This window comes from Oncorhynchus kisutch, linkage group LG14 (assembly GCF_002021735.2).
Source record: "Oncorhynchus kisutch isolate 150728-3 linkage group LG14, Okis_V2, whole genome shotgun sequence".
Lineage (NCBI taxonomy): Eukaryota > Metazoa > Chordata > Actinopteri > Salmoniformes > Salmonidae > Oncorhynchus > Oncorhynchus kisutch.
This window is the reverse complement of record NC_034187.2, coordinates 60,097,854-60,237,341: the sequence shown is the minus strand read 5'-3', so window position 1 is coordinate 60,237,341 and position 139,488 is coordinate 60,097,854. Positions and strand designations below refer to the sequence as shown.

Here is a 139,488-nt window from a genome sequence, read left to right as displayed (position 1 = left end):
CTCTCATCAACGTGCTGTTTTCCGCCCACAGGACTGCCACGAACTGGATGATTTTTGTTTGTTGCAACATTCTCGTTAAACCCTAGACACTGTTGTGTGTGAAAAGCCCAGGAGGCCAGCCGTTTCCAAGATACTGGAACCGACGATCATACCAATCTGAAAGTCGCTTAGGTCACCTGTTTTCCCCATTCTAACGTTCAATTGTACAGTAACTGAATGCCTCGATGTCTGTCCGCCTGCTTTATATAGCAAGCCACGGCCACGTGATTCACTGTCTGTAGGAATGAACCACTTTCTTGAACGGTGTGGTGTACCATATAAACTGCCCACTAAGTGTATAAATACAGTGTGTATATATATATATATATATATATATATATATATATACACAGTTTACACTGAGTGTACAAAACATTATGGACACCTGTTCTTTCCATGACATAGACTGACCATGGGAATCCAAGTAAAAGCTATGATCCCTTATTGATGTCACTTGTTAAATCCACTTCAATCAGTGTAGATGAAGGGGAGGAGACACATTAAAGAAGGATTTTTAAGCCTTGAGACAATTGAGACATGGATTGTGTATTGTTCATCCATTCAGAGGGTGAATGGGCAAGACAAAACATTTAAGTGCCTTTGAATGGGGTATGGTAGTAGATGTCAGGTGCAACTGTTTGCAACGCTGCTTATTTTTTCAAGCTCATCAGTTTCCCATGTGCATCAAAAATGAACAGGACATCCAGCCAACTTGACGCAACTGTGGGAAGCATTGGAGTCAACATGGGCCAGCATCCCTGTGGAACGCTTCCGACACCTTGTAGAGTCCGTGCCCTGACGAATTGAGGCTGTTCTGAGGGTAAAAGGGGATGGTGACACAATATTACGAAGGTGTACTTAATGCTTTGTACACTTAACCCCATAATGACTAAGCAAAAACAGATTATTAGAATTTTGGGGCATTTACAGTATTCAGACCCTTTACCTAGTACTTTCTTTTCTGAAGCACCTTTGGCAGTGATTACAGTCTCAAGTCTTCTTGGGTATGACGCTACAAGCTTGGCACACCTTTTTTGGGGGAGTTTCTCCAATTCTTCTCTGCAGATCCTCTCAAGCTCTGTCAGGTTGGATGTGGAGCCTCGCTGCAGAGCTATTTTGAGGTCTCTCCAGAGATGTTCAAGTCCGGGCTCTGGCTTGTCCTGAAGCCATTCCTGCGTTGTATTGGCTGTGTGCTTAGAATCATCGTCCTGTTGGAGAAAGGTGACCCTCCACCCCAGTCTGAGGTCCTGAGCGCTATGGAGCAGGTTTTAATCAAAGATTTCTCTGTACACTGCTCCGTTCATCTTTCCCTCAATCCTGACTAGTCTCCCAGTCCCTGCCGTTGAAAAACATCCCCACAGCATGATGCAGCCACCATCATGCTTCACTGTAAGTATGGTGCCAGGTTTCCTCCAGACATGACATTTGGCATTCAGGCCAAAAAGTTTAAACTTGGTTTCGTCAGACCAGAGAATCTTGTTTCTCATGGTCTGAGAGTCCTTTGGCTTCCGTCTGGCCACTATAAAGGCCTGATTGGTGGAGTGCTGCAGAGATGTTTGTCCTTCTGAAAGATTCTCCCATCTCCACAGAGGAACTCTGGAGCTCTGTCAGAGTGACCATAAGGTTCTTGGTCACCTCACGGATCAAGGCCCTTCTCAGGGGGATTGCTCAGTTTGGATGGGCGGCCAGCTCTAGGAAGAGTCTTGGTGGTTGCAAACTTCCTCCATTTAAGAATAATGTAGGGGGACCTTCAATGCTACATAAATGTTTTGGTACCCTTCCCCAAATCGGTGCCTCAACACAATCCTGTTTCTGAGCTATATGGATAATTCCTTCGAACACATGGCTTGGTTTTTTCTGTGGGACCTTATATAGACAGGTGTGTGCCTTTCCAAATCATGTCTAATCAATTGCCTTTACCACAGGTGGACTCCAATCAAGTTGTCGAAACAAGGATGATCAATGGAAACAGGATGCACCTGAGTGTCGTAACAAAGGGACTGAATATTTATGTAAATAAGGTATCTGTTTTTTATTTTCAATACATTTTCAAAAGTTCTAAAAAACTGTTTTCGCTTTGATATTTTGGGGCACTGTGGGCCTGTGGAACACTAAAATATATATGTCCTTTAAATAGCTACAGCAATATTCTGGTACTAGTTGATGGGACACTGACTAACATTACTGGACTAAAAGTGACATAACTTTGAAGAAGACCTGAATCAGCGGCAGATCTTCCACCAAAAAAGTACCCATTCCAAAATCATAATCACCACTTAGCCCAACTCTCTTTATCTGTCTGGATCTCTCTGTTCTCTTTCTCTCTCTGTCTCTCTGGCCAATGCAAACTTTTGGGGATTTACAGTTCCTCCAGGCCAAATCCCATCTAACCTTCAGCTGGTGCTGTTGTTCGTGTCTGGTATTCACAAAAGAAGACAAAGACCTTGGTTGTGGTGAGCAGTGGTCTGATACACAGCTATCCTTGGGGCTTGTACAGTGCCTTGTTTGTGCCCAGACCCAAGAGATTCCATTGAAATGAGATTGAGAAATATATGATGGAAATATATATTTTTTACTCTCTTCCTCCTCCTTCTATGCCCCTCCCTCCCTCCCTCCCTCCCTCCCTCCCTCCCTCCCTCCCTCCCTCCCTCCCTCCCTCCCTCCCTCCCTCCCTCCCTCCCTCCCTCCGTCTCTCTTCCTCTCCCCCCCTCACTCCTTCCCTCTCTCTCTCTCTCTCTGTCTATTCCTCCCTCTGCATCTTCCTCCCTCTCTCCCTTCCTCTCCCCCTCGCGTGCTCATTCACTCCATCCCTCCTCCTCGCTTTCTCTGCCCTCCTCTCTCCCTCCTGCATCTTCTTCCCTCTCTCTTCCCTCGCTTGCTCGTTCGCTTCTTCCCTCTGCCTCACTTTCTCTCTCACTCCCCCTCTCTGCTTCTTCCCCCTCTCTCCCTCCCCCTTAACTCCCTCTGTCTCTTTCTGCCTCTTTCTCCTCTCTCCCTCACTGCCTCCCTCAATCTCTCCACCCCCCCCCACTCTCTCTCTCTTCCTCTCCCCACTCACTCCCTCGCTCCCTCCCCCTCACACTCTCTCTTATAGGGTGGATAATTGAAATTTATGGGTGGACAGACTAGAGGGGTTGAGGTGGTGTGAAGCTAGCCTTGGGATTTGTTATATTCTTCTAATGAGTTTTCGGTTATATGATTCAGTAAGCCGTTCAACCTGATAACGTAATGGAATTCTCCACACCCTTGGCTTGCAATGGGTCTCCATGAAAACATTGTTGTAAAAAAATGGAGGGAATTGATTTCATCTGAATTGAATTGTGGATAACTTATGTTAGCAATAAAGCATCGGCCACAGAAATTGTTGGGGTAGCTGCACCCATGGCCAGGTACAAGGTTAGAGTATAGCATAAAATATGATAACACAAAGCATCCATGTTGAAAGCTGATACATTGTCTGTTATTTCCTCTCTCCATCAACAGTCCGTGATCTTTCTATACGGGTATGTCTTGCTACAAGCTACAGTAGCTATAAACTTGATATGTATTTATCATGTAAAGCATATGGAAGCATATGGCAACTGCCCGTGTGGCAGGCTCTACGCCGGTGAGTATGACGTGGCCTCTGTAGCCTGGCGTGGGTGGACAGTCCGTGCACTGTAAGGTAAATAGAGCCATAGTGTCTATGAAGACACTGAAAATACCTGAGGGAGCTACAAGATACCTGAGGGAGCTACAAGATACAGCACAAACACAATCGGTAGGTTGTCAAAGGGTAAGAGACAGCTGCGTCATAGGGTGAACATAGAATGAACTACATGTATATCGAATTTCACCTTATACTCTCCTGATTCTCCTGATATATAATGCAGAATGGATGCGGAAGCAACTTTTCCCTGACTTTTTTTTCATCAGACTAAAGATCCGGAAGCTTCTGCGCATGTGTGGATCACGTTCTGCACATGTGTTTATTCTCTAATTTATGCAGTCTCTGCTCTACTTGTGGAGAACAGACTACTCTAGCTAATGGGGCTTGTTTAAAAGTTAGATCAAAGCTGAATCAATGTCTGCAAGATCACATAATGATCGTATTCTACATAACAGAACCGAATATAATAGCATGTATAGCGTTACTGTAAGACAGAAACGACACTGCATTTTTATCTCATGTGGACAAAACTCAACAGCCACCACTAGGCAAAATATGTAGGTAGGCTAGACCACAGTTTGTTAACACCATTGGCTCTAAAATTAGCTCTCGATACCTCAATCAGAACAACACTGTAGGCTACTTCGAAACAACACTGTATAACTCAAGAAGCTCTAAATTAATGTCCCCATGAAACTGAACGGGATCAAATGGTTGGTTTCACCAGTAAAACTTGAAAAATGAATTCACGATTATCAGTGGGAAATGTGAAGGGAAGGAGACCACAAAAAGGTTTGTGTAAAGTAGAGGTAAAGAAACACACGCGCAGAAGCTTTTGGACCTTTAGTCAGGGAAAAGAATGTCTGAGAAAAGTTGGATCTGCAGCCACCGCCATATATAATGGGCTCCTGAGTGGCGCAGCGGTCTAAGGCACTGCATCTCAGTGTGAGAGGTGTCACTACAGTCCCTGGTTCAAATCCAGAATCAAAAGTAAGATGGTGCCAATAGAGATGGCAGCTTAGCATCTAGTCCTTAGGAACCGTACAGTGTTTTGTTTTTTATTTATTATTTCTTACATTGTTAGCCCAGAAATCCTGAAGTGATATTACATACAGCCAGGAAGAACTATTGGATATCAGAGAGATGTCAATTTACCAGCACAATCAGCAGTACGGCCAGGATTCCGACTTTCCCAAAGGGGATCCTTTGTCTGCACCTCCCAGGGAATTTAAACTGATTCCAGAGGCCGACCCAAAACAACGCCACCGCAGTAGAGGGTGCCGGAGCGATCTTCTAGTGAGGCTTCGGGTGTGCGCACACCACCCACCGCTTCCGAGTATATTACTTGCTAACGTCCAGTCCCTAGTTAACAAAATCTACAAAATCAGGGTAAGAGTTGCTTTCCAAAGAGATATCCGGAAACAAGGCTAGCTGGGGACATGCTGTCAGGGGCCGCACAGCCAACGGGATTTTCAGTGCATCGCGCCGACAGGAATAAACATCTCTCCGGTAAGAAGAAGGGCAGGGATGTATGTTCCATGACATACTACCACATTTAATCATGGCAAGGCGACTGGAAACATGGCCAAATACAAACAGTGTAGTTATTCCGTCCAATATGCAATCAAACAGGCAAAGTGTCAGTATAGAGACAAAGTGGTTTACAAAGTGGTTTACAAAATCACGGTTTACAAAAAGAAACCAGCCCTGTCATGGACATTGACGTCTTGCTTCCAAACAAATTAAACAACTTATTTTTGTATTTGGCAATGTTTCCAGTCACCATGCCATGAATAAATGCGGTGTTATGTGCTTTCAGTTTTGTGCGAATGCTGCCATCAATCCACAGTTTCTGGTTAGGGAAGGTTTTAATAGTCACAGGTGGTATAGCACCCGTGATATGCAACCTTTCAGGGATGTTAGGAACAAATATACACAGGCAGTTAGGAAAGCTAAGGCTAGCTTTTTCAAACAGAAATGTGCATCCTGTAGCACAAACTCAAAGTTCTGGGACACTGTAAAGTCCATGGAGAATAAGAGCACCTCCTCCCAGCTGCCCACTGCACTGAGGCTAGGAAACACTGTCACCACTGACAAATCCACTATAATTGAGAATTTCAATAAGCATTTTTCTACGGCTGGCCATGCTTTCCACCTGGCATACCTACCCCGGTCAACAGCCCTCCACCCCCACAGCAGCTCACCCAAGCCTCCCTCATTTCTCCTTCACCCAAATCCAGATAGCTGATGTTCTGAAAGGGCTGCAAAATCTGGACCCCTACAAATCAGCCGGGCTAGACAATCTGGATCCTCTCTTTCCGCGGTCATCCGCCTCTTCAAAGGGGGAGACACTCTAGACCCAAACTGCTAAAGACCTATATCTATCCTACCATGCCTTTCTAAGGTCTTCGAAAGCCAAGTTAACAAACAGAATACTGACCATTTTGAATCCCACCATACCTTCTCCGCTATGCAATCTGGTTTCAGAGCTGGTCATGGGTGCACCTCAGCCACGCTCAAGGTCCAAAACGATATCATAACCGCCATCGATAAGAGACATTACTGTGCAGCCGTGTTCATAGACCTGGCCATGGCTTTCGACTCTGTCAATCACCACATTCTTATCGACAGACTCAACAGCCTTGGTTTCTCAAATGATTGCCTCTCCTGGTTCACCAACAACTTCTCTGATAGAGTTCAGTGTGTCAAATCGGAGGGCCTGTTGTCCAGACATCTGGCAGTCGCTATGGGGGTGCCACAGGGTTCAATTCTCAGGCCAACTATTTTCTCTGTGTACATCAATGATGTCGCTCTTGCTTCTGGTGATTCTCTGATCCACCTCTACGCAGACAACGCCATTCTGTATACTTCTGGCCCTTCTTTGGACACTGTGTTAACTAACCTCCAGACGAGCTTCAATGCCATACAACTCTCCTTCCGTGGCCTCCAACTGCTCTTAAATGCAAGTAAAACTAAATGCATGCTCTTCAACCGATCGCTGCCCGCACCTGCCCACCCGTCCAGCATCACTACTCTGGACGGTTCTGACTTAGAATATGTGGACAACTACAAATACCTAGGTGTCGGGTTAGACTAAACTCTCCTTAAAGACTCACATTAAGCATCTCCAATCCAAAATTAAATCTAGAATCAGCTTTCTATTTCGCAACCAAGCATCCTTCACTCATGCTGCCAAACATACCCTCATAAAACTGACCATCCTACCAACCCTCGACTTATGTCATTTACAAAATAGCCTCCAACACTCTACTCAACAAATTGGATGCAGTCTATCACAGTGCCATCCGTTTTGTCACCAAAGCCCCATATACTACCCTCCATTGTAACCTGTACGCTCTCGTTGGCTGGCCCTCGCTTAACACTTGTCGCCAAACCCTCTGGCTCCAGGTCATCTACAAGTCTCTGCTAGGTAAAGCCCCGCCTTATGTCAGCTCACTGGTCATCATAGCAGCACCCACCCGTAGCACGCGCTCCAGCAGGTATATTTCACTGGTCACCCCCAAAGCCAATTCTTCATGTGGCCACCTTTCTTTCCAGTTCTCTGCTGCCAATGACTGGAACGAACTGCAAAAATCACTGAAGCTGGAGACTCATATCTCCCTCACTAGCTTTAAGCCCCAGCTGTCAGAGCAGCTCACATTTCACTGCACCTGTACATAGTCCATCTGTACTTAGCCCATCCAACTACCTCATCCCCATACTATATTTATTTATTTATTTATCTTGCTCCTTTGCACCCCAGTATCCCTACTGGCACATTCATTTTCTGCACATCTACCATTCCAGTGTTTAATTGCTATATTGTAATTACTTCGCCACCATGGCCTATTTATTGCCTTACCTCCCTTATCCTACCTCATTTGCACATGCTGTATATAAACTTTTTCTATTGTATTATTGACTGTATGTTTGTTTATTCCATGTGTAATTCTGTGTTGAACTGCTTTGATTTGTCTTGACCAGGTCGCAGTCGCAAATGAGAACTTGTTCTCAACAAGCCTACCTGGTTAAATAAAGGTTCAATAAAAAATAATAAAGCTGAAGGCACTTACATTATGGATGTGACCGACTGGTTTTCCTGCATGTTATAAGACTGTTAGCTTGCTCAAGAACCTAACGCAAGGTCTCAGTCGAGGCTAGATAAGCTACACCCAGAAGACGATTTCACTGTCAAAATCCCTTGTAGAAATTAGAATCCCCACCAGTGATATAATTAAGTTGCTGCCACAGACTGGCTTGCTTTATCACATCTAAGAGACAATCTCTGTATTTTAATTAAAACTGGATCCTGTGGGTTTGCGGAATCAAAAGAGGAAAAACAAAACGTCCAGACTAACCTCGGCCAATTTAACCTTTGATCTTGGGGGACTTGCAGCCTCTATGGCCAACAATAGAGTGAACGTTTTACGTTCATTGGCAGTCCAAATACAATTGCATTTTAGGGAGGCTGTGGCCTTGCGCGGTCTTGGAACCTTGCACAAATCCTCTAGGTAATTGTTATTGTCCCAGAGCTTCTAAAGGCACAAACAGGAATATCTCCTTCTGTTCAATGATAATGTTATTTATAACCATTGATTCTTGAAGAGGTTACATTATAAAAAATAAAAGTCGGTCATCCTCTAGGTGACTTTAAAAGCTTTTTCTTACTCTCAAATTAAATTGGCTCAGCCTCTCATGCCCAAATATGCAATTGTTTCAGGGAGAGTATCAGTGTGCTCTAATGTGATTAGCGACAAAGCATAACTGCATTAGCTCCCTCAACATATCTGCACTGTGTGTCAGTGACTATTTTAAGAACATAACAGGTGTGGAGGGAGAGTGGAATTGTTAACACTGACCCAGCCATGCTCTGAGCTTTTCAACCACTTCAGCGGACAAATGTTGACATGGGATGACACAATTTTATGGTTGTGAACTATTTTTCTGATTGTAGAGATGTCAGGTAAATGTGGATTATTTTCCTGACTTCATCAAGACATCAGGGAAATGTGTAATGTTTTGGTTGTTATCTGCATGGTGAGGTTACATACACTACATTCACAGTGAGGACTGAATGTGTCAAACTCCTGCCTCTATCTGTAAGACTATGTGTTAGCAAGACAACCCTCAATCTATCAAATCAAAACAAATGTCATTAATCACATGCTTGGTAAACAACAGGTTTGGACTAACAGTGAAATGCTTACTTATGGGCCCTTCCCAACAATGCAGTGAGAAAGAAAATAGAGAACTAATAGAAAAGTAAAACACGTAATATGGTAAAACGCCCAAGCCCAACCCGACTACGCTGTTCTGCCACCTCTGGTCTTTTGGCCATCCCAACCCTACGGGAGGGTAGCTCCCGCTCAGCCCCGTCCAAGCTCTTCTTTGTCCTGGCACCCCAATGGTGGAACCAGCTTCCCCCTGAAGCTAGGACAGCAGTCACTGCAGATCTTCCCGAAAGCACCTGAAACCCTACCTCTTCAAAGAATATCTAAATGAATCCCCCTCCTCCCCTCGACCACCCCACATGAATTTTTTTTTAAACTTTCCTGAACCAGCACTTGACTCTCCCTGTCCCCTTTTTAGCTCTTACTTTGCTGATAACTACTTTATTGGGGAAAAGTGTACTTACCATGCCTGTGATATGTGGTTGTCCCACCTAGCTATTAAGATGAATGCACTAACTGTAAGTCACTCTGGAAAAGAGCCTCTGCTAAATTACTAAAATGTAAATGTACATTTTTTATAATAAAAGTAATAATAAATACACAATGAGTAACTTGGCAATATTGTATACATGGGGAACCAGTATCAAGGTCATTGCAAGGCACCCTATCTACCTAAAGGTATTCATCCCCCTTTGCGTATTTCCTATTTTGTTGCATTACAACTGGTAATTTAAGTGGATTTTTATTGGGATTTCATGTAATGAACATACACAAAATAGTCCAAATTGGTGAGGGGAAAAAACAGAAAAGTGGTCTGTGCATATGTATTCACCCCCTTTACTATGAAGCCCCTAAATAAGATCTATTATTAACCAATTACCTTCAGAAGTCACATGATTAGATAAATAAAGTCCACCTGTGTGCAATCTAAGTGTCACATGATTTCAGTATATATACACCTGTTCTGAAAGGCCCCAGAGTCTGCAACACCACTAAGCAAGTGGCACTACCAAGCAAGTGGCACCATGAAGACCAATGAGCTCTCCAAACCGGTCAGAGACAAAGTTGTGGAGAAGTACAGATCAGGGTAGGGTTATAGAAAATATCAGAAAAATTCTACATCCCACGGAGCACCATTAAATCCATTATTAAAAAATGGAAAGAATATGGCACCACAACAAACCTGCAAAGAGAGGGCCGCCCACCAAAACTCACGGACCAGGCAAGGAGGGCATTAATCAGAGAGGCAACAAAGAGACCAAAGATAACCATGAAGGAGCTGCAAAGCTCCACAGCGGAGATTGGAGTATCTGTCCATATGACCACTTTAAGCCGTACACTCCACAGAGCTGGGCTTTATGGATGAGTGGACAGAAAAAAAACCATAGCTTATTAAAAAAAAGAAGCAAACACATTTGGTGTTCGCCAAAAAGCATGTGGGAGACTCCCCAAACATATGGAAGAAGGTACTCTGGTCAGATGAGAAAACGCTATGCCTGGCGCAAACCCAACACCTCTCATCACTGCGAGATCACCATCCCCACAGTGAAGCATGGTGGTGGCAGTTTTTCATAGGCAGGGACTGGAAAACTGGTCAGAATTGAAGGAATGATGGATGGCGCTAAATACAGGGAAATTCTGTTTCAGTCTTCCAGAGATTTGAGACTGGGATGGAGGTTCACCTTCCAGCAGGACAATGACCCTAAGCATACTGCTAAAGCAACACTCGAGTGGTTTAAGGGGAAACATTTAAATGTTTTAGAATGGCCTAGTCAAAGCTCAGACCTCAATCCAATTGAGAATATGTGGTATGACTTAAAGAGCTGGAGCAGTTTTGCCTTGAAGAATGGGAAAAAAATCCCAGTGGCTAGATGTGCCAAGTTTATAAAGACATACCCCAAGAGACTTGCAGCTGTAATTGCTGCAAAAGATGGCTTTACAAAATATTGACTTTGGGGGGGTGAATTGTTATGCATGTTTTCTGTTTTTTGTCTTATTTCTTGTTTGTTTCACAATAAAAACATGTTGCATATTCAAAGTGGTAGGCATGTTGTGTAAATCAAATGATACAAACCCCCCAAAAATACATTTTTATTCCAGGTTATAAGGCAAAAAAAATAGGAAAAATGCCAAGGATGTTGTATACTTTCGCAAGCCACTGTATGTACATATAACTGGAATAAAGTGACAGATAATTAACAGTAGCAGCAGCGTATGTGATGAGTCAGAATCTATCTACAGATTCTGAGAATTGCTATAAAGCATAAAGATTTACTGTATAAATATAGTTCTACCCCAGGTTGTATTCTTTACCCTTCAGCTCAGCTGCCTGTGGTATGGATATGAATTCCATTCCAAGAATGATTGGCTACCTGCGTTACTTTATTCTTTGACAGACAGTCACTGCACTGCAGTGATCAAACTTTCTGAAATAGACGGGTTAGCTGACAACATCACAAAAAACGATGCGCAGGCTTCAATGGGGCAGAAGGCCATGTGTTGTTGTGGTTCTGGATGGCCAGATAGCTAGCAACAATGACAAGAAGCTGCCATGTGGGGAATCCTAGGTGGCTCGTTTCAGATAGTTTTATCTTGTCCTTGTTACCATGTCTTGTTTTGAGGTGTTTTGCCTTATGTCACATCCATGCTAATATGTCTTAAATTCAATAGCTACAGGAGCTAACCAACAAATGTAACAATGTATTTGAGAGAAAACAAGTGTTCATTGTACAAATGTATTTCTGTTTTCAATAAACATTGGAGATTAAATACAGTTTACATGTTGCCTGTTTTGCCCCATAGTTGAGCACGAGTCGGTTTGTCGCCTGACATCTACTACCATACCCCACTCAAAGGCACTTAAATATTTTGTCGTGCCCATTTGCCCTCTGAAATGGCACACATACACAATCCATGTCTCAATTGTCTCAAGGGCTAGAAATCCTTCTTTAACCTGCCTCCTCCACTGCATCGACACTGATTGAAGTGAATTTAACAAGTGACATCAATAAGGGATCATAGCTTTCACATACATTTACCTGGTCAGTCTATGTCATGGAAAGAACACTCAGTGTATTTGTACACTCAGTGTATTTACATAATTGTGTCACCCATTAATATTCCAACCCTATCAATATCCTGTTATTTGCCATAGATTTGAATAAGGCCATCATGATTGTTGTCATTTCTCTTTTCCACGCTGTTTCCCAACACCATAAATCTCTACAGAGAAGAAGATGGAACTACACAGTATAAGGGTATCTGTGGAAGAGGGTGAGATAGTTAGGTTTAGGCTTATATAGTAGGCTGCTGTATATCCGGTGTCTTCCATTCACTCACTCATGGTGCACCATTCAATTTCAGACCACCACAGATAGATTGCTATTGACTTTAAAGAAAGATTCACCCATTTTAAACGTTATGTCGTATTTGTTAATCTCGGAGCAATGTTCTATTGATTCCCGGGGTCCTTTAATATTTGAATGTATATCTGAGCTATTCGCCGTTCAAGCAGGCAGAAATATAGCCGTATGACACGTTTTGTGTCATATCAGAGATGCACCAATACGATACAAAATTCGAAATGGGTGAATATTTCCTTTAAAGTCCTCATCAGTCTTACTTTCTCATGGAAGATGCATGTGGATTTATGCAGCTTTAAGATGCATGTAGGCTGCAGCTTTCATAAAAATGGGGCTCAATACCTGGTTTTGCTTTATAATTCAAATAACCTAAAAATATTGATTATATTTAGATTACAGTATAGGAACCCTTTCAGCAGGCAGCACACTTAAAGCTTTTGGTTGTTTGTTCTATATTTGTTAAAATAATGTAGGTGTACGTTCCCTGATAGAACCTGTATGTAACTTATTATTTCTTAGAATAGGTAGAATGTATCCTTCCAATCCATGTACTGTAATTCTAATGAATGACTTCAATTGCAAGTGATGAACTAATTGGGGTTTAAAGACAGCCCTCTATCTCCCATGGCTATTGAATACTTGGACTCCTGAGTGGTGCAGCGGTCTAAGGCACTGCAGCTCAGTGCAAGAGGCATCACTACAGCCCCTGGTTCAAATCCAGGCTGTATCACATCTGGCCATGATTGGGAGTCCCATAGGACAGTGCACAATTGGCCCAGTGTTGTCCAGGGTAAGCCGTCATTGTAAATAAGAATTTGTTCTTAACTGACTTGCCTGGTTAAATAAAACAATACTAGCAAGACAATCAATGTATGAATACAATGCTTTAAAAGGCATGAAACATTGGGTCTTATAAGGAAATATCCAACCAACAACTTTGAAAGTGTCCACCTGTACTAGTATCATCTATTAAAGGTATGATATGAAATAATTGAATCATACTTTCAATTAATTATATGGGTGCCTGTAAAGGAGAGTGGGGTGAGTTGAGTCACCCTTGTTTCTAGGAGACTGTACACAAAATGTATAAATTGTTCAAATATTTCGGAAGAGGTCATCTTTTCATGGAGTTTGTGAAGGAATAAACCACATGGAAAAAGTGGAAAGCACGTTAGATACAAAAAACAAATGTATGTGCTAGAGGTTTGCTTGTGTCTAAACCAAAGTAAATATTTTTTAAATGGTTCTATACTGTAAATCAGTTGGGATCTCTATTAATTTCAATATGAGCTCCTAAACCTAGCATGAAAGTGCATCCTTGCAACTGTGTGGGCTAAAATTGTCAAAATGTTTCACTTCGGGTTAGTTGAGCCAATGACAAGTTGAGCAAAGTGAAGTGTTTTCTTCCCAGGCATATTGCAAGGCATTATCGATAGAATATGAGGTAACAACAAGACCTGGCCTATCTTTAAAGTGTTTTTTAAAAAGTACAAAGATTGTGAGGTATTAAGCCTGTGTTAAGATTTACCTTAAAATTATCAAAAGACAACAAAAAAACGATTGTGATTGGATTGAATTTGAGAAATAAAGATGTAAAAATAAATAAAGAGAGTGGCACACTATACTGTATATATAAACATTATCCATGTCTTAAATGCATCACTGTGCCTTCATGCTTTTTATTAGGGAAATAAAGATATTATTGGTTTTAAAAAGGTAGTGGTAATATTTAATTTAGTACAGGTGGCTGAACTTACCCTGTCCAGCGGCTCAATTTACCCCTTTCCTGGGCAAGTTGTGCCAAGAAACCACTTTTTGGGGGGGACAATGTGTGTTTTCAAAACTGCAATGTTTACATGAATTCTGATTATTTCCAACAATACACAACATCCTGGAATATATGTAGATATCTTTGTTAGAAAGAATACTATATTTCCCTTTGCAGCGTTGCCAGCGTACATTATCTTTTATTATTGTAAATGTCACCAACAAAACAACCAACGAAAAACAACCGTGAAGCTTACAGGGCAATAGTGCCACTAACAAAGATAACTACCACGAAAGGAGATGAAAAAGGGCTACCTAAGTATGGTTCCCAGTCTGAGACAAAGATAGACAGCTGTCACTGATTGAGAACCATACCCTGCCAAATCATAGAAACACAAAATCATAGAAAACAAAACATAGAATGCCCACCCCAAATCACAACCTGACCAAACCAAATAGAGACATAAAAAGGCTCTCTAAGGTCAGGGCGTGACAGCTGAACGTAAAAAATGACTCAATTTACCCGACTCTCCCCTACTTCCCAAATACGGACATTGTGCCCCTGGCTATTCTGTATTCTGCCCCACTATCAATTCACTGAAACCAGCAGGGGTAGGTTATCATCACTATGGGAACAATGCAGCAAAGCATCCACAGCCATCAGTACCTGCCATCAGAAGACTCACCTGGTGCTGAGCTTGCAGATTTACAATTAAACGTGAATACCATTCAAAAAAGGCATGAGCGCAAAAGGCCCCTCTGCGTGACTGCTACAAGTTGTTCTGTTACTAAACGGAGTATTTCAACTAGTTTAGACACGAGACCGTCAATAAAGACGAATTATTTAATATGGGAGATATCACTATATGGGGATTCAGTTTTTCGATCTTTTCTACATGCAGCCTGCCGCTGTCCATGGAACTTAAGACATGGATAATGTTCCTAAGGTTTTGACAGGCTGGCAATTATATAGCAGACAAAAACATACGTAGGCTATGTGAGAGATAAATTATTGTTAGTGTCCAATCCTTACGGGTTCCTATTCAATGTTTCAAACTCCCCCCAAAATATTTAGATGTTAGGAAAATGCAACCCAAGAGACAAATGACTGAAGGATTTTATGATTATCAAGAAGCATGCTTACCCGATTAGTTTGGCATGACACAGTTGAAAAATGAAATAATTCCCAAAATCCAATGCTCTGCCTCAAGCCCCATCAATTCACTCCTCTTCCAAATACTGTCATTCAAAAGCCGTGAGAATGCCTGTTTTTCAGAACTGTTTGGCTAGTCCTTATGTTTCCATCCTCCAAAAATATGAAAAAAGCTCTCACTCTCAAGTGGTCGTGGTCAAATCCTAGTCCTGACAATTCCTAGTCCTGACAAGTGTCACGGTATTCCACAGCCGGCCCATCTGACGGGAGTCAAAATATTGAGTTCATGCATGTACAATATAGCGCACACTGTAGGGTAGGCTACTAATAACACCGAAAGAGCGTGCGCGTTGCACTGCGACAAAGACCAACCTGCCAGCATAGAGAGGAGCTGTCCGGGCACCAAGTGCTGAAGCGAAACTTTTTAACCATCTCGCGCAAACATGATAAAGCACCTCCAAATGTTAATCCATATACATCGAAATTAGCTATCAAAAAAATATAAAAAAACATTCAATTAAGCTCTCAATTCATATGCTATTAATATGGGATTAATATGCACATAGCACCACAGTTCAATGTTCTTATCAGGAGCAGAGAAAAACGAAAGAAGTCATGCATCCTGACGGTTCATTCATTCTGTAAGAAATTGGCAAATCTATTGGCAAAGACGTATAAACTCCAGTACAGTCCGCTATTCGAGTCTTATCTCACCAACACATGCCGCCTCCCCCTCCCCATCACACCGGCATCGTCACGCACCAATGGCATCCCTTCAATTCTGAGGCGACAATTCCCACCTGACCTCTCAATATTTCACTGCATTAGAGACAACAGGACCGCCTGCAGAAGCCAAATCACCCTGAAAATCCACAATTTCATGTCTCTCAGAGGCAATTATTCTATTTTAGGAACTTTTTTATCACCCTTTTGGTGACAGGAAATATTAAGAACTATTTAAATCTAGAAAAAGGTGTGAATAAAGCACCTAGTAGACATTGCCGTTTGACAAGATCTAAGACCTGTTTACCCTTCCCAAATTCCAACCACTGCCATTAGTGTTTCAAATTTTTTCTTCATTTTTAAGAAATGTTAGATTTTATTTGTTGACATTTTGACAGTATAGAGTATTAGATCGTTGACCCCAAAAATTATACAATAATAAAATGTGAAGAAATCCAAGGGTGTGAATACTTATGATACCCACTGTATGGGCCTATATATGATTGTCCAATTGCTGTTGTCCACTTATGTTATTGTGTGTGTGTGCATTCATACATGTGAGCCTGCACAACTTCACAGTATGTCAGAGAGTTTGATGCTACTTGCCACACCCATGAGCTAACTAGAAACAGAAAGGAAATACATTAATGGTATAATCATTGAGAAGTTATTTAAATAGATGGGGAAATATTCGATGCAACAACCCCACACCAGGCACACTGGCAACGTGTGGCACAGATGTCACTGTCCTGATTTAAAAGTGATTTCCATAAAGAGCAGTCTTTCATTTTCCATTTGCCCTGTAGGTCAAAGGAGTTCTACTGCTGTGAGTTGGACAAGACAGCCTGATTAGTAATAATTGCTGTCATCTAAGTTCAATGGTTGATGATTAATAAAGGCATTTTATGTAATGTCCAGGGCTCCAAGTTCCCCACAGAAAAAAAACATCCACAGTTAGACATTTTGTTCAAAATGTTTTATTTTACCAGGCAAGTCAGTTAAGAGCAAATTCTTATTTTCAATGATGGTCTAGGAACAGTGGGTTAACTGCCTTGTTCAGGGGCAGAATGACAGATTTGTACCTTGTCAGCTCAGGGATTTGATCTTGCGACCTTCTAGTTACTAATCCAATGCTCTAACCACTAGGCTACACTGCCGCCCCAGAATGGTGTAGATGTCAACTATAAAGATGATTTGTCATGACAACCAGCAGTGTAAAGTACTTAAGTAAAAATACTTTGAAGTACTACATAAGTAGTTTTTGGGGTATCTGTACTTTACTTTTTTTTATTTATACAGTATTTTTGACTACTTTTACTTTTACTTCACAACATTCCTAAAGAAATAATGTACTTTCTACTCCATACATTTTCCCTGACACCCAAAAGTAATCATTACATGATAAATGCTTAGCAAGACAGGAAAATGGTCCAAATCACGCACTTCTCAAGAGAACAAGTGGCCATCCATACTGCTTCTGATCTGGCAGACTCACTAAATACAAATGCATAGTTTGTAAATTATGTCTGAGTGATGGAGTGTACCCCTGGCTATCCATTTTAGAAACAAGAAATGCTGCCACCTGCTTTGCTTAATATAAGGAACTTGAAATGATTCATACTTTTACTTTTGATACTAAAGTATATTTCAGCAATTACAATTACTTTTTATTTTATTTTAATTTATTTTTTTAGAACCAACCACTTTTTGACTTTTACTCAAGTAGTATTTTACTGGGTGACTTTCACTTTTACTTGAGTAACTTTCTATTAAGGCATCTTTACTTTTACTCAAGTATGACAATTAGGTACTTTTTCAATCACTGATGCCAACAACTTTCATCTTGAGAGTAGAGAAGAGTAGGGTCCACTGCACACTCAATTAAAATGCTTCTTTAGCTTTTCATTACTGAGGTATCAATTAAAACAGTCGATGTGACTATCGGCTGGGCCTTTCTCAAGGGAAGCTTTGGATGTGCACCATAGACGCGGGAATTAGGGGTGCTGAGGGTGATGCTGCACCCCCAGATAAATCAGAATACAAAATAAATAAATAAAACATTTAGAGAATTTAGTTTTTCTTCACAAAATGTGTGCACTTACCTCCCCCACCCCTAAACATCTTCCTGTTGCCATGATGTGCACCTTACTCTCCTCTATGGGCTATTCTCAGCGTTTATCAGACTTGACTCTGCTTTTGAAAAATACAGTCAAAATTCTTTTATAACCCTACAGAGGCCTAGTGAATGATTTTGGAAGTTGGGAAAATGTATCCCCCTTTTTTTTCTACCATCTGATAGATGGGTATAAGTCATATTTCATGAGTGCAATAGTTGTTTAATTAATAGTTGTTTAATTAATAGTTGTTTAATTAATAGTTTATGAATTAAATGTTTATTCACTTAACTCTTTGTCCATTGCGAAATAGACATTTGTATATATTTATGCTGTATATATTGATGCTGTTTTATGCTTTTTTTCAACCCACATGACACTACATATAACCTACACTGAAACAAGAGGCTGGAAGGAGCCACAGCTGTAAATCTAAATGTAATGCAGGCCTAATGTCTCTGCTCTCTCATCTGAAAAGACAGGACAAGTGAGGCAGTATGGGGCAAGCCTACAGAGACTGCTTTACTGTGACTAGAGTAAGAGACTATTGAGATTCACCCCATAGGGTTGACTAGGGAATGAAGAAAGCCAAAGGACAGTACTGACCTCTGCTGTTCAGATGTATAAGGTGCAGCTGGGTGAATGCTCTTTAAAAAAAACTGTCACATCGTGGCACCAGGGCCCTGTTCAAATACCTTTTTCTTTTTTTAAGGGGCAAGTCCAATTCCTCACACATTTCTTTGTTTACTGGATAAGACAAAAGTAGAGAGGAAAGAGGAGATTGTGCTGAAATAGCAGTGGACCTGATGACTAAAATGTAAATTAATTCAAACCCATGATGCAGCAGTACACAAATTCCTTAAAAGTGTATCCTTCACTGGTCTGTAAGTGGATAGGTAAACAATTATTTTAATATGTCAGATTAGCGATTACATAGAGGAAAAAAGGGTGCATTATTACATTATCAATCAAACAGAGCCCAGCTATAGTTAAAGGTAGGCACCAAGTTCAAATGTTTAATTTATCTTTCATTTCGTATTCATACCAGGCCTCCGATATGTTTTGACAATTTTCATACACACAGTGCCTTGTGACAGTGCTCACTCCCTTGCACAGTTTCCCCATTTAGTTGCCCTAAATTTGTAAATTCATGACATTTGTATTTCTTTACAGCATTCTCTTTCTCCACACTCGCAGATTCTCTTCATGTAAGTTATTTTTTATTCACAGTGGTATTTAAAAAATAAATATATTATAAATATATAAAGCAGTGTAGCACAAACAGCAACACAGAGTTACACGTGGAATAAATAAACATACAGTCAAAAAAACAATAGAAAAGTCTATATACAGTGTGTGGAAATGAGGTAGGATAACGGAGGTATGGCAATAAATAGGCCATAGTGGCGAAATAATTACAATAGAGAAATTAAACACTGGAGTGATAGATGTGCAGAAGATGAGTGTACAAGAACAGATACTGGGGTGCAAAGGAGCAAAATAAATCAAATAGATAATAGTATGGGGATGAGGTAGTTGGATGGGCTAATTACAGATTGGCTATGTACAGGTGCAGTGAACTATGAGCTGCTCTGACAGCTGGTGCTTAAAGCTAGTGCGGGAGATATGAGTCTCCAGCTTCAGTGATTTTTGCAGTTCGTTCCAGTCATTGGCAGCAGAGAACTGGAAGGAAAGGCGGCCAAATTAGGAATTGGCTTTGGGGTTGCATAGTGAAATATACCTGCTGGAGCTCGTGCTACGAGTGGGTGCTGCTATGGTGACCAGTGAGCTGACATAAGGCGGGGCTTTACCTAGCAAAGACTTTAAGATTACCTTGTGCCAGTGGGTTTGGCGATGAATATGAAGCGAGGGCCAGCCAACGAGAGCATACAGGTTGCAATGGTGGGTAGTATATGGGGCTTTGGTGACCAAACGGATGGCACTGTGATAGACTGCATCCAATTCGTTATGTAGAGTGTTGGAGGCTATTTTGTAAATTACATTGCCGAACTCAAGGATCTGTAGGATGGTCAGTTTTACGAGGGTATGTTTGGCAGCATGAGTGAAGGATGCTTTGTTGTGAAATAGGAAGCTGATTCTAGATTTAATTTTGGATTGGAGATGCTTAATGTGAGTCTGGAAGGAGAGTTTACAGTCTAACCAGACACCTAGGTATTTGTAGTTATCCACATATTCTAAGTCAGAACCGTCCAGAGTAGTGATGCTGGGCGGGTGGGCAGGTGTGGGCAGCGATCGGTTGAAGAGCATGCATTTAGTTTTACTTGCATTTAAGAGCAGTTGGAGGCCACGGAAGGAGAGTTGTAAAGGTTTTAAAGCTTGTCAGAAGGTTAATTAACACAGTGTCCAAAGAAGGACCAGAAGTCTACAGAATGGTGTTGTCTGCGTAGAGGTGGATCAGAGTCACCAGCAGCAAGAGCGACATCATTGATGTATACAGAGAAAAGAGTCGGCACGAGGATTGAACCTTGTGGCACCCCCATAAAGACTGCCAGAGGTCCGGACACAGGCCCTCCGATTTGACACACTGAACTCTGCCTGAGAAGTAGTTGGTGAACCAGGCAAGGCAGTCATTTGAGAAACCAAGGCTGTTGAGTCTGCCAATAAGAATGTTGTGATTGACAGAGTCGAAAGCCTTGGCCAGGTCTATGAATACGGCTGCACAGTAATGTCTCTTATCGATGGCGGTTATGATATCATTTAGGACCTTGAGCGTGGCTAAGGTGCACCCATGAACAGCTCTGAAACCAGATTGCATAGCGGAGAAGGTACGGTGGGATTCAAAATGGTCGGTAATCTGTTTGTTAACTTGGCTTTCAAAGGCCTTAGAAAGGCAGGGTAGGATAGATATAGGTCTGTAGCAGTTTGGGTCTAGAGTGTCTCCCCCTTTGAAGAGGCGGATGACCGCGACAGCTTTCCAATCTTTGGGGATCTCAGACGATACGAAAGAGAGGTTGAACAGGCTAGTAATAGGGGTTGCAACAATTTCGGCAGATAATTTTAGAAAGAGAGGATCCAGATTATCTAGCTCGGTTGATTTGTAGGGGTTCAGATGTTGCAGCTTTTTCAGAACATCAGCTATCTGAATTTGGGTGAAGGAGAAATGGGGGAGGGTTGGGCAAGTTGCTGTGGGGGGTGCAGGGCTGTTGACTGTGGTTGGGGTAGCCAGGTGGAAAGCATGGCCAGCCATAGAAAAATGCTTATTAAAATTCTCAGTTTCATCAGTGGTGACAGTGTTTCCTAGCCTCAGTGCAGTGGGCAGCTGGGAGGAGGTGCTCTTATTCTCCATGGACTTTACAGTGTCCCAGAACTTTAGGGTCGCAAGCAACTCCTTTAGTTTGTGTTGCGGTTCATCCCTGCAGACAGAGTTATGTAACCCTCACAAGCTCATAATGTATGCACACTGTTTGTTTACATAACTTCAGCCTTGTGTGTACAAGTAGATCCTTGGTCACATGCCCTGTGCTATTGATAGTGTGTAATCCTCTGTTTCGCACTGAAAGATTATTTCATATTTCAAACATTCTTTGTGTTATAGAAAAGAGTAGTAGAAATATGTTTCCCAAACCACATCATCCTCCAGGATATTACAGCAGTTAGAGTATGCAATTATTTTGGAGTACATCGTTAGATGCCACTCATATTTAAGGTGATAAAGAGGGTGCAATAATCCCCAGTGTTTCTTTAGGGGTTAGTTGTAATGGACCTCTGAATACAATTAAAGGGACAGTAGCTCCGGCTCAATTTAACCACTGGTTTGGTGTGAGTGAAGGAATGAATGAATGAAACCACTCGTGCATGCATACACAGAGCAATGGGTGCAAGAACTGAGAGTCCATGAGAGCTGTGATAGGGTAAGGCAGTTGTACTAAGCTCACAAAGCATTTTAATTCTTCTTATTACATTCTTCAAAAATCAATGGTCATATCATTCATTTAAATAAGCATTGCACAGCAGGAAATATCCCAGAGTGTCCCCTTTAATCATGTAAAACTGAATATATAGTATATCAAATTCTAAAAGCAAGTGGCCTTATTGGATAAGTATGTGTTTATATGTAGGTACGTATGTATGTACTATTTATAAGTAATGCTTTATTTTACAGCCCAGCTTTTACTAGGTAGTTACTTAGAAAGCATCTGTAATAATAGTAATAACATAATAATGACATAGCCTGAGTAGGCTACACTTCTGTTTCTTTGAGATGCAATGACACAATACAGGGTCGCTTGCTTGATATGTGGAATAAAGTGTGTATCATTGTTTACTCTTGATATTAATGTGTGTTGTATAAGAGTCTGAGGACATCCATATTCGTGTCCAAACGTTATACAGTAGACCTTTAATTAGTGGATCACATTGGTAAGGAGGAGAAGGCTGGAACAGTAGTGGATACAGCTTCAACCAACAATGGTGTTCTGGAAGCGGACATCTTGTGAAAATCTCCCTGTGACGCATTTGAACAAACACACCTACAATATGGAGGACAGGACCATCCACACCCACCCCTACTGAATACAGGTTGAGTAGCCCAAACTCACTATTGATTAACCCTTGTCAAAAATGACCCGCCACTATGTTTAACAGCAGAGAAAAAACCCTAAACGATATGATTTTTTCAACTTGAAATTTGATGACTTTTCCTTGAGTGACCCATTTCCATGAAAGCTATACACCACCAGGGTACAAAGATTGTCTTAGGGTAATTTTTGACCCGGCAGTTATAAAATAATTTACACACCACAAAAACCACAAAGACACACACAATGAGAAATTGAGATTATGTGTGCTACTGATTGAACTCAGCCAGCAGCTCCTGAAGAGGAAGATCACCATGGTTGGCACAGTTAGAAAGAACAAGCCTGAGCTCCCCCCTGCACTCCTCGCAACAAGGGGGAGAGAGGCCTTCTCATCAAAGTTTGCCTTCACCCCCACCACCACTCTAGTTTCTTACCTCCCAAAGAGGAACAAGAATGTTGTTCTCCTGAGCACACTGCACAAAACGGCTGAGATCAGTGATTGTGAGGACAGGAAGCCAGCCATCATCCTGGACTACAACCACAACAAAGAGGCATGGACAACCTGGAAGAGGTGATTGGAATTTACAGTTGCAGGATGATGACTGCCCGCTGGCCCATCTTCCATAACATCATTGATGTGTCCTCATACAATGCCTTCATGATATGGAACAAGATCAAGACTACCTGGATGCCTGATGAGCAGAACAAGAGGAGGGTGTTCCTGGAGCAGCTGGGAAAGGCACTTGTAACCCCACACATTCAAAGAAGGGAGCGCCTCCCCCGCACAGCAGCCTCTGCAGCGCTTGGAAAAACTGTTCAGGGGACTGAATCTTGTCCTGATCCACCTGAGGCTGCAGCGGTGGCAGGCAAGAGGAGGAGATGCCAATTCTGCCCCCCAAAGAAGGACTGTAAAACAAATACTATGTGCTGCACATGTGATAAATAAATATGCAAAGTCCATGCACACACACTTGCATACTGTCATACATGTGCTAATTAGAGTTGATTGATTTATGTTCTTCACATTTTTGTTTTGTAGCTATTATCGTATTTTATTCTTATTTATTGTTGTAGTTTATACACCTTGTGGGTGGGGGCAATGGTTCAAAAAATGGGAGAAGACTAGTATGTTGTAGTTCCTCATACAATTCCTCATTGTACAGTATATAAGAATATACACTGCTCACAAAAATAAAGGGAACACTTAAACAACACAATGTAACTCCAAGTCAAACACACTTCTGTGAAATCAAACTGCCCACTCAGGAAGCAACACTGATTGACAATAAATTTCACATGCTGTTGTGCAAATGGAATAGACAACAGGTGGAAATTATAGGCAATTAGCAAGACACCCCCAATAATGGAGTGGTTCTGCAGGTGGTGACCACAGACCACTTCTCAGTTTCTATGCTTCCTGGCTGATGTTTTGGTCACTTTTGAATGCTGGCGTTGCTTTCACTCTAGTGGTAGCATGAGACGGAGTCCACAACCCACACAAGTGGCTCGGGTAGTGCAGCTCATCCAGGATGACACATCAATGTGAGCTGTGGCAAGAAGGTTTGCTGTGTCTGTCAGCGTAGTGTCCAGAGCATGGAGGCGCTACCAGGAGACAGGCCAGTACATCAGGAGATTTGGAGGAGGCCGTAGGAGGGCAACAACCCAGCAGCAGGACCGCTACCTCCGCCTTTGTGCAAGGAGGAGCAGGAGGAGCACTGCCAGAGCCCTGCAAAATGACCTCCAGCAGGCCACAAATGTGCATGTGTCTGCTCAAACGGTCAGAAACAGACTCCATGAGGGTGGTATGAGGGCCCGACGTCCACAGGTGGGGGTTGTGCTTACAGCCCAACACCGTGCAGGACGTTTGGCATTTGCCAGAGAACACCAAGATTGGCAAATTCGCCACTGGCGCCCTGTGCTCTTCACAGATGAAAGCAGGTTCACACTGAGCACATGTGACAGACGTGACAGAGTCTGGAGACGCCATGGAGAACGTTCTGCTGCCTGCAACATCCTCTAGCATGACCGGTTTGGCGGTGGGTCAGTCATGGTGTGGGGTGGGGTGGCATTTCTTTGAGCGGCCGCACAGCCCTCCTTGTGCCCGCCAGAGGTAGCCTGACTGCCATTAGGTACCGAGATGAGATCCTCAGACCCCTTGTGAGACCATATGCTGGTGCGGTTGGCCCTGGGTTCCTCCTAATGCAAGACAATGCTAGACCTCATGTGGCTGGAGTGTGTCAGCAGTTCCTGCAAGAGGAAGGTATTGATGCTATGGACTGGCCCGCCCGTTCCCCAGACCTGAATCCAATTGAGCACATCTGGGACATCATGTCTCGCTCCATCCACCAACGCCACGTTGCACCACAGACTGTCCAGGAGCATGCCCAGGCATTGTAGGGAGGTCATACAGGCACGTGGAGGCCACACACACTACTGAGCCTCATTTTGACTTGTTTTAAGGACATTACATCAAAGTTGGATCAGCCTGTAGTGTGTTTTTCCACTTTAATTTTGAGTGTGACTCCAAATCCAGACCTCCATGGGTTGATAAATTTGATTTCCATGGATCATTTTTGTGTGATTTTGTTGTCAGCACATTCAACTATGTAAAGAAAAAAGTATTTAATAAGAATATTTCATTCATTCAGATCTAGGATGTGTTATTTTAGTGTTCCCTTTATTTTTTTGGAGCAGTGTATCACTATGTTGCCAAAAATGTTCATGACTGTTATTGTTTCCAATAAATAAAATGCATTCAAAACTACTTTCTGCACATTTCTGCTACTTTCTTCGGCTATACAAATGCTATCTCTTGCAAAAAATGTATGTTTACACCTATGCAGTACCTTTAGCAATAATAATAATAACAATAATAATAATAATAATAAACCTCTACTTTAATAAAGAAAACAATTATGACAGGTGTATTGTAATAAGAAACGAGTGGTGTCCACTGATTAAATGCAGTCTTTCTGCATTGTGAAGAGGGAAAACCCACATATTCACAAAGTTTGTTTCTTCATGCAAAATAGATTTGGGGTTTAAAATTCAACTAAGCTGCTTTATTTTAGGGGTTTAGTGAAGGCGGGTCATTTTTGACCATTAGGACAAGGGGAGTATAGAGAATGTTAAGACTACACAAGGGTTAAATGAATTTATGTAAAGGAATGCAATGCCAGAATATGGCTACTAAATGGAGAACTCACTTGGAATCTTCTCATATGAGTTCATGTATTTGAATCCCCAAATCGACCACCTAGTCCCTAGCAATGGGTTGATACATATCATTGGTCCCTAGCCACTCCTGTAAATCTGAAAGGATCAAATGGGTTTGAGATAATATGATAATTGCATCACCTTATCAGCACAGTGCATACAGTACATTTATTCAATGATTTTAGGTCTACAAGAGTGCCTAGGGGTAAGGAGATAAGAGTTTATTTGGAAGCCAGCAATCCAGAGGTCAACAGTCTTTGTTGCCAGACCTACAGTATGAGGAGAATGCTTTCAAGTGTCAATCAGCAAGACAATTGGACTATTGTGTCAATGTTATACTATCTTCTCTTCAGGTATGAAGTTTATGTACTATTTTATATTTCCTATGTGTGCATGTGTGTGTGTGTGTGTCTATGCATCTGTGTCCGTCTGTTTGTCTACTGTATCTACTGTCTGGAACACCACTTGTTCCTCTCTCTAACGTCTGACAGTCTCACCAAAGTGTTTGCTACCGTATCTGTATTTTGTAGTATGGGTTTTAAATCAGGAGTTAAACCTCGTAATCTACTTAGAGTCAGTATTTAATGTGGGCTCCATGTTGACACACCCAACTTAGAGGGGGCAGGATTATAGATTGAATTTGGGCAACCATAATGAAGTGTTTTTTGGGGGGCAAAGACTGGACCGAGACCAGTTGAAACCTACATCCGCCCTCAGATCTCCCTCAGTGTGAGTTTTTTTCCCTTTCTACCCTACTGTAGGTCGAAGAGAGGTTAATGTCGGATTAGGCCAAACATCACATCTAATTGTGGTGTAAAAACATATCTCCGTGTCAGCTGGAGTGATGCAAGGGTTGAAAGCCGTTCGAAACATTTCGTCAAACGGGTGTTAAAGAGCGATGACAAAACTCAACTTGGATCTACAGAGGGCCTTGCTAAAACAGTCACTGCAGCCTCTGCCAAGAAAATCTGTCAGTCAATTAGATGTGAAACATACCTATGAAGGGATGAGAAAGCAGATATGTTTAACCACATTCTTTTAGACTCCCTCTAATATTCAGCAGGAACAACGACCTGATGTTATTGGTGGCCCAGTGTAACTGTATTGGTGGCCCAGTGTAACTGTATTGGTGGCCCAGTGTAACTGTATTGGTGGCCCAGTGTAACTGTATTGGTGGCCCAGTGTAACTGTATTGGTGGCCCAGTGTAACTGTATTGGTCACCCAGTGTAACTGTATTGGTGGCCCAGTGTAACTGTATTGGTGGCCCAGTGTAACTGTATTGGTGGCCCAGTGTAACTGTATTGGTGGCCCAGTGTAACTGTATTGTTGACCCAGTGTAACTGTATTGGTGGCCCAGTGTAACTGTATTGTTGACCCAGTGTAACTGTATTGGTGGCCCAGTGTAACTGTATTGGTCACCCAGTGTAACTGTATTGTTGACCCAGTGTAACTGTATTGGTGGCCCAGTGTAACTGTATTGGTGGCCCAGTGTAACTGTATTGGTGGCCCAGTGTAACTGTATTGGTGGCCCAGTGTAACGGTATTGGTGACCCAGTGTAACTGTATTGGTGGCCCAGTGTAACTGTATTGGTGACCCAGAGTAAGCATGATTTGTACCTGCATGGTAAAGCAACTGCCAGACAACCATGTGAGTGGCAGAATGTACCTGTACTGACTGCAATTCCCATCAGCAATCAATCAAGGTTGGAGATCACACAGTTGTTCTTTTCCATGCATGCTAATCGCCAATTAGCCAATGACCCAAACTATTTTATTGGAATGTAAGGGGAATCTCCAGTGGTGTAAACAATGAATGTGGCTGGGATTCAATGCAAGGCGCTGCACTATAACTGACGTTAAAAGGTCATTTTGAAGGTGATTGTTGGCTGTATAGTTCCCTTAGATTGAATCACGGCCTACGTCTTCCGAATTGTTGGGAAGGGCAAGGGTTGTGTTCATTAGACACCGAACTGACCAATGAAGAAGAAAACTGACTAAAATAGGGAGGGACTTCCTGTACTTGTCCAATAACAATCGCTTATAAAATGTTCCCCAACTGAACATGACCTAGGTTACACTACTGTGTATCTCCCTCCGTATCTGCAGTGTTTTGAGCGGTCCCTCGCCCATTTAACTGTAATTTCCTGTCATGTACTCAAGAACCCCCATTTCATAACCCGTAATCCCAACATCATGTGATGGAGAGCTTTGGCGTCAATGGTCATGTGTCCTTTCATATGGGATCAGGAAGTCACTCAGTGTCTCTGATGAAAATACTTTGAATATGCGTTTTTCCTCCCTTCATTTGAGGAGTCACTGATCTGACATGACTGTGAAGGTGTAAGTTCTGTGCAGCCATGTAAAATAAGACTTCCCCTCTCTTCCTTGTCACACCAAAATAGCCAACCATTAGAGAACATGTTGTTGAATCACAGTGGACATGTGTGAAATTGATCTCTAATCTATTTAATACCTAAATCCAGTGAATGATCCGCATTGTAGGAAATCACCACTGAATTATCTGGCCAGCTTCACAGAGGAAGTAAAGTGTTGGTGTTTTTAAAGAAGGATTTGCAGGGAAATGTGGAGCTTTACAAACAGCATTTGTTGGGCCAATAGTTGACAAATGCAATATTCAAAAGGAAGGGGTTATGAGATTCGTATCTAAATGACACTGTTGGCTTAAGCAATGTGCATTAAGGCACTGAGATTAAATAATGCATGATATAAGTCAGACAGCATCCTCTCTCAGAGCAAAGGTACATTGAATCATAGGATATGCAGTATAATGCGGTTGGTGGACTACTGCAGTGTTGCAACCCTCCAGATAACTTATCTGTTTCTGTTGATCTCTTGTCCAGTTGCAGTGCCCAAATTCACATGAATGATTGAGAGCAGGCCCCGGAGAAGAACACTCTGACTCTCACGCTTGGTGCCCTGCATGGTCCTCTGACAGTACAGCGGTTGCATGGATGTTAATGGAGACATTCGGCGAAGGGGAATATGTCGCATTCCGTTCCTACTGGTATGTTGTACATACAGTTGAAGTCGGAAGTTTACACATACTTAGGTTGGAGTCATTAAAACTTGTTTTTCAAACACTCCACAAATTTCTTGTTAACAAACTGTAGTTTTTTAGCAAGTCGGTTAGGACATCTACTTTGAGCATGAGACAAGTAATTTTTCCAACAATTGTTTACAGATTATTTCTCTTAATCACAATTCCAGTGGGTCAGAAGTGTACATACACTAAATTGACTGTGCCTTTAAACAGCTTGGAAAATTCCAGAAAATAATGTCATGGCTTTAGAAGTTTCTGATAGACTAATTGACATAATTTGAGTCAATTGGAGGTGTACCTGTGGATGTATTTCAAGGCCTACCTTCAAACTCAGTGCCGCTTCGCTTGACATCATGGGAAAATCAAAAGAAATCAGCCAAGACCTCAGAAACAAAATTCTGGTTTATCCTTGGGAGCAATTTCCAAACGCCTGAAGGTCCCACGTTCATCTGTACAAACAATAGTATGCAAGTATAAACACCATGGGACCACGCAGCCGCCATACCGCTCAGGAAGGAGACGCGTTCTGTCTCCTAGAGATAAACGTACTTTGGTGCGAAAAGTGCAAATCAATCCTAGAACAACAGCAAAGGACCTTGTGAAGATGTTGGAGGAAACAGGTACAAAAGTATCTATAGCCACAGTAAAACAAGTCCTTAATCGACAAAACCTGAAAGGCCACTCAGCAAGGAAGAAGAATCCACTGTTCCAAAACCGCCATAAAATAGCCAGACTACGGTTTGCAACTGCACATGGGGACAAAAAAACTCCAGACTACGGTTTGCAACTGCACATGGGGACAAAGATTGTACTTTTTGGATAAACTTTCTGTTAGATCTGTTTGGCCATAATGATCATTGTTATGTTTGGAGGAAAAATGGGGAGGCTTGCAAGCCGAAGAACACCATACCAACCATTAAGCATGGGGGTGGCAGCATCATGTTGTGGGGTTGCTTTGCTGCAGGAGGGACTGGTGCACTTCACAAAATATATGGTATCTTGAGGCAGGAAAATTATGTGGATATATTGAAGCAACATCTCAAGACATCAGTCAGGAAGTTAAAGCTTGGTCACAAATGTGTCTTCCATATGGACATTGACACCAAGCATACTTCCAAAGTTGTGGCAAAATGGCTTAAGTACAACAAAGTCAAGGTATTGGAGTGGCCATCACAAAGCCCTGACCTCAATCCTATAGAAAATGTGTAGGCAGAACGGAAAAAGCGCGTGCAGGCAAGGAGGCATACAAACCTGACTCAGTTACACCAACTCTGTCAGGAGGAATGGGCCAAAATTCACCCAACTTATTGTGGGAAGCTTGTGGAAGGATACCCGTAACGTTTGACCCAAGTTAAATGATTTAAAGACAATGCTACCAAATACAAATTGAGTGTATGTAAACGTCTGACGCGCTGGGAATGTGATGAAAGAAATAAAACCTGAAAGAAATGATTTGTCTCTACTATTTTTCTGACATTTCACATTCTTCAAATAAAGTGAGGATCCTAACTGACCAAAGACAGGGAATTTTTACTAGGATTAAATCAGCAGGTGTATATAAACTTCTGACTTCAACTGTACATACCATTGCACAACCCATTGCCTCGTGTATAATACAAAATGTAATTAAGTAGTCGTGGAGGGAAATTACCACTCTAGAACACAAAGCAGGCTCACAAAAATGGCTTGACTTCCTGTCTTTGTGGGGTATTTTTGGGCAGCAGTGATAGGTCACTTCTGGGAAAGGCTCTGAATGTGTTTCAAAAATACAATACAGTACAGCAGTTAGAGAGATGACCGGGTGGCTATGGACTAACCTGTACCCCTGCACATTGACTCGGTACCGGTACCCCTTGTTATTGTTGTTTTATTGTGTTACTATTTTCCCTTTAGTTTATTTAGTACATTTTCTTACTTAGTGTTTAAAAACTCAGTATTGTTCATGAAGGGCTCATAGTAAAAACTCCCTATAAAGGCAGGAACATATGAAAAAACCTGGAGAGGAACCAGGCTCTGAGGGGTGAACAGTCCTCTTCTGGCTGTGCCGGGTGGAGATTATAATAGTACATGGCCAAGAATACAACAGCTGCTGTATTCGGAACATGTGACAAATATATTTTTATTTGACTTGATATGATTTGGATCATAAAAATAAGGAAAGCTTAGTGTCTTTATTTAGAGTAGGGGACATAACCAGAAACGGACCACTATTAAGGTTCACTTGACCCTTTCAAACTGCAGATAGAGGATGTGTTTATATTCTGTGAAGATTTTCCCTGTAATCTTAATTTTATGTTTCATAATTCTTTGGTGTCGGGCAGCAGGTAGCCTAGTGGTTAGAGCGTTGGGGCAGTAACCGAAAGGTTGGTGGATTGAATCCCCGAGCTGACAAGGTAAAAAATCTGTCATTCTGCCCCTGAACAAGGCAGTTAACCCACTGACTGTTCCTAGGCCGTCATTGTGAATAAGAATTTGTTCTTAACTGACTTACCTGGTTAAATAATATTTTTTTAATGTTTAAATGATGAGAGAGTCCAAAAAGAGAGAAGTAATCGGCAACAGATACAGCAAGAAAAAACTCTCAGATGTTTGGCAGATGTATTTCTTATATTTAGCCGGGGTACCCTGAACACGCACACAGACACACACACACCCTGAACACGCACACAGACACACACACACCCTGAACACGCACACAGACACAGACACACACACACCCTGAACACGCACACAGACACACACACACCCTGAACACGCACGCACGCACACAGACACACACACACCCTGAACACGCACACAGACACACACACACACCCTGAACACGCATGCACACAGACACACACACACCCTGAACACGCACACAGACACACACACACCCTGAACACGCACACAGACACACACACACCCTGAACATGCACACAGACACACACACACCCTGAACACGCACACAGACACACACACACTCTGAACACGCACACAGACACAAACACACCCTGAACACGCACACAGACACACACACACCCTGAACACGCACACAGACACACACCCTGAACACGCACACAGACACAAACACACCCTGAACACGCACACAGACACACACACACCCTGAACACGCACACAGACACACACACACCCTGAACACGCACGCACACAGACACAAACACACCCTGAACATGCACACAGACACACACACTCTAAAAATGAAAAGGTGACTGCAGTCATCATATTGTGTCCATAAAGAGTGGTGAAGCTTCTATTTTCACTATACAATACATAGAGACTGAAGAACCCTGAGCAAGAGTCAGCTTGGTTTTGAGGCATTACCTCATCCCATTGATTAATGTCAATTAGTGAACAAAGCTCCCTAACCAGGTTTCCTTGGCTACTCTTCGTGGTTAATGACTTTCGACCAAACAAATGACTTGAAGATGTGTGACCCTTTGGCCTTGCCATCATGAATACATCATTAGTTGATCATGTGAAATGACATTTTACAGGACATGGCTAAGCCAGCTCAGGTTATAAGACTAATGTGACCCAGTTTAATATTTAATCGTGAATAATGAATTCTATATAGTGTAATATAACATTTATGGTAAATAAATAACAAAAAACTGATGTCAAACCCATTATTTAAAGATGGTAAAACCTCAAGATTACATCACTGGGGGTTTTACATGAGTAGCATATAGTATTTGTGATTTTATATAATCGCCTGATAGGACTGTACAGTACATGTAGTATATTGACTGTACAGTTACATGTGTTGGCCAAGTGCCAAGCGATAGTTTCTTTGCATGCCGCTAGAGGGCTCAGTTATTGCTGTTGCAAAACATTGTAATTGTTTGAACAGTAAATATCAACACAATCGCGATTAATATAGCGTAAACTGCAGCTCTGCAAGCCTGGATAGGGTTGCAAAAGCTACCGGTAATATACCAAAGTTACTGGAATCTTCAGTAATTTTGGTAATTAACAGAAAATCTATGGAAATCTATCGTACCGTTGGTAATTTATACTTGAATAACTTTTATAAAACGTATTCCATATAGCACTCATGTTTATGTGTCCATATTGTCCATGAGTTTCAATTAAATTACCTCTGCAAGGTTTCCAACGATTGACTTTTTCACAACCGCCACTATTTTGACTCCAAAACATTGACAACAAACACATATTTACATAGTAAAATAAATTAAAGTGTGTAAAAAATATAAAGCATATTTAATGCTGAAAGCCTCATATTAAACATCAATGGTATTTACAAAATGTATGGTTTATATTTAGGATAATATTTAACAGCTTTGTCATTGATCATTTTAAATTATCATCTCACTTATTTATTTCATATATTTTACATGTGATATGACCAGAGAGAGGGCCCGAGATAATTACAGACACCTGTAATAATCTGAAGTACCCAAAAGGGACACTACATGTCATGTGCTAGATTACATAAAATCCTTGAAAGATACCAACATTCTGGTAGTTTACTGGTAAACATCGAAAGTATCCAGTAATATACACTCACTTTTTTAGTAAAGAACAATATTGCTTGCCTTTTACGCACGGCCTAAAGTGGAGTTCATCAACACTTCGAGTCAAATCCATGCTTTAACAATCCTATTGTTGTTCCAAAGATGCATATTTTAGTAGATGCAACATTTACTTTCGATTAGCTTATAGTTTGTTAAGTAGGTCAGGCATCTTATTGTTCGTGCCTCAACGCAGAGAGGCTATACATTATTGATCGTGTCATCGTTCATCCATTCGCTATCACAATAATCGATCTAATTTCTATTGTAGCCTAAAGGATAGGATACAGATGTGACATGATCTTGTCTATGAATATGCATTATACGTAGGCCTTGTATATAGACTATATATTATTTTGACAAAAATTGTGTTAAACAAGTTACAATTTGAAAAATATAAATTATATAACACCAAATTGATTTATTTAATTTCCGCTTTTACGCATATGATTTACTGCCGTATAGACAGACTATCAAGCGTTTAATCGGGTGTTCTTCTTGGTAGAAAAGCGATTCTACAAGTCACGAAAATACTAGGTTCAAGATGAGTCGTAGAAAGGGCATTGTTCCTCGGAGATCCAGTCGATGGCCATCGCTGAATGAAGAGGGACTTAATACTGTTGTCCACTCTTTATCTGTCAATGTAGTACGCTTGCCTTGTACTGCGGACACGGCGCCCATAACAAGCCATTTAGTTCCCATCATTTCAGTGCTTTTTGTCCCCTCCCCTCTAGACATAGACAAAAACACACACCTTATAATAATAGGGGCGCGCCTCCGACACAGCCGCCGACCAATAACCCGTCTGTCTGGGCTGAGACCAAGGGGATGAGCGCTCGTTGAGGCCCAATCAGAGCTTTTGTGTTGCCTGCCGGTGCCTGGTCGTGAGGAGCTACTGCAGCGCTTCAGGATCGGAAAGAGAACCCTGAGCTTGTGGAACCTGAGGGGTAAAGGCGAGTCAGGTGAGTCCGAGGATATGGATGAGGCCTAGCTAAAATGGAATATCATTTTTGAAATTGCGGCGGCAGGATTTGGATTCTTACGGGTGGTAGAGTGAACTCTACTTGGGGTAGTAATAATCACATCCAACGTTATAGCGGTGACTCAGGGGTAAATGTGGCGCAAAGACAAACAATACCATAGCATGGTTCGTATATTGATGCAAGTTTATTTGCAAGCCATCAACAACCAACGGTTGAAAGTGACTAATCAAGGTCTGGGATAATTTGATAGGCATTTTTTATACATGTCGCGCATTGTCATAAGGAACACATGTTAAAGAAACGAACGTTTTTAGAGAAATATCAAATATGCGGGTAATAGCAACATTGTAGTGAATATCTCAAATCCGTTTCATTGTTTCATCTCGAGTCTCTAGGGGTTAACTCATATTGGCGGAGAATGCTCTGTGTGCGCCCGGCAGGCTACACAAGCAGTGCATGTGCACACGGTAAAATCCTCCAAATATACCCACATTTTTCGCTTTAAAACCCCTTGTATTAAGATTATCCATGTGTACTACCAATATAGTGGTACTTGTAGACACAAGACCAAGCGGTAGTTTCACAGAGCTGTGTGGAGAGCGCAGCGAGTAGCCAAAGCTAGTGTGCATTGTAGTTGATGGCTGTACAATTAGAGGAAAAATCCGAAAATGCATCAGCCATGTATGTAAGTGAGGACGTGCTCTCAACTGGTTCCATATGCACGCAAATGGCTGCCTGACGCTTGACATGTAAGACTTGAAATTTAATTCACGCGAATGTATTTATTGATTGTAATCAACGGGCAGCCACTGATAAATGGCAGTAGATGCCTAGATGACGTTAGGAAAGAAACGCAAATTAGCTAATATGTGCTGGCTATTATTCTCGGTGCAGCTGAAAAGTCAATAGTGAGAGAGCGCCTAATTTATTTATATAGGTGGTTTGGGTAGAGCCAAGGCTACTGAACCGGGACAAGCTGAACTGTCTGATACTCATGCGGCTTTGGCAACATTTCGTGGCCCATATGTAGACTCACTTGCCAGGCAGCTTTTAGAAGAGACTAAATTGCAAAATACATTTGTTCCCAATGAGAATAGTCCTAACCCATTATATTAGCCTACTCAACTTCAGAATTACACAGGGGTATTCAGAATTACACAGGGGTATTCAGGTGCAATGTCATGTTATTTTTGAGTTAAAACTTCAGCCAAGAGGAAGTATTTTCTTTCAATCATATATGGAAAAAGAGATGCCTAACCAGCTGTATCTTTACCAATCCAACATATGCAAGAATGAAGGGTAAACACATCTAAACATGGATCCTGCATCGTGGGTCTTGTTGTCTGAAGATTTTATTTGTTTATTTACATTTCCCTTTGTCTTTATAAGCCTACAATACATTTTTGAGATGTATTTCACCTGTGCTTTGTCACCCACCAGACACTCAATTCTACCAGAAAAAAATATAGAAGTACAGTACTTTCTGAGCCCTGGAAAATCCAGTGCTCATTTCTGTCTACCTTTCTCTCTCTGTTTCTCTATGAATGAAAGTCTGCAGTCTATGAATGGTAGTCCCTGGTGTTGAACACTGTTGAGCAGTATGAATGGACGGTTACGGCACTGCTTTGTCAATGATGGAACAGCCATCGCCATGTCCTCCCAATGTGTATCACTCTACCATCCATCTGCTCCTTCCCACACTGTATTTGTATGGAGAAAGCTATGGCCCTGATCACACTCAACTACATGGGGTAGAAGAGGAATCCATTACAAATGTCTTGTCATTTTTGGGGGGTGGCTTTAGCATATGTGTGAATGCTGTCCCTGATATAGAGCATCGATAGTTCATAATCAAGGAGGGTTTACTCAGTTTAGGTAGCATGTGACATACAATGTTATTTATATATTTTATTTATTTGCAGTTCTTTAACACAATTGATGTGCTCCAGCAGACTGGAGCTGCCCATGAAGGGATTTCACAGTGTGCACACTTTTAATTTCCACGGTGCCTTATCGCAACTGACTGCCTGGTGTAGCAATGCCCATCAGGCCTCCGTCACTCGTCCTCCTGCATTTTTGATGCGACGTTGTGCCAAGATTCAACTCTTACAAATTCCCATCGTACAGATTCAGTTCCACAAAGAAAGGTCGAGCTGATGCCTTGTTAAACATTACACGGTTTGGTTTCTGTAGATGTGTATCATGAATGCAGTATTTCAGATCTATCACAAATCATGGCTAAGCCAGTCCCTTGGCTCAATAGAACCTACAGATGCCATTTTTATAATCTGGTAAAACTATCAGCCTCTGCATCTCATTTAAGGATAAGCAACTGCTTCCTCTCCTGGGAACAAATATGTTCCAAACAAACATGGCTTATAAGAAGATTGTAGGCCTATATCAGACAAACTCGACAGTTTATGTAGGCTTTATCATTTTTGGAGGGAAAGATCACAACAGAACTCAATGTAAGTGGCCTTGGCTCTGCTTCAGGATCATTGACCTTGGTCAAAAGAAAAAAGGTTAGAAAATAAACAGGCTGCCCTTTAAACACCCCCTTTGTTCAAACACAACAAAGTGACAGGCTCTAAATAAGCGACCAGTGCACCTGCGGTTGGGTAACAATAGACCAGGTGCCCTCCACTGATGTACTTAGGATCCAGCCACAATGACCCCTGATGAAAGGAGCATGTTGTGGTGGAGTCCCTCGCATATTGACTATCCTAATATTGATCTCATTACCTTTTTATAGGAAGGTATTTTTCTCACGTGGTGTGGGGAAAAAGTACAATGTTGATTGCACTCACCCATTGAGTCAGACACTCAGTGCTTGTTTCAAGAGACCCTCATTTTTGGTGTGTGTGTGATGACCCTACCACTGAGTTGGCATGTCCCGATTGACTCAACGGCCCTGGGTTTGGCAGGAGACTGGAACTCTCACAGATAAAGCCTGTGTGCCTTGACACCAGCTATTCACCAGCTGTTGGTTCCTGTACCCCTGCACATTGACTTGGTACCAGTACCCCATTGTATATAAACTCGTTAGTTATTTTGTTTATTTTCTTATTTTTTATTTTATTTATTTATTTTTTCAGCAAATATTTTCTTACTTTAAAAAAACAATCTGCATTGTTGGGTAAGGGTTTGTAAGTAAGCATTTCACGTTAAGGTCTACCTGTTGTATTCAGCGCAGGTGACATAAAATGTGATTAGATTCTATACAAAAGCAGAGTCATGACAACACCATTACCTCAGACTTTCCTATGACAGTGTACAGGAAGCTCTCTGCAAAATATCAACAGAGAGTGCCACTTATTGGTCTGGAGAAGCTATGGTTCAGTGGCTTTTCCACTTAAGTTTTTATCAGAGATGATTTTATGAGGAGGTAGGGTGAATTAGGACGGTAGCTGTAATTTTTTTTATTTAAAGGAGGTCAAATTTGCAGTTGTCAGTCGGCTTTGGTACCACTAGCTTTGCTATGTTATTGTCCAGCATTCAAGTAGGCCTATGTTATTTAAGCTCAAATACATTTGCAGTGCAAAAGGATTGTCATACCCAGCACACAGCCTGTGATATCTTCTGAAAGCTGCTGTGTCCAATGAAACGCCATCCTTGTGTTTTCAGCCGTGGAAGAGGGACCCCATTTAAAATCTATGCTCATTTAGGGGTCCATACTTACTTGAAATTAAGATATAAACGCTCTCCGTTTGAGGGGAGAGAAATCTGTGTAATTACATCTTAATCAGGAAAATGAAGTTTATTTAAGAATCCGCCCAAGTGAAAATCCTTTGAGGGGGAGAAGCCTTGTCGACAGTAGATTATTGATTGATATGTGCAATGTTAATGAATGTATGTGAAGTGTAGCAATAAACAAGGGATCCATCTTGCATAGCAACGTGTGTAAAACGAAAGGAGAGTGCAGAAAAATGTGTCCTCACAGGCTTCTATTTTTTTCTGACATGTCCAGTAACAATGTTTTTCCAACAATATTGCAGTTGATTCACAATGCGATTGTGCACATTGCAACCTGTACGGTAACTTAGTATTGAGAAAATCACTGTAATGCCGTGTTGGTTTTAGCCATTTTCTCGCTGTCCACAGGTCATGAAAGGTCAGCACAGCAAGTGATGTCCCCTTATTTGCATATATAGTTTATGGTTTAACCTTTAACCTATGCTGTTCCTTGAAATAATTATAATTGAAACCAGTCCCGGTTCAAGTTGGTGAGTATCAATGAAAAAGACTTCAATTTTAGTGAGAGCCAGGGCATTCCCAAAGAGGAGTGCCGGGCATGCATTGTGGGATACCCTTGCTTGTAATGTGCTTTCTGTTCAGTGTCGTGAAGTGTCGTGAACCAAAAATGTGTAGGTTATATGAAATCCCCAACAGCTGCAGGCTATACATACTCACACATAGCCATTGGTTTACCGAAAACCATTGTTTGAATATGGAAGTGAGATGGGAAAGTAATTGGCTAGTCTTTCCCACAGATATTACACAGGTATTGCATTGGCCTATTTGTTGTCAGTCAAAGAAAAAGGTACCTTTCCTACTCACCTTGGAATGCCCCTTCTTTTAACGGGGCCTTAGCCAGCAAACCCAGAAGAAGAGTATCAATTTAATTCAATAGCAGCATGGGATGTAATTGGTTTGCGAATGGGTCTCAAGAATGCATGGTTTTGCATGTTAAGTGTGTATGTTTGGCGTCACGGCCTTGTTAACACCTGAATGGGGGTGGCTGTGTTGTTCAGTGGGCTTCACGCGAGGCTGATTAAACCCTGTGCAGAAACAATCAGCCCAGATGAATGGCTCCCTGCGACGCTTAATTAGCAGACCTCCCCAACGTTTTTGCTCGATAAGCAAAACGCAGCTGTGGAACTCATGTGGAACACGTGGTCGCCAAGCATCACCAGGTCCCAGATGACTCGTACCCTTTCAGACAACTGCATACCACCCTGCATCTCACTGATGACTTGCCTCCAAAAGTAAGCAGGATTGGTGCTGGTAGGTCCCTGAATGGGTGACCAGATGCTGCTGGAAGTGGTGTTGTAGGGCCAGTAGGAGGCAGTCTTTCCTCTGGTCCCCCAAAAAAATCTCCCAATGCCCCAGGGCAGTGATTGAGGACATTACCCTCTGTAGGGTGCGGTCTTTCGGGTGGGACATTAAATGGGTGTCTTGACTCTCTGTGGTCACTAAAGATCCCATGGCACTTCTCGTAAGAGTAGGGGTGTTAACCCCGGCGTCCTGGCTAAATTCATACCATCATCGTCACCTAATCATCCCCAGCTTCCAATTGGCTCATTCATCCCCCCCCTCCTCTCCCCATTTAACTATTCCCCAGGCCGTTGCTGTAAATAATCATTTTTTTCTTAGTCATCTTATCTGGTAAAATACCCAAACCTTGCTGTGCTGGAATATGTCTTTTGCTTTCACATTGTCCTTTCCAGCAAAGATGGTGGATGTGTAACCAGTTCAGCCCAGTACCGTTCAGCTCAATAGTGTGAACAGAGTAGCCTGTAATTGGTTCGATCAGACAAAGTGAGACCTTTTTGAATGACTCCTTTCATAAGAACATTTTAGGTCCACAGGGGTCCTAATGCCACTGTGTTCTCTTGTGTTGAACCTCTGCCATTGTGTCAGTGACCATAAAGGTTAAATGCGTATGGCACCATGGTGGCTAATTGGCACCGTTGTTCTGGATGAGTAGTTTTGCCTCCCAGTAGGCTTTCACAACATCCCCATTTCTGGGTATTCCCTTTTGATTAATTGTGTTTTTTGTTTGTTAAGAGCTTAAAATGAAAATGAATTCACTGCAAAGGTAGGCTGGGAGGTGTGCATGAAGGGGATGAGTTGGGAAAATGAAAGGCTGATGGACTGAAGAAGAAGTGGTGTCTATGCTTGGTCCGGTTATCATTTGCATGACACTCAAATTAAGATGGATTGACAGTGGGAGGAACATGGAGGGATAACAACAAGGTTACATGAAATTTCTACTTTTTACATGACCATGTATAAAATACTGCTTTATAGACTTGTAGCATCTCCATGTAGATGAGGAGACAATTATGCAACAGTACCCTCTCAGACTTGGGTTGATGAAGAGAGGGGGTGATGTGTAGGCAGGTTTTGTATGTAGGAATTTCTATATTGGACTCAAGAGTCTGAAGTGACACTATATATTGACATAAGTAACTCTTCCCACCTGTCAATGAGAAGGTGTTTCCCTTCTTTTAACACTTCCCAGATCCGGCAGGAAGTAGAATCTCACATTTTCTTGCGGTAGATTGTGTGGCTGGTGTGCGTACGTTTCACATGTTTCAACCAAAAAAAGTAATTTGAAAATGACTTAGACGTAGTTACACCCTACAAAAATAATTTCAATTTTTTGGTGTCCCACGTCTTGTTAAATTAAGTGAATTTAATTGTCACTTTCTACAATGTTTTTTTGTCCACCAAAATATACCCTTCACACAAATCATACCACTTTGACGCTGTGACCTTTTGTGGAACGCGTATCCTGCCACGGCTTTGGCCTTTTCCCGCTCTTTTGACCTTTTTTCCCCCAATGTTGAACTTTTCCCAATGTTGACAGTCAGGACGTGTCCTGGCTGTCATGTGTATCATTCCCTGTCATCCAAACACTGTCCCCTTCACTGATTTGTAGGGATGTCTGTGCTGTTATGAGTCAACCAGAAAAGTAAAGTAGTAGTAACAGAATTGTTAACAGTGAACACCAGTCCAGAACACTTATACTGTAGTTTTCATTTCTTTGCTCTCTGTGTCCTAGTGTAAAGAGAACTAAGGCCAGTAGGTGAAGGAGACTCTATGGCGTCCATCTCAGATTCTTCTTCAGGACAGCGTTTCTCAATGTACAGTGCATTCATAAAGTATTCAGATCCCTTGACTTTTTCTACTGTTTTTTTATGTTAGACATATTTCTAAAATTTAAACAAAATCCTCATCAATCTACACACAATACCCCATAACGACAAAGCGATTTTTGCTAATTTATTAAAAGCAGAAATACCTTATTTAGATTCATATTCAGACCCTTTGCTATGAGACTAGAAATTGAGCTCCGGTGCATCCTGTTTGATTGGTGTCCACCTGTGGTAAATTAAATTGATTGGAAATGATTTGGAAAGGCACACACCTGTCTAATTTAAGGTCCCACAGTTGACAGTGCATGCAAAAACCAAGCCATGTGGTCGAAGGAATTGTCCGTAGAGCTCCAAGACAGGTTTGTGTCGACACAGATCTGGGGAAGGGTACCCAAAAATGTCTGCAGCGTTTAAGGTCCCCAAGAACACAGTGGCCTCCATCATTCTTAAATGGAAGAAGATTAGAACCACCAAGACTCTTCATAGTGCTGGCTGCCCGGCCAAACTGAGCAATCGGGGGAGAAGGGTCAGGGAGGTGACCAAGAACCGGATGGTCACTCTGACAGAGCTCTAGCGTTCCTCTGTGGAGATGGGAGAACCTTCCAGAAGGATAACCATCTCTGCAGCACTCCACCACTACACCAGCAATAACATCTGCTAAACGCATGTATGTGACCAATAAAATATGATTTGAGTGGCCAGACAGAAGTCACTTCTCAGTAAAAGGCACATCAAAGCCCACTTGGAGTTTCCTAAAGGCAACTAAAGGACTGTCAGACCATGAGAAACAAGATTCTCTGGTCTGATGAAACCAAGATTAAAGTCTTTGGCCTGAATGCCAAGCGTCACGTCTGTAGGAAACCTGGCACCATCCCTATGGTGAAGCATGGTGGTGGCAGCAGCAGCATGCTGTGGGGATGTTTTTCAGCGGCAGGGACTGGGACACTTGTCAGGATCGAGGCAAAGATGAACAGAGCAAAGTACAGAGAGATCCTTGATGAAAACCTGTGCCCCAGTTTGAGGTCTTGAGCGCTCTGGAGAAGATTCACCTTCCAACAGGACAACGACACTAAGCACACAGCCAAGACAACTCAGGCGTGGCTTCGGGACAAGTCTCAATGTCCTTGAGTGGCCCAGCCAGAGCCCAGACTTGAACCTGATCGAACATCTCTGGAGAGACTGAAAATAGCTTTGCAGCGACACTCCCCATTCAACCTGACAGAGCTTGAGAGGATCTGCAGAGAATGGGAGAAACTCTCCAAATACAGGTGTTCCAAGCTTGTAGTGTCACACCCAAGAAGACTCCAGGCTGTAATCGCTGTCAAAGGTGCTTCAGCAAAGCACTGAGTAAAGGGTCTGAATACTTATGTAAATGTAATATTTCCTTTTTTAAAATTCTTTATAAACTAGCATAAACCTGTTTTTGCGTTGTTAATATGGGGTGTTGTGTGTAGACTGAGGGGGAAAAAACTATTGAATCCATTTTAGAATAAGGCTGTAACTTAACAAAATATGGAAGTGAAGGAGTCTGAATACTTTCCAAATGCACTATATGTGTTTGATTCCAGCACTAGCCCACCTGATTCAACTAGTCAATTCAGCCGTTGATTCATTGAATCAGGTGTGCTGATGAGTGGTGGAATGGAACAAATATGTGCAATGTTTGGGGGTCCCTGAGGACCAGGTCTGGAAACACTGTCTTCATGTGACTATATGTCCTTCACCTGTGCTACTCACTAATGCTAATGATAATACAGGGCTATGTCCTCGTTGTCTTTAACCACAGCCCTCTCCCTCTCATATGAGCATGTTTATGCACTGGAACAGATAGCTATTCTGCCCCTTGAGATATTTCCTCATCATTGTCCTTTATGGCAGCATCAGCTGACCATGATGAGAACTACAGTTTGCCTTCTGCGGTAGGGCACCTTTGTGTGGTGGTGGCCAGACCTCAAATATTTTCTGTTTGTGGTGTCAGCCCACAGAAGGCATCGGAAACGAGCAAGATGTTTTCTTTGTAGCTCCCTTCTCTCTTCCTGTAACCTATTTTCACCTGGCCCTGTATAGTGGGATCTTGTGTTGTCCTTTTGTGTGTGAGTGTATACCAGTAAAGGATCAGAGGAGGAAGGGGAGGAACATCCTCCTCAGTTAATTTAATACACATTTAAATGGTAAAACATTTAAAGTTCACATTTTTAGATAACTATACTAAATATAATTACATGTCAACAAATAATTGATTAAAACACATTATTTGCAATGAAGGTCTACAGTAGCTTCAACAGCACTCTGTAGGGTAGCACCATGGTGTAGCCGGAGGAGTGCAAGCTTCCCTCCTCTAAGTACATTGACTTCAACACACAACCTAGGAGGAATATGGGTCTCATCCCCATCCATAGACTTGCACAGTAATTATGACAACTTCCAGAGGACGTCCTTCAGCCTATTCGAGCTCTTGCAGCATGAACTGACATGTTGTCCTCCCAATCAAAGGATCAGAGAATTAATCTAGTACTGAAAGCATAGATACAGCTAGCTAGCACTGCACGGTATAAATTGTGGTGAGGTAGTTGACTCAGAGAAAGACAATAGGTGAACAGTTTTGAACAAATTATTTTCTTCCAAAATAAAGAAGCTAGAGATTTTTTTCTTCTGTTTGACACTGTTTTACTCACTTAGCTAGCAAATGCAGCTAGCTAGTTTAGCACACTGAAACACCCTATTCAAACAGAGGGATGCTATGTTAGCTAGCTCGCTATAACTTTCCAACACAATACTGGAACTCTTCCAAGTCGAGGTAAACTTTTGGTATTACTAAATAATTGCCACCGGGGCCGCCGTTGTAACGGCTTAATGTACACTAACTTTACTGCAGGATTGTAAAGGGTTTACTAACGTGTTAGTTCTATTACGTTACTTTAGCTAATATGGTGGCAACGATGTAGGCTGTGTGTTGCGGTTTGGCTTGGAAAGGTATTTTCGTCTGGTCACAGCTGATTTGTTGTGACGTTACTTTAGCTAATATGGTGGCAACGATGTAGGCTGTGTGTTGCGGTTTGGCTTGGAAAGGTCTTTTCGTCTGGTCACAGCTGATTTGTTGTGCATTGAAGTACTCAAGCGAAGGGAGAATTTGAGAGGAGAGATGTGAGACGGAATACAATGTGGCTGCTATGAAAGTGAACTGTGTGATCAGGGGTGTATTCTTTCCGCCAATTCTGTTGAAAACGTTTCTGAAATGGAAGCCAACCACACAAAATGGGGATAAATATACCTGAATTTGTCCAATAGAAACTCTCGTTTGCAACTAATGATTACACCCTATATCAGCTAGATGCAGGCAAGAGAGTGCAAGGCATTATTGAATGTCACTGTCTGTCCAGTTCCCTACTCGGGGTGCGTGGCCCGTCACCGACACTCATTTAATGTGAGCGGTTTAGAGACGCACTCTCAGGGCTACCGATCCTGTCTTTGAGCAGTCCCAGAGATCCCAATATTTTCAAACATGTTTGATTTTATCAGAACAAAATCTGCAATGCTCTTGTAGTGTGAGATGTGCAATGACAAGTTTTTTGAGAATGGCGATCAGCAATAGCCAATGAGAGCTCGTCAAAGAAGCCTGTGAGAGGTTGTTTCGCGTCACCCAGAATTTGTAGACTCTCGAGCAGGAGCCATGACTATTAGTATGTGTTTGTACTTGCCTTTAACCAAAGCGTCTAATCAATCTAATCACATCATTGTTTTTTCGCAAGACAGCATGGTGGTATGGAGAATCCTCATGACCAAGTGAAGAATCTTGTAGTGTGTGACAACCCATCTGTGCCAGATCGTTGAGTGTGCGCACCACTACGTTGGCAAGACAAAAACATACAGGAAATACGGTCACTTAATGTGAGAGGCTCAACGACGTTAGGATTTTGAAAGTTGTGTAGTGTGCATCCGGCATAAGAGTATCAGTGGGGTCAGGGTTCACAGGGTTTAATGTAGAAAACCTGCCTGTATGTCTGTTTGGTGTGATGTGTTTCTTGTGCCTTTTTGTGTGCGTCTATAGGCATGTGTTGATGTCTTCACTGAAGACATCGATACCCTCACTGCCCCATTTTATAAATCTCACTGCTACCTCCGTCTCTCCAGATGGCCTATGTTCCAGCATTTTTTCCTATTGAATTTTTTTTTGTTTAAACAACGTATGCCCCACCCTGTGGTCTGAAGTTCCGCAATGATCCCTTTTTGTCAAGATGCCAGGTTTAGAATCAGCATCTTGCAAGAAGTAGATTTTCCTCTTTCTGCCCTGAAAGCACAGGGGCTACATTGCCCCCCCCCCCCCCTCCCCACTCCTCTCTCCCTCCCAACCTCACTCTGACTCTTTCTCTCTCCCTGTCTTCGTGTGACGTCCTGACCACTAACGGCTACATATTAAGAGATAATTCCATACCCTGAGGTTACAAACCGGCTTAGACTGGCTCGCTCGCATTTTGACTGCGCTGAGTACTCTGGGTAATAAAAAAATAAAAGTGAACAGAATTGTAACTCTGCTTTTTAAAGGAACAGGACACTAATTTATGCAAACAGTGACAAAGTTTGGGTGTTGGGTCTGAGAAACGCAACAGCCACATCCAGAAATACATATGGTGGCTTTAGTAGGCTACAGAGGTTCAACGCAGTTTGGTAATCGTGGGGTTAACCACACATTCTCAATGAACAAAACTCTATTCATTAGAGTAGACTTGTTTTCATGCTAAACCAATGACTTGGGATGGGTTCTGACTCAATGCCCTTTGTTCTACCCTTGCCTCTCCAATTCCTCCGTGAAGAGGCAGAGTACCTCGAATAGAAGTGTCACTAGTCAATGTTATGCAGTTACGTTACTGTAACGTAGGTCAGTGAGAATCCGGTGTCAGTGGACATCAGAATTAGTTCATCTGTATGCTGCCTAATGTATACGCCACAGTACTGTTTGTCAGCATGCATGTGTATGGCTCACTTAAAGTGAAAGGGTTCCATGGTTGACATATGCACACCAAAATCAGCATCTATGAAAGCACAACGTCATGTCCATATGACCCACACTCCGAAATGGAACCTATTTGTCTGAATACAGTGTCTTCAGAAAGTGTTCACACCCCTTGAATTTTTCCACATTATGTTGTGTTACAGCCTGAATTTTAAAATGGATTAAATATATATTTTTCTGTCATTGGTCTACACACAATACCCCATAATGTCAAAGTGAAGTTATGTTTTTTAAAATTTGTTACAAATTAATAAAAATGTAATGCAAAAATGTTGAGTCAAGGTATTCAACCCCTTTTGTTATGGTAGCCTAAATAATTTCAGGAGTAAACATAAGTTGCATGGACTTACTCTGTGTGTAATAATAGTGTTTAACCAGATTTATGATTGACTAACTCATCTCTATACCCCACAAATGCAATTATTTGTAAGGTCCCTCAGTCGAGCGGTACATTTCAACCACAAAGACCCAGGAAAGTTTTCCTATTTATTTTTATTTAACCTTTTTATTTAACTAGGCAAGTCATCACGCGAAGCATCCACAACTGTCAGTAAGAGTGTCCATGGTTGAGTCTTTGAATGAAGAGATTGAGATAAAAGTCTCCAGTTTGAGTGTTTGTTGCAGCTCGTTCCAGTCGCTAGCTGCAGCGAACTGAGAAGACGAGCGACCCAGGGATGTGTGCTTTGGGGACCTTTAACTGAATGTGACTGGCAGAACGGGTGTTGAATGAGGACTGCAGTAGATATCTCAGATAGGAGCGAGTGAGGCCTAAGAGGGTTTTATAAATAAGCATCAACCAGTGGGTCTTGCGACAGGTATACAGCGATGACCAGTTTACAGAGGAGTATAGAGTGCAGTGATGTGTCCTATAAGGAGCATTGGTGGCAAATCTGATAGCCGAATGGTAATGAACATCTAGCCGCTCGAGAGCATCCTTACCTGCCGATCTATAAATGATGTCTCCGTAATCTAGCATGGGTAGGATCGTCATCTGAATCAGGGTTAGTTTGGCAGCTGGGGTGAAAGAGGAGCGGTTACGATAAAGGAAACCAAGTCTAGATTTAACTTTAGCTTTGATATGTGCTGAGAGAAGGACAATGTACTGTCTAGCCATACTCCCAAGTACTTGTATGAGGTGACAACCTCAAGCTCTAAACCCTCCGAGGTAGTAATCACACCTGTGGGGAGAGGGGCATTTTTCTTACCAAACCCCACAACCTTGTTCTGAACATCTCCAAAACAAAGGTAAAGGGTAGAGAGAGCTTGTTGAACACTAAGAAAGATTTGTTGTGGAGCATTTAACACAGCTGGCCCCTCCCCAGAATGAGTAGAAGACTGTATCATCTGTATATAATTGGATGTGAGAGCTTCCTACTGCCTGAGCTATGTTGTTGATGTAAATTGAGAGTGGGGTCAAGGATTGAGCCTTGGGGTACTCCCTTGGTGACAGGCAGTGGCTGAGACAGCAGATTTTCTGACTATATACACTGCACTGTTTTTTGGGGTGTCAAGTTTCAGGAGCTCCTTTAGCACCTCTGACTCAGTGACTGCCTGCAGGGAGAAACTTTGTAGCGGAGCAGAGGGAAAAGAGGGGAGAAGCATCGGGGATAGTCGCATTAGAAGGAGTGGGAGATGAGGAAATGTTGGACGGGCAAGGAGGCATGGCTGAGTCAAATAGGAATCCTGACTTCATGATGTGGTGATTAGAGCTCAACCATGTGCTTCTTGTCAGTAACAACCAGATCAACTTTAAGGGACATGAGCAGCTGTGAACAGAAGGGTTTATACTCCAGGTCTTTAACCATTTTCCAGAACGGTTAAAGTTCTCTCTCTTGGGTTTAGACCCACAGAGAGAGAACTGCTCCTTAAAGTAACTAACTCTGGCCTTCCGGATAGCCTGAGTGCACTTATTTCTCATTTGCCTGAAAGAAAGCCAGTCAGCCTGAGTATGCGTGTTCCAAGCCTTTCGCCAAATGAAATTCTTGAGGTGGAGTAACTCTGCAAAATCACGGTCAAACCAGGGGCCGAACCTATTTTTATTTTTTATTCTCATTTTCTTTATGGGGGCTTGTTTGTTAACAATATCACTGAAAATATCAAAAAAGAAGGTCCAAGTGTTTTCGACAGAGGGGATCAAGCTGATTCTATATCATTTTACAGAGGCCAGTTCATGAAGGAAGGCTTACTCATTAAAGTTTTTTAGCAATCGTCTATGACAAATCAGGACAGGTTGTTTCGCTGAGCAGCCATTACAAACACAGGCTGTAAAACAGGGATCACTAAGGTATCAGTCTGGTGTTTTCTGTAATGACCTATCAGGATTATTTGTGAGGATAACATCAAGAAGAGTAGCCTTTCCTGGGTGTTTGGAGTCATACCTTGTGGGATTGGTAATAATCTGAGGAAGATTTACAGAGTCCCATTGCTTTAGGACTTGATTTTAAGCAATGCATTGCAAAGAAGTGCACCTATTGGTAGATGAGTAAATGTATAAAAAAACAGACATTGAATATCATGGAGCATGGTGACGTTGTTAATTACACTTTGGATGGTGTATCATTACACCCAGTCATTACAAAGATACAGGCATCCTTCCTAACCATTGCCAGAGAGGAAGGAAACTGCTCAGGGATTTAATTAGGCCAATAGTGACTTTAAAACCATTACAGAGTTTAATGGCTGTGATAACTGAAGATGGATCAACACCATTGTAGTTACTCCACAATACTAACCTAATTGACAGTGTGAAAAGAAGGAAACCTGTACAGAATACAAATATTACAAAACATGTACCTGTTTGCAACAAGGCACTAAAGAAATCCTGCAAAAAATGTGGCAAAGCAATTCACTTTGTCCTGAATAGAATGTGTTATGTTTGGGGCAAATCAAATACAACACATTACGGAGTACCACTCTCCCATATTTTCAAGCATATTGGTGGCTGCATCATGTTATGGGTATGCTTGTAATCATTAATGACTGGAGAGTTTTTCAGGATAAAAAAAATAAACGAAATGGAGCTAAGCACAGGCAAAATCCTAGAGGAAAGCCTGATTCAGTCTGCTTTCCAACAGACACTGGGAGATGAATTTATCTGTTCAGCAAGACGATAACCTAAAATACAAGGCCAAACCTACACTGGAGTTCCTTACCAAGAAGACAGTGAATGTTCCTGAGTGGCCGAGATGCAGTTTTGAATGAAATCTACTTGAAAATCTATGGCGAGACCTTAAATGGTTGTCTAGCAATGATCAACAACCAATTTGTCAGAGCTTCAAGAATTTTTCAAAAAATAATGGGCAAATGTTGCGCAATCCAGGTGTGGAAAGCTTTGAGACTTACCCAGAAAGACTCATGGCTATAATCACTGCCAAAGATGCTTCTACAAAGTATTGACTAGGGTGTAAATACTTTTGTAAATGAGATATTTCTGTATTTTCAATAGATTTGCAACAATTTCTAAAAACATGTTTTCACTTTATCATTATGGGGTATTGTGTGTAGATGGGTGAGGGGAGAACATCTATTTAATCTATTTTGAATTGAGGCTGTAACACAACAAAAGGTGGAAGCATTCATACCCCTTGACTTATTTCTGAAGGCACTGTAGGCCGGAAAACAGCGTGATGTTTCAGTGGAGACCGCTATGGAGTTAAATAATAATTCTTAAAAAAATGAATTTGACATTAAATCATTTTGGATAAAATGTATAACACTTTGAAAATTGTCAGTTTAATATTCACTCCTCGGTACCCAGTCATTTCTTCCTGGTTTTCCTGGAAGGGCTGAATAAAATATATGTTCTATCGAAATGAATGTAGTGATTTCCCATTCAGGTTCAATGTAGAGAAGTTACTGGAGCTGAAGGTAGAGTAACCAATGTCATCACGATCCCAGTATATACTAAACATTTGTCCAACATGTTGGTTGTATTGTGGTATATGGTGCTTAGGGTAACACTGAATATCCCACACCTGTCTTTGAGACGACACATTTTGTTAATGGGCATTCTTCCCATCTGATCTTTGTGGCCATGGATTGTCATTTATGCTTTTCCAAAATGGAATAATGGAAACTAGCCTATTTAATAGGGCCTGAGCTAGTGTATGCTCATCTTATGGAAGGGGAAAAAACACATTGTTTGGTGTCCTTTCAATAGGCGTACAGATTGTCTGTCTGTATTTTGGCCTGACCTGCATTGCCTTCTTTATAACGTGTGCTCCAGCAGTGGATAACTGGTTCTGTGGGAACCATGACCCATTGAGTTCTGGACCCATTTGTTCTCTGCTAGGTAACCTAAACTCATTGGATCCTGGACCCATTTAGTGTGTGATTGGTAACCATGGCCCATTGGGTTCTGGACCCATTTAGTGTGTGATTTGTAACCATGGCCCATTGGGTTCTCATCTGTTACCGTCCGTATAGTAGTCTCCAAACACCCAGACTGTGAGGCAGACTTATTTGAAGGAAATCCTCTGTTGTGTTCATTTGGCACCAACTGGAAGAAAACTGACTTAACTGAAAGGAGGGACCACATGGATGTTTTTACGTTGCAAAAAATATTTCCAACCTATATTTTAAAACTGATGAACACAGCCATGGTTGAGGATTCATTCCTCTTCCAGATAGTGTTGCTGCTTACCATGGATGGTCCATCAAGGCCACTGTTGAGCTCCGCCATGTCAGTCAGCTACCTCGGGGCTCACGTTTGGCTCTTTGTCTCCCAACTTCACACCCCCACACACTTCTTCCCCTTTGCCCGCTGCCCAGCCCCACCTCCCCACCACCACTACCACCCTCCTCCTCCCTAGCCACCCCTCCCTCGGGCGACAGTGTAACAGGAATTGATTACTGGCATGGCTTGAAAATAGAAGGGGGTCGGTTGTCGTGGCAACTACCACAATGAGCGGTTGTCTTGTTTAATGAAGACCAGAGGTGTGTTTAAGTGTTGTGCCTGAGCAGGGGTGGTGGGAACGGGAGGTGTGTATCGATGCGAGACGCGTACATTTGGTGTTGAGTATCTTTGATGTTTGGTGTTCTGTAGATGGCTCGTATTTTATGTTGTTGTGCAGGTGTGCACATATGTGTTTTTTATATATATATAAAAACACATATCTGCACACCAACATAAAATACAAGCCATCTACTATATGTATATATATATGTATATGTTTATATTTATTTGGAAGCCCACCTCTCGATGCCATATTTATGTGGATGTTGTTGCTTCTGAGATGTGAGACTGATTTTCTCTGTCAGTCTAGCTCTTGATAGGCTTACTCAACCTGAGGGTATATAAACAAGAACCACCAATATGAAATAAGATGCTATAAGTCTGTCAACATCTCACAGTTGCAGTGCTTACTATTGGCTTCAATCCTACATCTTGTTATCCATAACTCCTGAGCAGTTCAAGCCAACCAATTACAACTCTGTGGCCATGGGCGCCATCCGCCTAATTGGCCTCATTAGTGTCAGAAACTAACCGTATGCAAATTCTGGTCATATTCCCAGCAGCCCCCAGATCTGAGTAATATATGGCAGGGCTGCCAGTGTGTGGGTTGATCAGGATGTAGGTGCAATTAATACATTAACCAATGAGCTTAACCGCGGCGCTCCTGCCCAGAACTTCCATTGGCTTTTCAAAGCTGCTGTGCAGTTTTTGTTTAGTTTTTTCCTGTTCCCAGACATATCTTCATCAGCACAACAATTGTGATACGGTTGGCCTCAAATTCCCTTCCAACAACAAACATTCTCGTTGTAGAATACCAATAAGTATTTTAGTAGTTTGCTAGCACTTTGTTGTTTTCATGGCAACTAAATCACCCAATAATGTGACACAAAACTAGCTACCAGTGATGAGAACCTGCATTGGACTTAAATGGGCTCATGTCACTGCTCTGTCTGAGGCTGTATTAACATTCGTTATCTTAATGTATGCTAAAAGAGCATAATAAATGTGATCTATGGACTGCCACTTCTTGTCCAACTAATGTGACCTTTACCTGTGATCTGTATGTACCATACCCACAGCACTGACAGTTCTTCCAGACAATATGTATTTTAAATGTGTAGACTTTGTGTTGATGGATTGTATTATTTATTTGTAAATGGTTTCACATAAGTCGGCATTAGCTGCTATTGATACCATGTAATGTCGCCTTATCGAAATTGTAGCTTGTAGCTCAGAATCAATTTATCCACTACCATCACCAGTTTTGTTTTTCTTTGTAGTTGCACAACGATTAGCGCAAAAAGCCAAGCTAACAGTATACCTCCCAGCAACTCTTAAAGCTAATCGGTGCATTGTTCCAAGTCCCTGCCTTGCCTTAGTGTTCCAGTGAATTTGTTAATAATCATTTTTAAACAGAGTTGGTGACTGATAAAATGGGGTTGTCTACATCTCTTCTACATTTGCTTGAGGTATGGGATTTAGACGCTCTCTCTGTATGTTTCCACCACTGTCTTTCTGCCTACAACATTTGCCGATTCCGTAGTGTAATCTTATCTCTTTTGCATACAACTGCATCAAGAGATTCATTCCAATCAGAAGACCAATGCCAATCATAGTATTGATTTCTATAAACTAGATTACCGTTTTGTTTTCAATCAATGTTGATTTTTGGGTCACCAATCCTGGAAACCAATACAAGGTTAGATAATTACTAACAAGGAATGGGTTTCGGGCTCTTGTAGGAAAGCTCTGTAGAAACCAAGCTTTGGCCTCAAATGAAGCACTGGAACTCTACATCTCTGGCATTTTGGCGCTGCGAACCGTAAGCTCAAGTTCCCCAATAATGCATTTCCCTTAACTATAAGCACTATAAAAGCAAGAAGGGTGGATGGATGGATCATCTGCAAATGCTATTAAACCGAAGAGATTTTGAGTGAAATGGAGGGAAGGCAGAAATAGGACTTCTGCAACCCCAGCGTTTCTGACCCTTTATGGTGTTTTGTCACCTGTGATCGTCTCCTGTGGAGTTACGAGGCACAGGAATGGCTGCAGTATGAGATCATGAAGCCAGTGTCTGCTGCTGAAGTAATATTTCTGCTTTATGTGCCCTTGGGGATGTTGCACTCTCATCTAGTGCGTTGTCGCCTGTGAAAGCGAGCTCACTGTGTCTCGGCTCTGCTTTGCAGAACCCCATAGGACTGCTATCCTAATCACAAATGATTGGCTGTTTGTCGTGCTGACCTTCAACCCTGAGCAGGGCAGCTAAACCATTTTAAATCTGGACTTTGTCTCCATTGTGCAGAAATACAGGTCTGCCGCCGATTTTGAAAATCATAAATATCCCTCAGAAGTTCGGAGCAACCAGCTACACTAATGAAAATAGGCCCTTATCTGATCCCTTGATACTAGGGTTGTAAACAGCCTGTGGAATTCAGAGGTACTCAAAATCTGAGGATACGTGAGGGATACTCGTGGGTCACTGCCAATTTTAAAAACACCAGTCACGTGTAGGAAGCATTTTTCAGCAACGGAAATCTGTCAAGTGATATGACCTACACATGATGTCAGGTGTCATTATTACAATAGCATTATTGCAATGTTCAGCTGGTTAGTAAATGTTCACCAGTTTGAGAAAGCTTCATTGGATGTCTTTCAGAAATCCATAAATCACAATGGAGAGCCAGTATTTCTACGTTCCTTGTTATCCCTCATACAGTTTTATATTTATCTGTGGCACAAGCACAACAACCTATGTCTATGGCTACCCTGCTTTGGAACTAGGAATGTGAAACTGGAGATTGGTCAGACATCAATGGCTATGGGCACTGAGCTCAAATTTGAAAGATTTCTGCCCTATAGCCTCAGAGAAACTGACTCAACACTTCTCTTTTCACTTCACAGTAGTGCTGAGTGATTTAGTGCTATTTGAAGTCAGTTCGGTTTCCATTCGATTATTAAAAAATAATCACGGTTTTCACTTTTGATTATTTGGGTTGAATGCTGTAACACAGAATAAAACAATTAATACATGTGCATGATTGTAGTGACGGCCCATTGCTGCTTATCACTTATTAACCATCATTTATTCACATTACCTTAATAAAATATTTCAGTTGTTGTGTTTGTTCGTTTTATTTGATGACTTATTTGATTCCAAGTCATCATCATTTCTATAGAGCTGCTGCCTATGCTGTCTGACAATCACTGTTTTGTAGTTCTTTTAAGTACAGTGCCTTCGTAAACTATTCAGACCCCTTCACTTTCTCCCAATTTTGTTACGTTACAGCCTTTATTCTAAAGTTGATTAACTTGTTTTTCCTTTCCTCGAAAGTGAGCTCAGTTACATCCTGTGTCCACTGACCATCCTTGAGATGTTTCTACAACTTGATTGTAGTCCACCTGTGGCAAATTCAATTGATTTGGAAAGGCACACACCTGTCTATATAAGGTCCCACAGTTTACAGCGCAAAAAAACAAGCCATGAGGTCGAATAAATTTTCAGTAGAGCCCTGAGACAGGATTGTGTCGAGGCACAGATCTGGGGAAGGGTACCAAAAAAATACTGCAGCATTGGAAGTTCTCCAAGAACACAGTGGTCTCTATCATTCTTAAATGGAAGAAGTTTGGAACCACCTAGACTCTTCCTAGTGCTGGCCGCCTGGCCAAACTGAGTAATCGGGGGAGAAGGGCCTTGGTCAGAAAGGCGACCAAGAACTCAATGGTCACTTTGGGTGAGCTCCAGAGTTCCTCTGGTGGAGTGCTGCAGAGATGGTTGTCCTTCTGGAAGGTTCTCACATCTCCAATCAGGCATTTAGGGTAGAGTGGCCAGATGGAAGCCACTCCTCAGTAAATGGCACATGACAGCCTGCTTGGAGTTTGCCAAAAGGCACCTAAAGGCCTCCCAGACCATGAGAAACAAGATTCTCTGGTCTGATGAAATCAAGATGGAACTCTTTGGCCTGAATACCAAGTGTCACATCTGAAGGAAACATGGCACCATCCCTACAGTGAAGCATGGTGGTGGCAGCATCATACTGTGAGAGTGTTTTTCAGCGGCAGGAACTGGGAGACTAGTCAAGATCGAGGGAATGATGACCGGAGCAAAGTATAGAGAGATCCTTGATGAAAACCTGCTCCAGAGCGCTCAGGACCTCAGACTGGGGCGAAGGTTCACCTTCCAACAGGACTACTACCATGAGCACGCAACAAAGACAACGCAGGAGTGGCTATGGGACAAGTCTCGGAATGTCCTTGAGTGGCCCAGCCAGAGCCCAGACTTGAACCCGATCTAACATCTCCGGAGACACCTGAAAATAGCTGTGCAGCAACGCTCCCCATCCAACCTGACAGAGCTTGAGAGGATCTGCAAAAAAGAATGGGAGAAACTCCCCAAATACAAGCATGTGCCAAGCCTGTAGTGTCATACCCAAGAAGACTCTAGGATGTAATCACTGAGAAAAGTGCTTCAACAAAGTACTGAGTAAAGGATCTGAATACTTATGTAAATGTGATATTTCCTGTTATTAAAAAAATAAAAAAAAGACCAAAAACATGTTTTCTTTGTCATTATGGGGTAATGTGTGTAGATTGAAGAGAGAAAAAAACAATTCAATCAATTTGAGAATAATTTTAACGAAATGTGGAAAAAGTCAAGGGGTCTGAATACTTTCATGAATGCTCTATACCAACTATCAATCACTTAGATCATGTGAAGCAACAGCTGCTCTCTATATCCCCTCACAATCACACGTTCTTCTGTCTCTTCAGTAGCAGGCATAAAAGAAACACAGACCAGACAAATAGATGCACAATGGATTATGGTAATTGCAGTTAATTACCACGTTTTGTGTGCTAAACTATGTAGAATATTGGCCACATCTCCCTACTACATTGCACAGTTCAGTCTGGATCTAATGTATCAACAAAAAATAACATTGTGAGCATTGAAATCTCATAAAATAAACAAACAAAATTGAGTTCAAATAATTTAACCAATTTAGGTCAAGTTAATTTTATAAAAATAACCTAAATGTTGGTTAATCACTCAGCATTACTTCACAGAACATTACAAATAGGCACCTATACCTCAACCGCATGAACTTAGTCTTTGGAGAAATGCCATGAAACGCTGTAATACGACTTTGATTTGAAGTCTGTGGATTATGCAAGCTAGTTAATAAATTAGACTCCTGATTTCAGCATATGTACATAGTAGTGCCTCCAAACCACATAAAAGGCCAAGTGGGTATAGCAGGACTGGATCATGCGTTTCCAGAAAGAGCCCAGCAGCCACCCGCATCCCCAGACACTTGCAATGCTCACCCTGTCTGACCCTGTGACAAGGCTTTAATAACTCCTAACTGGGTCACAGCCCACAGCCTTGTGATTCTATACATTACTTAAAGGCGTAACCGTAACTTTTATACGGTCATGAGGATAACTGTTATGATACTGATAATGACAAATATGTGCATTTAACAAGGGTAAGTGTCCACTTGGGTTATGGCGACGGCGGCCATTTTGTATGCCCGTAACGCTCGCTTGGCATCCGATGCGGTGAAGAGGAATGATTAATTGAGCCAATTGAGCTGGTGGGTGATCAGACGAGCTGGATGGGTAGAGCCAGAGATTTTTGGGAGTTTGGCCAGATCACAGGATGGAGATGAGGGGGCGGGGTGGTGATGGCAAACCCCCCCCCCCCCCCCGCCCCCTGCGCCTCTGCGATAAGCGCCCCCACCATCAGACGAAACGAATTGTTTCAAAAAATGAAATTCGAAAAAGAGGAAGATCTCATAGTCTTGTGTGAAGTTGAGTCAGAAGGAGGTGAAGAATTTCCCTGTCTTCTCCCTCAGTCTCTCTCTTTCTCGCTCTCTCTCTCACCCTGGATAAAAGATGTGGTGCCACCAGCGTGTTGGGGACGGTGAGGTGCAGGAGTTGCATCAGCCAAATTAATTGTCATGATGCAGATCATGCGTGAAATGAGCTGCAGATTCCACCGTGTGGTTGCAAATGGTCTTATTACTATTGTACCCCACCATCTGGCATTTGTCCTGTTTGGTCAACTCTCCAAACCAGTTATGCCAAGCAGCATTGGTAGACCGATTGTGCAGACATGTCTGGATGTGGTGGATTCTTGGGGTGCCCCCCCCCCCCCAAAAAAAAAGAGGCGGACATTTTGGCGTGTGTGCATGCTCTGATCTGATCGACAGGCAGCAGTGGCGTGCGCATAAAGAAAATGGTGTGTGTCGGTGGGGGGATGGGCGACGGGGGGAATTAAGGGTTGGCATTATGTCAGGGTAGCGTGTCAGAGCGCTCATCTTTTTTTCTGCTCAATCTTCCTCTATCTGCCTACCCATCCCCTACCTCTCTTCCCCACACACACACACTTTTTTTTAGATAAGGGTAGTGTAATGAAAATGCATTCCTAAAAATAAAAAAAAGCCAGTTGTGTGGGTCAGTACCTTCAGTACCTTCGAGGGGCCCCCAGAAAGTAAGTATGTGTGTTTCTTTTTACAACTACGGGGAGAGGGGAAAAAAATGTACTTTTTTGGGGGGGGGGGGAAGGGTGCAGGAGAAGGGAGGGGTCGCTTATGCACACTTCTTTGTGGTGTGGCACAGCTGTAGTAGAATGCCGAAGAGGAGGGGGAGGGTGGATGAGGGGGGTTACAAAAGAGTGCCTTATGTTGGCATGGCCTGTTAATTCCCTGTGTACTGAATTTTTGGGGTAGGAGGCCCCTCTTGCCCTCCGTCTCCTCACTGTCACTGTGGTCCGACTATGCTACTTGTAACAACCACTGTGTGTGTGTGTGTGTGTGCATTGCTGTGGAATCCCTCTGGATTGATGGCGACGTGAGGTGAGGAACTCTATACAGAGAGAAGGGTGGGGGTTAAAGGAAAAATTGCGATTTGGGGTAAAGGGGATGATGTTCTTTTCTCAAATTGTCTCTCCTCCCTCTCTCGCTCTCCCTCTCGTACAGTCTCTTTCTTTCTTTTCGATTCTCTTAGCTGCTGCTGCATTGGCTGGCAAAGTGCCCAAAGCTTTGAGTCTGGCATGGAGTGCGCGTGTGCAGGAGGGAGGGGGGGGGGGGGGGGGGGGGGGGGGGGGGGGGGGGGCAGCAGAGGTTGAGCGCAGGGGTGTTCATTTTAGGCGGAAGGATAAGGGGGAAAGGGTTGTTGGGTAGAAAGAGTCTGGTTTGTGTAGCAGCTGACTGAAACAGTCATTATATTATGTAAAGGCGGACGGGGGCACTGTGGGGGGGAGGATGGGGGGGGAGACTGACGTGCACCACAGTAGCCACTCTGATTGGCTCGGGCCAGTGCCATTGTTGGCCATGCACGTGCTTGTGCTTTCTTTTTTCCCTTCTTCTTCCTCTGTCTCTCATTAGAGGTGGGTGGCTTGGCATGGAGGTTGCAAGGGTGTTTATTTATTTTTTTACACGAAATGGAGACTGTGATTCGCATCATGCCTTTGAGGCATCCAAAATGAAACGAGGTGAATGTGCACTTGCATTGAGTCCCTATTATTGAGGAGGGGATAGTAGGTTATCATTAAACATTCCACTTTTTTTTTTAAGGAACTGCTTCAGATCTGGAGATGATAATATTGAGATGTAACAGAATGACAGGCTGAATGGATTTAATGGTGCCAGACAGAAGAATAAGATAATGCTATAGATGAGGGGGAATGATAAAACGACACCACAAGGAATAATCCGCTATCAGGGAAGTGATAAAGTGATTTAAAAGGGGCCAATTAAATCTCTATTTGAATTCCAATTGAGGAGGCTCTCGTTACATGACATTTTTGTAGAGTTAGATGTTGTGCCCTTGGGATTAATTAGTGATGGTTCCTGTACAATGCTGCAAGTGAACTACTATTGCTGATGGCTCAGTCTTACAAAGGTCAGTTCAAAGCAGGTGTTTGCGTACTGTGACCCTTTGAGGGACAAATAAATCTAACGAGATTCAGTGTTGAAGTTGAGAACATTTTGGACTCTAACTTGTAGAAAAGAGTATCTGCGAACAATGCACATTTCAGTAATTTAATGTGCCAAGCTGTTGGTCTTACAAAGACCTTTGTCAGAGTATCTGATTGTCTCTAATAGTTTAAAACAGAATGGGACTGTTTTGAGAAGCCAGAGAAACAGACTTTCCCTTGAGGCGCTTGTCCTCTACATTGCCCTTCACTTGGCGAGTGTGTTCTGAGAGTTGTGTGTTCAGGAGCTCAGATCCAGATCCTTTTTGTAACACAGTTCGATGTCTGACTCCATGTTTGTAGGTAAATGTGATTTTGAAACAGCCCCATGTATAGATGAGACACTCATCTATGCTTTGGAAGGTTCTTTGTGATAAGGTTATTCTATTTTGGCAGTTGGGATCCATTTGTCTTTGAGACCATTTAACATCTGGACATTACTTTACTAGTGGTGGAGTCTTTCTTCGGTTTCAAGTTTTGTGAGACTCATTTGAACCAGGATTGAAACCTCGGTTCTAAAGCAATAGGCAAAAAACGGAATACTTCACAAGAAAGTAGACTGTTGGAATGCATTGTGAGGACCAAGGATTCATTGGAACACAGCCACCAGTCTTTGGTGGAAGTCTGCTCGCTGTTGACTTTCGGTCAGAGGTCCTTTGGGGTATCTGGAGACTGTTTTTCGTACCGTACCTCGTCAAACGCCTCCATTTCTGTGAGGTCAGATGCGAATCAGACCCCATCAGTCAACATGGCTGAACACAGAGCAGTTAGTCTAGCAGCCTCTGTGCCTGTCACCAAGGGGAATAAGGTCAGAGCGTCAGTGGTAACACTACCATAATAATGCTACTGTATAACTTATAGGCCCTGAAGCATTCCCCTGTGAAAAGGTATTATTTTTCATTTACATAACAGAACTGGAAGGTTAACAGTTACGACACACATGGACTCCTGTTGTGATGGGGAAGCGTCATATGACGGAACACCTGCATTGAGGTGGTACGTGTGACTACAGATGAGGCATCACCCATGGTGCTACTACTACAGCACTGTTTGACTGTTGGTGCAGTGCACTCATATATGCATCACTGAAGGCCTCCTCTGTTATTAAGAATGAGCTCGGCTCTCCGCGCGCATTGTCTGAATACGAATCTAGATAGTTTCTTAATTGGGATGGTTTTTCATCTGATGCTGTCTATCTGCAATGGAAATCCATACAGATATGCTGCCAGGGAAAACCTAGATTTTTTTTGGTTGTTGTAGAAATCTTAAGGTATTTCCCGGATTTTCTAACTTAACATCCATAGATTTAAATGTACTCCGCAGGGTGTCACCAACATCTTGTGCTTTTGATCTGCAGGTGTTTATTTTCTGCATGTCTTTTGCTCCTTTTTAACGTCTTTGTATTTTGACTGCAATCTTGTGTTTTGTCTACTTGTAGACAGCGGAGAGGTTTTTGTAAGTTCATTTCTGAATTGTGTGCTTTTTACCTCAGAAAGTCCTCTCTATGCAGAGCAAGATTTCTAGGAACCAATGCAGACGTCAGAGCACTCACTGTGCAGTGCAACACCTGATAGTAATGCACTTAATCTCAGGCTTGCTGTCTATGCTGACTGGAATACAAATGTATTGGGCAGATAGGGAGTTGCCAGTAGACAAAAGCCGACGCACACTGTCTAGTGCGTCTGTCCTCGGGCCATCCATAGCCCACCCAAGCGAGCGTAACCTAGTGTGACTAGCACGCACACACATGATCATTTAGATCACTTGTACGTGACATGGTCAAACCCGAGCAGACTCTGTATGTGTGCGCACAATTTAACTCAGGGGCACTTGATGACCTCATGCTCATATGTTCTCCACCCACAGTGAACATCCACTATCTAGTATGATCTGGATTGAAACTGGCCTCTGATAAATGTTTCTTCCTATGTGGATATTATAGGACCTGTCTTTGGAATCTAGACTTTACGGCTGTACTGTAACGGTACAGACCGAGGGCTCCTTTCGCGTGATTTTTAAAGATGAATGTGCAAAATGTAAAATCTGATATTGTTGCCTTATTCAGTGAACGTGCAATTACTGTGTCTGTGTTTTGAGGCTTTTTGCACTTCCAGCTTGCATTCCTGACGCAGGCTTTTGATTGGACCAAATGCTCAGTCAGCCTACTTATAGCAATCAGTCACATGACAAAGCTGTGCTTGTGAGAGGTCATTGGTTGCCACCCAACCAAAGTCTTCCTCACTGGTGTGATCCACATAGTAGGGAAAGGGGGATTCCTAGTCAGTTGTACAACTGAATGCCTAGAACTGAAATATGTCTTCCGCATTTATCCCAACCCCTTTGAATCAGAGAGGTGCGGGGGGGGCTGCCTTAATCGACATCCACGTCTTCGGCGCCCGGGGAACAGCAGGTTAACTGCCTTGCTCAGGGGCAGAATGACAGATTTTTACCATGTCAGCTCGTGAATTCGATCCAGCAACCTTTCGGTTACTGGCCTTAACCCCACACAATGGAATTCATCAAGCATCCCCTAAAGCAGGGTTCCCCAACTAGCAGCCCGTGGGCTGAATTTGGCTAAAGGGTGATTTTATTTGGGCCCCCAAGTTTTCTGAGCAAAATCATTTGATTTGTTATTGTTGGACCTAAAAGACCTAAAAAACATTGTTGGACCTAAAAAACACCAGCAAATCTCCTCCATGTGATTTTAATTTTGGGAATCTGCCCCAAAGTATTCCCACTCATAATAAAGAGAGATGTGATTGTATACAAATCTAAGCAAGGTTGGAAATGATGTTTTAGTCAAATATTCTATCTATCTAGTTGATGATCCCTGTCCTAAAGTCTTGAACAACAATGTAGGTTACTTTAAAATGCCAGATCAATGTTTAACACACTTTTGTTTTATTTGTGTGTTCCTTCTCATGCATTCATTTGGTGAATAGGAACTTGTTTTAATATGACGACATGAATAACCGTCATCCACTTATTAACGTAATTGTCACTTAAGTCACAGGTCAATGCACCTGATGTCATCTTGTGAAGTTGTGAAATAAGAATACCCCCATTCACTCAAGGTGAAAGTTCACTTTCAGACTCACAGATTCACCGAAGAGGATGAGAACTCTGTAGGCTTTCAGATATATATATTAAAAAAAAGTTAAATCCCTCCTTTGAAAGAATCAAACATGTTGACTTTTAAGGGGTGAATATTAGTGCTATCAAGCGGTGAATATGACTGGTATCATCTAAATGTAATGCTTGTGTAATTAGTTAATTCGATGCTGTCAGGGAGTTGCCTGATTGAGTAGTTAGTCAGTGGGCGGTCAGGAAACTAGCAATCCCACACTCTCAATTTTGCACGCACGCACGCACACGGAAAGAACAACTAAGCCTCTATTTTCACTATAAAATACATAGCTGCAGGGTGAGACTGTTCGTTTTGATGTGTTATCTTCACATAGGCTCACTCTCAACCATGGTTCATAAGTATCTGTGAAATGCTTTAAAATATCTGGTTGAATTGATTTAAATTGCATTGAATTGAACATCATGTTCCTCCCTCCCTTCCTTAGTTTCCAGGATGGAGCGGATGTCTGAGGAGGCGCTGAGGCTGAACCTGCTCAAGCGGGGCCTGGAGACGTCCGAGGAGCGTGAAGAAGCCCTGGCCAAGCGCCTCAAGATGGAGGGCCACGAGGCTATGGAGCGCCTCAAGATGCTGGCCTTGCTCAAGCGCAAGGACCTGGCCGCGTTGGAAGGGGCGGCAGCGGTGGCTGCCGGATCCCTGGACGGCAGCAAAGGGGGGCCGGGGGGGAGCCGCCACCACCACCACCACCAAAGTATGCTGGCAGGCGCGGCAGCGGCCTATGAGGAGAAGATGAACGGGAGGCTGGGGGGACACGGAGGCCCCAGTAAGAATGGCAAGGAGAACATGGTGGACGAACCAGTGGACTTCAGCGCCAGAAGAGGGTAAGAATCATGATTAAAATGGATGTAGGACAGGTGATTCGTGGGTAATTGCAGATTGAAATTAGTTGTTCAGAAGATGTAGACTTTGGAAGTGTATTTTTTAAAAACCAAAACACCTTATACATGTACAGTGCATATTGTTGTAACCTGTTTAGTATTGTGTAGCTCTATGTAGTGCTAAACAGAGTACACCATTCATCCTCTGTTAGTCATCATTCGTCGCTGAACCTGCTCTCTCCCACCTCCAGCGACGTGGACCGTGAGCGACACACTCCGTCCCCGGACGTGATCATCCTGTCGGACAACGAGGCATCCAGTCCCAGAGGAACGCCCCACCCCGGAGAGAGGCTGCACCAGGCCAACCTGGAGATCTTCAAGGTACGTTGTCACCACTTAGCCTGTGTGGTCTAGCGGTTAGAGTCACTGACCCCAGAGTCTGTGTGGGTTCAAATCTGACCCACTGTCCACATACTCATACTCCTCCAACCTGTCCTGTCAGCCCTTCACTGTCCTATGCATAAACAAGTGAGTGTGTACCATATGTGTTCTAGGGGAAGAATGGCGACGAGCGACAGCAGATGATCAAGGCTCTGAGGGAAGAGCTGCGTCTGGAGGAGGCCCGTCTGGTGCTGCTCAAGAAGCTTCGGCAGAGCCAGATCCAGAAGGAGAACGTTGTGCAGAAGGTTAGTATCAGCATTGACATCAATTCCATATTTCATTTTCAATTCAGAAAGTAGATTGAAATATCGTTATAGAAAATGTCAAATGAGACCCAGCACCCTAGTATGTGACAATATACTGGTGTTTGAATTCCTTAGCCAACTACGTCACTTTACTCTGGATAATCAACAGGTAACAAATCAAAAAGGGCGTCAGATATTCTAATGGCTACTGTATCTCACAAAATACAGGCTAATGCCACTCTTGTTTGAATGTATAGCCACCTAAACAGCCTGATACTAGTACAACCTCTACTCACGGTGTAAATGTGAACGGCCCCGCAGGTAGCAGTGTTACCTAAGGCCCCTATTTGAGGTAGTAGTGAAACTGTGCTGATAGACAGACTAAACATCTCAATGTCAGAGCAAGAGTAAACATAGCATAGATCTGTTATAGGGTATCAGTGACGTTATTGTGTGTGGTTTGTGTCTCTGTTTGAAAGAGTGTGTGTGTGCCACATTCTTCTGCCAGACCTGACCTTAATATTTATATGTTGTATCATAACTTATAATATATTGCAGCAATTGATTTATCATCTTTATATTGTTCTCTATTGTATTTTATTGTTGTTTTTAAATTCAAACTATTCTATTCCAACCAATCCAGGTACCTGTGGTCCAGAATAGCCCCTCTTCGGTGCAGCCGTCCCCCATCCACAGTTCACAGGGGATGGGAAAGCTGCCGGTGCGCCCTGGCATGCACACCCCAGAGCCCCAGAACCTCCGCACTGCACAGGTGTGTGTGTGTGCGTGTGTCTTTGTTTATTGCAGTGAGTTTGGCAGTAGCCTGACTGGAACACAACCTGCACCCCTGGTCTGAGTCAAACCTGCTATCCACAGCTCCAAAAGCATTATTGCTCCTTCGGTTGGAACGTCTTGTAATGCATTACATACCAACGCTGTAGGATCAATACTGTATGCTAATTTCTGGGTGCATGCTTCGGCAAAACTATTTCACTACTCTTTGGATCATGTTTGTGTTTTGAAAAGCATATGGTTCCTGGTTAGGTTGATATCTGACATCTATATATGGAAGACAGTGCTTTGAGCCATGATCCCTTGAATTGGACTGGGTTGGTCAGGTCAGCTGTTTATGGGTAGCCTAGTGGTTAGAGCGTTGGACTAGTAACCGAAAGGTTGCAAGTTCGAATCCCAGAGCTGACAAGGTACAAATCTGTTGTTCTGCCCCTGAACAGGCAGTTAACCCACTGTTCCTAGGCCGTCATTGAAAATAAGAATTTGTTCTTAACTGACTTGCCTAGTAAAATAAAGATGAAATAAATAAATGTAAGCATTTCACATTGACTGTCTGAACTGTGAAGATAAGGCCACGTAAGTATCTATTGCCCTCTAGTGACAACAAACGGTACAACATATATCCATTACGTTCGTGGCTGACTGGCTCTCTGTATTTCAATGGCACTCAGTGTAGCAAATGTGAATTCCTGGTCAATTCATTTGTGGAATTAATTCAAATGTATCCACATTTAATTGTTACCCTGTCATGGTTCTCCCCATTTTTATTAACCCTCTCTTCTCTCTATCACTTTCTCACCTTTTTCTGTCCCTCTTCCTCCATCCCTGCTGGACATTCCTTCTCTTAATTTCCTCTAACCTTTCCTTTCCTCTCTCCACAGGGTCACACAGTCATCAGGTCGGGGGCCAACGCCTCCCTGCCCCCGATGATGATGTCACAGAGGGTCATCGCCCCCAACCCGTCCCATCTGCAGGGCCAGAGAATGCCCTCCAAGTCTGGCATGAGCCGCTCTAGCACGGGCAGCATGAGCAACGTCAGCTACCAGCAGGTATGGTGCTCTCTACTTTTCAGCGAACTCCGGTTGCATTTCGACTCTACTCTTCACCCATGAGTATCCACTCAGTCACTCCACCTCCTGCATTTAAAAGCATTGGATCAGTGCAAGCATGGCTGGAGGAAGTTACCACTACATTCATTGAGAATGTGTAAAAGTCATAAAGACCACCCAGAGAGGACCATTCTGTGTGAATAATAGCAATCACTTCAACTTGTCTCACGGTCTTTCCGCTGTGCCCCTTTTCCCTCGTGTGTTGAACGCACCACAGGCCACTAGCCAGCAGGTGACGGCGTCCCAGCGTTCGGGCTCCTCTGCAATCTACATGAACTTGGCCCACATGCAGGCGGCGGCTGGCGGCGTGGCCGGTGTGGGGATGGGCAGCGGCGGAATGGGCGCTGTTAGCCCTTCCACCATGTCGAGCGGCACAGGTGGCGGCAGCAGCTCCGGCGTGAGTTCCCTGGCGGACCAGGCCAGCAGCCAGGCGGCAGCCAAGCTGGCCTTGCGCAAACAGCTGGAGAAGACCCTGCTGGAGATCCCGCCGCCCAAGCCACCAGCCCCACTCCTGCACTTCCTGCCGTCGGCGGCCAACAGCGAGTTCATCTACATGGTGGGCCTGGAGGAGGTGGTGCAGAGCGTCATCGACAGCCAGGGTGAGCCACTGCACAGGCACCTCTCCAAATCTCACTGCATCCCAAATAACTACTCATTATATGATCAAGATTCTGCGCCTCAATGTGCTTAAAGTAACTGTCCAGTGAAGATCTAACTTTTAATATTCTGTTAATTTATTCCCAAATAATGTTAACTCATCCTATACTCATATTTGTAGCAAAAGCATAAATTGGTGGGGGGAAAAAAACACTTAAACCCCAACTCAAACTTGTATCTCAAATAGACTGTTTTTTCCTCCTGAGGATGAGCTGGTTAATCACCGGTCTACTCGCATGCATATTTGTAATGACCGGTATACGCCCACACCATTCTGTTTTTGGGTTGTCCACGCCATTCAAACACATAAAAGCTGTTTTTTAACATACTTAATTAAATTTGGAAGGAAACTATTTTGCTCATATTGTAATTAATTATAGGTAATATTTCATAGAAATCTGGAAAACCTTGACAGTGACTTTTTAAACAAACCCCCTCAAACACGTTCATTTAGAACCAAAACCTGTAATAATTGCCTCTTTCCTGCCTTTCATCAGGAAAGCTGCGGGGGGCGCTGTCACGCATGGAGCCCTTCTTCTGCGCCCAGTGCAGGATCGACTTCACCCCACACTGGAAGCAGGAGAAAGGCGGGCGTATCCTCTGCGAGCAGTGCATGACGTCCAATCAGAAGAAGGCCCTGAAGGCGGAGCACACCAATAGGCTGAAGAACGCATTCGTCAAGGCCCTGCAGCAGGAGCAGGTCAGCTGTTTAATAAAGCATGGATTAAAGAGATACACAACAGGCTTTACAGCAGGGTTAGGTCAAATATACTAGTATGCAGGAATGTTACAAACTATGTGTGTTTTAATGATAAGTACGTTTTGTGGCTGACCTCTTTTGACAGCTGTCAGAGGGTGTGACCTTATTATGTTCTAGTACCCTGAGCTGTCGGCGTGAACCAATTTACTTTTTCCACTTAACCACTGACATGCTCTGACTGTTGAAATCTTTCTACAGTAGTGTGTGCGGCTGTCCTTTTTGTACTTGAATTTCTTGTCTGTTTCTCTCCCTGTCCCAACCTTTTCTTCCCATCTGTTGTTCATTGTCTCAACCCTTATCTCTCGCTCTCCGCATGTTTAACAGGAGATTGAGCAAAGGCTCCAGCAGCAGGCAGCCCTCTCCCCCAGCACGGCTCCGACTGTTCCCAACGTCGGCAAGGCTGAGACCATGATCCGACATCACGCCCTGCGTCAGGTAACGGGCCTACACTAAGAAACCTTAGAGACAAACCTTTATTTGTTGGTTGTTGTCAGACCTCAAAAGTTGTCAATTTTTTTTATATTGAAATGAGTCCTTGGCCCACCCCAATCTGTTGCGTAGATCCAGCTATATGCTTCAATCAACCATCTATAGGCCCCATTTAAATCTGGGGTGTGTCTGTAGCTTGCAGCATTTGTAGACTTTACTCTGGCACAATATCATATTATATTTTAAATCGTTATGTTACCAAAACCATTTTGGTTGGACCGACATATCTGGAGGTCACTGATTTCCTCCACCTCTCTCTCACCCTCTGCTCCCTCAGGCTCCCCAGCCTCAGGCCTCCATGCAGCGGGGTCTCTCCAGCTCGGCGAGGGGCGTCCTCTCCAACTTCGCCCAGGCCTCCCAGCTCTCCGTGGCCAGCGGCCTGCTGGGGATGACGGGGAAGCAGCGCTGTGGAGGAGGTGGTGGTGGCGGAACTAGTGGCGGCGGTGGCAGCAGTCGGATCCAGCATGATGGCCGCCGCCAGATCTACAACATCCCCGGTGGGTTTTTGAGAACCCCTTATGGTAACACTTCACTTAGGCCTAAAAGCCTGCAGATATAATGCCATTACATGTTAGAAGTCTGGTCCCTTCTGTATATACAATACATTTGGAAAGTATTCAGACCCCTTGACTTTTTACAGGTTTTGTTACATTACAGCCTTATTCTAAAATTAATTTTAAAAATGTGTCTGTCAATCTACACACAATACCCCATAATGACAGGTTTTTCGACATTTTTGCTAATTTACATTGAACAAAAAAATATCACATTTTAAATAAGTATTCAGACCCTTTACTCTGTACTTTGTTGAAGCATCTTTGGCAGCGATTACAGCCTCCAGTCTTCTTGAATTTTAATGCTACAAGCTTGGCACACCTTTTTTGGAGAGTTTCTCCTGTTCTTCTCTGCAGATCAGGTCAGGTTGGATGGGGAGCGTCGCTGCACAGCTATTTTCAGGTCTTTCCAGAGGAGATAGATCGGGTTCAAGTCCGGGCTCTGGCTGGACCACTCAAGGACATTCCGAGACTTGTCCTGAAGCCACTCCTGCATTGTCTTGGCTGTGCTTAGGGTCGTTGTCCTGTTGGAAGGTGAACCTTCACCACGTCTGAGGTCCTGAACGCTCTGGAGCAGGTTTTCATCAAGGACATCTCTGTACTTTGCTCCGTTCATCATTCCCTCGATCCTGACTAGTCTCTGAGTCCCTGCCGCTGAAAAACATCCCTACAGCGTGATGCTGCCACCACCATGCTTTACCTTAGGGGTGGTGCCAGGTTTCCTCCAGATGTGACGCTTGGCCTTCAGGCCAAAGAGTTCAATCTTGTTTTCATCAGACCCGAGAATCTTGTTTCTCATGGTCTGAGATTCCTTTAGGTTCTCCAAGCGGGTTGTCATGTGCCTTTTACGGAAGAGTGACTTCCGTTGGCCTTCTGCAAGGTTATCTCATCACCACAGAGGAACTCTGGAGCTTTGTCAGTGACCACTGGGTTCTTGGTCATCACACTGACCAAGGCCCTTCTCCCCCGATTGCTCAGTTTGGCCAGGAGGCCAGCTCTAGGAACAGTCTTGGTGGTTCCAAACTTCTTCCATTTAAGAATGTAGGCCACTGTCTTCTTGGGGACATTCAATGCTGCAGAACTGTTTTGGTACTCTTTCTCAGATCTGCGCCTCGACACAATCCTGTCTCTGAGCTCTACGGACAATTCCTTCGACCTCGTGGCTTGGTTTTTGCTCTGACATGCACTGTCAACTGTGGGACCTTATATAGACAGGTGTGTGGCTTCCTAAATCATGTCCAATGCATTGAATTTACCACAGATGGACTCCAAGTTGTAGAAACATCTCAAGGATGATCAATGGAAACAGGATGCACCTGAGCTCAACTTCGAGTCTCCTAACAAATGGTCTGAATTTCTATTGGTCATTATGGGGTATTGTGATGTCATTATGGGGTATTGTGATGTCATTATGGGGTATTGTGTGTAGATTAATGAGGAAATGTTTTTATTTAATCCATTCATTTTAAAATAAGACTAACATTAAAAAAAATGTGGAGAAAGTCTGAATTCTTTCCGAATGGTCTGTACATAATTGGTCCCGTGTGGCTTGGTGCTTGCAAATGTCAGTGTTGTGGGTTTGATTCCCACAGGGGACCAGTATGAAAAAGTACAAACATGTTTGCACTCAATTCTGTAAGTCTCTCTGGATAAGAGTGTCTGCTAAATGATTAAAATGTAATAAGCATGTGTTATGTGTTATTATAATAAGTTATGTTTCTCTATGTAGCAAATTTGAAACATTTTAAACTGCTCCCAAATGGCTTTTTAATTTAGTCACGATCATGATGAGATAATTATGATAATATGGGGGTAATATGTGCTTATGACAAGTCTTAAAATGTATTATAAAAGCATTATAATGCATTTTACCTGAAGGTGTTGTCCAAATGGTTAGCATTCAAAGGAAGAGTGAGACACGATGGGTTTTACACATTTTTGCAAAGATGAGCATACATAAAAAAAGTATTATTGTAATAAAAATTGTCATACCTATGATTGTCTAACAAACATCTAATCTCTGGTCAGGTGGACAGCAGGGTTGGGGTTAATTAAACAATTTACATTCTATATAATTAAATTCCCTCTCCCTGAAAATTTGATTTTATTCAATAAAAATTCCAGGTCAGTCTTTGAATTCAGAGGGAATTCAAACCCTCTCAATTCCAATGTTAGGTTATTCAAAAAACAATAATTCCACAAATTCCAATTAAATTCCCTCAGGCTGATCATGTCACTGTTCAGACAGCCTAGCTATACTGGACATATAGAAATCCAAGTTGAAATCATTTGTAAACAAATCCTGCAGTACATTTTTTGTATTGAGTGCATTAACTGTGAAATGTACAAATATATTACATTCAATTCCAAATATTTGTTTTACAATTTCAATTGAATAAAAAAATGTGTACAGTCAAATTCCATAATTTGAAGATTGTTGAAATTGTAATTGAATTCAACATAAGTAAATTAATTGAAGTTTTACATTGGCGTTTCAAAGTAAATTGGAATTTACCCCATCCCTGGTGGACAAAACAGACACAGCAGGTGTTTTGTTCATTTTTAAATATGTTTTATTATTAAATGTGTTCCTCTTTCTTCCTCTCTCTCTTTTTCCTCTGTTTCTTCCTGTCCTTTTAACTTCCCTTTCCTTGTTCATTCTCTCAACCTCTTGTTTGAACTCTCTCGGTCTCTCCTTCTCTATTATTCTTGATCTATCTCTCTCTCTCTCTCTTGCTTTCTCCTTCTCTCCCAGGGTTGAACATTGCCTACCTGAACCAAGGAGGGGTCGGGGCCAACAAAGGCTCCAGCTTAGCGGACCGCCAGAGGGAGTACCTGTTGGACATGATCCCGCCACGCTCCATATCACAGTCCATCAACGGACAAAAATGAACCCCCACCCTCCCAATCCCCACCCCAAGGGCCACCTTCAGCCCCCCCCCCCCCCCCCCCCCCCGCCACCATGCCCTCACAAAAAAAAACTTGACCACCTCCCCCACCCCATTGCATGCAGTGCCTGTCCGTGTGCCTACCTAAACTAACCCATGAGAAACGACACAATCAGCCTGAGAAACGACACAATCAGCCAGACAAAAGACAACCAAACTGTCAGTGCATCTTCTCGACTTTCTTACTATAGCAAAAATTAATGCGAAGACTCAAATTATTTGTACTACTATTATTATTATTATTATTATGATTATTGTTACAGCTTCAGTTACTTATTAAGCTTTTCTATTGTTATTCTACGTAGAGCGCCTCACTTTCAATTCATACCCTTACTTGTATTTATTTTGGGGGGAGGTAGGGGGTACTGTTGCAGGGTTGCTTTAGGATATCTTTGTTTTTCTTTTCACATTAATTTTATTTTAGTTCCTCCCCTGCTACACTCCATATGTGCGGTTCTTTAATTTAAGATTTTTAAAGCATCAAAAGAGATGGGCATACCGCTATGTAAGAGAGAGATCATGCGGAATGAACCGGATCCACCTGGACACTGGTCCAATGACTGACTGCCCTGCTTTGAGTGGACCAGCAAAGATAATGGATCATAACCAGGAAGCACTATTAATATTTTTGTTTGACACAGTATTAATGGGAGCAAGGACAGGATCCACAAAGTGCGCACTAAGGTGTGGATAAATAGATAAACTAATCAATTAAATAAGCACAGGAAAGTACACCGGTGTTTGCGGAGAGAAAAAAATACATGCCGTGTCACCAGTTGAGGCCATGGCCTGCAGAGAGGAGGAGCGTGACAGCCATTTTGGAGTCTGGCGTATCGTCCCATCTCGGTGCTCGGCACTGGCCTGAAAATGGGGTCATGAAAGCTGCACCCAACATCCCTCATTGCCCCTCAATGCCTCAAGTCCAGAGACTTCAACCCTTTCTAAACCCAACTTCCTTGTGGTACCGTGAGGGAAATGGTGAGGACTCGAGCTGGCGGTGGCACATTTTTAGTTTTCTTCTTGTTGTTGTAGGGTTTCTTGATTGTCGTTTTTCGTTTTTTTTTGCGGCGTCTCTAGAAAAGGCTGCGTATCTCAGAGGTACTTGCCCCAGGAGACGATAATTATCAAAAAATTGTGAACAGATTGAAACTATTCAAATATCTATATGGATTATGTATCGATGACAAGCTTGAGAGAAAGGAGACTGATATGGATTTATCTTTAAAATGGGAGAGACGTGGATCAATCATCGTGTTCAGGCAATGCACACGAGATGCCTCATTCTCGAGGAGCACTTTTCTTATTATGAATAAAATAAAGAAATTTAAAAAAAAAAAACGTTTAAAAAGAGAATAAGAATGTTACAATTCACAGGTCCCCCAAGGTGCGGATGTCATCTGATTGTCTACAAGAGAGTCGGGAGAGACCATTGTCCAGAGTGTTCATGTGGACTGTATCAGATGACTTTCAATTGGTTAACCCTCTTACTTTTGTCAATGATTTGAACAAGTTTGTTAACACTGGCAGTGACAAGTGATTTAGTCCATTTTTGCCCCCCATTGACCTTTGGGACGTCGGTCATATGAGCATGGTCTCACACTCCTGTCAACACTTACCACTGCCACGTACATTTCACCAGCAGCACTTTCTGTGTTTGTTTGTTTTTCGGTTTGGTTTTGAAGTCCCGTAGACTCGCTAAGCCAAGTTTGCTACAGGTCATAAAATACATTTAAAGCAGTGTTCAGTCAATGTGCAGTATTTCTCAGAGGTAGACCAGCGGATCTTCAATTCATTTGGGGTTTGTCTGGCTGGCATAGGAACTAAGTATTTACATGTGCGTCCATGTAGAAGCTATAAGGGGTTTATGGCTAGTGTTGGGAAGATCAGACAGGACTTTTAGTTTGTGCTAGGTTCAACGTCACAGGTTTCAGTCTTTATTTCAGGCTTTTAAAGGATTGTTGAATTATTTACTGCTGTAACTGCTGTAAACCATATTTTCAATCTTACCTCTCACTGTATCAGGAATTTAGGTCAACTGTTGAATGACATAGAAAATGTGCATCTGTAGGCCAATGGCTCAACAGCGTATTATGTCAGTATCTGGTCAAGTAGGTTGCAGAATCAGGGGTTATAGGGCACATCACCATCCTGATGGCCATAGAAAGACTTAAGTAAAGCCAAAGGACCATGGAAAGATCCATGGCAACACTGCAATAATATTGGCACTTAAAAATATCTCACCTGTATTGTTCACTGGCCTCAAAGAGTTGTGGAATTTGGAGTTTGTCATCCTCTTACACACTGACAACCTGTAAGGTTTGGCTGAGAGTTTATGGCATTACAAACACTGTTCGAGTGGAAGCTTTGAGGAGCTGAACCAATCAAGATGGATTCTTTGAAATGGAGTAATCAACTGATTAGATCAATCTCATGATATGTAACACTCTACTATCATTAGGTGTGCACAGTTTAGCAGGCCTGACATGACAGGTTTACATTAAATTGGGTGCAAGCTCTGCACACTAGATACAGATTTTGTGTATCAAGTGAAGTGCACTCATGCAGTGGCCTATGAAATCTCAAGTCCCCTTTCCTAGTTCTCGTAAGTTATTTATACTGAATACACACCAAGTCATTTATGAAACTACCTTTTGGTTTGATTGGCAGGTGCAATATATAGATGTGAATGGAAGTTTACATTCAGAAGAGATTTGATTTTGTTGCTTATACAATTGTCAATCAAGTCCCTCTTTTGTGGTTGGCTAGAATAGGATGTCATGACTTTTTTTTATATCGGGGTACATTTTCTTTCCCATCCCCTCATATGTTTGATTTGGCTGTCTCATTTTTCTATGTCCTTTTGCTATGAAGCTGGACTTGTATATTGAAGCTCCTTTCTCTCTTGTTCTCTCTTGCAGACTAATAGACACATCCACACACCTTTTGTAATTTCAACCACAATCTTTTTTTGAAATGTCAACTGTTTTAGGGTTTTTAAATGTCCTATTTCTGATGTCTCAATTAAGTATTTTTGTTTTGTTTGTTATGTTTTACGTTTTCAAGAAAAAAATCAAATTTAATCAAACATTTTATTGACTGAAATAAAAATTACATGATATTTGCTATGTCAGAACTAATAATGACTTAATGTACATATGCTTTTTTTTTCTCACTTCGATAAAAAAATTAATGGTATATTGTGTAGAAAAGCAAACAAAAAGCCATGAATATAGTGAAAGTTGTCATTTTGTTTTGTGATCACTGTGTATTATTGTGTAACAAATGTGCAAAATGTATGGGATTATTATTATTATTCTTTCTTTTAGACACATTTTATCCCTGAATGTATGTATTTTTTATTTTTTATATATATAAAAAAAATGTTGTAGTGTTTGCCGGAAAAGTGATCATTGTTCTGATGGAGTTTGAATCCATTCCACGGGCTTTGAGCTTGAATGTCAGGTTCACGTATGTTTGTTGTATGTATGTTCTATTAGAAACTCAACACTGTTCAGTGTATTTTTTTACTTTGGATGAACCCATGCAGACTTAATTTGTGAGGACGTGGCATGATCAAACCACTGACAGACAGTATTACCCCGGAGGAGTCATCAAATCCACAGATCTCACTCTGAAACAGCTCTCTGTGTTTTGTTGATTTCAATTTCTGTATTAAACTACAGGGCTAACCATGTCTGAAATGACAGGTATAAAAATTACATTTCCTTTTCTTTCTTCCATATGAATATGAAAATATGCTCATGTTTTCCATTGGAAAATATAAATTGAATTAAAGTAAAATGTTTTTATTTGTTTTTACCTTTTTAAAATCTAATGTACTAGGAGCTGTTGGAGATGAGAGAAATCTTGTCCTTATCACCTTTGTTCTGGTCAACATTTGTTTTGGGGGAATTATCATGTTTCAAACTGACTCCCATATAAGTGAGTTCAAGAATAGGGTTATGTCTAAAACATTCTAAGGCAGATAAAGCTGCCCATCAAGACCGTGTCATAGTTATGGGGTGTACTAATTGGGATGTTATTCTTATGGAGGATTGATCACATTTCCTGGCTAAACAAATGTATTATGTTATTTTATTGGTATCCTTTAATGTACTCTTGGCATATTAGTTATTGTTGGAAATACAGGGAACTTTTGAAGGGGGGGGGGGGGGGGGGGTGTATTCATTGCAAATAATTTTCTAAATTTTCAAGGGAATATGCTGAAGTTTTTCTTTTATACATGTAAAATGAACAGCAATTCCTCAGTTTAAACATTGCATAATGTTGATGTTGTAAATTACATTTGTGAGAAAAAAAATGTCATGGAGTCATTATCAATCTGTATCAATTGAATGGACATCTGGGGAATGGGTGAAAAGAGAATTCATTTTTATCCTAGAAAATAAATCCCTTTTTGTTTTTTATTTCAAATATAAATCCTGACCTTTTGCACAGTCTTGATATTTAACTGTCTTCAAAGAAAAATTAAAATAAAAAATATTAATGCTGTTTGAATACTGCCAGTTGATTAATAACGATTATGCATTGACTGAAAAAATAAGCTAATTTTGGAGGAAATAACTTTGTAATATTTATCTCTTGCAAGCTATGTTTAATAAAGGATGGAACGATTTACTTCTGGATTTTATGACTTGTTTTCTACAAAAACATTGTTTTCCTGTGAAGTCTATAGGGGTAGATGTGTAAAGTAATAATTTGGCATTTACATTCCATTTAAGAGGCTAACCTTTTCAGCAACACAAGCACAAAGCTTACCTGCAAATATAAAATGCACTCCAAACTAAACACAGCACACCTGATTAAGAGGAGTTGGGTTAAATGCGGAAGAGGATTTCGTTTGAATGCATTTAGTTGTGCAACTGACTAGATTTCCATCCTTCCCCCTTTCCGTCAGTTTCTTACTCAAACAATCCCAAATCTTAAAACGTAAGGTATAATAGTGCTGCATGGTGGCAGTGGGGAGCACGAATATGTTGTGAGCCGTTTTTCCTTAAAACGTAAGGTATAGTGGTGCTGCATGGTGGCAGTGGGGAGCACGAATATGTTGTGAGCCGTTTTTCCTTATAGCTCAGACAGAATAATTAATAAATGAACAACTGCTACAAAACGCTACCACATTTTTTTTTTTGTGGGGAAACTGTATTATGCTAGATTAAAGTAACAATTTATTATTTTAGTACAGACAGTAGGGTGGAACTATTGCGCACAGAATGTGTTTCCTGAGACATTCAAATGCCGACGGAACACACGTGGACTCCAGTTGAAAACATCCGGCTGTCTGTGCACGTGTGGGCCTACTCGGAAATCAATTTTCATATTCTAAGGTATAATAAGCTATGTATGTGTCAAGAGGAAAAACAACATACGTATTATAACCTGCACTGTAGTTTATTAGAACGCTCAGCCTGCAAGCGTAATCGTCAGCTAGCAAACGTTGGCTACATCGCTATCAAGCCAGTGGATCTGGTTTGGGCTCTGCAGACTGCAGCATTTCTAACGTTACTACTAAGTTAGCTAGCCATTCAAGATATTTGGTTTTGGGGGAAAAAATAAGACATTTGGGTTCGATTCTGTTGGGCTTGGTTTTTATACTGTACGTTTCAGGGCTTGGCTCTATATTTTACGATCTCAACTGACACGTAGCTACGTGAAAAAGTATAATGTCATAGAACAGCTACGAAACATAGTTTGCTTGAATGCCAGACAATAATAGCTAGCAGGCTATGCAAACAAGCACAATGCTGCACTGGAGAGGTAACTGGCCGGCAGTTCAAATATCATAGCTAACTACTGTAGCTATATATTTTACTTAAGGCTAAGGATTTGGTGTAATCATGTGTGATATTAACTTTCCAGATTCCAAAACGATACAGAAGAGTCAGTAGAGCCAGGGTGAAGTGCGATAGCTAGCTAGCTTTCTTATTTTGTATGAACTTCCATGCTGTAATTGAGTGCTAGCTACCTAACGAACGGTATCTACCCAAAGTTAGCTAGTTAATGTTACTAGTTATCTGTAAACAAAGGTAAATTGGGAGCCTAGTGTTGGGAGCCCACTCCCAAATGCGAGTTAGATATCCACAATACTGGTTGCTATGTGTATTTGTTTGGCTACCTCTATCTGATTTTTTTTCTCCCACGATTCTTTCAGCATTTAGCAACATACCAATCCCCATGGCTGGAAGAGGCAGGGGTCGTGGAAGGGGACAGATGACCTTCAACCTGGAGGATGTGGGCATAGGAAGGGGGGACAGCCTGCCCCCCACCACCTTTAAGCCCTCACCCCTCTTCCCTGTGAGTGTGCACATGGAGTCAGGGCTTGTAACACAGACTGGACTCACCTTGCCACAATTGCTTATAGTGCTCTTGAGCATCACAAAATTAAAATAATGACTTATCTAATATTGCTAGTAATGTAATGCGTAAATGTTTTCTTTTTCTCTTCAAGGCAATTTTCTCTCTGAGGTACATGTACAGTATGATTTGTATGGACACTGTCTGGTTTAGACACATTATATAGCCTACCATCCTTTAAACAGTTTGCAGTATTATTAAATACTGTATAGTAATTTAAATCTAGTAACATGTTTGCTTAGTGCTAGTGTTATGGTGCGATAGCAACCCAGTCTCCTGATCTGTTCCCTCTCCTTAACCTCAGCCCATGCCAGTCCAGCCTGTGCCCCTACAGACAGGAGAGGAGGTGGAGTACATGCTTGCTCTGAAACAGGAGCTGAGGGCCGCCACCAAGACCCTGCCTTTCTACATCAGACGGGCTGCTCCCAAAAGAGGTAGAGTAAATGGCAATATCAGGATGATTTCAGCAACAACTAAGCGTGAGGCTAAACTGTTCTGCCATTTTGGTCCGATAGTTATCATGTTGTAGCAATTGAAGTGCACATGCACAGATACTCTATGATATTCGGTGAGTACATCGTCTTATATTGCGCTCAACTGCGGTGCTGCTCGTGGCAACGTCATATCGCAGAGTCTCAGTTTAAGGGGTGGAGAAATCATAGAATGTTATTAACCATGATTGAGCTAGCTTCCAAAGTTGTGTGGTTAATAGTATTGGTAAACTTTTAAAGAATGTTGCAAGCATTTGTTACGTCATTGGTGTGAATGAAGTGAAATAATATTTTTTGTCATAATTAAATAGGCTTCCCAAAGATTATATAATTGCTGTAATTAGTAGCCTGATTAACATGTAAACCAGATTGTAAGGGCAAGGCATGTAAATATTTAAATCAAACTGTTCTATTAGAGCATTCACAATAATTGTATTGTTGAATGCTTGTAAAAAAAAGTGCCCAGTTATGGCGGCTGTTATGTCAGACAAATGGTATAGAAGGTTTTGTAGTTGTGTTCTACAATTTTCCCTGGTTGGTATTATATGAATAGGAAATTGTTAGTTATAATCTTGCTGCTGTTTCCCATGTAGATGTCGATCGCTACTCTGATAAGTACCAGAGCGGAGAGCCCAAGGACAGCACCATCGAGTGGAGCCCAGGTGAGTGATGATTGGCTGGGGCTGGTTTGTGGAATTACAGACTGTAAGAATCTGCCCTCAACTGATCACAGAACAGTTGTCTCTTTTATGAACTATTTTGATCCCTGTACCACTTTCCTACTGCTAGTATTCTTCAGTGGCACCCCTAGCCTAGCCTGGGTCTGTCCTATTTCTGGTATTTTCTTTTGATGCAGTTTTGGTATATGTCCAGTTGATGGTGCCAGACAGTCAATTTCTTGTCTGAACTAATCTGATTTATAATCTTGTGCTGTGGTGTCATTATTCCTCATACTTTGAATGTGATGCATTTCTGGTGTGTTTTATGCAATGCGTATTTTCTATGGTAACGTGTTTCTCTTTTTTTATGGTTCTGTTTCAGACTGGAGCAGATTGCCTAAAGAGCTTTGCGTTAAAGTGAGACAACCTCGGGGTAAAAGTGAGTGCTTTATCTCAAGGACTTGTGTGTGGAAAGCCATGTATTGTTTTCAATTGAGATTTTTTTCTCAGATACTCAGTGAAATTTAATTTACTTAGCTACTTACTTTGGTTTGTGAATTCCTTGTGAGACATATGCCACGATTGAACTGATTCCAACCTCCTGTCAAGTCCCTAACCAGGTTTTGAGTTATGTGACGTCTGTAAGAATTTTGTTTTTAAGTTGAAACTTATTTATTGCATTTCTATACATTTCAATACATTTCTAGCCACCTGACTGACATAAGCGACTATTTACCAGTTGTTTGTCAACTGGTACTATTTACCAGTTGTGAGTCCGTTTTTGTTTGTTTGGGGGATGCCTGTAGACACGTCAGGAGTCGCGGGACGTTTTTAAAATAGTAATAATTTTAATAATTTTGTCTGGTATCGCGCAAACACACTGTCAGCAACAGTTCTTGTTGCCTACTTGAGCCGGCCTGTGGTGCGAGAGGGTGGAGTTAGCCTTTTGAGAGAGTGGTGAAAATGCTGCTAAAAAGGCAAATCTGGGGAACGCAGGCTAACATAACCAACAAACAACTGTTCTTGATTCCACTCATTCGCAAAGAGGCAGGCGCAATTAGAACTCTGTCAGATCAAAAATATAACTGTTCTGCGCTTTGATCAACGCTGGGAGCAATATTTAGATGTTGACCTGTAATTGATTTTCTTTGTGTACAAAAAAAAATATATATATATATATATATATACACACACATACAGTGGGGCAAAAAAGTATTTAGTCAGCCACCAATTGTGCAAGTTCTCCCACTTAAAAAGATGAGAGGCCTGTAATTTTCATCATAGGTACACTTCAACTATGACAGACAAAATTAGAAGAAGAAAAAAATCCAGAAAATCACATTGTAGAATTTTTTATGAATTTATTTGCAAATTATGGTGGAAAATAAGTATTTGGTCACCTACAAACAAGCAAGATTTCTGGCTCTCACAGACCTGTAACTTCTTCTTTAAGAGGCTCCTCTGTCCTCCACTCATTATCTGTATTAATGGCACCTGTTTGAACTTGTTATCAGTATAAAAGACACCTGTCCACAACCTCAAACAGTCACACTCCAAACTCCACTATGGCCAAGACCAAAGAGCTGTCAAAGGACACCAGAAACAAAATTGTAGACCTGCACCAGGCTGGGAAGACTGAATCTGCAATAGGTAAGCAGCTTGGTTTGAAGAAATCAACTGTGGGAGCAATTATTAGGAAATGGAAGACATACAAGACCACTGATAATCTCCCTCGATCTGGGGCTCCACGCAAGATCTCACCCCGTGGGGTCAAAATGATCACAAGAACGGTGAGCAGAACCACACGGGGGGGACATAGTGAATGACCTGCAGAGAGCTGGGACCAAAGTAACAAAGCCTACCATCAGTAACACACTACGCCGCCAGGGACTCAAATCCTGCAGTGCCGGACGTGTCCCCCTGCTTAAGCCAGTACATGTCCAGGCCAGTCTGAAGTTTGCTAGAGAGCATTTGGATGATCCAGAAGAAGATTGGGAGAATGTCATATGGTCAGATGAAACCAAAATATAACTTTTTGGTAAAAACTCAACTCGTCGTGTTTGGAGGACAAAGAATGCTGAGTTGCATCCAAAGAACACCATACCTACTGTGAAGCATGGGGGTGGAAACATCATGCTTTGGGGCTGTTTTTCTGCAAAGGGACAAGGACGACTGATCCGTGTAAAGGAAAGAATGAATAGGGCCATGTAAATGTGAGATTTTGAGTGAAAACCTTCCATCAGCAAGGGCATTGAAGATGAAACGTGGCTGGGTCTTTCAGCATGACAATGATCCCAAACACACCGCACGGGCAACAAAGGAGTGGCTTCGTAAGAAGCATTTCAAGATCCTGGAGTTGCCTAGCCAGTCTCCAGATCTCAACCCCATAGAAAATCTTTGGAGGGAGTTGAAAGTCAGTGTTGCCCAGCAACAGCCCCAAAACATCACTGCTCTAGAGGAGATCTGCATGGAGGAATGGGCCAAATACCAGCAACAGTGTGTGAAAACCTTGTGAAGACTTACAGAAAACGTTTGACCTCTGTCATTGCCAACAAAGGGTATGTAACAAAGTATTGAGAGAAACTTTTGTTACAGACCAAATACTTCTTTTCCACCATAATTTGCAAATAAATACATTTAAAATCCTACAATGTGATTTTCTGGATTTTTCTTTCTAATTCTGTCTGTCATAGTTGAAGTGTACCTATGATGAAAATTACAGGCCTCTCTCATCTTTTTAAGTGGGAGAATTTGCACAGTTGGTGGCTGACTAAATACTTTTTTGCCTCACTGTATACACGAAAACATACAGTACCAGCCAAAAGTTTGGACACACCTGCTCATTCAAGGGGTTTTCTTTATTTTTGCTCTTTTCTACATTGTAGAATAACACATGGAATCATGTAGCAACTAAAAAAGAACAAATCAAAATATATTTGAGATTCTTCAAAGTAGCCACCCTTTGCCTTGATGACAGCTTTGCACACTCTTGGCATTCTCTCAACCAGCTTCATGAGGAATGCTTTTCCAGCAGTCTTGAAGGAGTTCCCACATATGCTGAGCACTTGTTGGCTCCTTTTCCTTCACTCTGCAGTCCAACTCGTCCCAAACCATCTCAATTGGGTTGTGGTCAGGTGATTGTGGAGGCCAGGTCATCGGATGCATCACTCCATCACTCTCATTCTTGGTCAAATAGCCCTTACATAGCCTGGAGGTGTGTTTTGGGTCATTGTAGAGCAAATTATAGTCCCACTAAGCGCAAACCAGATGGGATGGCGTATCGCTGCAGAATGCTGTGGTAGCCATGCTAGTTAAGTCTGCCTTGAATTCTAAAGAAATCACCAACAGTGTAACCAGCAATGCACCATCACACCACCACCTCCATGCTTCACGTTGGGAACCACAGATGCAAAGATTATCCATTTACCTACTCTGCATCTCACAAGAAACAGAGGTTGGAACCAAAGGTCTCAAATTTGGATGTACCGATCCTGTGCAGGTGTTGTTACACTTGGTCTGCCACTGCGAGGACGATCAACTGTCCATCCTGTCTCCCTGTAGCGCTGTCTTGGGCGTCTCACAGCACGGACAATGCAATTTATTGTCCTGGCCACATTTGCAGTCCTCATGCCTCCTTGCAGCATGCCTATAGCACATTCACGCAGATGAGCAGGGACCCTGGGCATCTTTCTTTTGGTGTTTTTCAGAGTCAGTAGAAAGGCCTCTTTGGTATCCTAAGTTTTCATAACTGTGACCTTAATTGCCTACCGTCTGTAAGCTGTTAGTGTCTTAACGACCGTTCCACAGGTGCATGTTCATTAATTGTTTATGGTTCATTGAACAAGCATGGGACACAGTGTTTAAACCCTTCACAATGAAGATCTGTGAAGTTATTTGAATTTTTATTGAATTATCTTTGAATGACAGGGTCCTGAAAAAGGGACATTTCTTTTTTTGCTGAGTTTAGTTACGGCCATGCTTCTGTCCTGCTCCATTTGTTGCCACGTCAGTTCTGCTTTTTTTATTGAATTACTTTTAAGCTAACCTTCATGTTCCATTCTTGTCTTCTAGGACCCACACCTCAAGTTAAACGGACAAAGAAACCTCTTGTAGGAAAAGAGGAGATTCTCACCAAGCTAGAGGTAGGATATTACAGAAACGACTAACCTTTCTTCAAAAGGAGACTAGAGATCAGAAATACAAACCTTTTAGTTACTCCTAATTAGGGGCTAATATGCATGTACCCTGCCCTGGTTTTGATGTTTCTTGGAAACACACTCTTCAGACTCTTGAAAAGAAAGAAGAGGCGGTGAACTCTGAGGAAGAGCAGGACGAGGAGAAAAAGAAGACGAATGAGGAAGAAGAACAGGCAGATGAAGAGGACTATGAGGAAGACTTTGAAGAGGTAAGGGGTAATGGCGACTGATGAGGTCCGTCACATTTTATACCTTGTTCCACTTTGAATCTGATTGTTACGGTCAGATATTTAGTCGTAAAATATATTGTGAAATGCCAGTGAAGATAATGGTTGGTGAGTAAAGCTAATGCTAACAACGCAAATTTATCGTAATAGCTACTTAAAAGCTATTTACAAAATAAAAAAAGGTGCATAAATGGTGTCTAAGGTGTGTTTAGGCTCTGTAAAATCCTCACCTTCTAATCACAAGTTTGTTAGCTGGTAACAGCCATCTTTTGGTCAATAAAAGATGAAAATAAAGATATTGCCGGGCACATTGGCCAACAGCTAATACCCTGATGAGATGCATATCTTCTGTAAGTCACCATGGCTATGCATGGAGATTGGTTCAGGTTGTCCTTTTTAATCTTCTGTCCGCTCTTCCTGTCTGTCTTGCCACATTCTATCAACTGGGTCCGGCCTTCAAAGTTTCCCGTGCCATTGAGTTTGTGACAGACACATCTGTATTTATGCAGGCCATAAGTTTTCTACGGTGTTTTGCTAGATTAATCTCCCCAAAAGAATACTGACAGAAATGTTATACAAGTTCACAAAGGAGGAATATTTAGATGAAGTAAGATGCCTTCTTCCTCTAATGTATGGTTGAATAGCTATGTCAAACATGCTAAAAACAGCGCAAATCAAACTAGCTAGCTACTATACTAAGGAGCCACAGACAAGTGGAAAAATGAAAAAGATGTTGACAAGCCAGTGGACCGGGGAGCCATTGTTCACTTGGTAGGCTATCATTCCTCCTTGCATAGCTCAATAATCATCATCATCATCTGTGTTCCAGGATACCGACTACATCATGTCTTACTTTGACAATGGAGAGGAGTTTGGAGGGGACAGTGACGACAACATGGACGAAGCCACTTACTGAGAGACCGTAAGAGTGTTGATAACACTGAATAGACAAAAGGAGACGGCTTTGAGTTATCCTCCCTGCGGACATAGTTACAGTATTCTAATTACTTGTGGAGTCATTGGCCATGGGAAGAAAGACATTGACCGGTATAGTCTAAAACATGGAAAGAACAATATGCTGCTATGTGATAACCTAGATCCAAGACATGGAAGATGGTGACTGCTGGTGAATACAGTGGCTCAATGTAGACATCTAGAGAGAATAGTCAGACATTTTATTATTGTGTGTGGTGATTTAAAGTGCCAAAGATCCTAACTAGTCATGCTGACTGTTCCCCTTTCTTCAGCTATGTTGAGGTAGTAATGGGAGCTGAAGTATTTACAGGATATTGATGCCTTTTATAACTTTAACGGATTTGATGGTTTTAATTAACACGTACAATTGCAGCAGTCTATGGTTTTTAAAGTAAAGACGTGTTTTAGAGAGGTATTTTAGCTTTTGTAATTCCTTGGTGTAAGTCTCTTTTAAGTGTATACGACAATCAAATGTTGGCTAAGACATTGAAAACAATAGTTGCAATCCCCCCAAAAAATGGTGTGTATTCTTTTTAAATATTTTTTTCCTGTAATGTAAAATTATGTTATGCAAGTTGACAATTTGAAATAGTTGAATTTGAGTCTAAATACATTTTATAGCTCCAGAGTAAATATTTGTATCAACCAACCAGCAGATGGCATATTACTCCAAGGTAAATCAGGTGTGGTGTATTTTCACTGTGTTTAGTTGGTAGGTTATGCAGTTGACAAAAAAAGTTATTCACCATTGCCAATTTAAAAGGAGCAGGGATGGAATTGGGTGTGAACGTGTGTAAACTCATGACATGTTAAAAGTGTTTTTTCAGCCAACTTCCTGGTAATTTATAGTGGTAAGCTCCCAGAATGTTTTTTACTGTTTTTTTTATTCTACCCGTTAAAGGGAGTGATCCTCCATTTCCTTGAACAGCTTTTAACATCCTGCCGTCCAAGGTGAAAAGACAACCCTTAAAATGTAAGCCTAGTCTAGGGCAGAAAGTTTACATTGCGTGACTAGCTTTGAAAAACATGCTTCTTTTTTTTTTACTCTGAATATCAGTCCTGTAAGTCTTCTGCTTTTTAACCATTTGATTTTGAGAAATTCTATATCTAAACAACATCAATCACACTCAAACGAGGTGGGTAGCCTCAAGGTTAAAGCGTTTGTCCAGTAACTGAAAGGTCACTGGTTTGAATCTCAAGGCAGACAAGGCGAAAAATCTGACTCATTGCCCTTGAGCAAGGCACTTGACCCTAATTGCTCTAGGGGCACTAGAAAATAGTGACCCACTCCCTGCGGGTGACTCACGGGGGAGTTGGGATATGCAAATAACACACTTGTGAGTAACAACAAATATAATCACCCCACAAATAATTATTATTATTAAAAAAAGTGCATTATGCACTTGTGTGATTCATTATCATCCTCACACAGTCTGCTAGACCTGATCCAGACTAGCCTACTGCAGGTGAACTCCATCTCCTCTGCTGCTGGGTGTAAGTCAAGGTGGTCTACCAAATGCCAAAGTTTTTCTTTGGTATTTGTGTTTAAGCCAAAGCACTTGTCACGTCATACACGTATGCACACGTGTTGCCTTACATGTTGACATGTTCCCTCTGTGGTTCCCTCATTAGAGCACATCTAAACTATGGAGAAATACACTGAGTGTACCAAACATTAGGAACACCATCCTAATATTGATTTGCACCCCCCCTTTTTTGCCCTCAAAACCGCCTCAATTCATCGCGGCATGGACTCTACAACGTGTCGAAAGCGTTCCACAGGGATGCTGGCCCATGTTGACTCCAATGCTTCCCACAGTTGTTTCAAGTTGGCTAGATGGCCTTTGGGTGGTGAACCATTCTTGATCCACACAGGAAACTGTTGAGTGTGGAAAAACCCAGCAGTGTTGCAGTTCTCGACACAAACCGTTACGCCTGGCACCTACTACCCTAGCCCGTTCATAGGCACTTCCATTTATTTATTTTTGCACATTGCACACATACACAATCCCTGTCTCAAGGCTTAAAAATCCTTCTTTAACTTGTCTCCTCCCCTTGATCTAACCTGATTTGAAATGGATTTAACAAGTGACGTTAATAAGAGATCATAATTTCACCCGGTCAGTCTGTCTTAATGTTTTGTATGCTCAGTGTATGTTTTCATCTAGTTGCTAAGGGAAATGATACCCATTGCTACTGTGTCGGGAGTTAGTCCTGGGGTTAGTTCCTTTTTAGGAACAGAAAACTGTGTAGTCAGCATAGGCTGTGCACAACAAATCAACTGCTTGTGTGTGCATAGCCCCTGGCTGCTTTTTAAAGGGATACTTTGTGATTTTGTCAATGAGGCCCTTAATCTACTTCCCCAGAGTCAGACGAGCTAGTGCATGCCATTGTATTGCAAATGTTTTGGGTGTGGAATTAAATGTTTACAGTAGGCCTACTCTATCTAAAGGCACGGGAAAGACATGTAAACAGCACAGCTTCCTCAGATATGTGTGTGAACTAACCAGTTGAGCAACACGTTGCTTCATGTCAGGTCAACGTTGTTTGCCTTACATTGTATTGCCTATGGTTTTGTGGTTTAGGCTGAGGTAAGGAGTACTGTTCCTCCAAAGTAATAGTTGCTGCAGTCTTTATTGCTTTCAGTTCAAGTTATCTAGTGTCACATCTTCTGAAAAGTGAGTAATATTATGTGCTGAACAAAAGTATAAACGTAACCGACATCAGTGGTTTAATGCTCACCTTCGTTGGCCACTGGCACGCTGGAGAAGTGTGTTCTTCAACTGTACCGGGCAGATGGCGTTGCGTGGGCGAGCGGTTTTCTGATGTCAACGTTGTGAACAGAGTGCCCCATGGTGGCGGTGGGGTTATGGTATGGGCAGGCATAAGCTATGGATAACAAACACAATTGCAGTTTTAATACACAGAGATACCGTGACGAAATTCTGAGGCCCATCCTTGCCATTCCTCCTCCGCCATCACCTCATGTTTCGGCATGATAATGCACGGCCCCATGTCGCAAGGATCTGTACACAATTCCTAGAAGCTGAAAATGTCCCTTGTCTTCCATGGCCCACATACTCACCAGACATGTCACCCGTTGAGCATGTTTGGGATGCTTTGGATCGACGTGTACGACAGCGCGTTCCAGTTCCCACCAATATCCAGAAACTTCGCACAGCCATTGAAAAGGAGTGGGACAATCAACAGCCTGATCAACTCTATGCAAAGGCCAGTATCTGGTCACACCAGATACTGACTGGTTTTCTGATACACACTCCTATTTTTTAAGGTATCTGACTGTGACCTACAGATGTATATCTGTATACCCAGTCATGTGAAATCCCTAGATTAGGGCCTAATGAATTTATCAATTGACTGATATCCTTATATTAACTAACAAAGTAAAATCTTTGGAGTAACCCCTCCCCTAATTGGAGTTATCTGTTGCTTAGGGGAAAACAAAGTAAAAATATTTTTTTAAGTTAAATCTTTGAAATTGTTGCATATTGAGTTTATATTTTTGTTTAGTGTAGGATGAGTTTCACAACAGCATGTAGCAAATGTTCTCCTTTGCATACACAGATCTAACCCCTGGCAAAGATGTCCCCTCCTGTTGTTGTCAACTCAACTTATAGAGCTTGAGTGTTCTTGTCATTCATGAGTTCAGTATCTGAGCCACAGCCATTGGTAAACAAAGTCAAAGCTCAGTGGGCCTTACTATACATGGTGGCAGCCCCGCCCACTGTCACATATACAGAAAGAGTGGAGGCCACGGTGCTCCTCTGTCGGTCAGTCACACCACCATGAGTTCTGTTTACAGACCTGCATACCTCACTTGCTCTTCTTGCCAAATGACTCCTACATCGTGTTTTTCTTCCTGAGGGAAGACGGTATACTGTACATGCGTGGCCCACACACAGTTTTGTTCTGTACACTATGCGGCATGGGTATTTCTAAAACAACATGCAATGGTGAAAATGTTATTCTTACGTAAAACTCCTATGATCTCCACTGAGTTGGTAGTGCAATTATAATACTGCTGGGGATTAAACGGTTCTCATTTTGGACTCATGTACAGTACCAGTCGAAAGTTTGGACACCTACTCATTCAAGGGTTTTTCTTAATTTTTCTTATTTTCTACATTGTAGAATAATAGTGAAGATATCAAAATGATGAAATAACACACATTGAATCATGTAGTAAACAAAAAAGTGTTTAACAAATCCAAATATTTTATATTTCAAACTAGCGACTGCCTTGATGACAGCTTTGCACACTCTTGGCATTCTCTCAACCAACTTCACCTGGAATGCATTTCATTTAACAGATGTGCCTTGTTAAAAGTTAATTTGTGGAATTTCTTTCCTTAATGCATTTGAGCCAATCAGTTGTGTTGTGACAAGGTAGGGGTGGTATACAGAACATAGCCCTATTTGGTAAAAGACCAAGTACAAATATGTATTTTATTTAACTGGCAAGTCAGTTAAATGATTTAACCTACATAGACGAGGACATGTAAACAAACAGCTTCTTGACTGATTCTGAAGAGTTGGTCAACAAAATCACAGAATACTCCTTCAAAACAAGGTTGTGTTCATTTGGCACCATACAGAAGAAAACATCCTGAAATAGGGAGAGAATGCCTTGGTCGAGGGCAAGGCATTTTAGTTTTAAGTTGCAACCTGGACTTATTCACCACACACCTTCCATGGGTATCCCACTGGAATCGAGCCATGCTGCTCCCCATGAATCAAGACCATGGGACGTAACCAGAGAGGATTCTACTGTCTAATTTACAGCTCTTGACAGCCCCTACATTTTAACTGCTCGCAAGAATATCAGCCTTATGGAGTGGCCTGTGGCCATAGTACTGGCACCTACACAAGACAGTTTTTACAATGCGGCACACTTATTTCTTTGTCTACGACCTTGTGTTTGAACAGTGTATAGGTTAGTCCCTGTTGACCTCTTATGTCCCCTACCATGCTGGTCATTTTGTCAGCAGGATCGTGTTTACTGTAAGTGTGAAAGTGGTATTGCGGGTTAGCCTTCTGTTAATGGTGGGAGAGAACATAACCAGAAGATGATGTTTCCTCTACTGAAACCTTTTGGGTGGATGGGTCTCTACAGAGAAAAGGAACTCTTAGAAAAATAGACTCACACATCAGAGTTGTGTGTAGGGACAAGCACTGGAAAGTGGCACAAGCTGGAGTGTGATAGTGCAAAGTTGATCTTTTTGTCATTGTGGTTTCCCGAGGATATGGCCCCACCATCCTCACAGCGGCAGTATACTCTTCTGAACTATGTTCAAAACATTTCATAGGAGAGGAGCTTGTTGTTTCTCTCTCTTTCACCTGCCAACCATTGAAACGGTGGGGTTACCCAACACATGTTGCTCTTTCTTTATTTGAAGTAATAACCATCATATGTCATCAAAAGAAATGCATTGCATTCACTACAATGTCTGTAGATATGGCTGTACAAGGACGAAGGAGCATCCAACTCTAACGGTAGTTGTGAGGTTCACTTGAATGGTGCATATTGTTACATTAAAAGAAGTTTGTTATTGTGTCCTTTTTTCTCCTTCATGTTTCTTCCAGGCCCTTCATTCTGCAGGGCCTTCCACCATATGTTTGTGTGTGCATGGCAGTGTGTGCATTTGTACATAAGCTACCTTCAACTTTATGGTGGTTAGAGTGACTGTCTCTATGGTATAGAGTTAAACAGTGGGCACAGACTGTCAAGGGCAATCCAATGTGTGTGTGTTTATTTGTTTTTTGCTTGCTAGTTTGTTTGAAGCTAAAGCCATATGAAAGACCTACATGAAATCTTGGACAACATGAAAAGACACGCTGTTTGTGTACCTCCTAAGGCAACACATTGTAGTAGTGACAGAAACTGAGACTACACCGTGCCAGAGCAAGAGTTGTTTGAATGTATGGTATCATATCTATTGGCCTAATCACATGCTCAGTGTTTATATATCAAACCCCGATCATTAGGCCTACAGTACTTTGGTGTAATTAGCTACTTCAACTATTTCAACACAATTGTTTGGTCCTGGTAGTAGACGATACCTCATTGTGTTTACAATGACACACAAAAAAACTAAACGTAATTACGAGGGAAATAAAGTTAGGCATTTCCAGTAACAGAATATCTTTACATTTGCATTACTTATTTGAAATGGAAATTGACTCAGCCCTGATTAAGGTTAAATGTTTGGTTTCCAAAGTAACCTTTTGGTTCTAGGCTAGTTCTGCAATGTTTGCCTGTCAGGGGTTTAGCTTTCTGCCTGGCTGACCCAGCTGAGTTCTGCTAAGTAACACAAGCGGGTTAGGTTCCCAAGCACCTGTCACGCTTGGAGGAGCTCATCACTAATCAATAAGATTGTTGCCTTGAATACCCTCCTCTATATCCACTGTGTTGAGAGACTAGCTTTGACCAAGGTAGGTGCGGTTTGTTACCATGGTAAAAACAGTGAAGATGTATGTATGTTTGCCCATATTCTCAACCATAAGGTCCATAGTAGAGTTTTGATATGTCCAAGGATGGCGTGTTAGTGTAACATTAGCACCTTTGCTCCCTAGTGCCTGTACTTTCCAAGATTTCTCAGTCAGGTCAAGTGCACAGACTCACACGTGCGCAGCTAGTCTCGCAGCTCATTCTCTGGCTCTGAGAGGCTCTTTTCACAGGTGGCCATCCAATAAAACCACCCTCTTTGAGCCACCGCTGGTCATCCAATCAGGGCCCCGCAATTATCCAAGCGCTGGCACTGATCCAATTGGATGCTTCTTTCACCATTGAAGGGTAAGCCGGTCCTGGTAGCATGCGGGATAACCGGATGGGCTTATCCGATTTTATCCTTCTCATTCTACGTCATCACCCCCAGGTCACCAAGTTCTGACCCCGTCCTTCAGGTGACACCGCATGGCGCAGGTTACCGCCCCACTGCCAAATCGAGCCAGGTGAAAGTAGAGGATGGAAGAGGAGGTACTTATAGGACCAGTGCTAGACTTTGCTTTAATCCAAAGTCGGAAAGATTAGAACGCAGTAAGTAAAAAAGAGGATTTGACCAATGAGAATGAAGAGGGTGCACATGTCACAACTTCCCATGGTGTCACAACAGACTGGGGGAGAGCTGATCAGAAGGAGAGAGGAAGAGGACAACAGGAATATTACAGCAAGGTGATCCCTGTGAAGTGTGCCCAAACCTACGTTTACTGACGCCATAGTGTAGATTCATGCTTCTCTGGTCTGTTGATGAATCTCTTCTTCCCTAATCTAGCGGCAGGAATAGGGAAAACAGGTTAAAACAGCCGTGATTGTCCGCTGGACCATTACTACCCTTTTCCGAGCCTCGTAAGAATCAATTTAATGAGGCTCTTATTTATGTCCTAAAGGACTGACATACTATTGCAGTTCTGTGGCTGTGAACTATGAATTCAGCTTTCAGCCATTCCTATAGGAAGGGAGTATTACAGGGTAACCGAGAGCCGTTACTCTGTGCTAGAACTCCTGACCTCTTAGTTATGAGCCCTACATCCCACATCTCAGGCCACAGGCTGACTCAAATCTCTAACACGGCGCTTGAAATATGAGGTCTTCCACTTTGGCCACATCAATGTTATCACCGTATGGCCCCGGAGCAACAGCTCCAAATGACACCAGTCAATTTTGTGCCGTTAATTGTTTGATCCTCTTTCTAACTGAGGAGAGAAACTGGTGGGTATTGTCTTTTTTATATGGTGAATCAAATCTAAGTGTTTACAGAGAGCTACTTGCTTGTCAAGAGGCATCAGTCTCATTTCCATATCAACTTCAAGTTTTGCTGTCTCTTATGTCATGGCTTCAAAAAAGATCAATCTGAAGTGAAGTTTTGTGTGGCTGACAAAAAAGTATCTCTTGTTTGGTATATTTGGCTCAGCCAATGTCTTTTCAGTCTTGTAATTGGTTTAAAACAAAACAGAAAACCGTGACCTCTTGCTGTTTTATGAACATAGCCACTGGTGATTAACACAGGTTCCCTCCTACTTTACCTCTCTTACTCTGAGATAAACTCATCTAAATCTAGGATTTATCAGGTTCTCGCGAAAGCCATCAAGCCACAGTTGGATTATAATGTTTATGTCCTGTAATCGTTTTATGCTGATAAGGGAGCATATGTGGTCTTTTCTTGCTGAGGCTGACCCTTTTTTCCTCCGTTAATTCGGTGTGGCGTGTCTCCTGACTCCCACAAGACTCCCAGCCTACAAAACACTTCCTGTTTCACCCACAGAACAGAACAAGCTATTCGACAGTGTTTCCAGTCCGGATGGACCCTGACTGTGGGAGGGTCTGCATTAGACATCCTCTGTTTGTTCGTTTTACAGCTATCGCTTCCTCACAACTTCCTCTGAAATGGGCTTGCTACCCTGAGACTGCATGCTCTTATTATTTCAACAAACAAAGTGTTAGTGTTTCACTCTTACAAAGGTATCAGTAAATATTAAATATATTTCTAATCAAATACCTCGTTGTAATAAACGGGGCATATGATGTAAAACCGGTTTCACACTTTCCCTTTTCTCTGTTTTTCATGTTTCCTCTGTTTTGGATATCTAATAACAAATGTATTTTCTTTCTCGGTTATTATATTACTATGTTGTACTGATCCAGTATCTTACTTACTATATTTTCAACATCAAAGGTAATGTTCTTTATGGAGGAATCACTGATCCGATGAAGCCCTTGTCCCCCAGTTCTCATGATGACCTTTAAACTTCCTGGATTCAACCAATTACTGTATGCTCTAAACAGTCTGCCATGGGAACAGCCTGTGGCCTGGGACAGCTAACGCAAGAGACACTTTGTTGAAGCCCTACCAGCTGTCAACACTTCCTATGTGGGTGCATGTGGGCCCTCGATAGGACTTGATAGCAGTGTACTTCCACAAGAGCAGCAGATCACTGAACTCTAACGCTTATGAATGAGGAAGTTAATGCTGACGTTAGGTCTATGCCTTATAGGTAGCGATATCAGGGCACTACATTATATATAATCTATAGTGCTGTGTATTGCGTAGTCATTTGAACTCATTGGCATATTGTACCTTTTGTGGTGGATCTGGACATTTCACATTGCTGTAGTGTTATGAATGTTATGTACTGGATGTAGGACTAAGCTAAAGGAACATTACATGTCATCTTTAATCGGAAATGACTAGAAGTACAATGATATCGACAGAATCGTAACTGTACTTTGAAGGGCAGACCTCTGAAGATGATTGTGCCGTTGTTTTTTGAAGGGTTGTTGCATTGCAAAGTGAAGCACACTCCATCTTATCCAACCAAACTCAAAAGCAGTTTACAGCCATTGGTATCAGAGAGCCTATGCAATATCCATGACAACAAAGCAGGCCATAGCCATTTAAATTATTTTGGATGAGAACATAGAGAAACAAAACAACAATATGCTGAAATCTAGTATTTAGCCATAACACAGTACGATACTCGGAACAAGCCAAGGTCAGTAGTGTGTGGCTAAAGTGATTGGTTTTCTTCCATCCTTGGGGAGGATTCCAGTTTTTCTTCTCTGATGTCCTTCCATACAGAACAAAGACTCAGAAGCTGCATCTTAGCAGCATCCACCTGGACAAATCTGTATCCTTCTGCATCCTGAAACACCTGTAATGTAATGCAATCATTCAAACAAATTGAAGTATAGTCTACCCCTTTTCTGTTTACTTGTTTCCTCAAATGGCTCTTTCAAGACATATACCTCCTTCAATTACACTTGTGCAGAACAGAGGCATGGGACTCCCTGGTCTGTTTCTCTGGCGTCCAGCCAAAACCCTCCATGCTCTGTATCCTCTTTATTCCTTTCATTAAAGCGTCTCTAAGAGGGCCAATCTGTGATATATCGTCATTCGGTTCCTTTGCCAAGCCCGTGTCAACAAGTTGACACTGAGACAGCGCAACCCTAACCCATGGTGAGACGGTGGGGACATCCATGCTCCGTATTGCCACAACCAGCAGAGCTCAACAGGCCGTGATTGATGCTATTATTAGCCTAGGGTAGAGGGACCGTGTTATGGTATAGTGAGAAGGGCATTTCCCTGCAAGGCATTGCAGCTGCATCGTTACATTTACGTTTAGGGGTAATGGAACTCTCTGGCACATGCAATGCTGTTTAGAGCTTAAAGATGTCCATTGAAATTTTACTGTTGAAAAGTGATATCCCATGTATAAATACAGTAAAGTATGCACATTAAAGGGTAAAGAAAATATGTTTTTGAGCAAAATAGTTTTTTTTAGACACAGCTGCAAACTTCAACTTTTTGCTATGTCATGAGGATACCTGGACCACCTATTGAGATGGGCCTTTTGTTAAGTAAATCATTTTTTTTTTTTCACCTTTATTTAACCAGGTAGGCAAGTTGAGAACAAGTTCTCATTTACAATTGCGACCTGGCCAAGATAAAGCAAAGCAGTTCGACACATACAACAACACAGAGTTACACATGGAGTAAAACAAACACAGTCAATAATACAGTAGAAACAAGTCTATATACGATGTGAGCAAATTTTATTTATTTTTATTTTACCTTTTATTTAACTAGGCAAGTCAGTTAAGAACAAATTCTTATTTTCAATGACGGCCTGTCGTTCTGTTCAGGGGCAGAACGACAGATTTGTACCTTGTCAGCTCAGGGGTTTGAACTTGCAACCTTACTAGTCCAACGCTCTAACCACTAGGCTACCCTGCCGTCCCAAGGGAGGTAAAGGCAAAAAAAAGGCCATGGTGGCAAAGTAAATACAATATAGCAAGTAAAACACTGGAATGGTAGATTTGCAGTGGAAGAATGTGCAAAGTAGAAATAAAAATAATGGGGTGCAAATGAGCTAAATAAATTAAATAAATACAGTAGATAAAGAAGTAGTTGTTTGGGCTAAATTATAGATGGGCTATGTACAGGTGCAGTAATCTGTGAGCTGCTCTGACAGCTGGTGCTTAAAGCTAGTGAGGGAGATAAGTGTTTCCAGTTTCAGAGATTTTGTAATTCATTCCAGTCATTGGCAGCAGAGAACTGGAAGGAGAGGCGGCCAAAGAAAGAATTGGTTTTGGGGGTGACCAGAGACATATACCTGCTGGAGCGCGTGCTACAGGTGGGTGATGCTATGGTGACCGGCGAGCTGAGATAAGGGGGGACTTTACCTAGCAGGGTCTTGTAGATGACATGGAGCCAGTGGGTTTGGCGACGAGTATGAAGCGAGGACCAGCCAACGAGAGCGTACAGGTCGCAATGGTGGGTAGTATATGGGGCTTTGGTGACAAAACGGATGGCCCTGTGATAGACTGCATCCAATTTGTTGAGTAGGGTATTGGAGGCTATTTTGTAAATGACATCGCCGAAGTCGAGGATTGGTAGGATGGTCAGTTTTACAAGGGTATGTTTGGCAGCATGAGTGAAGGATGATTTGTTGCGAAATAGGAAGCCAATTCTAGATTTAACTTTGGATTGGGATGTTTGATGTGGGTCTGGAAGGAGAGTTTACAGTCTAACCAGACACCTAGGTATTTGTAGTTGTCCACGTATTTTAAGTCAGAGCCGTCCAGAGTAGTGATGTTGGACAGGCGGGCAGGTGCAGGCAGTGATCGGTTGAATAGCATGCATTTAGTTTTACTTGTATTTAAGAGCAATTGGAGGCCACAGAAGGAGAGTTGTATGGCATTGAAGCTTGCCTGGAGGGTTGTTAACACAGTGTCCAAAGAAGGGCCAGAAGTATACAGAATGGTGTCGTCTGCGTAGAGGTGGATCAGAGACTCACCAGCAGCAAGAGCGACATCATTGATGTATACAGAGAAGAGAGTTGGTCCAAGAATTGAACCCTTTGGCACCCCCATAGAGACTGCCAGAGGTCTAGACAAGAGACACACTGAACTCTATCAGAGAAGTAGTTGGTGAACCATGCGAGGTTCAGGTGATAAATGAGCTGAAAAAGAGACTGGAGTATGACTTTAAAGGGGTAGTTTACTCCAAAATCATAGTTTGTCAGACATCTAGAGATCTTTTAATGTGGTGTATTTCCAGGATATCTCTATTTTCTAAGTCCTCTATTATGGAGATCCAGCTATCGGTATGTGACTCAATCCCAAATGAATGGAAAAGGCCATTGAAATGCAGTTGCATTACAGTTGACTGCCGTGTTTTGCAACCCTATCAACAATCAAGCAATACAGTGAGTCATTATCAGATACCTAGTGTGGAGCAGCACTTTACGAGGGGAGTTAACCTCGTGGTGTCTCTTGTTTTGATCTCTTTCGCCTGGTATGCTGAAGCTTCAGGTAAACAGCACATTCCGATCCCTCGCAGAGTGTGGGATGGATGTGTTTGCTCAGCCTCACTCTGCGTGCCTCTGCATGTCCACAAACACACATGTGCACTCATAGACCACATGCACGCACAACGCACACACACACACACACTCTTTCCCTTTCTGTGTACATTCGTCAACGATCTTTCCCATGACGTTTTGATTCTATCTTCTAATTGTCTTAAAGGAGCACCAAGTGTTTTTCACACATTTGCACAGTCTGAACAGAGTATTCAGGTCATTGATAGGCTTACTGTATCTCTGTATGTATACTGTATTTTACTGTGCAGAGCAGTGGACTTTACTCTTTCTGTCATGCCCTGGCCATAGAGAGGCTTTTATTCTCTATTTTGGTTAGGCCAGGATGTGACTAGAGTCTGCATTCTAGTTTCTTTATTTCTATGTTTTGGCCGGGTATGGTTCTCAATCAAGGACAGCTGTCTATCGTTGTCTCTGATTGGGAATCATACCTAGGCAGCCTTTTTCACACTTGTGTTTTGTGGGTAGTTGTTTTCTGTATAGTTTATGCACTTTACAGAACTGTTTCGGTTTTCCCTCGTTTATTTTGTTCAAGTGTTTTGTGACCAAATAAAATCATGAACACTTACCACGCTGCGCTTTGGTCCAATCCTCATTACGATGAGAGCCGTGACACTTTCATTACTATGATCCAGAAAATGGGTGATAATAGCCGGTTAATCCCAGACTTGGATTAAGACTAGTCTAGTTTAGTCCTGGACTAAAAAACATATCTAGAAATTCTCCAATTAACTTTTTAGTCCAGGACTAGGCTTAATCTGTGTCCGTGCGAAACTGTCCCTAAAGAGTTTAACCTGGCATGTAGCTACAGATTATGTCTGTGTGTTGTGGGCGGAATAGCAGGTACTTTCTCTTCTTTCAGCAGAGAGCATGTACATGACCCCATTTGAGACATGTGACCACAGTATCTCAAATTCCACCAGCCCACATCCTGCTTATATCTTTCACCAGTCCTTGTGTTGTGTTTTGTCTTTTACAGTTTTTCTGTGTTAGCTGATCAAATTGATTTTACGCAGCCTGTGTCTCATGTCTATGTGTAAGTCAGTACAGTCCTTGACCATGAAAGTACCTTCTATCTGCGGTAAACAAAGAAGACGTCAAAGAAGACATTAGTTTAGTGCTCCGGGAAGTAGTGGTTCAAAACGTGCAAATGTAAGGTAAAAGTGGATGACGTGAAAGAGATGTCACTAGATTTGTTGAAACAATATATTATGTTAACTTTAGTGGCGTATGCAGACTTGTTTATGTAACTATTTAACTGTATGATTTCCACACCCCTTCAGAGCGAAAAGAGACATGTGGTCAAGGGATTCCTCACCCTCATGACTTGAGTGAACATCTTGTCTCCCTCTTCATTAAACTCCATTTTGCCATGGAAGGTCACACAGAATAGAAAAAAAACTTGACCGTCTAAATTCAACCTAACAGTTTGATAATTTGTTTTTCATGTGTTCCCTTCTAGGTTAAGCTCTCTCCTGTTTAACCTCTAGCGTCGAGCAATCCCATATCCGGGAGCGTAATCATAGCCTCAAGCTCATTACCATAACGCAACATTTCCTATTCATGAAAATCGCAAATGAAATGAAATAAATATATTCAAACACAAGCTTAGCCTTTTGTTAACAACACTGTCATCTCAGATTTTCTAAATATGCTTTTCAACCAAAGCTACACAAGAATTTGTGTAAGATTATTGATAGCCTAGCATAGCATTAAGCCTAGCATTCAGCAGGCAACATTTTCACAAAAACAAGAAAAGCATTCAAATAAAATAATTTACCTTTGAAGAACTTCGGATGTTTTCAATGACGAGACTCTTAGTTAGATAGCAAATGTTCATTTTTTTCAAGAAAAAGACTGGAAAATGCAGTCACTTACAACGCCAAACTTTTTTTCCAAATTAGCTCCATAATATCGACAGAAACATGGCAAACGTTTAGAATCAATCCTCAAGGTGTTTTTCACATATATATTCGATAATCTATCAGTGGTGGCAGTTGGCTTCTCATCAGAAGCAAACGGAAAAATACTGCAGCTGGAGATTACGCAATAATTGCGACGGAGGACACCAAGCCGACCACCTGGTAGATGTAGTCTCTTATGGTCAATCTTCCAATGATATGCCTACAAATACGTCACAAATGCTGCAGACACCTTGGGGAACACGTAAGCTGACTCCTAGCTCCTTCACAGCCATATAAGGAGTCATTGGCATGAGGCAGTTTTAAAAAATGCGGCACTTCCTGATTGGATTTTTATCTGGGTTTTTTCTGTAACATCAGTTCTGTGGCACTCACAGACAATATCTTTGCAGTTTTGGAAACGTCAGAGTGTTTTCTTTCCAAAGCTCTCAATTATATGCATAGTCAAGCATCTTTTCGTGACAAAATATCTTGTTTAAAACGGGAATGTTTTTCATCCAAAAATTAAAATAGCGCCCCCTATATCCAAGAAGTTAAACAGAAGACTCATAGCAAAACAGTCTAGGCCGGGATTCAATCAAAGATCACTTCCTTGATGTTCACAGAGATCGGATTCACATTGAGAGAACGCTGTGGATATCGGCTCAAGCGTAAAATACCTTGAAGTGCACTTTTGAATCCCGGCCTAAGGAGGAGTCAAATCTTAACTGGCGTGTTTGGAGTAATTATTTAACATTTTATGCTTCAGAATTGACTACAGTGGGTACAGTCAAATAAATGGGCAATGGCATAGTTTGGGTTTCAGACAAGTTCCGTGTTATGCCATAGATAGGTTGGTTGTTTAGCACAGACAGGGTTGGCTTAGATTGTTTGCAACATATATTACTGAAAACATAAATAAGTTTGCACGATGAGCACTTGTCTCTCAAATACATTGTTACAGTTGTTGGTTAGCTAGCTAGCTAGCGAATTTTCGCCATATATGTGACATCAGTCAAAACACCTCAGTCAAGACATGGTATATCAACAACAAGATAGTCTAGCTGAAACGAGCCACCTATGATTCCCCACATGGCAGCTTCTTTTCATTGTTGCTAGCTATTTTGCCATCCAGAATCACAACAACACATGTCCTTCTGCCCCATTAAAAAGCGCACATTGTTTTCATGACGTTGTCAGCTAACCTGTCTAGGAAGAGCATAGGCTAGAAGACTCAGCCCATTTAACTGACACGTGTTCCCACTCAATCATGGAAGATGTAGGTCAGTGACTGAGTTATGTGGACGCCACCAATGTAACTTCTACCCAGGGGAGATAGGGAGATTGGAGTGGGGCCCAGGGGTGTAGTGCCATAAGAGTGTGGGAACAGGGATTGATGTAGCAAAATTCACTGGGAACCAGATAAACCAGTGTTTCACATGTACTGTAGCAAAATTCAATGGGAACCAGATAAACCAGTGTTTCACAAGAATGAAAGAAATGGGAAGAAATATTTAGTAACCTTTTAGTAGTGCACATTGAGTGGAGGGGGAAGAGATTTCTAGCACACCTTGTTCTTCAGGTCCAGTCCATTTGAAGTTGGGCTCCAACGTAGGAATCGGGAGCTCACTCTTAAAACAAAGTTAGTCAGTCATTAGTGGTATGAGGGAGGCCCTGGAGAAAGCCTCTCTTCTAAAAAAAGTACTGTCTCAAGACCAGAGCCTGAACTGAACTGCCTGCAGGGGATGCTTACATGCACTCCTCGCATGGCAGCCGCATGCACATGCCCTTCAGCCAATCAGAGAGCGAGTGATAGCGCCTGTCGGCCAATGGGGGTTCTCATTTTTGTTGAGGATAAGCAGAGAGGAAAAGACTGAGTTCATCTCAAGCGAGGGCCTGTTGTACTATAGCAAATGTTTTGAAGGTCATAAACATTATCTCACCTCATAGAGTATGTGATGAGTTTATTTGATACAGGCTATTAGATTCTTCTAAAACAATATAACCTTCACCTTCATGTTTAAATCCACTTTTAACCTGTGATATATTCACATTTTAGCACATTTCCTATGTCGGAGTCAGACTGGGCTATACTGGGAATGAAAGGATCCCATGCTTGCATAAGAGAAAGACAGTTACCCTATACTGGCGCTTCTGTGACTCTAGTTATCTAATGCCTGTGTCAACTTAGTTAACGAAACTGGATTGACAAAATGTTGGTCAAGTTAACATTCACCTATTCATCAAATATCTTGTGTGTCATGTAGTCTACATACAGTAGGACTACCTCACTCATTTGTCCGGCAAATTGTTATAGGTGAAAAAGGTGTGAGGGGTAGTCTCGGGTCTGTATTTAGAATGGTCAATAGTCAAACTTGTCGAACAGGACTGTGATGTAATGTAAAGCCAGCACGCCAAGTAAGCCTTTGCATTTTTCCGGACATGCTCTCCCTTGGGAACATGAAAGAGAAAGGCACAGAAAGGAAGACTGCAAAGTTTGATGAGAGATTTTAGAGACAGAAATTGTTTGCCCGGCCAGTGTGATGGCTTATGGCGTTCTTTCACAGACCAGGCTTCATTGTTATCTTACATATAATTTTTACTCACACACGCTCTACCCCTCTTTTTACAATAAATATGTTAAATATTTGTACAAATATATCAGTCTTTTACATGAATCTATTTTAAACCATGTTATATTAAAATATATTGTGTGCCCTGGTTTTATGGAGGTCTTTTAGCGGTCACTAAGCCTAATAGTTGTAAAAGCAGGTCTATAATTGATCAGAGATGCTTTTTGTTTCCTTTAGCAGCTAGCTAACACATGGTGGCCTGGATTCTCTCAACCAGCTATAATAAAAGTAGAACAGAGAGGAGGAGGAGGAGGAGAGAAGAGACAAAGGCTTACTTGACTCAGGCCTCTTAGAACAGAAACAGGAAATCCACAAGTGGGAGGGCAAGGGTGTCTGATGCAGGGTGTGGTGAACACGTGCTGACTGAATGGTAGCCCTCGTGAACAACCGATATGACCAATCGCAATGTGAGTGATCAAGTGGCTGAGCCAATGAGAAGCCCAAAAAAAGAAACCAGAGAGTGTGAATACTGAGTTGAGTATAATGGTTTCATACCATCAGAGGGTTTTCTGTGATGAGACAATACTCAAATTTAGAACAAGGGCAGGATAGTCTGTTGCAATGTTGTGCATATTTGCGGAAAGGAAAGTTAGAACACATCTTCCAATCCAGGGGATGGTAACATGATCTTGTTTTTCCTTTTTGATGATGAACAAAAGTTGACATGAGGCTTATTTCCAAAGCTATTCAGAAAGTGAATAGAATTACAGAGAATCATTATTGTAATTTGTGTTAACTGGGTGTCATCCTGGCAAATCTTCCCACAAAATGTAATATTCTATTAACTGTATCATACTTGCTTGTTTCAGAATATGGAATGATTACTGAAGAGAACGACATACACCAAGGACTCCAAACTCTGATTCAAGAGTGACCAACATACAGTAACCACACAATGGGCACAATTCTTGTGTCTGTGTGTCCGAGACTGAAAGTTAGCTGCAAAATTAACTATTACTACAGTAGCTTCAGCGTCCACTGTATTAAATTGTCATACTTTTGTAAAAGTAAAGATACCTTAATAGAAATTGACTCAAGTTAAAATCACCCAGTAAAACACTACTTGAGTAAAAGTCTAAATGTATTTGGTTTTAAAAATACTTAAAAATACTTAAGTATCAAAAGTAAAAGTGTAAATCATTTCAAATTCTTTATATTAAGCAAACGAGACGGCACAATTTTTTAAAACAATTTTAATCGATGGATAGCCAGGGGCAACCTCAGACATAATTTACAAACAACACATTTGTGTTTAGTGAGTCTGCTAGATCAGATGCAGTAGGGATGATCAGGGATGTTCCCTTGATAAGTGTGTAAATTAGACAATTTTCCTGTACAAAAGTACTTTTGGGTGTCAGGGAAAATGTATGGAGTAAAAAGTACCTTATTTTCCTTCGGAATGTAGTGAAGTAAAAGTTGCCAAAAATATAAATAGTAAAGTAAAAGTACAGACACCCCCCAAAAATACTTAAGTAGTACTTTAATGTATTTTTACTGAAGTAATTTACACCACTGCAGTTTACTAGCCTGGTCAAGTCTGGAAACTGGATGGGGTGTATTTCCTTTTTTCCTAGAAGACCGGCTGCACATATCTTGGCAAGAGGCCAGTGTAAGTGTACGTGTGTCAGGAAATCTTGAAGCACATGCCATAGTAGTCAAGGCATACCAGAGCAGCACTGAGCAGGGAAGGAGAGCATTGCAGCAAGACAGAGTAACCTTGTTTGGTCAGAGAGAACGGCTAAGAGAACATTGGGTACTTCTCTCAGCTTTACAATGCTGGCCAAGCTTTCGGTCACAACACAATACTTAACACCGACAGGTATAACATATTATGATCCATTTATAATGCACTGTAAGACTTGTTATCAGCACGTATGACTTCCGGACTAAATAACAGCCATTTTGAGTACGACAATTTGCTACATAGAGAGACATAACATACTGTATAATACAGGAATCCTTAAAATAATAACACATAAAGGCTCATAAATGTTATAACAAGTTATAAAGCTTCATGTCTGTCAGGTTTATGTGAAGTAGTTCAATTTAAACCATTGTCTCCCTTCAATATCACTGGAACATGAATAATGCATTTTATCCTTTCCAACAGTTTGTCAAATGACTGACCACTTCTGTTACAGAAAAGCTATAGGGAACACAAATAATCAAATCAAAACTAAACAAAGTTGTATTTGTCACCTGCGCCGAATACAACCGGTGTAGACTTAACTGTGAAATTCTTACTTACAAGCCCTTTCCAACAATGCAGAGTTAAAAAGTATGAAAAGATTATCAAAGATGTCACGCCCTGACCTTAGAGAGCCTGGGGACCGCAGCGACGGTGCCCAGTCCGGAGCCCGCAACCAGGGTGCCCAGTCTGGGGTCGGTGGCCAGAGGCGCCACCAAAGCGGGGTGAGCCAGAGGCTACGTCCCCGCACCAGAGCCTCCACCGTAGATAGATGTCCACCCAAACCCTCCCCTATAGGTTCAGGTTTTGCGGCCGGAGTCCGCACCTTTTTGGGGGGGTACTGTCACGCACTGACCTTAGAGAGTCTTTTTTATGTCTCTTTTTGGTTTGGTCAGGGTGTGATTTGGTCTTTGACCATTTTTAGGGCCTTCCTCTCACACCGCCTGGGATAGAGGTCCTTAATGGCACGGAGCTCGGCCCCAGTGATCTACTTGGCGGTATGCAATACCCTCTGTAGCGCCTTGTTGTCGATTGCCAAGCAGTTGCCATACAAAGCGGTGATGCAGCCAGTCAAGATGCTCTCAATGGTGCAGCTGTAAAACATTTTGAGGATCTGAGGGTCCATGCCAAATCTTTTCAGCTTCCTGTGGGGAAATAGGCATTGTCGTGCCCTCTTCACGACTGTGTTGGTATGTTTGGACCATGATAGGTCCTTAGTGATGGGGACACTGAGGAACTTGAAGCTCTCGACTAGCTCCACTACAGCCCTGTCAAAGTGAATGGGGGATGCCCATGCCCTCCATTTCCTGTAGTCTATGATCAGCTCCTTTGCTGACTTTGAGGGAGACTGACATTGCCAGTCTTATCGTCATCGGTGATCAGGCCTATCACCGTCGTGTTGTCGGAAAACGTAATGATGGTGTTGGTGACGTGCACGGCCAAGCAGTCATGGGTGAACAGGGAGTACAGGAGGGGACTAAACATGCACCCCTGAGGGGCCCCCGTTTTCAGGGTCAGTGTGGCGGATGTGTTGTTGCCTATCCTCATCACCTGGGGGCGACCCACCAGGGTGCCTTTCAAAGCATTTCATGGCTACAGATGTGAGTGCTACGGGGCGAGTTCTCTTTACACTAGGACACATACAGAGAGCAAAGAAATTCAACTACAGTATACAACAAAAACTTCTTTGAACAATTTTAACTAAATTTAAGGTTAGATTCATATGATATTTTGAGTGTAAGATCAAGCTGATAAACAACAATGACATTTTTTCACAGCATTTGTTTTGTTCATATCTACCTAGGGTGCCAACCTCAGGAGGACACTGTATATACTGGAACCAACATACAGATCACATTCCCAGTTCTCCAGAAGTTGTATTGCATGCGCACCATGGCATTCTCCACCTAAAAATCATGACAGTGAATCATTTCACTGGGTTTTAGTCAAATTCTACGAAAAACCAGCAATCTGTTGTGTTTTGGGGTTTTTTCAACAACCAATAAATAAATGTAAAATGTAATGATATCATAAAATCGCCAGGATAAAAAAGACAATCCATTGCTGTTGAACCAGCCTTCGTTAAAGTAGGCTTAGGCGAAGGGTAACCTACAGAGGGCTTGGGTTTAAAAAATATGAAACGGAAAACAAACTTTTGTTACAGGAAAATAACTTATAAATACGAGGTTCACCAGTATTTACCGAGATCCTCATCTCTTGTTTCATGATGGACATGGACACATGTAGCCTACATCATGGAGGGGTTTTTACGCATGTCTAAACATGGTTAAAATAATGTAAGCCTGCCTACAATACATAGATAAAAAAAGGACTGTCCTCTCACTGTTTTTCCTCACTCAAACTTTATATTTTATTAAAGCTTTGTTGATTAAGATTTATTTCCAAGTGATTGGACGTAACTAGCCTACTTGATTACATTGGGCAGGACAAAAATAAAACAGCCTTCATTGAGAGGAGGAGAGGCTATTCTTGGTTTTGAATCAAACAAAACAAAAGTTGTATGTTTGTAAATACAAAGTAGCCTATACAAGTACCAAAAGCACATCTTGTTACATGCGCATATGGGCAGTGCACGCCCTGACTGGTTAGGCTGCATTTCCGCTGTCAAAATTCACACCATAACCAACTGTGTTGCCACTAAAATCACTTAAATATCCCAACCAGTGCTGCCTGAAATTTGCATTTTGAATCATGTTTTAAGGTCACATCTCAAATATTTCCATCCCTCCCATCTGAGTGCAAGCAAGCTGATGTTAGACAGGTAAATTGCCGAACCTGGCATTAGGGCTGGAAAATACCAGTGTGCCAGTTTGTACATGAGACAATTCCAAACTAATGTGCGTTTGACACTAGCACTGCCTTAACTCCAGCTGAAAACAGAGCCCTGGGTCAGGGAGAGGTTGGAAATGTCAGTGAAGACACTTGACAGCTGGTCAGTGCATGCTCTGAGTACGCGTCCTGGTAATCTGTCTAGCCCTGTGGCCTTGTGAATGTTACCCTGTTTAAAGGTCTTACTCACATTGGCTACCGAGAGCGTGATCACACAGTCATCTGGAAAAGCTGGTGCTCTCATGCATGGTTAAGTGTTACTGGCCTAGAAGCCAGCATAGAAGGTATTTCACTCATCTGACAGGCTTGCGTTGCTGGACAGCTCGCGGCTAGGTCTCCATTTGTAATCTGTGATAGTTTGCAAGCCCTGTCACATCCAACGAGCTTCAGAGCCTGGATATGAGCCCTGCTCGGGATAATCAATATGTCCTTCGCCTCCGACTCATTGAAGTAGAAGTCCTCATCCAAATCAAGGTTAGTGATAGCTGTTCTGATGTCCAGAAGCACTTTTCAGTCATCACTTTCTATTATTAAGTTTACCATCTGAAGAGCAAACCAAAACTTGAAGGGCATTGTGCATAACACAGTAGTGAGGACTTTGTGTTTGTTACAAGTTAGGTCTGTCAATTCATCCATTGTTCATTATTAAACAATTGAGTGCTCCTATTGGATATGCCTGGATGGTGGATGGTAAGGTGACTAGTATATTCCACGTACAGATGTTCTAAGATAACAGCCAGAGGGAAAGAGTCTCTCCTAAAGTACATTGGTTTCTGATATTTGCCATCACCAAGGACTTCCTATTTCACATGCTGACTCAACTCGTTTCTGATTGGCCAGAGAGCTAAATCACTTGCAATGCAATTGGCTGAGAGCAGTTTCACATGGGCTGCCACATGCACTCTGCATGCACAGCACTTCCCAGAGCTCTGGGTCATGCTGGATTTATAATCATGAAACTCTTGATGAACATGAACTGGCAAGTAAGGCATCATCACAATGATTTCACCCTTCAGGAATTTTCATTAAGCAAACACATACAAAAGGCAACATTGTCAGCTTTGTCATAAACATCCTCATTTGTTCAGTTGTCCTTTCTCTTAAAAATACAAGTTCAAGACTTATAAGACTTATCTAGGTTTTGAGTTCTGTTTTTCTTACAAAGTTATATAATGTTTTGTGAGATTGACTTGCTGTGACACACCAAAAACATGAATGGGATAGGTGGTGACTACTAGAGCCTGAGGCAAGTTATATTGCAAAATAAGAAAGTAATTAGTGGAACAGAAAGTAAAGGCAAAATGAGAACCAAAATCCCCCTTCACCACCACTCTGTCACAGAAACAGAGTTCTTTGAAATTCCCCAAGAGTGAAAACTCCAAGCCAACCAGACAAAACAACAGTTAAACTCTAACGTGTCACTGAGAAGTAGTGGCTTCTCGAGTGTTCTCTGTTAGCTGACCTAAAGCGTTTTTTTGGTTTTGGTGTCCAAGAGAACTCTCTCTACGAAGCCCACACCCATACCAGATGCCATCCTGTTCACCTCTGTAGTCTAGGCCATGCACACCTCAAGGTGATTCTGCAATCTGCGAAGACAACCAAGACTCATACAGTAAAACCATTAGTGTGTTTACTTCGTGTCTCAATCTCTTTTGCCTGCGGCCAAAGAAATCTATGAAACTCGAGACATGCTCCAAACTGCCAGGAGCCAAGCAAGTGTCTGGGACATAGCAGCCAATGGGAGACTGGATGAACAACTCCCCTTAACCAATTAGAGCTCTAATAAAGAGAATCTGCAATGCCTTTAGCTACCTGAGATAAGGATGAAACTTCCCATGCTGTTTTTCCTCCAATTACCTCACAAGACTCACCAATCATATACAGTTGAATTCGGAAGTTTACATACACCTTATCCAAATACATTTAAACTCAGTTTTTCATCATTCCTGACATTTAACCCTAGTAAAAATTCCCTCTTAGGTCAGTTAGGATCACCACTTTATTTTAAGAATGTGAAATGTCAGAATAATAGTAGAGAGAATGATTTATTTCTTTAATTTTTTTGTATCACATTCCCAGTGGGTCATATGTTTACATACACTCAGTTAGTATTTGGTAGCATTGCTTTTAAATTGTTTAACTTGGGTCAAATATTTCTGGTAGCTTTCCACAAGCTTTCTACAATAAGTTGGGTGAATTTTGGCCCATTCCTCCTGACAGAGCTGTTGTAACTGAGCTAGGTTTGTAGGCCTGCTTGCTCACACATGCTTTTTCAGTTCTGCCCACAAATCTTCGATAGGATTGAGGTCAAATCAAATCAAATCAAATGTATTTATATAGCCCTTCGTACATCAGCTGATATCTCAAAGTGCTGTACAGAAACCCAGCCTAAAACCCCAAACAGCAAGCAATGCAGGTGGAGAAGCACGGTGGCTAGGAAAAACTCCCTAGAAAGGCCAATACCTAGGAAGAAACCTAGAGAGGAACCAGGCTATGTGGGGTGGCCAGTCCTCTTCTGGCTGTGCCGGGTGGAGATTATAACAGAACATGGTCAAGATGTTCAATGTTCATAAATGACCAGCATGGTCGAATAATAATAAGGCAGAACAGTTGAAACTAGAGCAGCAGCACAGTCAGGTGGAAGTTGAAACTGGAGCAGCAGCATGGCCAGGTAGACTGGGGACAGCAAGGAGTCATCATGTCAGGTAGTCCTGGGGCATGGTCCTAGGGCTCAGGTCAGTTGAAACTGGAACAGCAGCATGGCCAGGTGGACTGGGGACAGCAAGGAGTCATCATGTCAGGTAGTCCTGGGGCATGGTCCTAGGGCTCAGGTCCTCCGAGAGAGAGAAAGAAAGAGAGAAGGAGAGAATTAGAGAACGCACACTTAGATTCACACAGGACACCGAATAGGACAGGAGAAGTACTCCAGATATAACAAACTGACCCCAGCCCCCCGACACATAAACTACTGCAGCATAAATACTGGAGGCTGAGACAGGAGGGGTCAGGAGACACTGTGGCCCCATCCGAGGACACCCCCGGACAGGGCCAAACAGGAAGGATATAACCCCACCCACTTTGCCAAAGCACAGCCCCCACACCACTAGAGGGATATCTTCAACCACCAACTTACCATCCTGAGACAAGGCTGAGTATAGCCCACAAAGATCTCCGCCACGGCACAACCCAAGGGGGGGGGGGGCGCCAACCCAGACAGGATGACCACAACAGTGAATCAACCCACTCAGGTGACGCACCCCCTCCAGGGACGGCATGAGAGAGCCCCAGCAAGCTAGTGACTCAGCCCCTGTAATAGGGTTAGAGGCAGAGAATCCCAGTGGAAAGAGGGGAACCGGCCAGGCAGAGACAGCAAGGGCTTTGTGATGGTCACTCCAATACCTTGACTTTGTTGTCCTTAAGCCATTTTGCCACAACTTTGGAAGTATGCTTGGGGTCGTTGTCCATTTGGAAACCCATTTGAGACCTATCTTTAACTTCCTGACTGATGTCATGAGATGTTGCTTCAATTTATCCACATAATATTCCTCCCTCATGATGCCATCTATTTTGTAAAGTGCACCAGTCACTCCTGCAGCAAAGCACCCCCACAACATAATGCTGCCAACCCGTGCTTCCGGTTGTGATGGTGTTCTTCGGCTTGCAAGCCTCCCCCTTTTTCCTCCAAACATAACGATGGTCATTATAGCCAAACAGTCCTATTTTTATTTCATCAGACCAGAGGACATTTCTCCAAAAAGTATGATCTTTGTCCCCATGTGCAGTTGCAAACCAAAGTCTGGCTTTTTTATGGCGGTTTTGGAGCAGTGGCTTCTTCCTTGCTGAGCGGCCTTTCAGGTTATGTTGATATCGGACTCATTTTACTGTGGATATAGATACTTTTGTACCTGTTTCCTCCAGCATCTTCACAAGGTCCTTTGCTGTTGTTCTGGGATTGATTTGCACTTTGCGCACCAAAGTACGTTCGTCTCTAGGAGACAGAACGCGTCTCCATCCTGAGCGGTATGACAGCTGCATGGTCCCATGGTGTTTATACTTGCCTACTATTGTTTGTACACATGAACGTGGTACCTTCAGGCGTTTGGAAATTGCTCGGCTGATTTCTTTTGATTTTCCCATGATGTCAAGCAAAGAGGCACTGAGTTTGAAGGTAGGCCTTGAAATACATCCACAGGTACACATCCAAATGATTCAAATGATGTCAATTAGCCTATCAGAAGCTTCTAAAGGCATTTTCCAAGCTGTTTAAAGGCACAGTCAACTTAGTGCATGTAAACATCTGACCCACTGGAATTGTGACACAGTGAATTATAAGTGAAACAATCTGTCTGTAAACAATTGTTGGAAAAATTACATGTCTCATGCTCAAAGTAGTTGTCCTAACCGACTTGCCAAAACTATAGTTTGTTAACAAGAAATGTATTGAGTGGTTGAAAAATGAGTTTTAATGACCCCAATCTAAGTGTATGTAAACTTACAACTTCAACTGTAAATAGGCTTTCTAACATCGTAAACATTTTTATAAGGATAGTGATGTTGTTTGTAGAGTTGTCATATATCTTTCTAAAAGTCAAATCTAGAACTCTGAATTGTATTCCAAGATGTGAATTGACCCTCTGTTTTTAATCCCATTTGACTGCTCGTGAACTTGGCACTGTGACAGTGATTGCAGGTGTAAAAATACTTTATCCTACAGTATGCCAGGGCCTCCGAGCACTAATGAGCACTGTATAAAATTAGCCCCCACTAATCTAAGGATTTCAATGGCTTAATCAACAGGCTGCTATCTGACAGTGTGCACACTTGCCCTGTCCCTGTAAAGACATTACAGCACCTTTAAGTATGGAATGGATGGCTCAGCAATCATTTGCAATGCTTGCATTAACATATGCACATTTAAAATAGAATTATATATATTATATATATTAAATTATATCATATGAATATTGTCTGGTGGTGCGGGAAGCACTTGCTAGCTTTACACGTGTTGTCCTGCGGTTCAATGGAGTGGAGTGTCTTCTCTGTGACACAATTCTCAGATGAGTTTCCTGAAAGGCACAGTGTACAAAACATTAGGAACACCTGTTCTTTCCATGACATAAACTAACCAGGTGAATCCAGGCGATATCTATGATCCCTTATTGTGGAGACACGTTAATAAATAAAGATATTTAAGCCTTGAGACAATTGAGACATGGATTGTGTATGTGTGCCATTCAGAGGGTGAATGGGCAAGACAAAAGATTTAAGTGAATTTGAGAGAGGTGTGGTAGTAGGTGCCAGGCGCACCGGTTTGAGTGTGTGAAGAACTGCAACGGTGGGTTTTTCACACTCAACAGTTTCCCATGTATCAAGAATGGTCCACCTCTCAAATGACATCCAGCCAACTTGACTCAACTGTTGGAAGCATTGGAGTCAACCTGGGCAATGAATTGAGGCTGTTCTGAGGGCAAAAGGGGTTGTAACTCAATATTAGGAAGGTGTTCCTAATGTTTTATACACTCAGGGGTCCTTTATTTCTTTTGACGACCCAAAAGCACACCACTCACAGAACTGCTTTATTTGATGAATTTGGTTTGCTCATAGACAGAGGATTCACAGTCAAATGTATGTTGTACTTATTACTCTATAACGACTGAGCTTTAGGGAAAAAATAACCGTGTTTCTTATAAGATCCTGAGATAGGCTTCTTTACTGGACCTATAAACTGAAGTGGATTTTTATACATTTATAACCACGCAATTTCTGCGTATATCTCAATACATGTATTTTTCATTGATTACGGACAGAATCATTTTCACAACTGTCTCAGAAATATAATCCATTTTGTTCTTTAGGATTCTTATCTTGCCAACTGGGTGAAAGGGAAGATGGTAATGAGATCAGTCTAGATGGGGCTACTCAGTAAGCCTTGTTTTGATATAATTCTCTCAGAAAGATCCCAGAACAGGTCTCATATTACGTCCTCTTGTCGCAGGACATGACCTTGTTTGTTCCACCTCTTGGCTTCGCTTGGCATTGAACATTCCAAAACAAACACATTTACACCACATGTTGCATGTCTCCCAGAGTGCCTGGATAAAAAAATATTTAAGAGAAATGTTGATGTCGCTGGCTCCCCAGCAGGTGATGGAAACTGGAGAACAGGTTTATCCTCTCACCTTTGTTCCACATGGCGTAATGTAACGTAAAAGGCTCATCAGGCCAATTTTCCCACTCACACTGTACACATACTGTACTCCCAGCTCATGCTGCTCCACAGTACATTCAGTTCCATTTGTGATGCTAAAGATATGCCTCTTCAGAATGCAGAGATTCTAATACTGCTTGATTCAAAGTTGTTTGTTTTTGTAGCATTTAAGGGCCAATCCGCAGTTGAACATTAACAAAGTGGACACCACGCCTCTGTTTTGGTCAAAAGCTGGAGAAAATGTAACTACTCTCAAATTCATAGACTGCGCTGTGGATGCAAGGACTGACCATCCATGTGGATATATAGTTTTAACAATTTTCTGAGGCTATACAGGGTTTGTTTACATTTGCTATGTTTACAAAACATTGGAGTCAAACAAGCTTCTGTTATATTCGTCAAGAATCAACGGCTATATATCATAAATTTATAGGTCCAAAAATGTATGTAGCATCTGCAGATTGCCGCTTTAAGATGAATTTAGTTATTTCCATAGTCTATAATGCTATAGTTATAGTTCTATTATTTTTTTTTTTTTTATCCCAGCCACTGTCCCTGCAGGATCATAGGATCCAGGTTCTTGCTATTTCCATGGATTTAAAAAATATATATATAATACTTAACCTTTATTTAACTAGGCAAGTCATGGTGAGCCTGGTGAGGTGGGGACATGTTGACAAGGTTGGTACTATCATTAAAACAAAGCCAATTGTCATAAGTTGGTGATGAGAGGATAGTAAATGCTCACACATAATGGGGAAGTGGTGATGGAAGGGAGGAGGGCAGGGTTTGACCTGGCCTCACTTGACGCTCCCTCGTGTCTGGTTTCCCCTGTAGTTACCTGGACTGCTATTTTGACAGCTAGGGGTTTGATTGACCAAGGGGTGAGGGTAAGGAGGTGAGAGGTAGTGGAGTCAAGTCCAAAGGGGAGCCTTGCTCTATTCTAAGAATAGTTGCAGGTGGAGTAAACAACAGTGTTGGGTTGCTAATGGGGTGTCTGTAGGGGCTCACTAGGACATGGACCAATGGGACTACTGGGCTATGTTGGTGGACAGAGGAGCCAACAGTTAAATGTAAATGGCCAATGCATTAACCAATGTGTTTTTACATTGCTGACATGATTGTTATCATAGTATACAGTGCATTTGATTTCAGAATTTTCATGTCCACTGTGTAATTGCATTTTGTAAGAAAATGAATTAATAAAGAACAAATAGCATTTTTTTTTTACGTCATATAGTGTGTGGAGAATGCATTTCTATGAACATATATTGTCACCATTATTCCTTTCAATTCCAATCACATTTATTTTCAATACCAGCCATTTGAACCTTACCGCTTCAAATGATAATGGTGCCTTGTGGTGTGCAGGGCCTGCGGGGGTAAGGCATGAAGCTTTCAGCGATGAGTCTCCCGAGTGAAGAGGCTACCTCCGACAGCAAACTGCACAAACCTTGCCACGCTTGATATATTCAACTTTTACCATAGCCAGTTGGCAAGCATGCCACAGTACAAGGTCTCTTTTGCCAGTCAACCTTTTAAAACACATCTGTTGGAGTGACTTTAAACAAAGGGATGGAATGGACATGGCTAAGATTCGAAATAGCAGTGTCGAAAACATGCTCGCACACTTTCATGTTGACACTGCATGGGTGATAAACACAGGTGAAAGGAAGGGTGGGGGCTATGGCAGAGAGTTTCCATTTACAAGGCTGGAGACTTCGCAAATCCCGTTATCACATTTTCTAACATGTCTCTCCCCAGAGCATCTGACCAAATTACATGAGGTTTTAGTTCTGGGTTAACCGAGATTACGCTAATGCTAACCGTTCCCTGTCTCCGCTAGGTTTAGGGCCTAAGATTAGAGGTATGCCCTGGCTAGGTCATGCAACGGACAAAGGGAGCGAGGGATCGAGGATTACAACGCTCTCACACTCTTTATTTATAACCTGCTTGTCTATCTGAGTGCACAAATGCAATGCCATGGAAAAAGTTTGAGTTTAGAATGAAAAGCCTCTTCTATATACAGTGCCTTGCGAAAGTATTCGGCCCCCTTGAACTTTGCGACCTTTTGTCACATTTCAGGCTTCAAACATAAAGATATAAAACTGTATTTTTTTGTGAAGAATCAACAACAAGTTGGACACAATCATGAAGTGGAACGACATTTATTGGATATTTCAAACTTTTTTAACAAATCAAAAACTGAAAAATTGGGCATGCAAAATTATTCAGCCCCTTTACTTTCAGTGCAGCAAACTCTCTCCAGAAGTTCAGTGAGGATCTCTGAATGATCCAATGTTGACCTAAATGACTAATGATGATAAATACAATCCACCTGTGTGTAATCAAGTCTCTGTATAAATGCACCTGCACTGTGATAGTCTCAGAGGTCCGTTAAAAGTGCAGAGAGCATCATATAAGAACAAGGAACACACCAGGCAGGTCCGAGATACTGTTGTGAAGAAGTTTAAAGCCAGATTTGGATACAAAAAGATTTCCCAAGCTTTAAACATCCCAAGGAGCACTGTGCAAGCGATAATATTGAAATGGAAGGAGTATCAGACCACTGCAAATCTACCAAGACCTGGCCATCCCTCTAAACTTTCAGCTCATACAAGGAGAAGACTGATCAGAGATGCAGCCAAGAGGCCCATGATCACTCTGGATGAACTGCAGAGATCTACAGCTGAGGTGGGAGACTCTGTCCATAGGACAACAATCAGTCGTATATTGCACAAATCTGGCTTTTATGGAAGAGTGGCAAGAAGAAAGCCATTTCTTAAAGATATCCATAAAAAGTGTGGTTTAAAGTTTGCCACAAGCCATCTGGGAGACTCACCAAATATGTGGAAGAAGGTGCTCTGGTCAGATGAAACCAAAATTGAACTTTTTGGCAACAATGCAAAGCGTTATGTTTGGCGTAAAAGCAACACAACTCATCACCCTGAACACACCATCCCCACTGTCAAACATGGTGGTGGCAGCATCATGGTTTGGGCCTGCTTTTCTTCAGCAGGGACAGGGAAGATGGTTAAAATTGATGGGAAGATGGATGGAGCCAAATACAGGACCATTCTGGAAGAAAACCTGATGGAGTCTGCAAAAGACCTGAGACTGGGACGGAGATTTGTCTTCCAACAAGACAATGATCCAAAACATAAAGCAAAATCTACAATGGAATGGTTCAAAAATAAACATATCTAGGTGTTAGAATGGCCAAGTCAAAGTCCAGACCTGAATCCAATCGAGAATCTGTGGAAAGAACTGAAAACTGCTGTTCACAAATGCTCTCCATCCAACCTCACTGAGCTCGAGCTGTTTTGCAAGGAGGAATGGGAAAAAATGTCAGTCTCTCGATGTGCAAAACTGATAGAGACATACCCCAAGTGACTTACAGCTGTAATCGCAGCAAAAGGTGGCGCTACAAAGTATTAACTTAAGGGGGCTGAATAATTTTGCACGCCCAATTTTTCAGTTTTTGATTTGTTAAAAAAGTTTGAAATATCCAATAAATGTCGTTCCACTTCATGATTGTGTCCCACTTGTTGTTGATTCTTCACAAAAAAATACAGTTTTATATCTTTATGTTTGAAGCCTGAAATGTGGCAAAAGGTCGCAAAGTTCAAGGGGGCCGAATACTTTCGCAAGGCACTGTATTTTACCAACCTTAAATGACCTCAGAACTTGTGCACAGAAATCTGAGTGGAAGAAAGTAAGGAGCTGCTCACAATTAAACTGTTTATATTAGCAGATAAGCAGTCCACACAGATAAGGTTTCTGCCTTTGTACTTAGCAAAGTACTGGTTACTCCCAGTGCCCTATATTTCCCATTGAGTAACACTGTTTACAGCACACGCTATGTACGTATATGCAATTACAGGTTTTGTTTTGGGATAAATACATGCAACAGTTTTCTAATGACAGAAATGGGGAAACATAGCAATAGCATGTCGATTTTGGACATCGAGTTGTCCTCTTCATAACCTGGTATGACTATGTGAAAGACGACCATAATGTAACACCGGAGATATCTTTCCACACTCGGCTGAGAAATAGTTTCTGTCATATGCCAATGGAACATAGTGAGACTTCCAGTAGTGTTTTTAAGAACTGGCTCTAGTGTTCAATTGATTTTAGGGGGCCTTGATCATTTACATACATGTCTGAAATACAGTGCCTTTGGAAAGTATTCAGACCCCTTGACTTTTTCCACATTTTGTTACATTACAGCCTTATTCTAAAATGGATTAAATAATAAAAATCCTCAGCAATCTACACACAATACTTCATAATGACAAAGCGAAAACAGGTATGTCGAAATTTTTGCCAATTTTTTTATGAATAAAAAAAATATACCTTATTTACATAAGTATTCAGACCCATTGCTGTAAGACTCAAAATTTAACTCAGGTGCATCCTGTTTCCATTGATCATCCTTGAGATGTTTCTACAAATGTATTGGAGTACACCTGTGGTAAATTCAAGGCACCCATCTGTCTATATAACTTCCAACAATTGACAGTGCATGTCAGAGCAAAAACCAAGCCATGAGGTCGAAGGAATTGTCCATAGCGCTTTGAAAGAAGATTGTGTTCAGGCACAGATCTGCGGAAGGGTACCAAAAAAAAGTCTGCAGCATTGAAGGTCACCAAGAACACAGTGGCTTCCATCATTCTTCAATGGAAGTAGTTTGGAACCACCAAGACTCTTCCTAGAGCTGGCCACCCGGCCAAACTGAGCAATCGGGGGAGAAGGGCCTTGGTCAGGGAGGTGACCATGAACATGATGGTCACTCTGACAGAGCTCTAGAGTTCCTTTGTGGAGATGGGGGAACCTTCCAGAAGGACAACCATCTCTACAGCACTCCACCAATCAGGCGGTCACGTATACTGCCTCCCCGGCCTCTAGGTCATCAGGCTGCTGATTATCCCGCACACCTGTCACCATCGTCAAGTGCACCAGCGCCTCATGACACTCACCTGGACTCCATCACCTCCTTGATTAATTTCCCTATATCTATCACTCCCCTTGGTTCTTTCCTCAGGTGTTATTGACTATGTTTCATGTTGAAACAAGATTCTCTGGTCTGATGAAATCAAGAATGAACTCTTAAACGTCACGTCTGGAGGAAACCTGGCACCATCCCTACAGTGAAACGTGGTGGAGGTATCATGCTGTGGGGATGTTTTTCAACAGCAGGGACAAGAAAACTAGTCAAGATTGAGGGAAAGATAAACAAAGCAAGGTACAGAGAGATCATTGATGAAAACCTGCACCAGAACGCTCAGGACCTCAGACTGGGGTGAAATTTCATCTTTCAACAGGACAACGACCCTAAGCACACAGCCAAGACAACGCAGGAGTCTCTGAATGTCCTTGAGTGGCCCAGCCAGAGCCCGGACTTGAACCCTATCGAACATCTCTGGAGAGACCTGAAAATAGCTATGCAGCGACCCTCCCCATCCAACCTGACAGAGCTTGAGAGGATCTGCAGAGAAAAATGGGAGAAATTCCCCAAATACAGGTGTGCCAAGCTTGTAGTGTCATACCCATATATCTGACAAAGGTGCTTCAACAAAGTACTGAGTAAAGGGTCTGAATATATATGTAAATGTGATATTTCAGGTTTTATTTTGAATACATTTGCAAACATTTCTAAAAACCTGTTTTTGCTTTGTATTTATGGGGTATTCTGTGTAGATTGAAGGTTGATGAGGGAAACAAACAATGTAATACATTTTAGAATAAGGCTGTAACGTAACAAAATGTGGAAAAAGTCAAGGGGCCTGAATACTTTCCGAATGCACTGTACATGTGGGTGGTATCCCCCATTACATAACACTGGATCACTGGTCAGCCAATCGATTGTGAGATTAACAGGGGCTGCTGACAGGTCTGGTGGTGGTCAGTCAGCTACAGAGATATACAGTATATAGCTGTCAAAAGATGGTACTTGTTTTCATAACGCTGGCTCTGGGGGTGGGTTGTGGGGGTAGTAGTTGAATAGTTGGGTTACAGACCAATCTCTCTTCTACACTGCAATTATAAAATACTCAGAAACAGGCTGTTTAAATTGCCTTCTGTATAAATATAAAATATTTTAGTTGCGCAATTTTACATCTAACTATAGTGTTTGGTGCAGTATTTCGCAAGTATTGTGTTGTGTGGTCTTATGTAAACAAAATTGGAACTACTGGGCAGTTCTGTCTCAATGTCTATAGATGGGTTAGCTGACAACGTCACGAAAACAATGTGCACGCTTCAATTGGGCTTCAAACTGCCATGTGGGGAATCTTAATTGGCTCGTTTCATCTTGTTCTTGATAGCATGTCTTGTTTTGAGGTATTTTTACTGATTTCATGTAAACGCTAATATGGCTGAAATTCGCTAGCTAGCTAACCAACAACTGTAACGATGTATTTGAGAGACAGCAAGTGTTCATTGTGCAAGTATATTTATGTTTTCAATAAACGTTGGAGACGAAATATAGTTTACATGTTGTCAACAATCTAAGCCAAGTCTGTTTTGCCCCATAGTTGTGCACGCGTCGGTTTTGTTGCTAAACAACCAACCCATCTATGCTATTGGATAGAGAGCAATCACCACAGCTGTTCACCCCATGTTAGTGGGGAAATGGACATCGTGAAATCAAAATCCAACCTTCATTTACCCATTGTGACGCACGGATGTTCAAAATTCTGTTTTAGACAATACTGACTTTATGACCAAAATTATAATATTTACACTTTAGTCAATTTTGACTCTGAACTGTTTCTGACTCATATCGATGCCACATACAATACGCCATTTTCAAAGGGATTCATTGCATTAAGTCCAGGGACTCTGAAGTCTATTTTGTGTGTTCTTATTTAATTGCTTACATATAGACTGAGTATACAAAACATTAGGAACACCTTCTTTATATTGAGTTGCAATAGTTTTTTTTCTGTCAATGACGTTTGGCTTATAGATGTGATGTGATTGGTGTGAAGCCAAATCCAGACTGGCTTCCCTTGAAGTTTGCTAGCAAACGTGCAATCTTTGGACAATAAAATAGATGACCTACACGGAAGATTAAACTACAACGGGACATTCAAAACTGTAATATTTTATGCTTCACGGAGTCGTGGCTGAACGACGACACAATCAACATTCAGCTGGCTGGTTATAAGCTGCACTGGCAGGATAGAACAGCGGCGTCTGGTAAGACAAGGGGCGACGGACTATGTATTTTTGTAAATAACAGTTGGTGCACGATATCTAAGGAAGTCTCGAGCTATTGCTCACCTGAGGTAGTGTGGTCAGCTTATCATGAGATACTCTATCTGCCTAGAGAGTTTTCATCTGGATTTTTCGTAGCTGTTTACATACCACCACAGTCAGAGGCTGGCACTAAGACAGCATTGAATGAGCTGCATTCTGCCATAAGCAAACAAGAAAACGCTCACCCAGAGGCAGCGCTCCTACTAGCCGGGGACTTAAATGCAGGGAAACTTAAATCCCTTTTACCAAATGTCTATCAGCATGTTAAATATGCAACCAGAGGAAAAAAATCTCTGGACCACCTTCACTCCAAACACAGAGACGCTTACAAATCTCCCACTCGCCCTCCATTTGGCAAATCTGACCATAATTCTATCCTCCTGATTCCTGCTTGCAAGTAAAAATTAAATCAGGAAGCACCAGTGACTAGATCAATAAAAAAAGTGTTCAGATGAAGCAGATGCTAAGATACAGGATTGTTTTGCTAGCACAGACTGGAATATGTTCCGGGATTCCTCTGATGTCATTGAGGAGTACACCAGCTGTTCCGGACAAATGACTACCGACCCGTAGCGCTCACGTCTGTAGCCATGAAGTTATTTGAAAGGCTGGCCATGGCTCACAGCAACACCATCATCCCAGGAACACTAGACCCACTCTAATTTGCATACCGCCCCAACAGATCCACAGATGATGCAATCTCTATTGCACTCCACACTGCCCTTTCGCACCTGGACAAAAGGAACACATATGTGAGAATCCTATTCATTGACTACAGCTCAGCGTTCAACACCATAGTGCCCTCAAAGCGCATCACTAAGCTAAGGACCATGAGACTAAACACCTCCCTCTGCAACTGGATCATGGACTTGTTGATGGGCCACCCCAAGGTGGTAAGGGTAGGTAACAACACATCCGCCACGCTGATCCTCAACACGGGGGCGCCTCAGGGGTGCGTGCTCAGTCCCCTCCTGTAATCCCTGTTCACTCATGACTGCATGGCCAGGCACGACTCCAACACCATCATTAAGTTTGCCGATGACACAACAGTGGTAGGCCTGACCACCGACAACGACGAGACAGCCTATAGGGAGGAGGTAAGAGACTGACCGTGTGGTGCAAGGACAACAACCTCTCCCTCAATGTGATCAGGACAAAGGAGATGATTGTGGACTACAGGAAAAGGAGGACCGAGCATGCCCCCATTCTCATCGACAGAGCTGTAGTGGAGCAGGTTGAGAGCTTCAAGTTCCTTGGCGTCCACATCACCAACAAACTAACAAGCACACCAAGACAGTCATGAAGAGGGCACGACAAAACCTATTCCCCCTCAGGAGACTGAAAAGATTTGCCATGGGTCCTCAGATCCTCAAAAGGTTCTACAGCTGCACCATCGAGAGCATCCTGATGGGTTGCATCACTGCCTGTTATGGCAACTGCTCGGCCTCCAACCACAAGGCATTACAGAGGGTAGTGTGTACGGCCCAGTACATCACTGGGGCCAAGCTTCCTGCCATCTAAGACCTCTATACCAGGCGGTGTCAGAAGATGGCCCTAAAAATGTTCAAAGACTGCAGCCACCTAGTCATAGACTGTTCTCTCTGCTACTGCATGGCAAGCAGTACCGGAGCACCAAGTCTAGGTCCAAGAGGCTTCTAAAAAGCTTCTACCCCAAGCCATAAGACTCCTGTACATCTAATCAAATGGCTACCCAGACTATTAGCATTGCACCCCCCCCCCCTCCTCTTTTACGCTGCTGCTACTCTCTGTTATGATCTATGCATAGTCACTTTAATAACTCTACCTACATGTACATATTACCTTGACTAACTGGTGCCCCTGCACATTGACTCTGTACCAGTACCCCTTGTATATAGCCTCGCCATTGTTATTTTACTCTTTAATTATTTGTTACTTCCTTGGTGGGTAATTTCACTGTAAGGTCTACACCTGTCTACATCAAATTTGATTTGATTTTGAGTGGGGAATATGGGTGAAATGCCTTGCATTTCTCAGGACATGTCGAGCATGTTACCAGCTGTGTTCATGCAATGTCCCTGTGACTGGCTTCATAGTTTGAAAAGCTGCTGGGGATAGGGTGAATACTCTGACTGATTTGTAACTCTGCAGGAGTTCAATGCTAATGCTTTGGTGCCTTGATGGAGAACACAATATCTGAGAAAAATATGCTTTGTCGGAGAGGCTTTATTTCAAGGGAAGCAAAATGCTACAAAGCATTAAATATCATTAGAAAGTGTACATTTTTTACATTTTGTCAGTGAAACAGTGTTGTTATTGAAGACTTTGAACAATTGAACTATCCCCAGCAGCTTTTCAACCTAGGAAGCCAGACACAGGGACACTGCATGTACACAGCTGGCAACATGCTCTGCATGTCCTGGGAAAAGTACCCATATTACTCACTCAAAATCAAATCAAATTTAATTTGTCACATGCGCTGAATACAACAGGTATAGATAGACCTTACAGTGAAATGCTTACTTACAAGCCCTTAAACAATAATGCAGTTTTTAGAAGAATGCCAACAAAAAAAGTGCCATCCAATGATCACACATACATATTATTAACAGCTGTGTGCTACAACCTGTTTGAGCATACAGCATTGGTGTTATACACAACCGTTTTCATTTTGAGAATATAATCGAGTAATCTACACTGAAAAAAATATATACTGTAAATGCAACATGTAAAGTGTTTGTCCCATGTTTCATGAGCTGAAATAAAAGATCCCAGAAATGTTACATATGGACAAAAGGCGTATTTCTCTCACATTTTGTGCACAAATTTGATTACATCCCTGTTAGTGAGCATTTCTCCTTTGCCAAGATAACCCATCCACCTGAGAGGTGTGGCATATCAAGAAGATGATTAAACATCATTATCATTGTGGGGACAATAAAAGGATACTCTAAAACGTGCAGTTTTGTGTCACAACACAATTCCACAGATGTCTCAAGTTTTGAGGGAGCTTGCAATTGGCATGCTGACTGCAAGAAAGTCCACAGGAGCTGTTGCCAGGTAATTTAAATGAAATGCTGATGTTACGTCTTTTAATGTTTGTTATCGGTGTCCATTCTGGTCAGCTGCCAGAGTTATCTATGCAGCCCCTCACCACATCTCATCTTTAGGGAGCCATGCCCTCTGCACATCATCCCCACATTAAAAAATACTATAGTTTAATATAGAATTCTACAGTTTTTTTATTTTATTTTACTAGGCAAGTCAGTTAAGAACAAATTCTTATTTTCAATGACGGCCTAGGAACAGTGGGTTAACTGGCTGTTCAGGGGCAAAATGACAGATTTGTACCTTGTCAGCTCAGGGATTTGAATTTGCAACCTTCCGTTTACTAGTCCAACGCTCTAACCACTAGGCTACCCTGCCGCCCTGTAGAACACTATACTACACACTGTAGTGTTCCTCGATCATGTGTAGAATATGATAGTAAATACTACAGTATTATCCCCCAAAAGCTCTGTAGTAAGTACTACAGTAATGTCTGCAAAAACACTACAGTTCGCAAAAACACACAGAACAGATCCACCACTTCTTAAACTTGCTTGCAATTATAATGACAGATCTATAACTCATATTTCTATGTGAATTTGGTCAGGTCGCCCAAAAAGTTACATATTGCAGCTTTAACTGTAAATACTACAATATTAGTCCGCAAAAACACTACAGTGTATAATATATATATATATATATATATATATAATATATATATATATGTATAATACTACAGTGAATAATATATTTTTTATAACATTTCCTATAGTATTTTTTCATGTGGGTAGCTCTGTTATCTGCTGTTGATATTTCTTCCACAGCCACCACATTAGCCATACCCACTCATTAAGTTCAGAATGGGCAAGTAATGGTGACTCAATGGAGTGGAACAATCTCAAGGGAAACAGCCATTAACCAATATGCGTGGGTGGGTTTCAACCATTTCAGTTCGCCATCTGCTACTCCTTTGGTCAACCATTAACTTTGGGAATGTTTCCAGAAGGTGGACATTACAGTTTTTTTTATTCAAATCTGTCCTATGCCACCCTCATCCTTTGACCACAGGGAAGTTGTGTACACCTGTACATGCAACTACCCACCCATGACATATGGCCAAACCAAACAGTTTGCCCATGTACATTAGTGCAGATGTTGGCAAAATGGCAACGGAAAAGCATGGCACGGCATGAGGATGGGCACTTCTACTACTAACGTAGCTAGTCGGTGTGACCTCACAGAGCTGTGTGAGGCCATGTGTCCACAAACGTGAGGGGATCCTGAATGGATACGAGGGATGGGCCCAGGAAACAAATTTGTTAAGGTTTCCCCAGGTCATGTGACCGGTGACCCTATGACGTCTGAAGAGTCAGGCCTTGCGGATCTCAACTTAGGATCAACCCTATATGTTCAGACAGAAAGTGAAATTGAAGCATAGGCTTCAGAGGTTAAGTCAGAGAAGAGAGGGGGTGGAGCTGCTGGACAGAAGATAAGCGACGGCCCTTATCGCTCTACCCACAGGAGCACTCAGGCACGTCAGCACCGAAAGAAAAGAGAATATGCTTAGGAAAAATGACCCCTGTTCATGCTTCTCAGTCTTGACTGAATCCATCACTAACGAGACAAGGGCACAAACAATTAAGGAGTCCTCTCCAAACTCCATATCTGCCTGTCTCCCTCAATCAAGCGTTAAAAGGCCAAATTACCAAAATATTCTGGCCGCAGGCTTGTAGGATAACCATCGCATTCAGGTAATATAAGCAAAATTACATGACTTTGGATTCCCACGCTAGACAGACAAAAAGGAGAAAACATCTAATTTGGGACATAAACTCAGCAAAAAAAGAAATGCCCCTTTTTCATGACCCTGTCTTTCAAAGATAATTCGTAGAAATCCAAAAAACTTCACAGATCTTCATTGTAAAGGGTTTAAACACTGTTTCCCATGCTTGTTCAAAAAACCATAAACAATTAATGAACATGCACCTGTGGAATGGCCGTTAAGACACTAACAGCTTACAGACGGTAGGCAATTAAGGTCACAGTTATGAAAACTTAGGACACTAAAGAGACCTTTCTACGGACCCTGAAAAACACCAAAAGAAAGATGCCCAGGGTCCCTGCTCATCTGTGTGAACGTGCTACAGGCATGCTGCAAGGAGGCATGAGGACTCAAGATGTGGCCAGGGCAATAAATTGCAATGTCCGTACTGTGAGACACCTAAGACAGCGCAACAGGGAGACAGGACGGACAGCTGATCGTCCTGCGCAGTGGCAGACCACATGTAACAACACCTGCACAGGATCTGTACATCCGAACATCACACCTGCGGGACAGGTACATGATGGCAACAACAACAGCCCGAGTACCATCAGTGCTCAGACTGCCCGCAATAGTATGAGAGACGCTGGACTGAGGGCTTGTAGGCCTGTTGTAAGGTCCTCACCAGACATCACTGGCAACAACGTCACCTATGGGCACAAACCCACGGTAGCTGGACCAGACAGGACTGGCAAAAAGTGCTCTCTGAAGAGTCGCGGTTTTGTCTCACCACGGGTGATGGTTAGATTCGTGTTTATCGTCGAAGGAATGAGTGTTACACCGAGGCCCGTACTCTGGAGCAGGGTCGATTTGGAGGTGGAGGGTCCGTCATGGTCTGGGGTGGTGTGTCACAGCATCATCGGACTGAGCTTGTTGTCATTGCAGGTAATCTCAACGCTGTGCATTACAGAGAAGACATCCTCCTCCCTCATGTGGTACCCTTCCTGCAGGCTCATCCTGAGATGACCCTCCAGCATGACAATGCCACCAGCCATACTGCTCGTTCTGTGCGTTATTTCCTGCAAAACAGGAATGTCAGTGTTCTGCCATGGCCAGCGAAGAGCCCAGATCTCAATCCCATTGAGCACGTCTGGGACCTATTGGATCGGAGGGTGAGGGCTAGGGACATCCCCCTCGGAAATGTCCGGGAACTTGCAGGTGCCTTGGTGGAAGACTGGGGTAAGAATCTCACAGCAAGAACTGGCAAATCTGGCGGTCCATGAGGAGATGCACTGCAGTACTTAATGCAGCTGGTGGCCACACCAGATACTGTTACTTTTGATTTTGACCCCCCCTTTGTTCAGGGACACATTATTCAATTTCTGTTAGTCACATGTCTGCGGAACTTGTTCAGTTTATGTCTCAGTTGTTGAATCTTATGTCCATACAAATATTTACACGTTAAGTTTGCTGAAAATAAATGCAGTTGACAGTGAGGACATTTCTTTTTTTGCTGAGTTTAGTATTATAAGGTGAAATGGTAAAAACCTGGGGACAGGTGTTCTTTTAATCTCCCTCTATTTACAAAACATAATTGGGATCACTAGACATGGAGGTAACTTGAAAGGATAAAAGTACAAGCTTCCCAAAGACAAGAGGTCACAAACTCAATAGTGTATACACCATGCATAGCACAACTAAACTAAGCCTGCATTCGCTCCACTCTCATTTGAAATGCCTTTCAAGTATATTTTCTAGCTAGGTAAACAGTGAGTATTTCTGTTTGTCTTGACCTATTTCATGAAGGGAATGCTTCCTAAGAATTGAGTTTATCCTTGTTCAGTTGGTAGGGGAAGTTATGGGCAAGGACAGGCATTGAAATCAATTGTGGATTTGCACAATGTGTCATTTTTTGGCCATTTCCGATTGAGGCGCCACATGCAGCATTTACTGTGAATGGGGTAACGTTGCCTTTAAAACATGCATTGCAAAGCGCAATCGGATTGAATCCCGGTTCAAGTATATTTGCTCTGTTATTGTGCTACCTCCAATAGTCGTGAAGCTGTAGTTACACAAGTTGAATAAAAATAAAGTCAGTATGACTGGTTATAAAATGGAATTTGGTGAAACCGAAGGTTTCAGAACCATTGTGTAAATACTAGGGGCAGAACTCAATCCATACCGCAGATCTGCATTAAAAAAAAGAATCCCAATGCGCCGACATGAGTTTACCGCGAATGCTGGAACATTGCCATTAAAATTTCGCTATAACGAGGATTTTTCTGCAATACAGATTGAATCCCACCCTAGGCTTTTAATTAAAATTCCCTTTCAGCGAAGGGATCATCTCTATAAGCAATTGTGGCCTGGTACCATTAACACTTGGCTAAACCGTAATGATTGTAGGTTGTCGTCATGCACATTAGATTTGTACCACAAGACAAATTAATTCCAACTTTTTATTTATAGATACTAGCCCATAGGGTCTCACAAAAAACACTTTCCATTTATGATCTGCACAAAATATAAAAGATGCATTGCATATGTGTCCTCACAGATCAGTCTTAGTCATTCAGTTTAGGGCCTGCTTAGGCATCCCACAGTGCAACACTGTCTAGGAGAAACCAAAAATGTTGACAATAATATTCACATATCAACATCTGATAGCATGTGCGAGGAGTTAAGCCTAAATACACCTGTTTGGCTTAGTGATTCAGCCCTCATTTGGAATAAGAAACAATTCGAGCCCTTGCCATAATATATTGAAGTTTGTTTTGGACACTCAAACATAACATTTTTTCTCTCTCAACAGAAACAAATCTAAACCAGGAGATCTCCTGTAGGCAGTTACAGAGCAATAGAATTAACATGTTCAAAAACACTGGTACAGAAAAATATATGGACTCGGCACGATTGTCTTGGGAGAATATATATATCTCTCAACATGTCACAATTATCAAAAGCAACAAATATTCTCTTAACATCAGTCTGTCAAACAAACTCCATAATAAAATTGCTTACTTTCATTTTAGAAATAAACAAAATATGGTTGCTCAGATGAAATCCCAATTTTCATGAAATACAGGAATTATAAGAATTGACTACACACTATGAAGGACAGACACCCAACAAGCAAAGAGCTTATTCATAATCAGTTGGGGACTTGTCAACGTGTGCTTGGCCCCGGTGGGAAAATAATGGACAAGACATCGCAAACCACAAGATCTGCAGTGGCACGTTCAGAAACCGGAACAGCAACAGAACAAGATCTGGTTAGATGGCGCAGCAAAGATTGCTGACAGCGCAGGCACAAGAACTCTTCAGCTTCTTGCCCTTCAGATCCTCTTCCTTTCTCGATGCAGGGCCAGCTCCGATATCCGCCACATCACTTCTCAAAGTCCGTCCAACACTTCTCCATAAGTAGTTTGGCTCTTCTACTCAATTGAGCTAAGTGCCGAAAGTGGCCCTTGAGCAGTGGACCAGAGTTCTGGAAGCTACAAGGTAGTTCAGCAGACCTGCAGCATGTGAGCGTTGCCACTGAACTCCTCATCAACCTGAAACATATGAGACGCTTTGTTAGATCACCTGCTCATCAATTCAATCACCCTTCATTCAACTAGTGCCATCATGGAGATATCACTTAATCACTCTGCATTTATTTTCGAGACACTCACCTCAGAGTAGGCAGGCAGGTTCGGGAACTGGAACGCAGAGGCGTGCATGAAGATGGGGCTGTCGTCACCATCGTAGTCATTCAGAAGGGGCGTGAGGGGCTGGTCCAGGCGGCAGTCACGTGTGACGTCACAGTAGCTGGGGGGAGCAGAAGGCATGCGCAGGGACACCCAGCTGGCTGAGGCGTTGCTGACCGAGCCATCTGTGCTGCTCATGCTGTTGGTGCGGCTTCCCAGGCCAGCTGTGCCGATGACCAGCGGCAGCTCCAGGATCAGCTTTTCGCTGCCTGGGATGTGCATGTAGATCTGGAGGTCGGGATAACATTAGAAACCAGACTTGCAGAGTGGCCATTTCAAAAGGCTGCATGTCTAAACTAGTGCGGTCACTTGGCTAATCCCCTTATCCAACTGAAGGGATCTGGTGGATTTACAGTAATGACCATAGTATTACAAGCATGTCTATGATGTGTTAGTTTGAAGGTTGATCAATACACTTAATTTCCCCAATGAAAGTTCTTTGCTACTTGAAACGGCTGCTTACCACCAAAGCCATTAGCACTCTGCTATTTTGCTAGTTGGAGGGGTCAAGATGCTCACCATGAGGGCGTACTCTACACGGATGATGTTGCAGCCCAGCATAGAGGGCTTGATCTTGGGCACCCGGATGGTCTTTCCCTGCCAGGCGTCGCACATGCCGGAGATGATGTGGTTGCCGCGCACAGACGAGAGCTTCTGCCGGAAGACCTTGGTCCTGCCATTGGCCTGGTAGGTGTGCTTGGAGATGATGGCCGCCTTGGGGACCACAATCCGTGAGCAGGTGTTCTCAAACTTGGCGCAGATGCAGATGTCTTCACCCTCACAGAACCCCTTGCGGTCAATCTTGGCATTCAGGGATACCTGGCCATCAGGAATGAACATGCAGGTGACCTTCTTCTCCTTCATGCCACCTGTAGGAGACTAAAGAGAGGGCAAGAAAAATAGTGGTTTCACAGGGGCTCACTTGAACAGATGTTTAACCATGTTTTTTAGAGCTCCAATTCAATATCGCTCTTCCTTCATGTCCACATAAATGCCAAGTTAACGTAATAATTTGAAGACTTCTAGGGACAAATCTGTCCATGCTTTAAGGCTTTACAAGGCAGATGCGCAGCATATGACAGAGCTGCCCGACCTGAAGCTTTACATCAGGACCCGACTAATCCCACATTTGAAATTATAGTGCAAGGGAAAAGTCTGCGATACAGACGGCTCACTCTTTTAACTTTTTAGGGATAAGGGGGCAGCATTTTCACTTTGGATGAATTGCGTGCCCATAGTCAACTGCCTCCTACTCTGTCCCAGATGCTAATATATACATATTATTATTACTATTGGATAGAAAACACTGACGTTTCCAAAACTGTTTGAATTATGTCTGTGAGTATAACAGAACTCATATTGCAGGCAAACTTCCAAACAGGAAGTGGAAATTCTGGGGCTGGTTGATTTTCAACTCATCGCCTATTCACATCCCAGTAAGATATAGATCTGTTCGCACTTCCTACGTCTTCCACGTTCTACTGACTGAAGCCTCTAGTGTGATGTGGGACCGGATGGCAGCTATTTGAGTCAGTGGTCTGGCAGAATGCCAGGTCCTGGTCAGGTACATTTCTCATGATATCGCCATGCGTTCCATTACTCTGTAGACAAAAACTAATGCTCCGGTTGGAACATTATTGGATATATGATAACAACATCCTGAAGATTGATTCTCTACTTAATTTGACCAGTTTATTCGACCTGGAATATAACGTTGAAGTTTTCATCCCGAGTTCGCCTGGACTGGTACCAGCTTTTGGACTTGTGAACTAAACATGCCAGCAAAAGTAGCTAATTGGACACTAGTAATGGACATTATCGAACAAAACAACGATTTATTGCGGAACTAGGATTTCTGGCACTGCATTCTGATGAAAGATAGGGGAAGGTAGGGGAATATTTATGATGTAATTTCGTATTTCTGTTGACTCCAACATGGCAGAGAAATATTGTGTACCTCTGAGCGCCGTCTCAGATTATTGCATGGTATGCTTTTTCCATAAAGTTTTTTAAAAATCTGACACAGCGGTTGCATTAAGAACAAGTGTATCTTTAATCATATGTAAAACATGTATCTTTCGTCAAAGTTTATGATGAGTATTTCTGTTGTATGACGTGGCTCTCTGTAATTACTCTGGATATTTTGGAGGCATTTCTGAACATGGCGCCTATGTAAACCGAGATTTGTGGATATAAATATGCACATTATCGAACAAAACATAAATGTATTGTGTAACATGATGTCCTATGAGTGTCATCTGATGAAGATTATCAAAGGTTAGTGATTAATTTTATCTCTATTTCTGCATTTGTGACTATCTTTGGCTGGGAAAAATGGCTGTGTTTTTTTGGGATTTGGTGGTGATCTAAAAAATATATGTTGTGTTTTCGCTGTGGGGTGGGGGGGGGGGGGTTAGCTAGCGGAAAGTGTGTCCTATTTCTACCTTTGCAGTTCAGGCTACGGTAAGTGAGAGATGAACTCACCAACAGATCTGGTGTGTTCACATCCAGGGGCTCCTCCACCTCAAAGTGTTTCTTGCACTCCAGGGCAGGCTGAGCAGGTCTCTCCATAAAGGCCTTGACGTAGTATTGGACATAGCCAAACTTGCCCTTGTAGGAAGACACAATCTGCCTTTGGGGAAACATAAAGGTAAAGATAAGACAGAGCCACAGACCCAGAGAGGAAGATGTATTGTATTGACAATAAAAGAATACAGGCCAATGCAGAGACATACCCTTGCTGGGGGAGCTCAAATCCAAACATGTACTCATACTTGTTGCCAGGTCTAAGGATAACGGAGCCATCATGATCTGAAAATGAAAAAGAAAGCCATTTAATAAAGGTGATTTATCTTGCCAATTCCACTAATCAGGCAAAAGGTTGGTTTATTTTATTTTTACTTTAGACAATCAGCTATGTTAACTTCCTGCCAAGCCTTGTGTTGGGGGGTTTGCCAAGGACACCATGCCACTCTGCCAAGTACGGTGAAACATAGATACTAAATGCTTGACACCTCATAAGGGGATTCCCTGTATCGACTGACCATGCACTGCTCAGTTAATGCTGCCAAAATCTTTTGCATTGTTCATTCCATGAAATTCAACTCTAAAATCAATGACTCCCTCATAAGTAGGGGACACTTTCAGTCTAAATAACAGTTCCGTACACTAATCTAATAACGTTATTTCACATTAATATGTAATTCAACCCTTACAGTGACATTTGAAATGCATGTCAATCACGAAAATGATTTGAGTCACTAACCTTAGCTAGCAAGTTAATCATCATCGACAGCAGCACCAGCTAAACGGGCATCCACATGGCTACACTTGAAAACAAGTTCTCATGTTGATTGCTTGGAAAATTTATATGAGGATCTTACCAGCTGGCTGGTCATCAAGTTGAACAACCTCTTCGTATCTCAAGTACTCATTCTCCTCTCGGCATTTCTGCTTTCCTTTGGCATATTCCACCTTTGCGCATCCAACTCCGAGCACTTTCATAGCCGAGACTCTCGTCACCTCAGCTACTTCCACCAGGATCTTCCCGGCTACTTTGTCTCCACTGCAGTAAAAAGTCTTGCTAGGATCGCTGAAAATAACCTCGAAGGTCTTCACTCTCTTTGAAATAACAACCATGTTCGCTATTTAATCGATATCCAAGTCGAAGAAGTTTTGAACTGCAAGAAGTTCAGAGCTATTCCAATTCGAAGTTTTGTTGTTCAATTAGACTGTCAATATGATTGGGCGAGGTTCAGAGGTCTACGATTGGGATGCAGCGCAAAATGCTTGCTTTGTAGCGTACGACTAAACTCATATGTTACCTTCTCTCATGTTAACAGTGTGAGCTATAAACCAAGAAGGCGCAGCTTTTATATGTGGAGACCAGCCAGTGATTCACCAGGGTTGTCGATCACCTCAGCTGAGCATGTGGAAGCAGAATGCACAACATGGCTCAGCGCATGCACATCACTGTCATTGGTTGAAAAATATGCTTGTGTCGTCTTTAACCAATCATCACCAGGGAACTGCGCGTGGACACCTCGTGGCTGAGAAGAGAGCGCGAGTGCTCAGCAGTTGTAACGGATGCGGAGGAGTGGCTAGACTAGACGCTTGTCTGGAGTAAGAAATTAACTTCACAAGCCCGGGACAGGAATAAGATAATTAATTTGCCTTCAAATCTATAACGTGATTTAGTATTTTACAGCCCCATCGATTTACATTTTCCATCCTGGTAGTGGATAAATGAGTGTTAATGGCTCTAACTATTGTCAGGTCGTCTTGGGAAAACAATTTGACAGAGTTGTTTGAGGACAAGCTTGCTTTGGAATATTTCTACATAGGCTTGGCCATGCCTTCAGTAGGCTTTCAAGGAAGCACAACGTGATTAGGTTCACAGTCAAGACATGTCACTGCACACAACATAAAACTTACAACCATCCACAAAAATGATCAAAATGAACTACATACATTTTCCTCAGGTTTGTTATTCCATGAAACCAATTTAGAAAAAGTAGCCAGATCTGCATTTTAACAAGATTTATGAGGGGTGATATTCAGTGTACATCCACTGCTATTATCAAATCAACATCCAAAACGACATATTGATAACTAACATATGGACTCTATAGTTCCCAGTTTTTTTTCATGCAATTCTACGTAATTTACATGACAGAAGAGAATAGCTGAATATTTTTTAATAACAGACAAATTACATAAATGAGTGGCAACTCTTGACTGACAAACTGAGATCAATTGGTATTGAATTCGTCAGGGCATGGACTCTAAAAGGTATCGAAGCACTCCACCGAGATTTCGGCCCATGTTGATTCCAATGCTTCCCACAGATGTATAAAATTTGCTAGATGTTCTTTGGGTGGTGGATCATTCATGATACACACAGGAAACTTTAGCGTGGAAAACACTGCGCCGTTGCAGTTCTTGACAAAAGCCGGTACGCAAATTGATAGCGGGTGCCAAAACAAGCGGGAGTTCTTATAGACCGCCAGTAAAAAAAAGCCTCTATTTACATGTTGTATATGAGTGCATTTCACACTACTTTTGGATTATAATTTAACTGTAAAACTGGGATGAAATTCGTTCTTAATATAATTTTTGTGTCATCATCGCAAATCAACTGCATTATACTTTAAAAAAACACTTCAACTTCAACCAGTAAAATGGCTCTTTGGCTAGCTTTTGGTATTAAATTAGTTAACGTGACAGCCTATCCTATATCAATGACTTTAGCATTTTAGCTAACAACTGCTGCATCCAAAATAGTTATTTATGCAAAGATCACAAGCACATATAATCTTAGCGACTGTTCAAGCAATAATCAAAACATCATTATAAGCGTATGATAACCCAACAGTCATTTTATTTAGAAGTAATAAAAACGTACATCTATGCTATGTTGAAAGGAGGGCAGTTGGCGATGGCTTTCTTACCGCCGCCTAGAGTCGCGCACATCTGGAAAAGGGTCTATGGCTTTCACCTGTTCAGTCTATGTCATGGAAAGAACATATGTTCTTAATGTTTTGTATACTCAGTGTATATCATAGGCTACAGTAGGCTACTAAATACAATTTCAAGTGGCACACTGACTCACCTAATGATGAAGGTGTTAGCCATAGCTAGGCTACTCGTGGACCGTTGGTGGCCACTGCGCTCGTAGTGGCAGTCGCGTACTGTTGTTACCTATCTCAAGATGCTGTTAGCAAAAATATAGTTTCTAACGGTTCTACAGACAGATAAGTACTCTCTTTTCAGCTGTATGCATTTTCTTTCCAAACTACGTTTTTCCTTCGGTTTCTGAAACCAGCCCTAAATATAATCCATACATGACTGTTCCCATTCAAGTCAGGGCTGGCATACATTGCTAGGGCCCATGAGTTTAACATTCGAATTGCCAGAGTAAGAGGTTACAAGTCCCTTCTATGGGGTATATATGTCTATGACCACAAGGCATATTTGCAGTGGTGGGAAAAGTACCCAAGGTTATACTTGTAAAGATTCCTTAATAGGAAATGACTCAAGTAAAAGTGAAAGTCACCCAGTAAAATTCTACTATAGTAAAAGTATTTGGGTTTAAATATTTTTAAGTATCAAAAGTAAATGTAATTGCAAAAATGTGCTTAAGCATCAAAAGTAAAAGTATAAATGATTTACAATTCCTTTTATTAAGCAAACCAGACTGCACAATTGTTTACGGATAGCCAGGGGCACACTCAAACAGTCAGACATCATTCTGAAACAAAGCAGTTGTGTTTAGTGAGTTGCCAGATCAGAGGTAGTAGAGATGACCAGGGATGTTCTCTTGATAAATGCATGAATTTAACTTTTTTTGTCCTGTTAAGCATTCAAAATGTAACGAGTGTTTCAATAATACATCAATATTGCTACAACGAGTACGTTTGGGTGTCAGGGAAAATGTATGGAGTAAAAAGTACATCATTTTATTTCACAATGTAGTGAAGTAAAAGCTGTCAAAATATAAATAGTAAAGTACAGATACCCCCAAAAAACAACTTAAGTAGTACTTTAAAGTATTTTTATTTAAGTACTTTATACCACTGCATATTTGGTGCACGCTGCCCAAACTGTGGCCTTCCCAAAGGTAGGCATTCTGGTAACTGCCAAAATAAAGGATACATTTTCCTGGCATGGTTAAGGTCCACTTGTAGAATTTATTGCCAAGGCGCATTGAGGCTGTTCTGGCAGCTCGTGGTGGCCCAACACCCTTTTAAGACTCTTTGTGTTGGAGTTTCCTTTATTTTTGTCAGATACCTGTATGTGCTTGTGATAAACTTAATCCACAGTATTTTTTAAGGAACTATTGATCCTCTGTAGCTAAATTATGCTCTCTGGTGTATTTTGAACATTGAGAGAAGGCTCCTGTGGTTGGATAAAAAAGATATTACAATAAAACAAAATAACCAATTTTTTTATTTATTTGTTTATTCTTTTGCCTCTTGGGCCCAGCCCCTGACTCACACAATTGACCAGTCACATTTATGTATTATGCCAGTTACCCATGTGTGTCTCCTACCTTCTCTCCACCCCCCATATGATGATTAGCAGAGTGGCAGCAGCAAGCAGTCTACTCTCATTGCGAGCAGGCTCTTGAATCCTCCTGTGATTGGTGGTTGCAGTAAAATAAAAAGACAAAATATATACTACATATATAATATATACTGTATATACAGTATATATTTCCTTTTTATAAAAACATTTTGCTTCCTCATGGGTCCCCCACAGGCCTGGGCCCTGGGGCTTCAGCATAGGCCTACATGCATGCATGCAGGAGCACGCACGCATGCATGCACACACACACGCTTAATGGCTTTGGGTTCTTTTCAACCATGACAAGGACTGAAGACCCTGCAACCTTGGGTCACAGGAAAGCTTTCTCAACAACTGTCATCTTTTTAGCATGTAGATCCTATGTCTTATCATTATCCCATAAGCAATGATCCTAACTAAATATCAGCCATTTTGAGTCAGTTCAAAAAATTATACATAGAGAGACATATTATACAACCCTTATAATAACACATCATGAAGGCTCATACATGCTTATAAAAAGTTATATATAACAACCTCTCCCTCAACGTGATAAAGACAAAGGAGATGATTGTGGGCAGAACGAGCACTCTTCATTCTTCCACTTCATTCTTCCACTACAGTCCCGCCATTCTTAATGACGGGACTGTAGTGGAGCAGGGTGAGAGTTTCAAGTTCCTTGGTGTCCACATCACCAACAAACTATCATGAGGGGGTATATTATTGTGGCCCTGGTGGCACAAAATCAATTAGTCTGACTGCATGGAGATGCTTGAGAATATGGTCAATACGGGGGACCGTGTTGTGGGTGTTTCAGGGGAAAGGGGTACATCTAGGACGTGACAATGGTTAATAAAATCTCCCCATTTCTGTCCATTTTTTGCAGTCTTGCAGGCCTTCTCATACAGCTGCAACTGTATATGCATTCATAAATGAAGACCTTTCTTGAGTTGGGCTCTGGGATGGTGCAACTGTTGAAAATGTGAGCCTATGGTTGTGTGAGGGAAAGGGGTTGAGTGTGTATGAGTGTGTGGGTGTATGTGTGTATGCCACAACTGTTGCAAGGGAGTAAAAGATGTTAGGAATAATACAGGATGATTCACAATAATTGTTTGCTAATATAATAATGGCTTGCAATAATGTCATTTTGGTAATGGCGAGACTGGTGAGAGGTAAAATCCTTTGCATAAATTGCCTACATTACTACAAATATTAATAGCTAATTATGGAAAATAAGATAAACAGGATTTTTTTCTATATATATATAAAAAAAATACGGTCTTAAATACCTCTATGGACCGTAAAGGAAATCGCACTACAAACTATCACCCTCAGGCACTTAAGGAAATCATGAATGTCATGGATATATTGGAATTAGTGGATATATGGAGGCTTAAATACCCTGACCTAGTGAGATATACATGGTGGAAGCTTAATCAAGCTAGTCGTCTTGATTACTTTCTTATGTCATTCTCTCTGGCACCAAAAAAGTGTTGATAGGTGTTGATAGCGGACAGAATGTGGTCGGATCATCACATAATTGGCATATATATTACTCTTACAGAATGTCCACGTGGGCAAGGATATTGGAAATTTAATCAAAGCCTACTAGATGATAAATTGTTTATAACTAGGACAGAATAATTTATAACAGACTTTTTCAGACATAACATAGGTACTGCAGATCCCCTTATTGTATGGGACACTTTTAAATGTGCCTTTAGAGGCCATGCAATTCAGTACTCATCTATAAAACAAACGCAATTTAGATCAAAAGAGTCCATATTAACAAAGGAAATTGAAGGGCTAACAGTGCAGTCAGATAGCAATAAAAAGTGTACCATAGAGGCAGAGAATAAGTTATAGGAAAATCAAAAAGAAATGGATGAACTTAATCAAGAAAGATCCAGTGTAATATATGTAAAATGTAAAATTAACATCTGAACAGAAAGACTCATGTGAAGGCCATATTACAGAGGAGGAACTTCTTGATGCAATTAAAGCCTTTAAGGCTGGGGAACACTCCAGGGCTGGATGGCATACCAGTGGAAGTATACCAAACTTTTTTTGATATACTCAGAGGACCATTATTAGCATGTTTTAAGCACTTCTATATAAATGGTAGATTATCGGACACGCAACAAGAAGTTCTGATATCATTATTTGTCACACCCTGACCATAGTTTGCTTTGTATGTTTATATGTTTTGGCTGGTCAGGGTGTGAGCTGAGTGGGCATTCTATGTTACATGTCTAGTTTGTCTAGTTCTATGTTTGGCCTGATATGGTTCTCAATCAGAGGCAGGTGTTCGTCATTGTCTCTGATTGGGAACCATATTTATGTAGCCTGTTTGGTGTAGGGTTTTGTTGGGTGATTGTCCTTGTTCTGTCTCTGTGTTACTTTGCACCAGTATTAGGCTGTTTCGGTTTTCATGTTACGTTTATTGTTTTTGTATTTGATTCATGTTTACTTTGTTTCATTAAACATGGATCGCAATAGCCACGCCGCATTTTGGTCTGACTCTCTTTCACCTAAAGAAAACCGTGACATTATTACTGAAACAGGACCCAAGTGGTATATATAAAGATCCAGTCCATTTAAAAAAAATGGAGGCCTCTTACACTTCAGTGTTGTGATGCAAAAACCCTAGCTAAATGCTTGGCGCATAGAATTAAAAAAGTATTGTCAGATATTATTCATCCTAATCAGACATTTTTTTTTTTTTACATGGACGATACATTGGAGATAATATAAGACAAGTACTGGAAACAATAGAATACTATGAAATATCGGGAACATCAGGCCTGGTTTTCATAGCTGATTTTGAAAAGGCTTTTGATAAAGTACATTTGGAGTTTATATAAAACTGCCTAGAATATTTCAATTTTGGGGAATCTCTTATAAAATGGGTTAAAGTTATGTATAGTAACCAGGTGTAAAATAGTAACTATTGGCCACATCTCAGAAAGGTTTTAAACTGTCTCGAGGAGTAAAACAAGGTTGTCCACTATCGGCATATCTATTTATTATTGCCATCGAAATGTTAGCTGTTAAGATTAGATCCAACAATAATATTAAGGGATTAGAAAGAACAAAGGTGTCATTGTACGCTGATGAATCATGTTTTCTTTTAAAACCACAATTAGAATCCCTCCACAGCCTCATAGAGGATCTAGATACTTTTGCTAACCTTATGTTACGTTGAAAAAAATGCTAATTGTACATTACCGTGTAGTTTACCAATAAAATGGTCTGACGGGGATGTGGACATACTCAGAATACAAATCCCCAAAGAACAAAATAATCTCACTCCAATACATTTTTATAGAAAGTTAGCAAAAATAGATAAGATCTTGCTACCATGGAAAGGAAAATACCAGCCTATTTGTGGAAAAATCACCCTGATGAACTCTTTAGTCATATCACAGTTTACCTATTTGCTTATTGTTTTGCCTACACCTATTGACCTACTTTTTAAATTATACGAACAAAAAATGTTACATTTTATTTGGAATGGCAAGCCCGACAAAATTAAAAGGGCCTATTTATATAACGAATATGATTTTGGAGGGCAGAAATGATTAAATATTAAAGCATTAGCCTATAGTCATAGAAAAGTTATACTTAAATCCAAACTGGTTCTCTAGTAAATTGGTAGGAATGTCTCACTCCATGTTCAAGAATGGCCTTTTCCCTTTATTCAGATTAACAACTGCTCACTTTCGGTTGTTTGAAAAGGAAATAATCCCCAGACTATTTCTGCTGGTACACTGTTTATTATCTATGCATAGTCACTTTAACTACGTACATTTACCTCAATTACATTGTCTAACCTGTGCCCCCGTACATTTTTTATTTTACCTTTATTTAACTAGGCAAATCAGTTAAGAACAAATTCTTATTTTCAATGACAGCCTAGGAACAGTGGGTTAACTGCCTGTTCAGGGGCAGAACGACATATTTGTACCTTGTCAGCTCCGGTTTTTGAACTTGCAATCTTCCAGTTGCTAGTCCAACGCTCTAACCACTAGGCTACCCTGCCGGTACATTGACTCTGTTATTTTACTGCTGGTCTTTAACTATTTGTTATTTAAAAAATGTCTTATCTATTTTTTACTTAGCACTTATTTTTCTTAAAACTGCATCGATGGTTAAGGGCTTGTAAGTAAGTATTTCACTGTAAGGTCTACTACACCTGTTGGATTCGGCTCATGTGACAAATACAATTTGATTTAATAAAGCATTATACCATTCAGCTTTAAGAAAAGTGTTACTAATATACCCTAGTCCTTCATCAATTCATACAGTATGAACATGCACCAGGATATGGAAACGGAAGTGTAATGGAATTCTAATCAAATCTGTTACTCTGTAGCTTCGCGTGGGTGATATTGCTGTTTTGCAATGAGAAAAGCGCCCTCTAGTGAGAAACCATAGCATGAATAAAATATTCAGTAAAACACCAAACATGAGACAAACTAATTTGGGGTTGAAGACACATTTGGTAAACAATCTCAGAATAATGGGTCACACACATAGCTCATTCCTGAAATTGCTTGTAATATCCATTACAAAACGACAGCGGGCTTTGTGCCAATTACATAATGTATGAATAAAGTTTGAAGAGAGGTCGACTGCTATTGCTTTTGCGCCGGATGTTTATGAGTATGCCAGGTGCTTTCTTGGAAGCAGGAAAACAACTGACTCCAGCAATGTCAATGTTTAAACGCTGGCTTCATAGGTAATACTCATACTGTACGTTTGACCTATGACTGAATATGAGCCACATTACAGAGTTCCAAATAGTTATAGATTCTGTGACTTTATTTAAATACTGCAAAGTTATCAAGACTTCAAGTGTTACCCTTTTTTTCCTGAGACATTAGAATGTTTGATTGGATGTCACGACATATATTATACCCAGATA

General features: G+C 41.9%; 3 protein-coding genes and 1 long non-coding RNA gene across 7 annotated transcripts; 2 read left to right on the top strand and 2 right to left on the bottom strand.

The window, feature by feature from the left end:
- Positions 1 to 33,993: 33,993 nt before the first annotated feature.
- Positions 33,994 to 75,729, top strand: LOC109904432 (transcriptional repressor p66-beta-like). Of its 2 annotated transcripts, none has more exons than XM_031788682.1 (11): positions 33,994 to 34,291; positions 62,706 to 63,099; positions 63,348 to 63,477; positions 63,651 to 63,782; positions 64,426 to 64,554; positions 65,456 to 65,623; positions 65,901 to 66,282; positions 66,838 to 67,040; positions 67,425 to 67,535; positions 67,867 to 68,110; positions 70,899 to 75,729. In XM_031788682.1, the coding sequence occupies exons 2-11, from the start codon at positions 62,714 to 62,716 to the stop codon at positions 71,033 to 71,035; spliced, it is 2,022 nt and encodes a 673-aa protein (XP_031644542.1). In that variant the 5' UTR covers positions 33,994 to 34,291; positions 62,706 to 62,713; the 3' UTR covers positions 71,036 to 75,729. The 2 variants fall into 2 exon arrangements, with proteins under 2 accessions (XP_031644542.1, XP_031644543.1); XM_031788683.1 differs by having other exon boundaries at positions 33,996 to 34,291; positions 67,867 to 68,086.
- A 577-nt stretch (positions 75,730 to 76,306) lies between these two features.
- Positions 76,307 to 89,591, top strand: LOC109904434 (DNA-directed RNA polymerase III subunit RPC7-like). Of its 3 annotated transcripts, none has more exons than XM_031788685.1 (8): positions 76,307 to 76,439; positions 77,264 to 77,406; positions 77,771 to 77,900; positions 78,551 to 78,619; positions 78,999 to 79,055; positions 82,688 to 82,758; positions 82,902 to 83,021; positions 83,869 to 89,591. In XM_031788685.1, the coding sequence occupies exons 2-8, from the start codon at positions 77,287 to 77,289 to the stop codon at positions 83,953 to 83,955; spliced, it is 654 nt and encodes a 217-aa protein (XP_031644545.1). In that variant the 5' UTR covers positions 76,307 to 76,439; positions 77,264 to 77,286; the 3' UTR covers positions 83,956 to 89,591. The 3 variants fall into 3 exon arrangements, with proteins under 3 accessions (XP_031644545.1, XP_031644544.1, XP_031644546.1); XM_031788684.1 differs by lacking the exon at positions 76,307 to 76,439 and adding an exon at positions 76,747 to 76,869; XM_031788686.1 differs by lacking the exons at positions 76,307 to 76,439; positions 77,264 to 77,406 and adding an exon at positions 77,415 to 77,577.
- Positions 89,592 to 93,188: 3,597 nt separating this feature from the next.
- Positions 93,189 to 97,350, bottom strand: LOC109903566 (uncharacterized). The gene is made up of 2 exons (XR_002257051.2): positions 96,983 to 97,350; positions 93,189 to 93,683 (listed from the first exon to the last, which is right to left on the bottom strand). It is a non-coding gene; the product is annotated as an uncharacterized LOC109903566 (long non-coding RNA).
- A 28,842-nt stretch (positions 97,351 to 126,192) lies between these two features.
- Positions 126,193 to 131,471, bottom strand: LOC109903551 (thioredoxin-interacting protein-like). Its single transcript, XM_020500327.2, has 6 exons — positions 130,880 to 131,471; positions 130,232 to 130,307; positions 129,981 to 130,128; positions 128,016 to 128,375; positions 127,422 to 127,724; positions 126,193 to 127,301 (listed from the first exon to the last, which is right to left on the bottom strand). Exons 1-6 carry the CDS (start codon positions 131,133 to 131,135, stop codon positions 127,254 to 127,256), a joined length of 1,191 nt encoding a protein of 396 aa, XP_020355916.1. The 5' UTR covers positions 131,136 to 131,471; the 3' UTR covers positions 126,193 to 127,253.
- Positions 131,472 to 139,488: the final 8,017 nt, after the last annotated feature.

Bases quoted from the DNA above. Each gene is read 5' to 3' on its own strand.
- LOC109904432 (XM_031788682.1), top strand. From the start codon at position 62,714: ATGGAGCGGATGTCTGAGGAGGCGCTGAGGCTGAACCTGCTCAAGCGG. The intron at 63,783-64,425 runs GTTAGTATCAGC...CAACCAATCCAG, and splicing joins AGGAGAACGTTGTGCAGAAG to GTACCTGTGGTCCAGAATAG. The intron at 67,536-67,866 runs GTAACGGGCCTA...CTGCTCCCTCAG, and splicing joins GACATCACGCCCTGCGTCAG to GCTCCCCAGCCTCAGGCCTC.
- LOC109904434 (XM_031788684.1), top strand. From the start codon at position 76,839: ATGCAAACAAGCACAATGCTGCACTGGAGAG. The intron at 76,870-77,263 runs GTAACTGGCCGG...CGATTCTTTCAG, and splicing joins CACAATGCTGCACTGGAGAG to CATTTAGCAACATACCAATC. The intron at 77,407-77,770 runs GTGAGTGTGCAC...CCTTAACCTCAG, and splicing joins AGCCCTCACCCCTCTTCCCT to CCCATGCCAGTCCAGCCTGT.
- LOC109903551 (XM_020500327.2), bottom strand. From the start codon at position 131,135: ATGGTTGTTATTTCAAAGAGAGTGAAGACCTTCGAGGTTATTTTCAGC. The intron at 130,129-130,231 runs GTATGTCTCTGC...GTTTCCCCAAAG, and splicing joins TTTGAGCTCCCCCAGCAAGG to GCAGATTGTGTCTTCCTACA. The intron at 127,302-127,421 runs GTGAGTGTCTCG...CATATGTTTCAG, and splicing joins ACCTGCCTGCCTACTCTGAG to GTTGATGAGGAGTTCAGTGG.